Source organism: Battus philenor, unplaced genomic scaffold (assembly GCF_028537555.1).
Source record: "Battus philenor isolate CCGP_79_NKW_IND1 unplaced genomic scaffold, ilBatPhil1.0.hap1 SCAF_3, whole genome shotgun sequence".
NCBI lineage: Eukaryota > Metazoa > Arthropoda > Insecta > Lepidoptera > Papilionidae > Battus > Battus philenor.
The window spans coordinates 536388-661165 of record NW_027181693.1 but is presented as its reverse complement, the minus strand read 5'-3'; the positions used below and the strand labels follow the sequence as shown (position 1 = coordinate 661165).

Sequence of the window (124778 nt, the reverse complement as noted above, 5' to 3'; positions counted from 1 at the left end):
GACAAAGACAAATATAGCTTTCTTTATGTCTGCGAAGCATTGATTCAATATTGTAAAAAAATATTGATGAACATGAGGCAGAAAAGGCCTCAACCGCACTACTTGGAAGTTCAGCTTGAGGCTGATTCGACCTCAGCCGCACCAGCTGAAAATTCTTCAAATTGGGCCCGCAGTGAACGTGTCAATATCTCACACTCATTCTTCTTTTATACGTCATATTTTCCATTCCTATCCATTTCTTTACCTTCCATATCTTGCATCTTATCCTTTTATTGTTCCTCATGAATAGCTACTTTACAATTTAAATTCTTATTTCTTGATTTTATTATTTTAACTTGTGTTTATATCACAGTGTTATCATTAAATTTCTTAGTCATATTTTATTACCTTATATGTTTCGATTTAAAGGGTGTCATCTACCTCAAAGGCCGATAAACTGAGAAAACTTATCATCTCTCGCGAACTGGAGGGAAAAAGATGCGGTGTACGCTACGATACTGTGAGATCATAGAACAGAATCTAAATAGAGGCGACAATACTCAGAATTAAGTAAAATGTTGCAAAGAAAGAAGGAGAGAAAGTAGAAGAGGAAAAAACTATGTATTAAATATAGATAGATATAAATATTCCTATCTACATGTATATCAATTCTTCCTGTTCCATTTTGTTGCAAGATATATATAAATAAAGCACGCTTTGTAATGGTTTAGCTGTCAAATTTTTAAGTAATTGGTTTCCAGTTATTATCACGTTTATGAATATTGGCTAAATTACTATGACAGTAAGTTTTTTAACATACTATATCTAATTTATATTTCGTTCCCACTGGCATGAAGACCCAATGTCCTTTGATCTCTTTTCTTTTTTAAATATCAACTTTGTGCACCTTTTGTGCTGTGTCGCTAACTTCCTTCTTTCTACTTTTAGCAAAATTGACGTATAGATATATTAGCCCCCATAGACATAGCCCCCTCCGATTACCACTTGTTTCGGTCGATGGCGCACGGTTTAAGCGAGCAGCGCTTCCATTTTTTTGAAGAAGCCGAAAAATGGCTTGATTCATGGATTGCCTCGAAAGATGAGTCATTTTTCCGACGGGGGATTCAATTGCTACCAGAGAGATGGGAGAAAGTGGTCTCTAATGATGGACAATACTTTGAGTAATGTCATTGTAAGCATTGTATTTTAAATATTTTTTTTTTGAAAAAAAAAAAACATCGAGAACTTATTCAAGTTCCTATTATAAAAGTTACAAACTAGATATTTACATAAACGTGAACGAGTCTTAAAAGGAATTTGAATTTTATTATAGAAAAAATATATTGCAATGTTTTACTACAGGTTTTCAACATTATATATGTCAGCGAGCAGTGGTAGACCTGCGATAGAGATAGCTACAGTCGTAGATCGCGGGTTCAATTCCCGGGATAAAATCTTATATAATTCACACTTTGTACATGTACTGCGTACCATAACACCACACTGTGATCGCCAACCCACCTGCCAAACGTGGCGATTATACTCCCATGGATATGAGTTGAATCGACGTCAGCCATCTTGTATTTCCATAAAGCGATTTCACAGATAATTAAATTGTATGTAAATATTTATGGCGCGAAAGTAAACGTCATTATTGAATGACAATATCAGCTGTCAAAATAATCGATTTTAATTATGTTTGTTAACGAATATTTATTTGTTGATATTGCCTTTATTAATGATTATCGATCCCAAATATTATTTTATAGGTTTTCAACAACATTAGCTTTGGCATCGCGATAGAACTATAGTGGAAAAATTTTAAATCCTTTAATATGAATTCCTGGAAAATTATCATAAATCGAGACATGTTGATGTGACGATGAACAGCTTCGCTTAGCAACTGCAACGAATGCTGGCAATCTTCACCTATGTCGAGAGGATATTTATTATATGGTTTATAATAACGTCTGTGTGCTCATTAAGAAAAATTGTTCACCTCAAACTGTCTAATTTGAGCAGTAGTAGCTCAGCGGTGGATAGACTTGCGATCGTAGGTCGCGGGTTCTATTCCATGTGCCCCACAAACAAGTTTCCAGAGGATTGGTAGTAGCTTCCTTTGCGTACCATAATACCACATTTCGTTCGCCTACACGCCAAGCGTGGTATGTCGTGGTAAACGTGGTATGATATGTCCCATATATATATATATATATATATATATATATATATATATAGAGAGAGAGAGAGAGAGAGAGAGAGACTCGTAGATATATATATAGCAAGTTGGATTTCAATAGAAATCACTCTCCATATGATTTATAAAACGTCGTTGCTCTCAAAAGGTAAAAAGAAAACACGAAACTTGTATATACAACCAAAAAATACGAAAGAGCCACGTGTATATACGGCAATGTTCTCTAGGTTGCCTACGCCCCAGTGGGAATAAGGTTTAAAAGTGTAAATAAACTAACTGGTACATCACGAGATAACTAACTGTCAGCGTATGTTTACTTCATCTAACGTGACCTACATTACGAAATCTTGTGATGAACAAACAACAGCTCATTAACTAGGTTTTAATCTGTATCAAGTTCTCCATGATCTAGGACAAACCGCGGCAAAAACTAGATTAATTATAATAATTAACAGCGAGTATATTTTTGATTTCATTCACCTATGATTTTTAAAAAAAAGAACTTAACCCTGTGTCTAAGAAGTAACTGTAACGCCATCTACAATGTCTTATCCTAAAGTTAAAACTTAAAGTTAAATATTACAAATGAATAACTAATGATTGTTAAATTATTCTGTTTTATAAATACCACAACTAAGTATCAAATTAGGTCGCCGTATTAATGAGCTTTTCTAAAAAGTATCAAGAATTTTACACGTATATCTGTATAAAATTATGTACCTTAAGATAGTAATTCAATGTCAAATTGTTGTTTTAATACATTTTCAAACAATTATTAAAATAATAAAAGATATATTTATTATAATGTTATTCTAAATAATATGTAATTCTACTAAAAAACTATATCCAATAGTAAACATCTTCCGACAATAATGTAAATTCGAAAATAAATATTTTTTGTAACCATTTATTTTTTTCGATTACATTCTTGATTAAACAATATAAAATGAGAAGTATGATAAAGAAAAATCATAAATCCCGAAGTAAACAGCATACGACAATTATTTGACAGCGAATATAGATTAAAAATGAAATTACATAAAAACTATTTTTACGATTTTAATAATGCATTTTATTTATATCTAACTTATTTTACGAATAACAATGTGATTTTTTGAAAACGTATTTGACAAAGAAATAAAATATAAAGATATTTATTTTTTAAATATTGGTGTTATACCAACCTTTAACCATCGCCTTCTGGTCTCCGTGAGGAAATCTGCAAGCACCATCACTGTAAACACAACGGAAAATACTTCGAAAATACACGAACGATTTGAACACACGAAACACATGCAACTACGTCGCGCGCCGGCGAGGGAGTGCGTTCCGATGGTGCGCCTCCCGCGTCCCTCCTCACCCTTACGTGGGAGAGACCCCTCCCTCACTAGCGAACTGGATAAGATATTACTTAACCAACTAAGTTGAGAAGTTAACCATATCTTCAGTTCGTAAGTTGGCCAATTATTTGATGAAATTTCGATAACTGTTCTTTGATACGAAATGTTTATACGACTTTTAAGATATTATTGTAAAAATCAATTCGATTGTCAAATTCTGAATTTTTAAATTTGACCGTCAAACAGACATTTTTATTTTTCTAATGTTCCACTACCATAACCATAATGTTGTCATATTTACATTTTATTTATATGATTTTGCAATAAAGTTATTTAAATCTATATGAATTCCCTATAATTTATAACAAACAATCCAAACATATACATTGATATCTTAAAAATGCATATATATATATATATAAACACATAGATATACTGTATATGATTCTTACATGTTTTTCATACTTATTTATTTTGATTTCATTTAGACTATGTCTGACAAGTTGTATATGCATAAATCAGTATTGTTAAACATTTTTAAAAAGATAACAAGAAGATAAAATGAATTTACTCAACATAGGAACTTTTAACGGAACTCTTAACTTGTTGTCAACTGATTATTTTTTTAATCTATTTTATTTCTGACTCTACTCTGCTTCGCAAAGTGTTATAGTTGTGGAGAAGAAGCAAGAAGAAACTCCACAACAACACATGTTTTAGGCTTTTCTATTTACGACTTAGGGCCAAGAATCTTCTTAATTAAGCGGTTTAAAGAGACCAATATTCTTACAGTGCCCTCATAATATATTAATAAATATATCACAATAAATTTATGATAATATTTTCAACGTTAACAATACAATTACTTATAACACTTTACAAAGCAGAGTAAAGTTGAAAATAAAACAAAAATTTAAAACAAAGTTGTCATTCCATAAAAGTTAAAGGTTCCAATGTTGAATAAATTAATTTTATCTTTAATATTTTATTTTAATTTTGATTTACCTAGGACACAGTTGCGCTGAAATTTGATGAAAATTAAGTAGGTTAACAAATATGTAGTCACGTGAAAGTTTCAAACCAATGAAAAAGTAATAACTCGCCTTTTTATTTCTAGCAGTGATATACATGTACATATATAAAAGATGTATATGATTAAATCGATATTACCTCATACATTTCGAAGCTCTGAGAGATCGTAAAATGTGTGATAAAAAATCGTTTTAAGAACCACCTAAAGTTTTTATCTGTTATTATAGACGCAACTCGTGTTGACCTGGATCCAGATTTTGTCTACCACGCGGCAAATTTGTATATTACAAGATTAGCATAGTGCTTTTATGCTATTTTCAAAAACTTTGAACAACTATGTACAATATCCTAAACACTATATTTTTAATTTATTCATTTAAATAATTTTCAAATTTGGAACACAATTAGTTACCATTTATGTACGTTAAAAGAAAAATGTCTTAATGACAAATTTTTACGAAAACTAGAATCAAATTAAGCTTTCCTGTAGAGATTTCCTTCAAAATCTCGAATTTAACATAACAACTTTTTTATTTGTTTGTATATTGTATGCATACGCGTATGTGCATGCACATGTATATATGAATGTGTATGTGAGTATATGTTTAAATGTATCTTGTAAGAATTTGTTGCACATCCTGTATATGCCGTAAAGTTTATTTAGTATCTTTCTTCTATGTAGGATTATGATCCTTTTGCAAGTCCACACAATCTAGATAAAACTAAAGACGAAAACTTCTGATGATCCCTTGTTATATAAGTCGCGTGTTTGACTAGTTTTTATGTTTCCTCAACAAGTAAATAAAAAATAAATTAAAATACCAGCACAGCAATAAATATTCTTGGAACAGAGCAATTCATTCCCAATCTTTATGTAGTAAAAAGTGACAAAAATTGTAACGGATGAAAGAAGGAAGGGTGAAAGAAATTGTGAAGTGTGGAAGAAGGAGAGAAAAATAAAATAAAATCGTAAATTAAAATATCTTGCATAATAATATCCCTATCCCAAGTAAGAGAAACGAAATGCCATAAAAACGTTATATGTTATTGGTTGTGCCGTTATTTTTTTTACTAACATATTATTAGATACATACTAGCTGATCTCGCATACGCTGTTTTTCCATGTATGTTATTTCTAGGAAACATTAAAAAAGTAATAAAAAATAAGGGTTCATCGTAGAGGAATGAAAATTAAGGGTTGTATGTATTTTTGTATGCTGTATCGTAAAAAAATGAAAACAAAAAATTTTGCCTAAAAAATAAAAAAAATTCAGGGATGGACTACCTTTAACATTTAGGGGGATGAAAAATAGATGTTGTCCGATTCTCCACCCTGGCCGATATGCGCGCTAAGATTCACGAAAATCGGTAAAGCCGTTTCGTGGAGTTCAATCACACCGCGACACGAGAATTTTATATATTAGACTTCTGTTTGTATATGTGACTAGACCATTATATTGGTTTGAAGATAGTCTTTCACCAATATGTGTTGCATGTGATGACATAAGGATCCGAGACGTGGTCACTTACGACGGGCCTTATGAAGGCTCAAGGTCACTCAGAAAACAACGGGGAGATTTAAACTGAATTTCAGTGCGAAATCGAATTAGAAATGAGAAGATCTGCTGTAGAATGAAAATCATCGATTTAGCTCGAAGAATTGTTCGTCTGAAGTGGAAATAGGTCACATCATGCAGGCGATGGACATTGAGAATGAAAGGTTCTTAAGTGGCGACCATGGCTGGTAGACGCGACGTGGGTAGAGCCCACACTAGGTAGACCGAGGACATAGTAAAAGTCACGGGAAGTCCCTGAATACCGGCAGCACAGGATCAGTCATCGTGGAGATTTCTGGGCAAGACCTATGCTTTGCAATGGGCGTCCATCGGCTAAAAAAGAACGTGACAGGAGAATATAAAACAATTTTGCGTCAGAATATACCATATATACCTATACTACTTCTACCTCATTATTTAGTCAACCAGGTAGGTATTTATTCAAATTTATTAGTATGGTCTTTATGTACATTTTTCAACAGTGAGTATTATAAGATTCAATGCTTTTGAAAATCACAAAAAGTCAGGAATAGAAGATAATTCTTTTTTAATCTGACCTCTACTGCTCAAACGGAATATTCCAAGACATACTTATATATGTAAGAAAAGGATCAATATTTTAAGCCACTTCCGCATATGCAGTGGTAGTCGTGCAACAAAGTGCACCGCCCACCAGCCCACTTTGTGTTTGGCACTAATCGGTGTATAACTCCTGAAGATGCCCCGTAGAGGGGTGAAACACGTGTTGAGTGATTTAACGGTGGCAGTTGTGTAATTCGGATTGTTTGCCGCATACGCATTTATCGGCGGACTGGCGGGCGGGGCACTTTGTTGCACGACTACCACTGCATATGCGGAAGTGGCTAAATATTAGTCCTTTTCTTACTTAGGATGAACTTCCGCAAGGTAACGCCTGATTCCATTAAATACTTATATATTTGCAACACAATTATAATTATTTATTACTGAATAAAGTACACAAAAACACTACACACTATTTATTCTTTAATAGAAGGACATGGAGAGTTACTTCTAGGTAGACTAAGGACATAGTAAAGATTCCGGGGAAGTTGCAGGATGCCAGCAGAACAGAACCTGTCCTTGTGACAATCTTCAGAAGCCTATACCTTGCAGTGGGCGACCATCACCTGAAAAGATGATGAAGAAATTCTTAATGTTCGTGTATGCTTGTGTGTGTGCAGACGCGATGCGCTGGTCTTTCATAGATCCGGTGTGTTGTGTACATATATACTTATATATAGTTGAGAATGTACATATATGTTGGAGGATATATCTCTACTTTTAAGTAAAATATTTGATAACTATATTAAAATTGGTCGCTAGGATGACTTCCGAGTAGTTTAAAACTAAAGCGTTGTTTAATCAGTGACGTAATAATTTAAAGCCGAGGTAGTGACGTCACGCGCCTCGCTGCCCAATGGATATTTACGAGTTACATAACGGCTTGACCTATATCGGCGCGAGCCGGTGCGGTTCGGCGAACCGGCAAATATTTCTGTTTGCGATGCGGGGGTGCATGCGTGCTGGTCAGGGTGGCGTGACATAGTTTGGATAACTTCAAGAATCTAAACCATTTTATTATCGAGCATCCAGATATCTTGACATCCAAAAATAAATAAAGGCAACCATTAAACTATTTTGTAATCTAAAATAAAGAGATCCGTAGACGGACGAACATGGATCATTCTCCCAGCTTTGTGTGCAGCAGGCACGTTACAATATCGGGTTAGATATTTTTTTCAATATTTATAAGCGAGAAAGGACTAATATTTAGCCACCAACACGTCAAACACAGAGTGTAGTATTAGTTGGCACTAATCGGTGTAACATAACTCCTGAAGATGCCCCGTGGAGGGGCGAAACACGTGTTGAGTGATTTGACGGTGTCGGTTGTGTGATTCGCATTGTTTGCCTCATACGCATTTATCAGCGGGCTGGCGGGCGGTGCACTTTGTTGCACGACTACCACTGCATGTGCGGAAGTGGCTAAATATTGGTCCTTTTCTTACTTATGATGGACTTCCGCAAGGTAGCGCCTGATTCCATTAGATATCAGTATTTATATTTTTTATTTATGTTTCTCCTTTCATTCTTCACATTTTATTTCATTCATCACATATTGATCTTCTTCCGCACATCAGCTAATTTCTCTTATTTACATTCCTTGTTATAACCAGTGGATTGGCAAGCAGTAGTAGATCTTGCGTTGCCATTATCTAGCTACTTTTCATAAGCATATACTTCGCCATATATCGTTAACGATCAATATTTATTATTGATAATCTACAAGTTACATAAGTAGCAAGTTTATTTAGAAATTGAATGTTTTCGGCCACGTAATGTCGCTCCACTATCGCTGGACACAGTGTCGTCTCCTCTCATTAGACGGGCACGATAACAGAGAGATATACACGGCGCCTCACGTAGGCTGTTCGTTAACAAATGCAAACACACACACAAGTCTTAAGTCAGGATACCTTTATAGATATCCTTTAATTTTAAACTGAAAAAGAACAAAGTTTTGACGAAATATTCCAAGTTAATGGTTACAAGTGCAAATGCTTTAAAGTAGTTAATACATATATAACTCTGAGTAGTGGTAGCTCAACGGTAGAGGATTGATATTTGCGATCATATGTCACCGATTCGATTCCTGAGACAATATCTTATATAACTTACAATTTGTACATTTAAATAATATAATCGCATTACCACAGCTCACAAATTACCAGAAGATGGACAGCAGCGTCCCTGCGTACCATAATACCACACTGCGATCGCCAACCCGTCTTCCAAGCGTGGCGATTATGGTAAATCACCCCATGGATGTCTTTAAGAGAGGCCCAGGCCTTCAGTGGGTGTTTACGGACTAAAACGATGAAAAATGTCAGGTACATCCTATCCAAAAATCAATGATTTCGGAAGTAATAAATAATGTAAAGAGTAATAAGCGATACTAAATTAGCTTATTTGTTAACAAAAAGTACTAAAGCGATTACACTTGTTTCGAATGAACCTGTATAAAGTGACCACTCTGGAAAATATAAAATTTTTTATGGTAATGCGACTAATAACTTCTGTCAGTATAAAGTCTACAGGAACAGATGGTAAATAATAATTAATTTTACTATACTATAATCCGAATTTTTAAAACGATTTTTCTTACTACATTATCATTAATAAAACAATTTACTTTTGGATAGTATATACCATACACTAATTGTCAGCAAATGAACAATACAATCACTAATATACAGGTTTTACACCTGTAAACAATCACCCTGTATGCTTTGCTTCATCTTTAACAAAATTCACGATGTACTTATGAATGATAATCTAATATATAAATTTCTCGTGTCACGGTGTTCGAACTTGAACTCCTCCGAAACGGCTTGACCGATTTTTACCAAATTTTACATGCGTATTCAGTAGGTCTGAGAATCGGCTACTATCTATTTCCCATACCCCTAAGTGATAAGGGTGGTCCACCCCTAAATTTTATTTTTAATTTTTTTGGACAATTTTTTGGGTTTTTATTTTATTATGATACAGCATACAAAAATACATACAATGCTAAATTTTCACCCCTCTACGATCAACCCTTATCTTACATTTGTTAATTAAAACCTTTAATTTTTTTTGCGAAACAACGTTTGCGGGATCAGCTAGTTTTATTTATAAATTAATTTAAAGTAAATCTAAGAAGTTACCGGAATTCACTGGAACAAAGTGTAAAGACATTGTCAATGGTCCAGCCAGGTGTGAGAGAAGCAGGCCCACTCCCACGGCCCACGCGAGGTGCAGACATCTTACTATGAATACATAAATAACTTAAATTCTTACGCACGAAAAAACCGCAAATTTAGAAGGTTGTTGGCGCGAGGCCTCACACGAAACACCTCTGAATGCCATAACAAGGCCTTTTTTATTAATAAGGTTAGATAAATGTAGGCAGCAATGCGCCCGTATTCGTTGTCAAATATTAAATATTTGCTACGTTCAAAATATATACTAATCAGAATTTTAACGAAAATATTTTTTTAACATTTGAAACGTATCTATAGCACGTATAATATCTTTAGTGTCCACATAATTCTTAGAGAAATTGCAAATCTTTTATATGAAAATTTTACTACAATAATTATTGTGAATTTTTGCAAAACGCCAATATAAAATTTATTGTCATCTTCAAATCAATAATTTCCATGTAAAACACGCGTAACTTTGAGATGTTCAATAAAACATATTTTTTAAATACTTTGTTGTACATTGACAGTAGATACAGAAAAAAATACATCATGTTGTCAATTCCTTGTGTGTAATATTTTAAGAAATCTATGATCAAATAATAAATACACAATCTACATATGTATTAAGTGTGAAAATAAAATAATATAAAATGAAACAAATCGCGATAAAACGAGATGTTATGACATAAGATGATATATGGTTATTTGAGATGAGATGAGGTAAGGTGAGACGAAATGCGATTTGTTAACATGGCATGAAAAGAGATATATTGAGAAAATTTAGCATGATAAAGAGCCATAAACAGATAGCACGGTTTGTATTGATTTATTAAAACAATTATTATATATATCATTTAAAACATACTTGTGCAATTATTTTGCGTAATTGTAGCCAAGAACAATAGTATGTATTTTTTTAAACCGTAATCTGAACTCTTAAAAAGTTACAGATATAAAATAAAATATTTACTTAATTTTATCTTATTACAGATAAGATAAAAAAACAAAGTCCAAAGATGAAATTACGCAAAACGAAAAAATATTTTTCAAAGTATACTAACATTGTGTATCATTTGTTAAATAAACAAATAAATACAATTAAAAAGCATATATCATTAGTCTCTGACAAATAATTATCTTGGTGGTTATTTATTTGACAGATAAAATAAAATAATCTCAACCAAATACTTTCACTACAACACTATTATCGAAAGTCTAATGAAAAAAAAATACAATATCAATATATCCATAAAACTCACCGACACAAATAAATAAAGATATAATTAATATCGCTACTGAAATGTAAAAAGTGTGTATTTACCAAAACCAATATTTGATATGGCGGCGGAACTGTCATTTCTCCCGCCAAATTTTACGTGGGAAAGCCGAACTCGCGCGCTACCCACGCGCCCGGCGCGTGTCACGAAATTAATCACCACTGCCAACCCCCTTCGTGCACGCTACCAAACGATTTTGCACTTTAAAAACGTGGATATAGATTGCATGATCAAAAGAATGGCTTGATATATTTATTGAGTACTGTCATCAAAGAATCGTATCAATTGTGCGCGCTTGAATCACACCGTGTACAGATTATGGAAAACTCGTAAAATTCATGCGGTGCGATATATAATATATAAAGTATATCATTCCAAATAAAGGCTTGTTTTTATGATTCCAAGGAAAAATTAAAAAAAAGCATCAGTATGTTTCAGATTCGAAGTGAAAAATGTTTGACATTTTATGTAGAGCATCATTATTTCAGTTAGTATTTTACATTTAAAGCAACAGGTTATATATTTCAAAGCAGCCACAAGTATCAGAATCGACAAAGTCAAAAAGCTTTTATGAGATAACCCCACAATGGTGGTCTATCAACAGAAATGTTTTATATTCTTTCGCGACCCATAAAAGTCCATAAAGGAAAAAATATGTTTTCAACATTTTTAATCCTAAAAAGCACTTAGCGTTCGAAATTCAAAACCGTTAACTCAGTCGCGTGTGTGCGCCCGTCAGAGACGCACGACCGGCACGCGCCGACACGTGTCTCTCTGATATTTTTCAGTATAACGAGCAAAAATATTTAATTGCTTATTGTGCATGCACTTTAATCTCCATTCTTTAATGCGTTTCCAGTGCTTCTCAAACATTCTTTATACGTTTGCCAGAATGAAGAGTACAATGAGGTATTACTTATATACGTTTTTGACTGACCCTACAAAACACACGACCTGGAACATTCTATTTCACTTTTGCATCGATATATGAAATAGGAAAACATATTAGGGTTAGAGAAGTAGTTATTTGTATTTTTATAAACCTGACTTAACTTTGTCTCGTCGTTTCGGAACATAGACACCATCTGCAGGGTATAAGCCATCCCCAAAGATATCTAGGAGGATATCAGGGTGATCAGGGTGATCGCGGTGTGGTATTATGGTACGCAGAGGACGCTGATCTCGAAACTTGATTGTTAGCAGCGGCAATCCCATATAATTAAAACGCGAAGTGTGAATTTTATAAGATTGTATACCAATAATCGAATCCAGCGGTAGAACGGACTGGCCTCGACTGCTCGCTGGGGTACCACTTCCCATTCTGTCATATAAATTATAAAAAAGCAAAAGAAAAAAAATATATAGACACTACTGAAATAAAATTAGGACACTGAAACGTCGCCTCTCACTTCGAGTTTCATTGTCAAGTTCACGGTCGCTGAAAGAGCCGTGGAGAGATATAATCTGGGCTTCTACCACGAGATCCAATCAGGAATGAGTAGATAACTTGACAAACGATTGCAATTGATACAGTCCAGGGTATTGCCAAGTTTTTGAGGGGCCTTTCGTTCCTCCTACCATGGTTAAAATAAAGACTTTTATTTCTTTAAGAATTTTTTACGTTATAAAATTAATTGCAATCGACATAGTCCAGGGTGTTGCCAAGTTTTTGAGGGGCCTTTCATTCCTCGTACCATGGTTAAAATAAGGACTTTTATTTCTTTCATAATTTTTCAGTTTACAAAATTTTATTAAACATTCTCTTCCTTTATTCTTCATATTTTCTATTTCACTTCTTCCATCTTTCACATTACCTCTCACTTTTATTACATATCGTTCTTACCTCACCTCCCATCCTTCGCCACAATTCTTACACCAATACATCATATTTGTTAAATTTTTTTACTAGAATTTTTATCACTGGTATCTCCATCCTATATTATAGCTTTTAACACAACTATATATTTTATTACCGCATTGCCAAGTTGAAGTTATTAATAGTTAAAGACCGATCACCGAGGCGATGCTTGAGGAAGACTTATGCCTTGCAGTAAGCTTCCATCGGCTGACAAGAACAAGAAGAGGCTGAAGTAACAGTGGATATGGCACATAGCATCCAGAATGAACAGCTTACAGACTAGTCTAGACTCCAGGCAACGGACCTGCAAGAGCAGCATAAGACATTAGCCCAACAGTTGAACAGACGATCTATTTAAAATCATCGGCTTGATACAAGCCGTTTTCAACTGGTACAGTTGGAAATATATAATTATGATAATAATATGTCTAGGCAAAACAATTAAAAGATTTTATTTTTCACTGTTTGATAAGTCTAGATTTACACGTTCACATATTAAAACACACATACGTATCTTTCACGCACCATATTTCTGGCCAGTACAGCCATAATACGTTATATTTAAAATCATTCTAGCGAGTTCGAATTTCAATTCGAACGCCGATTTGAATTCGGCCGCCATCGGTGATGTGAGTACACCTTCTTCGATCACTCTTGGCTATCATCTTCCTCTCCAACATACCCATACATACAGTAAAAGCTGTTTATTCGCGGGTTATATGTTCCCTAACAAGGCAGCCCTAGAAGGCGTGAATACTCAATGCTAGTTTATACATGTATATAAGTTACTAGGTGACAAAATAAAAAGATACAGATACATACTAATAATCATTTTATTGGAAGTCTTTGAACATTTTGATTAATTATCTTAAGGTTTAAACAATGGTTTGAAAAATTTTAGATTTGCTCTTGCTTAGCAGTTTCTAAAAGCAGTAACAATGTATCTCTTAAAGATAAGATGTGGTTCCACAGACTGAGCAATGTTAATAAAGAAATCTCAAAGTTCATTTGCTATTCTAAAATCTTAACTATGATTTTTCAAATTATATTCACGTTTTCAGTGCTTGTTAAAGTCCCTTCTTCAACGGGATGTGTCATTTTAACAAAACCTTTTTATTAGTCCATTTGCCGGCATTTACATATGATATTGAGTTTGATACCTATCATAATCCTTTTATTATTATGTATGTACTTACTAGATCCGCGAATAAAGATATTTTTAGCTGCGTATATAGGAGTGGGGTAGCATTTTTTATTCCGCTAATTGTGAAAACGCGAATAAAGGTTATTTTTAGATCAGGTATAATATGATACTGGATGTACTTTTTTAAGTTGAATATTCTGTGGTATAAAATACAGCTTATTTATTAACTAAATAACCAAATAGAGGTAAATTATATATTTTGACAGTTATTCCACTTTTAATTTTTTTATTAATTAGAAATCAATGGCAGATGATCCCAGTTTTTTTTTAAATATATTTATCTATCTGTAACCCTTTTTAATGAATTATTTTTGTCTGTGGATAGCATAGCCTGCCATCTGGCGGACCATGATACGACACAATAATCTTTATATTAAATTTTGTTAATGAAAAATGATGAATGCGCTCACTAATTGAAGAATCGATGAGAAATTGATGCCCTCGCGTTAAGCTTATCTGTCGAAGCATCGGAGTAGTTATAATCAAGTTATATCTATTGCCTATGCTCATTAATCTATCATATAACTTGACAGCGGATCGAATAAGCACCTCATGAGATCTAAGTTAACCGAATTATATACAGGGTGGCTATAGGTGTAATAATTTCAAAGGGGTGAATGTATATCATTCGTCGCTATAAAAAATCAATGGTTTTAGAAATAATAAATTGAGTAATGATTATATGACAATAAAAAGTATTTTAAAAATTCAAGTAACTACCTATTAAAATTATCTAACGTTTACTGTCTGTCACTGTTTTCTACTGCCAAAAGTCACTAGACTGTCCCACTAACACTTAAAAAATATCTAAACATACATAATGCAAATTCATCATTATCTAGATTAAATAAAAAAATCCTTAATTAAATTTCATCAAAATTATTTTTTGATTAATAAACAAAAAGCGCGGATATGCCCCCTACTAAGTGGACTGGCGATATAGTTAAAGCCATTGCCATGTAGTGGGCATCTATTGGCTGAAAAAAAGAAGACAAAAAGAAGTAAGCAGAGCTTACATCTTTCAAAGTAGGTTAAGGCACAAGATTAAAAATCTGCTAGAGATACGTCATCAAAAATTACATAGTCTACTAGCTGATCCCGCAACGTTGTTTTGCAAAAAAAAATTGATATTTTAATTTACAAATAAAAAATAAGGGTTGATCGTAGAGGGGTGAAAATTTATGGTTGTATGTATTCTTGTATGTTGTATCATAAAAAAATAAAAACAAAAAATTTCGTTAAAAAAATAAAGTGTGAACAACTTTATCACTAAGGGGTATGGAAAATAGATGTAGCCGATTCTCAGACATACTGAATACGAATGTAAAATTTGATAAAAATCGGTCAAGCCCTTTCGGAGGAGTTCAAGTTCGAACACCGTGACACGAGAATTTTATATATTAGATATTATAATTTAAATAATTGTTTTTATTAAAATGATACCCTGGACAAAAGCCCACGCCCCACCGCTGAGTTATGTTCACAAACATTTTGAGAGCGTCCGCGTATTATTTCTGTTATTATATGAATTGATGTTCTATCATCGTATCATAAAGGAACAGACGTACGACATTACGTAATAGGCCGGATGAAATTCTTGATACTTGAACTAATTTTTTTTTTCATAAATTTAAATATTCTTTTTTTAATCTCATTTTGTTCTAAATCGATAACTTTGAGGTAGCATAGCGTTAAACACAATCTTTTTGGTTTACTCTACCATTCCTAAACATTAAGAATTAATTACAATTATACATAATTATCACTATGTGCACCAAAGTATAAAATCAAATATCTTGGATTGTAAGTCATACTCTTGGCTGCCACTGCTTTAAAATATATATATATATATATATATATATATATATATATATATATATATATATATATATATACGTTTTAGCTGATACGATTTATTGAAAAATAGCCGGAAATGTATTTTATTATAGATGTGAAATGACCTGTAAGAGATTGTTGCGTTTTTGAAATGTACTTATGTACACTTATGTTACAACGTTAATATATATAAGTGTAAGCAGTTGTAGGCTACTCTTTACAATCTATATATATAAACAAGAATATTTGTCTATATGTCCTTTAAAAAATAGTAAACTATGCATTTCAATACCTGATGATATTTGGCAAAGTTGTTGTCATGCCCACGAAGATTTCTAAGTTGGTTGTTTTTCTTTAAATCAATCAAATGACTCAAAATAAATTGAATATTTCTGTGATAATTTTGCTTTAAATTTATTTTAGTTAGTAGCTAGTTAGTTTAGTGACAGCAATGCGTGCAGATTAAAACAGCTAGTAATAAATAAATATAAGTATCAAAATGTTTGAATCCATCACCCTAAGTAAATTGACGTGAGTATTATTGTTACAAAAACCTCTCGACATTACGCACTGGCGACTGACCAGTCGCCATACCGCTTTATTGCCGGACAATTAGTGACCCCCGACTTACCCTGGCTGTACCCCGCCACCCCCGCCGGATAGGGGAGGTTATGCCGCCGTAGTTAAGTGGCAATTGAATTAACTGACCACGCAACTGACCATCTCGCACAAACAAAACAACCTGCTACATTGACATCGTCCAATTTCAGATCTGCACTTTATTAAATCAACATTTCACGTGACAGTTACTTCCATACTGGACCCACATAATCAAGAGACGACAGTTGTAACAAGTATATTTACTCTTTATAATAAATAAATTGAATAATTATATGCATAAATAAAAAATGGATACCTAAAAGACTTCTCTAATTCCGGCAATTTTTTTTCAATACATTTTCTTTGAGTCACTAGCTAAATAACAAGGAAAAAGAATACTAATAAATAATTATAACATATAGTATATTCAAATAAAGAATGTTTATAATAATAAATTAGCAATTATTATTATTAAATAATTAGCTTTAATTTTATACAATTGATTAAAAAAAGTCGTTAGATCACGGTTTCTGTAACACAGCTCAGATACACCCTATTATAACCTAAATCTAGGTTTAAAATAAAAAAAAAACAATGGTAGTGTTGGTTATTCATAAATTCTAAAACGATTATTGAAAAATAATCTCTCTATATATACATAAAATAAATGTGTCTGTCCATCTGTCTGTAATCGATAGATTCACACCGATACAAATTGGTTTTTTTTTCAGTTTATGTTTGAGGTGTCAAAACCGCCATTTTATTTAGGTTTTTAATTAGACGCATAATACAGCAACGCGTAATCATGAACGCCTAGTTACCTGTATAAGACAAAATTAAAAAAGTAAAATAATACTTTTTTTCTATATAAACCACCACAGAGGTAATTAGTATACCTGTCTTTAGCTGTCATTTACGTGACGTCACTGAAAAATGGCTGGCTAAAATTACGTCAGATAGCGAATAACGTGTAAAATTTCAATTTTACTTTTCGTAAGTAAATATTATTTGATTTTAAGACGATAAGATAGATAATAGATAAATAAATAAAATGATAGTGCCTGTTTGTAATAACCGCTTTTGATAATATACATATGAATATTTAAAAAAAAAACCCAACTTGTAAGTATTTAGTTTTATTAATTCCATAATCAAGTAAGTAGTAATAAATATATCTTCTGTAAAACTAACAAAAAGATCAAAAAGTAAAGTGAATTTGTTTATAAAATGTAATTTTTATATTTATACTTCCAAATCAATTTAACCCCCTTTGAAGTAATTTCCGTCGACATCCCCGTATTGTTCTTTCGAGTTTTCTGAATAGCCAGAAATCACACGCAGCCAAATCAGGCTTGTACCGTAGTTGTGGAACGATATAAGTCCAGTTTTGGACGCTTTTTTTCCAAAACGACGATGCGTTTGAAACACAAAACATCCTTCAAAATAGTTAGCGCTGAGTCAAATGATATTTCAACTTTTGACAAACAGACGCTTGATAAGTGTTATAAACACTACTACCAACCTAGGAAAAAAATTACCTTTGACTTATAGCAAGATTTAATGTAATCAGGCGTTACCTCGCGGAAGTCCATTCTAAGCAAGAAAAGGACCAATATTTAGCCACTTCCGCACATGCAGTGGTAGTCATGCAATAAAATGCATGTTACACCGATTAGTGCCAAACACAGACTCTGTGTTTGGCACTAATTGGTGTAACATAACTCCTGAAGATGCCCCGTGGAGGAGTGAAACACGTGTTGAGTGATTTGGCGGTGGCGGTTGTGTGATTCGCATTGTTTGCCGCATACGCATTTATCAGCGGGCTGGTGGGCGGTGCATTTTATTGCATGACTACCACTGCATGTGCGGAAGTGGCTAAATATTGGTCCTTTTCTTGCTTATAGCCAAGATTTTTAAATGACAATATCGCCTTACCTTTTGATCACAGTAGTACTTTATTTCTATTCATAATGCAATTATTATTCATAACTTGACCTTCTTGTGTACTCATTTGATCTTCGTCTGGTCTCAATGTCGTTACAAGAAAAGCAATTAGCGAGCAATCTATCAATATATTTGGGCTTAACTTCAGCGTAGTCTAGTCTATCAAAATGATAATTAAACATAATCAAATATTTAAGTTAGTTGTTTACTTAAAATCCTTACGAAGTTTCTGAAGCCTTCTCTGAAATTAATTATGTAATACAAAAGTTTATTAATTAATATTGTTTTATTTAATACTAGCTGTGCACGTGACTTCGCCCGCGTGTAATTTAACAAAAAAACTTTACTTTATTTAGTTTTTATTAAGTTTAAGAATTTTTTAATATAGAAATAGTGTTAGTTACTCTTTATTAAATCAGTTATCTGCCAGTATAAATCCCGGCAAAATCAGTCCAGAAATTTCAGAGATTAGAGATCACAAACGTAATTTGGGTACACTAATATGCATGTAGTAAAAAGCGGTTATTTCAACATTACAAACAGACACTCAAATTTTATTTATTTATATATAGATACCCTTAGGCTATGTTACCGAATCTTCGGGACTAATTCAAAACAAGATTTACTGTTTGTTTAAGTTTTGAATTACATATTCCATTATTAATAAGAAATTGGCGCCAAAAGCACAGATAAAAATATTTGTATAAATATTTTAATGGAAATTATATCTACATCGAATTATGAAGCAATCTGAAAAAATGGCTCGGAGTCATAGATAATAATAGTCAAATAATAATTTTAACATACTTATTAAAAAAAAAAACCAAAACTGTGAAGAATATTTATATGTTCCAATATTAAATAAATATTAAATTACTGCGTTTGTACCAAAACTTTTTGGTAAAGTTAAATATATGATTACATTATTTAAAGACATTTTTTTATTTTATATATATTATAGATATAATTTTAGATGAACCGCAATGTTCGAAGACAAAGGTCTTTGACCAATGTGTGTTACCGGTGATGGCATACGGATCCTAGACGTGGTCATTTACGACGTGTCTCATAAAAAGGCTCAAGGTTCAGCAAAGAGCAATAGACTATGGTCGGACTTTTGCTGAGAGATCGATTCAGAAATGAGGAGATCCACAGGAGAACCAAGATCACTGACGCAGCTCGAAGAATTGCTCGTTCTCGAGTGACGACCACCAGCCGGTAGACGCGGCGTGGGTACCCCACTAGGGGGGAAGGTCGAGGGAAGTGTCTGGATGCGAGCAGCGCAAGACATGCTCATCGTGGCCATCTTTTAGGGGGCTAATATCAATCGGCTGAAACAAAAGAAGAATGTATTTGTGTAAATATAAACATTTTTCCTAAATCTTTGACAAGCGTAATTTAAAAAAAAAAACTATTTAAAAGTTGCGATCCCACACTCTGAACGCAGCCATAAGAATACGAAATTAATATTACATTATCATAAAACTGTTATCGTAAACTATATCGGTTGCAACAAATAATAAATTCCCGCGTACGCCATTTCATACAAAAATTATGCATTAACTAAATTTATAACTGGCAACATCTCGTAAATTTATAATCGAATTAATTGGTGAACTAATCGGGTCAGTTGGTTACGATGAATTGATCTTAATGATTACACGCGCCTTACCGATTATTCCGACCCTTTTCATAGTTCCCAATTTAAATTTAGAAATACGCACGTCTGCGCCGAATGGGGAACGCGCTGCGTTGCACAAAGAATTACGTAGCATTGTTAAAACCGGTAAGTCTTGATGGAATCGGAAAATATCGATTTTTATTTAGCTTCAAATAAAAAAAAATATTTGACAGACAAATATAATTGGTGGCAATTATTGTATATGATTATTATTTTATATCTCGCGGATTTTGTAGGAAACTATATGTATACAATGAAACACCAAAATAATTTCCACAAGATTTATACTATAGCAATCATTCTACTCCATATTAAAATCAGTGACAATATTAACACGTTTCCAACGGCAAGGATATTGCTAAATATTCCAATAACTGTAGAACGTTTTAAACCAGACATTGTGGCGTTACCAGGTCTAATAAACCCCACCGTCTTTACGAAGCTAAAACCCTTTTTTTGGGCGCGAATTAAAAAAATCAAGGATTTTCGTTTACAATGAATTGATGAACATAAATCTGCCGCCGCCTGTGGTTAGGTTACTTGGTTTATAATCTGTAGGTAAAATAAAATACGGGATCTTATGTACCCTGTACCGCACCGAAAAAGGGCACTTTTTCAAAAAAATAGTGATGGGAGATAAAAATGACATTAAATTTAATTATTATAGGATATATTTAAAACGATGGTTTTTTTTTGTAATTATTTATCAAGTTTTAATTATTTTAATTAAATTTTATTTAAAACACTGGCCTGTTTAGTCCAGCGCAGAGTGCGGTACAAGGTACTTCCAACCTTGTATCGCACTACATCATTTTATTTATCCAGTGCGGCACAGGATTTAAAAAACCCCGTATTAAGTATACCACGGATCCCAGGATCAACAGCACATCTCGGATGTATATTTATCCCTTTCCTCCTCCGATTCAAACAGAAGTTACGTCCTTCGCACGAAAGATGAGTCTATGTTTTCCCTTGCCGCACCACAAGCGGGACACAGACGAGATGTGACAGGCCCCGTTCAGCATTCAACGGTTTAACACCGCTCTGTAAGTTTCTCAATGGTACAGCGCCATCTAGCGGACAATAGGTATATTAAAGATGTATGACATGTATATACCGAAATAAAGAATAAAGTGTACATGTTGGATAATTAATTTATTTAATAAAAATATTTTGTACATATATATATATACAAGTTTACTTACAATGTCTTGATTTAGCTGTTAACTTGCAAATCTTGGTGTAAATAGTTTAGTTTGTTATGGATATATCATTACTTTTAATCGTTGCACTAGGATCGCAGGTATGTATGTATCGCTGTATCATAGAGATAAGGGTTGCTACTTTCATGTTTATTTATATTGATTTGTCTGATTTTTTTATACCCATGTTATATCTAAACATCTAACCGTGCCCGCAACTTCGTCCGCGTAGAATTTAGCAAAAAAAAAATTAGTTTATTTAGTTATTTTTTTGCTTTAAAAAAAGCCTGACTTGCTTCTTATTACATCAGCTGCGTGCCAGTATAAGTGGAGTCAAAATCGGTCCAGCCATTTCAAATGTTAGCCGGAACAAACAACAACAAGACAGACAGACAAACAAAAACTTTAAAAAAAAATATTTTTGGTAAACATATCGTATTAATCTGCATAATGTTAAAGGCGGTTATTTTAAAATTACAAACAGATACTTCAATTTTATTGATTCGTATATATATATATATATTATATATATATAAACTATGGCATAATTTACCAAAGAGTATATCTAAATATGTTATATGTACAAGAGTGTGACTGGAAGGGTAGCGTAGTATCCGTGAAATCGCATGGCTAGTATATTCCATCTATTAGGTTATGACACTCCTTCAGTTTCCTCATAATTCAAGTTTGAGAGCAACCAGTTTTCTGGATACTTTGCCAATGAAATGAGGTGCTGGTAAAGAATGCTACGCGTACCGTGGACTACCAGGAGAACCTAAAGATCTGTTCTTGATCAACTCCGTATTAAAATCACGCTCTCCGCCATCTGCTGCGAGCGGATTCTTGGTTACTTCAGCGTTACAGGTAGGAAGCAACCAAAGAGTTTCGATAAGCTGGTAGTCATTAGAAAAGTAAAGGGAGAAAACAAGATGGTGATGAGCGATTGGTAGTTACAGAGTCCGAATTCAAATCCATGTTCGAATTCGAATTCGAACGCGCCAGAATGATTTAAACCAAAAAGTATTGTGAACATGGTTGCCAGCTATTCAAAGCGTTCTCATTTAAACTCTACAGATTTATAAAAAAAACACAGGGTTTATGCACGCTATCAATCAAACACACGACTTAAAACTGCACAGAAACCACTGCTCTGTATTATAGCAGAGTATTAAAAAGTTGCCGAATAAAAAAGAATCATCAATTTACAACGTGCAACACATACATTTATTAGACAAGGGACATTTAAATTATTTAATTTGAATGTTATTTGTTCGTCGCTCTGACGTCCGTGACGGTTTAATTGTAACATTTAAATCTTTTTGCGGTCGGCCGTCGTGACGTGCGGATGACAGCCGCGACCAATTGGCGGGAAATTGGCGTTCAAAAATCATTAATTTTTTTAAAGTCAAAACCATTGTACTAATATTAACACTATTTAAAAATACTCATAAATTAATAAACTTTTTTATTTATAACTTGTTTAATGGATTTATCAACATCATCACACCATAATATAAATGCTTTATTTCGCGTTCATAACTAACGTAATTTTCTCTTAATATATGAAATAAACATTTTTAATTGAATATAGATTTAAACAATATTTAATAGCAGTGCAGATTGAGCAAACGCAATTACCCAGTCATTTTCTATTCAATTCCAGTTTTAGTATTAGAATTAGTAACCGCGTGGGCAGCCCCCCATTAGATGAACTGACGATATAGCTAAGGTCGCGGGAAGTAGCTGGACGCGGGCAGCGTAAGAACAGCCCTTGTGGCGATCTTTGGGGATGAGCTTTGCCTTATAATGTGCGTCTATCGGTTGATACGATGATGATGATAATAAAAAATCTATCCACTCTTCTCATAAATATACCAAGGTCATGCACCGAATGGTTTTGCCTGTAATAATTAAATCATATTGAGAGATAACAACGAAAGGCCAACGTTTCTCGAGTTCTGCAGCAGGATTGTATAAAAAAATGCAGGTCGAGCAAGCCAACAAGTAAACAGGAGGTAGAATTAGAACTAAACGTTAACTGTCTCAAACAATACAATATAGGGGTACGAGAGATCCCCAATAGCGGGAGCCAATTAAAAAAAAATCAGTCAAAAGGCCAGATGCTACTTATCAGTATATGTACACATAATGCTACAGAACTTACAAAATCAGGTATTAGAAAATAATTGTTCCTTAATTAACAAATATAATATATATACAGAGTGATTTAAAGAGGATATTTGGTGTCGGTTAAGGCGTTTGTGTATTAAAATATTAACTATCTGATTGAAATCGAATGGTCACCGATATTAGCAAAATTAAGGATCGGTCGATCATAATCATTTACATTTATCCGTGCAGTACCCTCTGTTATGCGAAGAGGAAACATTTACTACAGATAACAATACCATATGAAAATGTCAGGTTAAAATGTCATCTGTCAGATTACAAACGTTCCATTTTAACAGTTAAATTGACGATTCAAAAACAATCTTCGCAAATCACAAAAAATAATCTACTTTAAATTCAGATAATAACGAACTGAACCTCGTCATACTTTTTTTTGCAACAAAAAAATTATAAAATCAAGCAAAATAATGTTAAAAAACACTGAAAATACTTCAATTTGAACATATAATTTTATCTGATTTAAGTCTTTTGATGGGAGCCTAGTTTTTATACACGAATTTTGATATATTTTCCTTGATTCTAAAGAAACATTTATATTACATCTTAATCATGCTTTTCAGTAGATCTTGTTAATTCCACTAAATAAGTTTTTTTTAATTTTATTATCTTAATATGTTATATTTATATATGTTAAATATGAATATAAAAGTAAGCAATAATATTTATATAATTATTTAAATAATATTTATTTTAAACACCTTTAATGACATTTCCAAAAACCGATTAACCGACTGAACTGTGATTTTGTTGCATATGCAACTCTAGTGTTATTATACTCCTTGATATACAACATTCCCAATCATTATTGATTTATTTCCTACAGTGATCTTTTAGAGTTGAAGGTATTGCATTCAAGTGGATGTCAAAGCAGAGCCCTACTATTTGAGTTACTCTTATAATGTCCACGCAGTCAAAGAAGATGCCATTGATGGACGTAAAGTTTTATGTTCGCCTAGTGGCAACCGTGTTCTCTGTAAGTACGTTATTTAACTTTTAAGAACTGAAGATAAACATCGCATCTTTAAAAACCAAGGAAATCAGGATATATAATATTGAAAATATTTAATTTAAATCTTGTAGTAATAGCAAATTGCCATTTGAACATGTTGATTAACTTAATGTTTATCAATGATATTTAGAATTGTCAATGTCTACAAATGTTAAGCCTTAGTTTTTAGTTTAGTGGTAAATAGACGTATGCATATAAGCGTTTGCCCATGGCTGCACACTTACAGAGGTATTGGAAAGTTTCCATGGTTTCCAAGTTTCAGAACAGCTAAGAAAGTCAAAAATTTAAAAGATGTTTTTGCGGCCATGCACATATCTCCTCCAGAACCTAAGTGGAGAAAGGCCCTTATAATAAATTTATAAAGGGCAATCTATACACAATAATGCAGGATGTAGGAGGATGTGCCCAGGTTTTATGGGGGCCCCCTGTGCTTTGATATCTATAAAAGAGGCATAGGTTGAGCGGGTATTTTTCTATGAGGACCTATGCACATAGGAAAAAATTGAGAACATGACTGGTTGCAATAAAGGAGGTAAAGATTGGGATAAAGGCGGAGTGAAGGGGCACAGAAAGGTTCTCAACAATAACATCCTAGATATTACCATGTCTTCCAGATGCAAAATAAATGCAGTGCCGCTTGGTTGGAGAAACAGATCTGTAGAGATAAGACAAAGTATTACAATGCCTACCATCTCATTATCAGTCTCTTTTATCAAAGGAACTATGAGATGCAGAAACTGTGCTTTAAGAATGCCATCCCAGATGCCATCACTACATTTAATAATGACGAAATTTTCACTATGAACATTGTGCATGAACTTAAATGCTAGAGCTGTACCCTAAGGACCATCTGTGCTCTGCACTAATTACCATTTCTGCAGTAATGTTAGTCCAGACCAGAGTTCCCCAAACTTGTTTGTGTCGTAGACCCCTTGCCATGTTTTTCTGTGTTGGGTAGACCCCCTACTTACCTGATATTGATTTCCTGTAAATTTCTAACTGTAGTGAAGTTTAGTGTTAAAAACTTAAAGTAAAAACACATGTTAATTTATACATTTATTAATTGAATTTAAATTAAAACTACTCAAAATAAAATTTTGTATATGTTATGTAAAATATATGTAACATTAACCCTTTGCACTCCGTTGTCGCCGTATTTGCGACATTAAAAAGCTAACAATAAATCCGCTGTCGCCGTAGCGGCGACATGGTTGTTTTGCTGCCTTGGTGCCCTTAACAGTTAGGTAAGCAAAATAGTCTGTGCTTATCTTATAGTGTTTATGATACGTTTATTATGCTTACATTGTAATAAGAGTAAAAAGTGCTCTATTTAAGTTTATTTCGTTACACTCATAACGTTATAACCCTAGTGAAGATGGAAGGCGAAAATTTTGACGATAGTTGTGAAATAAGTGATGTGGAAGATGAACTCGATTTTGCGTTGCTTGCCGACGATTTAAGTGAAATAGAATTAGAAGATCATTTAGAGACAGATAGTGACGATAGTGACGTAATAGTAGTTAGAAAAAAAAGAAGAATTGCAATTATTGAATCAGATTTAGAGGACGAAGATACACCATCTGTAGACGGCGATGTATGGAGTAATATTACGGGAAGCGACATTCCTTTGGAAAAAATCAATTTTTCAACAGGAAATAAAATACCAGGGCCACAAGTTTTCAACATCGAGGAACCATTACAATTTTTTAAACTGTATTTCACGGAAGAGTTATCGATCAAGACCTTCCACTTCAGCAACTGAAACAAGACTGGACAAAAAACTGCACATATTGCGAAAAGGCAAGAAAAGAGATTGTATTGTTTGTTCTAATAGACAGGAAAAAGGACAAAGACGCGAAACTTCGGAATACTGTGATACTTGTCCCGGTAAACCGCGAATGCATATGGGCAATTGTTTCGAAAGATATCACACTTTAAGAAATTTTAAGTCCTAAAATTTATGTTTTTCTTTTATAATATAAGTTAGAATATGTTTTGTTTATAAAATAGCTAAGAAATAAAAATTTTGTTTTATTGAAACGACTCTATTTTTCTTCTACATCATAGGTATGTACTTGGAACTAATATAGTGCTGGAGTTGCTGGTAGCCTCTATGCATTACTAGGCTGGAGTGCAAAGGGTTAAATAAACACGGGACTGCAACTCTCAGGACAAGTTCAAAATGTTTTGCGACTGCAAAGCAAATACCAACATCCTACAACTAACACAATTTTATAAACATATATAATAATTTTTTTACTTCATAGGTACTTTTATAAATAATGTTAATGTTTTGATATTATAAGATAGTATGATGTAAGTAAATAGGTACTACCAGTGTATGTGTTGAAATCCACTATCATGGACCCCCAAATTTTTTTTCGCTGACGTAGACCCCTTGCAGGTTGTCATAGACCCCTAGGGGTCGATATAGACCACTTTGGGAATCACTGGTCTAGACTAAAACAAGAAACTTGCATCCTTTAGAGTTTATCTTTCAATATTCTCCCGCCATGTATATAATTTCTTCAGCAACATAATTATGATGCATTCAAAGCCTATTTGTTGGGTTAAACTGTGACTGCTAACATCTGTATTATATAGTACTATGCATTTATAAAATAGCTAGCAGAAGTGGCTGGCTTAAGAGTTCTTGAATGGAGACAATAGACCGGTGCAAGTTGAAGCTGATATTTCCTACAGAAAAACATTGCTATTATGCTAAAAACATGAATGTTATGTTGCAGGTATCTGCGGCGACATCATTAGTGTTTGCCCTGTTGCGTCTCTTGATGCCGCAAGAGTTCTATAAGAAACCATTGGTTGGAACCAATGTTGGTAAGGTGCAATTGATAATGTAATTTTTTATTATATAAGATTTAGTATTTGGAAATCCTGTAGAGAAAACAACATTGTTGGTGAACTTTGGGAATCTTCTATGTATATTTGCAGCATAATTCGATTTGAGTATTTATTACTGTAGTTTTTATTAAACTGCAGGACCTGTGGTCTAATTCAAGTTTCTACTCTATTTCTAGAGGTTAAATGTTTTAACGAACTAACAGATTCTTGAATGGTTGATTTAATTTTTAATTTCAGTTATTCACTACCTGATAACTGGTATAATGGTTGGAACAAGTGCAATCGGTTTGGTCAACAGCGGCATCATGATAAAACGTGGTGCAAGTGATAATCGGAGTATAACCACTTGGTTACTTCTGGACTCATTGTTTGAAACATCAAGAGTGGTGTATATCTTCGTCAGTGAAATTGTTTTGAATGGAATGGGAACATTGCAAATTTATGAGCTGCTTGCCAGCGCTGTGCAATACTGTAAGTATGCAGACATTTTTGAACATATTCTACCCAGATCTTACACTATAACATATTTGTCTTGAATGTACATCTAGTACAGATTATATATGTCAATGCCACTGACTATAAGGAAAATGAATGTCTTGGTACAGATAACTCACAATAAAGTAATTTCAAATAATTAATAAATGCAAATATACACTGTGATAATGTACTTATTCCGAGATTGTACATTCAGATGTATTTATGTAAAGTTTTCGTCTTATTGATAATTAAATAAATAGAAAGGACTTTTGTATTTAAAAATTTTAGGAAAATTTTGTATGAATGTGCTTCATGGAATTGATAGAAAATTTTAAAAAGATATATCTTTTTTAAATTGGTAGCGCTACACCAATCATTGTGGCGATCTATGGAGAGGCTTGTGAAGTGATATAGGGGCGGGGGGAGGGGGGCATAACTCAAAAAAGAATGCAAATAAATACACTAACACTAAAATAACAAAAAAAATATTCAAAATTTAGTATCAGTGTTATAAAATAAATTTTACCAATAATATATTTTCTTATAATTTTCAAACGGAGAAAGGAGTTCACTTAAACGTTATTGTGTCAAGGTCGCCACTTAAGTTCGCAACCCGGCTATGCCTGCCTTGCAGTGCCTATCGGCTGATTAATGATGATGGCCTTTTTATTTCTCATATGATAAGACAGACATAAATTTCATTTTGATACAATTTATTTTGTTACTTTTACTTCACTCTAGGCTTAGTTCAGTTAATATATATTTTTTACGATTTTATTTTCTATATATATATATCTATATATATATATATATATATATATATATATATATAACTATGATACAGTAAGTTTAACTACTACTGTTAGTGTCTCTCTTGTCCTTTTCATATATTTTTTGTACAAAATAAAAATTATTATTTCTTTTTTTCCAGTGTTGGACAGTTTCTTCTATTGTCAGATGATACTTCGACACTAACGAATGTGAATAGCGACTAACATGAATTTAAAGAGTTCAACTCGTTAGACTAATGATATAGTTTATTTAACCAAAGCATTTGTTTCGAACTTTGATCTCTGTTTAAAACATTCTAGTATTATTAAAATTTGTATTATTTGTGCTGTCCTATAGTTAGATGGAAAGGTAGAGTAAATTTTGTAATAATTTTAATGAAAATTTTAATTTCTTATAATTGTAGCGACTATTTTTAAAATAATTGTTTGATGTATCCACTCTGTATTATTCACGTGGTTCGTAATGACTAGATAGCCATGTGCCTGATATAAGAGTTCTTAAGAGAAAATAAGTTTCTAAGACTTACAACCATAAAATATTTTTACTCTTCAAGTCTGTGATGTGACAGCTTTTATGTGATAAATTATGATTTTTATAAATTGTTAAATAAAATTCCAGGGATGTATATGAAATGTTTTATATAAGTGTAGTTTTGATTGTTAAGTTTATTAAAATGTTATTGTATAGTAAATATCTTCAGGTCAAAATTAAACGCTAAGTCATTTGGTTTGAAATTAAAAATTATCATCCCATGGTGATGAGATATAACCGAATTGAATCTCTTTTCAAATATTCTATTTGATTCTGTATATTTTATATGCAAAATTGATTTATTGGTAATTTTGTAATCTTATATATATTTTTGATTTCAAAATTCATGATTAATAAAATAAATTTGACAATAGTGATGAAACACTGCTTTAGTATGAGTTCCTAGCTTGTCTTCTTTTGTCTTCAGAACTGTGGTCTTTGTAAACAAACAAGAGAGATTAATAATTGAACAATCTTTGTAACTTGTTACACATTTTGACATTTCATTTGTAGTTTATATATGTAGTATATTTATAAAAGGATTACAGCTAAATATGTATCAAGGAGTATAAAATAATTAATATTGTAGATAAAAAAAGATTTTTTTTAAAGTCACCCCATTTTATATGATATATACACCTACAGTTTATTTTTAGGAATACCCACCTTTTTAATTTAACACACCCACTGGACATCTTTATATATTATCATTAGCAGAATTTTCTTTGTTTATTTTTGGCAACCAAGAATACTTCTTTCATGATTTTCATTTAGTTTTAAACCCCTTAGTTTTGTATGTTCTTGAATCAGGTAAAAACAATATATATACAGTATATGCAAATTTATATTATATTAAATATTAAAGCAGCATGTCAGTAGTACTGTATGATCTAAATAGGTTGTGTGATACTTGATACTAGCACCAATTATAACATAAATATGCCATTAAAGATATTGTTTATGATGATAAACACAAGAAAGAAATTTTAAATAATAAAGTGGGAGATTGAATATTTATTAATTTCATACATTTGTACTTTAATACAAACTACAAATTACCTATGATTTTTTACAACAATTTATGTCGTATTGAATAAAGAACAAGAAAGAATAGCAGTTTCCCTTACTATGATACTTTTTTCTAAATTATGAAATATGAGAAGATGGTCCTTTTTAAATTCAATGTTTGTTACATTCATCATTTCTTGCAAATCGCTATGTTTTGATCACTTTCTGTAATATGATATGCACCTAGATATTCTATTTCTATGTAACTTGGTTGCTGTTTCATTGTGTATTACTATTTTGTATTTTTTTAGTTTTAACTTGGTTTACTTGCCCACCGAACTGCATTTATTGATTTTTCTGTAACATATTATTGTAGTTTTATAAGCATATATTTGTCTTTTCTATTATAACTGAAGGCATGTTTACATTATCTGTGATTATGAGTCTCTATTAGTGTTCAAACATGAACTATTTAAACAGAATATTGGATGTTAGGTTTTATCTTAAATGCACTGCACATGTAAGCTGTTTTCTTGACACGTTATTTGTTTATTAATTATCCTATTTGACATTGCATTGCTTTGTACTGAGCATTCGTGATTTTTGCTGTAATGTGACCATCAAATTTTTTTACATATAGTTTTTGCACTTTAAAAATGTTTTTAATTATGTTAATTATATCAAAAATCAAGAGATCTTCACTGACATCATACATATAATAAAAGAATATATTAAATAAAAGTCGTTTTTTCATTTATCCTCTTTAATTTGCGATTCGTCCGTCCAAAAATATAATGCAATCAGCTATCAACACTTCAACAGACTACAGAATTACAAAGTGCACTCCCTTCTTACTACCAACCAACTAGAAATAGGCGGAAAGCCCTTCACACGCGACATGAACAGCCTGGATCTCTGGATGGTAATATGTTAAATTTGGTAGCACTGGGTTGCGTGTGCCGGGCTTTGTGCGATCCCACAGAACAGTCCAAGGCCACACAACAACAAACATTCGAACACAACGAGATCTCCAACAACACTACCGCTCTGTTGACACACCGCGGGGACAATGTAAAAAAAACATTATGCATCAATAATTATACGAACGAAACAAATCAACAATGCGTGACATTTATTCGTTAACACAACTAAACAAACCAGCGGACTGTGCTCTAAGCAATTTGAATTTAAACATACACCTACATTACGTTACCCTGTACAGTCGCAGACAAAACTCTCATCCGATGTTCGAATAGGCCGATTACCGCGTCGGCCGTGACGCGTCAAACTATTTCGCGGGAAACATTTGACAGGTGTCACACCAATGTCATCAGCTAGAAATATCCCGCCAAAAGAATTTCACACATCACGGCGCCAGTAACAAAAAAAAAGTAAACGATTAAAAAATTATATTGTAAAAATATTTTTTCCCAGGAAAAAATTTATATCGAATTATATATGCGAATTTCGTACAATAATCATTTAAAAAAATATTATTCATTTTTCGTACCCAAATTTCAATCGCGAATGGCACAAAAATCAAAGTCAATCCGCAACTATTTATAATCAATAGACAGGATAAAAAATTCTAAATCGACTAAAACTATTGCTTGGTTTTATTAAAATACATTGAATCATTTATATTTAATGGCACTTCTATAATATTTGTTGTTAAAATACATTTATGACGTATACTCGGGTTTAATGCTCCCGACAAATTGCATTAAATTCATATAATAATAATTGAATTAAATTACAAATTAAAGGTTACATATATTTGGGCGCGTATTCAGAATTATCTATAGCTTTATTATTAAAATTAATAATAGACAAGACATACAGATAAAAAAATGTTACTATCAATTTTGGCGCCAAAATATGTAATCTTTTTAAATTATAAATAAATGACATACTATACATGAGGCATATAGTTTCAATAATAAATTGAATTAATGTGTTATTCGTCGAAAGCATCAATACCATTTGTTAAAAATTAAATTCACGTAACTATGGTGCTGTTGAGGAATAGTTGTGTCTTCCTAAAGCCTGTCTATATAGGTTCATTGAAAAAATAATTACCACGCCATCTTGCATAGACTTTAGCATCTGAATAAATTCAAATCTCACAACCCTCTAAGGTCATACGAATATAATCTAATATATAGTTTTATAATACAATCTGCGTTGCGTTACATCTGAGATACGAACGCAAGGAACTTAACGAACAGAGGCTCGAGAAATAACAAATGCACGAATTGAATCTAGAAAACAAATCAAATGCGACTTAAAATAAAATACTAAGCTATCTACACAATATATATTGTCATGAGTTTATTACAATATACTACAAGGGTATATCCTCCTCCGTCAAGCTACAAAAATATGTTTGGTTCGAAAGAAAATATACTCTGTCGCTCGCTAGATGGCGTCGGTGTAAAATGATAAATCGCAAAATCATCTAAATAAACAGTTAATGATAATATTTAACTTTGAAATCGTTCCCGCACGTTGTAACCACTAATAGATTTACAAGACACTAGCAATACTGTTTTACTTACAAGGATTATTACAACAGAAGTATTATGTATTCAAATTAACTATCTATATTTAATGTAGATTCAAAATAAACAAAACAATGTTGTCTGTTCGATTTTGAATTGTTGTTTTAATTCCTAGTAATAATCCTTAAGTAAAAGGATTTATAGTATCCCACAAGAAAGCAAATAATTAGCGCTTGTATTGCAAATCTATTTATAGGTAATCTGTGGCACCAGTCATCTATTCTGTTTACAAGCCAACGCCATCTAGCGGTCGGGTTGCATAAAAGATATGTCTCTCATCGCTAGACTATACTACATTAACAACTTACATTAATCGTCTAAAACTATTGAAGATTTCACTTCTCCGAGCAAAAAACGTGGCGGTGTTTCCATAGAAACGTTTCATTAAAAAATTTGGCCGGCAGAAAGCGAGTTGGCCGTCATTACGTATTTAGGAACAAATGCGTCTTAGTTAAATGCTTTCAAAATGTTTGGCACTCCCTGACGCGAAGCGCATCAAACTGAATCTCTCGCTGCAGTTTCGCAAATTATTTTAATAAGCTCGTCACTGAACAGCTCATACAGCTGCGGACTGTTCAGGAAACCACGCGTCTCCACTGCATGTGACGGTTCAGCTTTACAATTGTCTAAATAAATACAACGATGCCGGGAGTTGAGACACGCTATGGGATGTTTTGTATTATCTATGCAACACGCAAGTCTGTGGAGAGATACGCTTTATATATTTGAAAGTTTCAACGTACTATAAATCTGTATGTTTGTACTCATCTGACGAGAGGGGGGGAGGGCTCCGCCGGTAAGGGAAGGGGGCGGGGACATGGCCGTGTCGCTCCGTGTCGAGTACTGCGTGCAGGTCAAGGTGCGGCTAGAAGTTCTGCTGCCGTTTGCGCTTTAGGTGTATGGCGTCGAGGATGGGTCGGCGCTTGAGGTCGTAGCGTGCGCGCAACTGCTCGATCTCGGCCTCCATCTCGGCGTCCAGCCGCGCCATGCGCGCCTCCAGTTCGCCCTCCGATAGGTAGGCCAGCTGCGTGATCACATGCGTCCGTCACGACATCACACGTGGCGCCATCTATGGCGCCACCGTCCACCCTTAATTGGACGTACTTATGCAGACAACATCCAAACCACTTATTATAACTTATTCACCAAGAATTAAATTAAATCAAACTGTTTATAACCTCCCCAAAAAGCTAAACTATTTCATCATTAACGGAAGAAGCTTATTATTCAATAAACGATAATCCTTGGCAGTGATGTGATTATTTTGATTTCATACGCTACATCTGATAAAGTATACATATATAAATCTATATTGTTAAACTATATTAAAAGAAGTGTAATTATGTAGTTTCTTCCTCTACAACTATAACACCTTGCGAACACGAGTAGAGTCAAAAATAAAATAGATTTATACAATAAATAGATACATAAGAGTTCTTTTAAAAGTTCCAATTTTGAATAAACGAATTTTATTTTTATCTTTTTCACTGATTGTCAATAAATATACCTGACATATATCATCTCCATGTCAGCTGATATACGTTCACTGCAAAGAATCACTCAACGACAACATCAATCCTTCCGAGGACTTTCACTATGTCATCGGTGCACCAAGAGGGGGAACTTCCAACACCGCGTCTACCGGCTGGTATTTGCCACTTGGTCCCAATGGCAATCGTGGATATACTTTAGAAGATGTATAACAAAGATCTATTACAACTGACAATGTTCCATTTTAATCTTTTAAATTACTTTTTTTTTAAAATAAATTACCGTTATTAAAACATCTTGTTCATCTAAGTGTGGAATGGATTTTGTTGCATAACTACCTCCAATTAAGGTACAGCTCGCGCCAAATTTCTAGTGCGCTCTGAACGCGAGGCGAGTCACATCGCTATCTCGCTTATACATAGGTATAAGCGAGATGGCGACAATAAGTTTGTTCCACCAAAAGTACAGTCAGACGTATTTTTTTGTAAACAGTTATAACTATGTCTGAATTTAATATACGAGATTATAACCATTAGTAAAGGAGTAAAAATGATCAAATCATTTATTTTATCCTTATGAATATATAGTTAATATTAAAACGCAGATAAATACTACACAGACACTGATTAGAAATAAATATAAACGGGTGAATGTATAGCTCATTTTCTGCCAATTAATATATGTAATAACATAGTATGAAAAAATTCAAATTCGAATTACTACATTTTTAAAGGTTTAAATATTTTACTATATATTCCCTAACATCTCATATAATGATAATTATGCAATACATAAAAAAAAAAATTTTTAATTTCATTCATATATTTAAATGATAAACATTTTCTCTTCGACTGTACGTTAAAGTGAAAGAAAAAGGAAAAGAAATTTTCTAAAAATTTGACGCGAGCGATATTACACTGCGATCACAAACGTTCAATATAGCGTCGCTCAGACGGAATAATGCCGTAACGTACTTTTACATTTTCGTCCACCCACAGCTGGACATAAATCTTCCCAATAGATTTACAACAGGTTCCAATGACCTAAACATCTGTCTTCCTTATGGGTGGACGTTCTAAGAAGAGGTACTGCTTCATCAGAGCAAGTATGTACATAGGAACATACTTACTCAGATGAAGAAGCGACAATATCGTGAACGGTGATCTCAGTGATGAAATAAAATTAAAAACTAAAAATATCTACAGACTAAAGATGGAAGCTTTATATTGTATCATCACAATATTGTGCTGGGATACATTTGTAAATTCTTCATTCATAAGCTTCCACCAAAGACCACCATGAGGCACCGGTCTGGAACTGCCCGCATTCAGTGTCTTCCCGTGACCATCACGTCGTCGTTCCACCAAGTAAGGGGATCTCCAAGCTTCGTCTACCAGTGGTCAGCACCCAAGAATCCGAGTGACATACCCCGTCACTTCGAACAAACAACTCTTCAAACAACGTCTGTCACTTTGATTCGATCTTGCAGTGTAGGCTTAAGAATAACTCTCCCAATTACATGGTGTGGGGTACAGATCTTATATACATTAAAATATTTTTAATCTAATCATAATAAGGTGATATTCTATGTTATATTATCTGTGGTTTACTTGACGGGACTTCCCGTACAAAAATACTTCATACAGTCTAAATCATGGTTGCACAGACTTATTAAGACTAGGGGCCATTCGGTCAAATCATAAACTGATGGAGGGCCGGCCGCCAGAAGTATAGGTAAGTAATTTTTTTTGGTTTTATTCTGGAATAGAATTCAATATTTTTCGAATGTACGAGAGTATTATTTTTGCTGTCGGCAGGCCACCAGTATTCGACCGGCGGGCCGCGGTCTGTGCATCCATGGTCTAAACAGTAAACATTTAGGTATATATATATATACACAGCCGTTCATAAAATACGTCACTTGAAATTTGTCTTTTCTCACCCCCCACTCTCTTATTTTCAGACTGAGTTACTTTCTGCTGCTCCCTCCTATAATATACACCTGGAAATATTATGTCACTAAACCTATAGGTGGTATCACTTTTTCTTACACCCAAAGTTTCCTTGTCACTTCTTGTCAAACTTTTTCAGAGCAAACGTATTCCATGAACGGATATCACAGTTGAAATTCTTTGAAGAATGGTTGCCATTTTAAAAATAAAATGGTTCATTTAAAACCCCCGTAAGTCCGCAATTGACTATTTATATAATATATACATAAATTCCTTATATATAATGTGGTTAGAAATTAGTAAGAGGCAACATTGAGGTGTGAGAGAGACAGATGTATACACGCTATAAGCAAGCACGGGTGAGAGTCTATATATAATGTTTGAGTGTTGCCAACTACATGAGATCGTTATTCCTTTACATATCATAATATCACTATCGTACCATCTTATGGGTTTGTTAAAATAATAGATATTTTTACAAATTATATTAAAAACTTATTTTGAACTCTGATCTGTTGAGAAGATGAAGCCAGAAACTCAACAGCTGCTCTTTTAAATGTAAATTAACAATTTTCGATATAAGATTTATTTAATATTACACTTTATATTTTAGATTATACCGGATATTTTATATATCATCCAATCATATAAGTGTAACCGTGTATTTTTAACAGAAAATCAATTGTATTACAAAAACCCTAAATCAGATGTCTCTTATTTGCAAGTGTAAGGACAGGCTGTGAGCTGGAGTTAGGAAGAAGGGTGGAGAGCGGAACTATGGCCAGCCTAGTGAGAGACACAGAGTGTTGCCATATTTTTTTGAGGTACGAACAATGATTAAGGAGGTGATAAGTAAAAATGCAACAAAGGTCGGATAAGAAATAAATCAAAATTGAAATTGTACTGTGATGTACCAAAAGGGTGTGGCGAAGAAAGAGAGTAGAAGTGGGGTATGGAATGTAAATGTTAAGAGATTGAAAGGAGATAAAAAGAACCGAAGAGGAGAGTGATAAGAAAATACGAAACTGAAAATATTATTTAAAATAAAGGAGTCCCTGTCCTGAATGTAATAAGTGGTACGGGAGGACTTAAAACAATTTAGGAATTTCATGAAAATTCATAAAATAAGAATCTAAAATTAAAAATGAAAGCGCATTCTTCTTTGGTTATGACCAAATCTTTTACCACACAGTTCGATTGTGGCTTAACTCACTACTTTAAAAAAATGGTTAAAAAACTTTACCTAGACCATTGATTATTTATCTTTTAAATGATTTTTACTTCTTTCTCTGTTTCTTTATACTTTCAAAGTGAATATGACGATTTATTTTATTTTTGTATTTATAAAATGTATTATACCGCATTTATTATAAGTGTATATCTTATATACGTATATGTTTTGTAGAAAACTACCCGTTATTTATACTTCTACTATTTTCATACTATGGTTGTCTGTAAGAAATTGCCTCGTGTGATAAGACCGCCCATTGTACCTGTTCTTTACTGTTATGCTACTATGTATATATATTTTCTATCGTTTACAATAAAGAATATATAAATAAAATTAAAATTAAATGGTTCGCACTATAATGGTACGCCCTAATGTGCGATAGGCTTTATTGTTTTGTTTATGTTTGTTTAATCGAATCATTTGTAAACTACCATAATTTGAACTATGGTGCAATTCTTGACTTTTCGTCTAATGAAACATATGTCATATATGTGTAGATAGAGTTATTTAGGTTAATAAATAAATAAACCATAACATATAAAAGAGTATATAAAATTAGAAATGGTGTTAGAGAGAGACATGGAGTAGAGGGCGGTAGTGGCGTGAGGTGGGCGGAGCATGCGCGGGTTGCGGACTTACGGGCGTTGTGCGCGTTGTGCGCGTTGTGCGCATGCGCGTGCGCGTGCGCCAGCGGCAGCAGCGTGACGACGTGCAGCTGACTTACGAATTCAAAGTTGCCGTCCTCCACCAGCGCGCGCTGCATCCCCCCGCCGGCCGCACCCGCGCTACTCGCCATTGCCTCAGCGCTGTCAACACACACACTCATTAACACCTCACACACAAACACTCAACGTTTAACCCTTTCCACTTAAAGTCGAGTGATACTCGACATGGTGCAATACTTCTTTTTGCGGAAAATTTTAAAACAGGAAAGATTTTTGTTACTAAAATGTTTGAATCACGAATGAATAAAATATATTCTAGAATCGCAAGCCTTGGAGCAACAGCCTTGGAGTGGAAATGGTTAACACTGTTATCAAAAATTAAGATGAATTTGTTTATAAAACGTAATTTTTTTATTTATTCAATTTCATCTTCTTCAAAGTAATTTCCGTACGATAAAACGCACTTTTGTCTTCGATTTTTCCAGTTCTTCAAATAGACGAAATGGTCTTTTTTCCGGTATAGCCTTCAACACCCTCGTTGATTCGGTTTTTATCTCCTCAATCGTGTCAAAACTGCGTCCGCGCATGACGTTACGAGTTCGCTGAGTACCCAGAGGTCGCACGGAGCCAGTTCAGACAAATTTTTAACGCTTTTGCAAAAACATCCTTTAAAATAGTGTATGTTGAACTAAATGTTATTCCAATTTTTGACAAACAGACGCTTGACAAATATTATATATGTCATAATGTTATTTAGAAAATCTTACCAACCTTGGTTAAAGAAATCACCTGCTTCCATAATTTCACCATACTTTTTGAAAACAGTAATATATATATATATATATATATATATATATATATATATATATATATATATATATATATATATATTATAATTAAAATTATAATATATATAGTTATAATTAAACCGCATAAAAACTTAAAGAGTTTCCGTAAATTTTATTTGGCAACACATTAAAAAAGATATTTTTTATGCAGAAGGGTGACTGGATAAGAAAATATCGCATAGTAAACAACTCACACTCACAAACTTATAAAATAACTAGAAAACGCATTTCTGAATTTGATCTGATTTCTGGTAAACGAGTTCAAAATCGATTTTATCGCTGGAACAGTAATTTGACCCATTCGACAATTACGCACAAAACTAATATATATTACAAATACAATAACTTACAAATAAATGAAATGAAGTGTCTGTTTTAATATTAAAATAAACGCTTTTCACCACACGTATATGAACATATGTTGTACATATACTGATATTATATATTTTAAAATTATGTCCGTCTGTATGTTTGTTCCGGCTAATCTCTGAGATGGCTTGAACATTTTTGACGGGTCTTATACTGGCAACTTTGGCTACCTTTATTTTAGAAAACTCCAAAAATATAAATAATAAACTAATGTTATTTCGTTAAATTCCACGCAAGGTCGCGCGGCGCAGCTAGTATATAAAATAAATTCGATAATAAAAAGAAAAGTAGAACGAGTGTTGCAGTTACGATTTTTTATTTCACCACTTTGGCTAATAGCAATCTAATCGACAATTCTAGAAAAAAGTGAAGATGAAATAAGTGGTAGGAAACGAGGGGTGGAGAGACTCACCCCCGGACTTCCTGAGGGGGTGGCGGCAGCTGATGCGCGTGGGGGCCGTTGTTGATGCTGCGACCGAGCTCCTTCTTCTCAAAGTGCTCCAGGAACAGCGGCCGATACTTCGGCCGGTTGGTATCTTTCGGGTCTGTGTCATGCCCTGGATACAGAATGACAAATAGGTTGAGCTTATATACAGGGTGGTTGCTTACAGATATGAACGATTGTTTACCTCAATGTATGGTTCGTCGTATACAACAATCAATAGTTTCAGAAATAATTCGTATTTTCGTCATATCATCATCGCTGATGATAATGTTCCAAAGGCCACTATTGACTTTAAAACAGATAATTCTTGAAAGGGTAGGCCTTCACCCAAATGGGATCCAAAAATCCGACAAGCACCATATGTGTTCACACATTTCACACCTTTTCAAGACAATCATACCCATAACCAATCTATATGAAATATAGATATAAAATTTACTTACAAAATAATAATATACAGGATATTTAACAGAATATGTTTGTACATTTGAATTTTTTTAAACCATTCCACCGTTCACGATGTAAATTATTATATGTATATATATACATATATATATGTACATGTATATATATATATATATGTAATTAATTAAGTATTTTATAATCAAATAATTGTGTAAGTATATTTTATATCTATATTTAAAAGTTTACATAGCGTACCTCCTGAAAATTGAATAGAAGTATTAAAATAAAATTACAAACACAGTCATACAATTAGTACTAAGGAGCTATGTTACGTCATCGCCTTCGCATCGACATCGCTTCCAAAAGGGGAATCCCACAGAAATATAATTCTTTATATACATCGTGCGAAAGAGAGCTCTATACAATAATTCTGGACTCGTGATTGGCTGACGATTTTAATTGGTAGATCATTATTATCATAAATTGGTGTATATGTAGGATAAGCGTGAATTAACATACAAACTTCTATTTCGGACTTCGTTTTGTTATTACCTCCACGAACTACCGGTTCTAGGAAGAATCTCATATTTTTAATACTTCATTTGACTAGTCATGCACTGACTAAAGAGGTATTTGTAGATTTCGCGAATGTGAGGAGGGAAGGCACTGAGGATTCCTTGATTAGCCTCAGCTCGTGCCGCTATCTTCAACTATTTTACCAGATTTGTAGTCCGATGTGATCTGAAATCGCTTCGAGAGATGCTCCATGAAGTGACTAGATCAAGGGTCCCCTATTTTATATTACCAGACTTTTGTCAGTACCTGGCATGGAAGAGGGTGGTAATTAATCTTCTTATATCTATAAAACTAGTCCCGAGAGAATGATGTGGTGATGTGGTCAGGTACTAACTCTTCATGGTAGCGAGGTCGGGTTCGTTGATGACCATGGTGCCGAGGTCCGCCGCCAGATCGGCGGTGGCGGTGCCGTCGCGTGCCGGCACCAAAGTACCATCGCGTTGCTTCATGGTCGCTTCACTGTACCCTTCGCCCTGGAACCACAATTTTGTCATGCTAATTGGAGTATTGTAACTTGGAGGTGATAAAAATATGAAGTTTCATATTCCTCTGGTACAGCGAGGATGTCAGAGATATCTACTCCAAGGTTCACCAGCACGTTGAGAGAAATCACTGAAGGCTTTTTAGTGGTAAGGAAACCCATAATGTTCTATAACGTCTAAGACAAGTAAACAAAAACAAAAATGGAATGGACCAGTAACCATATCCTCAGTTTCCAATAGTCATATATTTTTAAACGAAGAGCTCAATTTGAAAGAAAGAAATCAACTAATAGTGCCATCCTTTTCTTCTCCCTATACAAAATACATTTTTGTTTTATGGAAGCAATTGTTCTATATATAGGCAAAATAATAGGATAGTTAACCTAGGAGTCTTTGCTGTCATTATTGAGAGAAATGAGGAGATCCACAGAAGATCCAGTCATAGACGTAGCTCGAAGAAATGTTCGTCTGAAGGCAGTAGGCGGGGCATATCGCTGGTGCCGTTCGATGTTAAAGCTGTAAAGTTGTTGAGAAGCTACCATGACACGTGTATAGATTCTCCAGGTGGTCGGACATAGTCAAGGTCGTGGACAGCGTAAAACCGGTCATTGTGATGATCTTTGGGGGAGACTTACGCGTCATAGTAAGGCTTTTGGCTGCAATGAATAAATGTAATACCATTATTCTAGGTTACAATTAAAAAGTTTGTATATAAGGAGGTTGTATATACGTATGAGAGTGCAAAAAGCCTCACCGCTCCGAAGGTCTTGGCATTACTGCTTTGTTGCGCGCTCCTGAAGGCTTGGCTCTCACGGATCTCGCGCGCCTCCGCTATCATCGTGCTGAGGATGCTTGGGTGCTTCGCATTACCTGCGGACAGTGCACAGGAGACGTCACGACCTGATGCAACGAGGGTCTGTTCCCATGTATCTGCATTGATGCAGTGCTTATATATTATGTGGATGCTGCGTGGGTGCACTCCTCACCAGGTAGACCGACGACATAGTTAAGGTCGCGAGAAGTCTTGGGGGGAGGGGGGGGCAAGCTTTGCAGTGGGAGTCCATCAGCCAAGAAGAAGAATGAAATAATTAACCTTAGGTGAGTCGTAATAGAGAAATCAATGTTAATAGAAACAAAAAAATATATTTCTACTTTGGAATAAAAATACACCTGGGGTCAAAAAGTAAGATGAAATTATCATTTAAAACTTCCTGGCATTAGGAAGGCAGGTAAGTTATTTTCCCTAGATTCGTAGGGCTGTTCATATTATATATCGATCTTACATGGCTTCTATTCCAGCATATTCATTCCAATATATATTTCGTCATTAACACTAATCTCACATGCTATGATACAATTGCCCCAGTGTCCACTTGAACATACCAGGTGACAACATTGCCTAAAGAACACCTCTAACTCTTGGGTCATACCCTGGGTACGTCCCCAAAGATCGACGCGCCACTAACCAATGAACTCGTGGTTCAGGAGAAACTCCGCTGTTGCCCTTTCCTGTGGGTTCTTGACCAAGCACTGGCTGACGAAATCTATGAACTCCGACGACCATTGGTCTGGTTCTCTGTAAAAAACATATTAAAATTAAATAAACAACTCATTTTGGCCACTAGGAAATAGTTTCAATTAAAATAGAAACTGTTTTAATCTTGGAGAAAATTCGGAACGCTTTCATCAGCGCTAAATATTGCCGTTGAAAGGCTTTATTAGTTATTTAACATAACCTTGTCTCCTTCTAGATTTAGAGATATCTTGTGGACACCAAAGAGTTACGAAAGAAGTTATGGATTTGATGGAAGTTTTTGGTTATGCTATTGTTCTTCCCAAAAATGTGCTGAAAGTAAACAGTTTTGACATAATTGACCGTTATTTTTTTTCCCCCTATCTCGTGTGGGACAGAGACTTTTTATTTCTAGTAATTTATTCATATTTTTTATTATTATCATTCTTCTCTTTCATGTATCATCTTATCTGTCGTACTGTTTCTTTCATTCTACAATTTTCCCAGTCTTTCTCCTTCATTCCATTAGCCATACATCCATCCTCAACCACTACATTCTACGTTTCCTTACTATTTTATTTTGCAACATTACATTGTTTAAATATTTAACACGTAGATTGACGGATATTGTAAGAGTTACAATAAAGCATCTGGTAGACCTTCCTGAAGAAGCATTTCAGAAGCGCTTCCAATCGCGGTATCTACGTTGGGGCAAATGCATCGCTAGCCAAGAAGATTACTTTGAAGGTGATTAACTTTGATTTAAATTTGATGTTAACTTATTACTTTGTTCGCAATCAAATTAGTCTCCGTACTTTTAAACAATTTCTCTTATGTAAGAAAAGGACCAATATTTAGCCACTTCCGCACATGCAGTGGTAGCCGTGCTGCAAATGCACCGCCCGCCAGCCCGCTGATAAATGCGTATGCGGCAAACAATGCGAATCACACAACCGCCACCGCCAAATTACTCACGTGTTTCACCCCTCCACGGGGCATCTTCAGGAGTTATGTTACACCGATTAGTGCCAAACACAGAGTCATTTGACTCTAAATATTGGTCATTTTCTTACTTAGGAAGGACTTCGAGGTAACGCCTGATTCCATTAAAAATTTCTCTTATATATAGGCCATGGTACTATATAGATACTAGCGTAGAAGCAAGTCTAGATGTATATAAATAATTATAATTATAATTAACCTGAATGACGGCGGCGGTTTAGTCGGGATCATGAATATGGCGCGCATGGGGTGTATATCGCCGTAGGGCGGTTTGCCCTCCGCCATTTCGAGCGCCGTGATGCCCAGCGACCAGATATCAGCCACGCAGTCGTAGCCAATCTCCTGAATAACCTCTGGTGCCATCCAAAACGGCGTTCCAATCACCGTGTTGCGTTTCGCCATTGTGTCCTGCGCGGTAAATTCACATCACTTAACCTTTCCAAAATTCTTACGACCCCCCCCCCACTCCTCTTATTACATATAACATACATAATTTTTATATTAAAGCAAAAGGATTTAACTCGTATCGAGTCCACTTTTCGATTGCACCTCACATACGAGGGTGGATTGAAAAGTACTCGGCCTAACCAAGAAAATTAACACATACTAAATCAGTTATATTTTTATTTTTCTACATAATCACCATCAAGTTCAATACACTTTTGCCACCTCCCCTTCCAAGCATTTAGACCGTTGAAAAAAAATGATTCTTCCTTAGAGTCAAAATATGCGTCTACAGCTGCTTTGACCTCGCCGTTTGTCGAAAATCTTTGACCTCCCAAGTGCTTTTTTAGGTTAGGGTACAGAAAGAAGTCTGATGGTGCCAAATCAGGTGAATACGGCGGATGCGGTAACAGTTCAAAGCCACAGTTGTGAATTTCAGCCATTAACTGTACTCACGTGTGAACACGGGCGTTATCTTGATGAAACAGGACTTTTCTTCTGAGCATTCCTCGACGTTTTTCTTTTATTTCCTCTCGTAAACGACGTAGTAAGGTGCAGTAGTAATCAGAGTTTATAGTCTGACCCCTTTCAAGATAATCAATCATAATCACACCTTTCGAGTCCCAGAATACTGAAGCCATCACCTTATTTGCCGACAAAATCGACTTAACCTTTTTAGGGGGTGGTGAACCAGGTCTTCTTCACTGTTTTGATTGTTGTTTTGTTTCCGGTGTACAGTAATGAACCCATGTTTCGTCCATAGTAACAAAACGATTCAAAAAATCATCTGCATCGGCTTCAAATAACTCCAAACAGTCGCGTGAAATAGTCAATCGCGTCCTTTTTTGTTCAACTGAAAGCAGTCGCGGAACCCACCTCGCAGACACCTTGTGGAAACCCAACTCGTTGACAATGATGTTTTGAGTTTGTTTATAAGAGATGCCTATAATCTCGGCTATCTCCCTAATTTTTAATATACGGTCTCCGATTATTAAATCAAGTATTTTTTTAATATTTTCGTCAGTAGTTGACGTCGAAGGCCTTCCAGAGCGGGGTTCATCTTTCACACTCTCTCTACCACGCTTAAATTCTGCTATCCATTTTTTGACGGATGAATATGACAGAGCACAATTGCCTAATGCACTGACCATGTCATCATGGATGGCTTTTGATGATAGCCCCTTCTTATGGAGGTACTTAATGACGGCACGCTGCTCGATTTGCTCCATTCGCGGAAATTATGTCCGATTACTTTGTTAATAAATTTATAAAATCACAACTAATTATCGCACACGTTTCGAACTTCACACAATGAACTAGTCTGAACTGAACTAAATAATGTGCGTAGATTTGATTTTTAGAATTGAATGGATCTGTGTTAGGCCGAGTACTTTTCAATCCACCCTCGTAGTTTCAATTTAAGTAAGAAACTAAAAGCGTTTTCACTTCATTCTTTGAATTTTGGTACAACCTGTCGGTGTCATTTCAATCCATAGACACACACTGCAGGATATAGGCCTAGTCCAAAGATATCTATGGGAGGATATACCATTATCGCTATGCTTGGCAGACGGGTTGGCGATCGCAGTGTCGTATTATGGTGTGTAGAGAACAAGAAAATTAACAAGGTGTATTGGAACTCATATAAATCAAATATTTAACCTTCTAACTGGCAAGCTGTTTTGGCCATGACTTCCCCAGGTGCCAAATGGAAATATCAAGTGTAGGCTTTCCTTATGTGAAAATTTGGGATCTTTACATTCTATGAATGAATATAACACATTATATATATCATTATGTACTTAGACCGCCGGCGACCTTCATGGCACTTAAAGGCAACAGAGTACTCGGTGTCCCATGAGGTCGCCGGCGGGTCACGTTTTTGTAACACAGAAAACACGATAGGTTTTCAAGGCCAGCTTTGAAATATGAATAAATTGTGAAATGTGAAAGGTTTCTATATACATATTCTAATGTAAATTTTATATAAAAAGTGAGGCCGCCCGCGGTCTCATTGGCACCCATGGTAACCGCTTCTAAAACATGCCGCAAATCGTATACCATCCCGTGATCCAGTTGCTAGGTGCCTAATGAAGCTAATAATTACCGGAGGGTAGGAAAAAAATAATATTCCTTAGATGTACAGATGAAAAATTGTGAGGTAGCCGGCGGCCCTCACGGCACCTATTGTTGGGTATCGTGAGGTAGCCGGCGGTCCTCATGGCACTTAAAAGGTTAAAAACCCCAAAAATGATACCGGCGATGGTCATTTTATTCGGAGGGGGCGGCGATATCTCAGAGTAATCACATTTACACAGGGTGATTAAAAGTATATGTAAAAGTTTTGAACCTTTGTATCTGTATATGAAACAAGAGTAAAACAAGAGAACTGACCGTCAACTGCCCCGCCACACCGAAGTCGGCCAGTTTAGCATGGCCCTCGGTGTTGAGCAATATGTTCCCCGCTTTAATGTCGCGGTGGATCTTCCTCCGCCGGTGTAGATACTCCAAGCCCTTCAGCGTATCGATGAGGATGGTTGCGATCTCGTCCTCCGATAAGGTCTTCTTGCGCAACCGCATTATGTCTGACACTGAGCCTGCGCCGCAGTATTCCATTACAATCTGAAATCACAACTCCTGGTTGACCTCCGGGAAACAGATAAGTCCGAATCATGATATCCTAGTACCCTAAGTAAAACACACCGCCAAAGACCTGTACAGACGTTAATGTCAGTTTAGTTTCTTTTTAACATTAGAGTCTATATTCCACAGACATATATTTATTTACCCCTAGCGTCATCTAGTGTCTTAGTTGTGAACTAACGATGTATGTATAATCTGTAATAAAAGTACTTAGTTGATTGCAAACTGTTTATAGCGTTTTAATTGTTTTTACAATTACGTTTACAATTTCTTTAAAAAAAAAAACTATTTGAAACTATGTCTAATTATACTTAGTCATTGATGTTTTGTTTTTAACGACGCCCTAACAATGTCCAATTTTTTAACATTACAGTTCGTGCGACCACTTCCTCATCCCTACTCCATATTGGCATCCTCATCCCTTTTTATGCTCTTCTTCTATCATGCTAGACATGATACCTATAGACTGTTTACCAAAGTAAATTACTCTAGTTACTTCTTAAACTATTTCCTAGATTAAATCTTAAACTAATTTGAACCAATTTTTTTTTAATTTTTTAGTGGTGTCTTTTTTTTTATAAACTCTCTAGTAATGTCATTTAACAACCACTTCCTCATCGCTACTCCATATTGGCATCCTCAGGTTGTACGGCAGTGTCTGTGCGGCGGTTGCCGTATTCACATCGATGAACCTTGCGATCGCATCTTGAGTCTCGTCCGTGTAACACACGCACGTGTGTGACGTGATATTACTACCGCGTTATGGACACTGTTATACAACCCAAGGGTGTCTATAGTTGGACAGGCAACAGACCAATCTATTCGTAAAGTCTATGTCCATCAGTGAACGTCTCACAACTGAAATGATGATGAAATGTATTCGTTACCCATAAATCGGTGTTCTTAAAGTAGCTGCCGTAGTATTTTACTACATAAGGACTGTCACACTGCTGCATGATGGAGATCTCCTTGATGATCTCCTGCAGGTCTGTGTCCACCGGCACCTGCTTGATAGCCAACACCTGCCCGCTCTCCTTGTGCAGCGCCTGTCGGTACAATTATTATTTCATTCGAATCCTCTAACACAACAAATTAAAAAGAGATTAGTTAAATAGTTTCACATAAAACCTTCCGTTCCTGCCTATCACTAAAAATACTATTAACATATTGTTACGTTCTGTGGGTTCTGACTTGAAATGAAACACCACTGGTTCACAAGGAGTCCTTTATTCACAAATCAGATGGTCACCCTACTTTAACACAAAGTATACTATCGCTTAGTCAGCCAAACTTCGCTTCCAAATCGCTTAAGAAATCAGAAACAGTCACTCTGTATCAATGATTGTAAATCTTAATCTTATAATTCGAAAACAAAACTTGAACTGTCGTCATGGGGAGTACAATTATTTATACAACGGATAAGGTTCTAGAAAGTTCGAAATAGTACTCTGTTAGAATTTCCGAGATGCGTACATAAAAAATTATAAATAACTTCAAGGTCACGCGTGTTCTTGATCCTAGGGTTCAGTGCTTATGGCCGTAGCCTAGCTTCCCGCGACCTTTACGTACAACTATGTAACGGGGGCCTACCCTCGTCTCGTCCACCAGCTCGTGGTCGTCCTAACGGCCTTCGTGCACAAGCGATGTGCCTCGCCTATGATAAGTAAAGACAAGCAATTCTTCGAACTACGACGATGACCGTGGTTCTCCTTATTTTCCTCATTTCTGGGTAACTATTACCACCATACGTGACCACGTGTCGGATCCCTATAATATCACCGCTCACATACACTGGTCAAAGACCTTCGACTTCAGGTATTGCGGTATTTGGACGAGAAGATGTTTCGGAGCTTCCCAAGCGGTCTCGATCCAAATTGGATCGACAAGTGTCAGCTAAGCTCTACAACATGGTTGCACAGACTTATTAAGACTAGGGGCCACTCGGGCAAATCATGAACTGATGGCGGGCCGGCCGCCTGAAGTATAGGTAATTATTTTTTTTTTTTGGTTTTATACAGGAATAGAATTTAATATTTTTCGAATGTATGAGAGTATTGTTTTTGCTGTCGGCGGGCCACCAGTAATCGACCGGCGGGCCGCACGGTCTGTGCATCCATGCTCTATAGCAGGGCTTCTTAAACTTTTGTCATTCACGACCTCATTTATGATTGCGAGTTTCTTAACGACTCCATACAAATATAAAAAAAATATATTTTTTGATGATTTATTTAATAGGTAACAATATGCATATACATATGAAAATATATAGTTTTAGAATTCGTTTTGAAACATAAAAAAATCGAAAATTTAAAATTGCACAAAACATTATAAAATTGTATTTATATTAGTTTGACATTAAAATACCTCGACCCCAGAATTTTGCCGCACGACTCCATTTGGGGTCGCGACTCATAGTTTAAGAAGCCCTGCTCTAGAGCCTTCTTATGAGGTCGTATGTATGACACATGATGACGTAATACTAATTACCTTATAGACGCTTCCATAGGAACCCTCGCCGAGTTTGCAAATGATATCGAAAACCTCCTCCGGCTGCCGGGTCAGGCTCTCCTCTGACAGCTTCTTCAACTCACTGTAACAATACAAAAAAAAAGACAATTGAATATCTTCCTCGTGCCGTTGGAATAACTTAAAAAGGGAAATTCCAATTCCACATCGTCAAATATGGAACACATTTTTTGTGCCAGCAGAGAGCTGTCAGTGTAAGTCAGTAAAGTTTCGCTAAGCAATGTACCCATTCCATTACAAAATAAATGTAAATAAGTAAAATAAATGTAAATAATCTGTGAAAATTAATGTAAAAAAACTGCAGTAAGGAAAGAGATGCATGAAAGAAAAAAGCAAGCTAACTGCAAGCGAAGAATGACAGATCACGTCTACCCCGCAAAAGAAATGAATAAGAAAGAAAGAGTATGTAGAAGAAAAATAAAATAAAAACTGAAAAACTGTTTTAACCGAATTTGTACTGTCGTTCACGGGTACGCATGTTACGCACCTAATAGGAAAACTGACCTAAAAATAAAAATAAAATTCAGTTTTCATATCTCAAATTTGAATTGACTAAAAATTTTTTTCACGACAGTTAGATTCGTGTATTAGATTTTTTAATCCTAAAACCGCACATTATATATAATATAGCGATATATTTTTATACGAATATGTATAAAGTTGGCATTAAACTATAGTTTATTAACATTTAATTGAAAAAAAAAATCAATTCACGACATAGTGCGTGTGAACATATACGCAGATTACTTTATGAATAAGGAAGTACAAAAGTAATTTATTTACACCATTTTCCGCTTGCGTGAGCACTACACTTGAAGCCAACAGAGTTACCTCACAGATCAGAACTGTGCTATATCGGTAATTATTTATACAAACTTATCACTCACTAAATAAAACCGAACGTGATTGTCAAACCAACATGTACAGGATGTTTCAAAATTGGTATAAAACTTTAAATCGGTGAAACGTATATATCATTTGCGTTCAAATACTGTATCTTATACCGTCGCAAAATAAATGATTTCAGATATATTAAATAACGAATGATAACATAGTAAAATAATAGTTTTTAAAATTGGTATTACTAGATATTAAAATTAATTATTGGTTACTATCGGTCTATGCTGACTGTACCACCAAAAGTTAATAACCAGTCGAATTCTTATAGAAAACAAAATAATATAACATATTTCATATATAAAGATAAAGATGAAATTGATTTATTCAACATTGGAACTTTTAACAAAACTCTTATTGATCGTCAAATTATTATTTAACTCAGAGTTCCCCAAAACTTATTTGTGTCGTAGACCCTTTGCCATGTTTTTTCGTATTGGGTAGACCCCCTACTTACCTGATATTGATTTCCAGTAAATTTCTAACTGTAGTGAAGTTTAGTGTTAAAAACTTAAAACACGTGTTAATTTATACATTTATTTATTGAATTTAAATTAAAACTACTTAAAATAAATTTTTGTATCTGTTATATGAAATATACGTAACATCAAATAAACATATTTTTTTACTTCATCGGTACTTTATAAATAATGTCAATATTTTGATATTATAAGAGAGTATGATGTAAGTAAATAGGTACTATCAGTATATGTGTTGAGATCCCTCATTTTCATTTTATGGACCCACAAATTTTTTTTCGCACACGTAGACCCCTTGCAGGTTGTCATAGACCCCTAGGGGTCGATATACACCACTTTGGGAATCACGGATTTAACCTATTTTATTTTTGACTCTACTCTACTTTGTCAAGTGTTGTTGTTGTGTAGGAGAAGCATGAAGAAACTCCACAACAACACATCTTTTAATAAAGTTTATCAACACAGATTTATACATATACACTTTATTAGATATAGCCTAAATGAAATGAAAATAATCAAGCGATATCACTGCGAAGTATTCTTGTTATTTAAATATTCGTTTATCTAATAATAAGCTTTTTTCATAAATTTACATTTAATATACGTTTTGAATTTTGTAAATGTTAACTTTAATGTTTTACGGAGTTATTTAAAAATCTACAAATAAATAGGTAGATTTTGGGGTCAGAAACTTTGTTGCAGCCAGTTTTTCACGCTGCCTTGTCAACACACTATGGACATCCTTTATAGAGGTACTTTGGACGAGATGTTTGGAGCATCTTAAACGCTGCCTATCCGAGTTGAATTGGACAAAATAGTATTCATTTATTATTATACTCTACTGTGACTGGTCAATATATTTAGAATGTACGAAGTTTGTAGGCAACTGTTGCTTCGATTGTAAAAAAACCATGCGTGAGGTTCATCGACCGCTTATCTCGTCGCGTGGGAGCACTGTTACATGCACTTCGGACAAACACATTTGTCTACATTACCATCTGCTCGCTGTAGGCGGTATTGAATAATGTTACTCTAAAAAAACAACAAACTCGTACTGCAGGCTGAGTGAAACATTAACGTGTTTGCATCATGAACCTATACACAGGATGATCGGTTATCATGTATATTAAAATTATGTTAAACAGAGATGCAATTACAAGTCTTTTAAATAAGTGGCAGAAATAAAAATGTCTCTCTACAATTTTAAACAGAATATAAGAGCACAAAATCATCAGTTCATAAAAAAAAATATAACTTATTTCAAAATGTTCACTTTATAAAGAATAATTTGAAAGGCAAAAACTTTAAAGCTTTTTGCTGATCAATGAGCTATCCATTCACCACAATCTTTTACATCTATCACGTATCACCCTGTATAATTATCTAAAGCTGCTAGTTCATATAATACGATGGATTGAAACCCCCAAGGGACATTTAAGCATGAAGCCTACTGACAGATGGGTTACACACATCCCAAGACTTTTTTTTTTCATTTCGATGGGGGAAATCTTCCGGTATTTAAGATGCCATGCCTCTGGGGGGAGGACAGGGGTATGTGAGATTCCTACCCACTAAAACTCCCCCCCGGTGGTCGCCCTCTGCGCTAAACGGGGGACCGCGGTATCTCCCGGTCAGGGATCGCCACGCGGTCTTCCCTCGCGCCGTGCTATTTTTCGATAGCCCGTCCCGGGGTATGCGTGGATACGCTACCCCCGAAACCCTCGTGGTGCTATCACGATGGTTCGAGACCACGTCGAACCATCGTCCGCCTCAGAGTCGCCGAAGATAGTGGGAGTTTAGGGCCCCCACCCTAAACTTCCGCGACTCCGAAGGCCCCGTTTATGGTAGCGGAGCACCATTCATCGGAGGGCCGTCGCGAGGCACGTCTCTGCGCTGACGGCGTCGTCTCCGAGCGGGATCTGTCCTCTGCCGATCCCATTCGGCCATCTCCTAGCCCAAGACTAATCCAACTGAACACCGCGTGGACGTCTTCTACCATACAAAGGTTTTATGATCTTACGACAAATAAGTCTAGTCTATAGGTATACGTCTCCCGCCAAAGATCGTCACGACGACTGGCCTTGCGCTCTCCGCATGCAGCGACTTCCCACAACCTTGACAATGTCATGGTCCACCTAGTGGTGGGCTGATTACTCCTAAATATAGTATATCCTATCAGCGCGGAGTTTCTTACAGGTGTTACAACTAAGAGTGGGTGCACCATTCTCCCACAACCCACGCTTCCAGAATACCAGACGACCCTCGGCATCCATCAGGGAAAGGCATCACAATCACAACCACCACAATTCAAATCACTATATCAAAACAAGGATTTAAATCGTAGTGTTTCACAAATTTAATTTCTCTTTGATTTATATATCAATAAGTATTTAAATACATTATGAAGCTGTATTCACAAAGTCAGGGATAACAACAATTTACGTAACGCCAAACAAAATCATCCCAAAAAGAACAACAACACTTAAAACCGAAAATAAACCGCGACGTCCGGTCGCAGCCGAGCGAACTTCACTCTCCGCGTCGCACGGTGGACTGGCTCCGAAGTCGGAAGCTGTGATAGTAGTGATCACAACCACAACCACCTCAAGATCTTGTGCTGCCCACTAAAGCCTACCCACGTCGAGTCTACCCGTTCGTCGCTACTTTCGTGGCCCCACGGGAGACGAGCCAAGATGAACAATTCTTGGAGGAACATTCACACCTTGGTTCGTCTCCGTCTCTCATTTGTGATTCGACCGGTTGCTCTTCAAGCAACCTTGAGCCTTCTTCCTCCGCGATATGATAACAAGGTTATCAACTAACATAAAAACACATCCGCAATGATTCACAGAATCGCTCGCCAGTCGATAGGTCAGCATCGGATGCACTAAACTAAATGGCCTTTATTTATGTTCTAATTTAAACCTGTCACCACATCCGATTGGTTTCAAATTTACATTTTTACATTACTTGTATATTCACTATTATTATTAATTATAAAAAAGTTTTCTTACTGCAAAATACCATATACTTCGACATTAGGAACAAGCCTTACTGCAAAATACCATATACTTCGACATTAGGAACAAGCCTTACTGCAAAATACCATATACTTCGACATTAGGAACAAGCCTTACTGCAAAATACCATATACTTCGACATTAGGAACAAGCCTTACTGCAAAATACCATATACTTCGACATTAGCAACAAGTCTTACTGCAAAATACCATATACTTCGACACTAGCAACAAGCCGACTCATGACTAGTTTCCCTATAGAGCACATGGTTATCGGAATCCTACAGTAGAATATGTTTATTTATTAGGATCTATATTCCACAGACATTAGCGTCCGTGCTTTTGTTTTTATAATTACGTTTAATATTTCCGAATTTCTTTCTGCTTACATTTCTGCGTGTTTCAATGTTTGTCTCTTAATCTGTTTACTAACTTAAATGGTAAACTATTTAAAACTATGTTGAAGTCTTGTTTGTTTTAATGAAGCCCTGACAATGTCCAGTTTATAAAATTCCTCATCCCAACTCCATATTGGCATCCTCAGGTCGTGCGCCAGTGTCTGTGCGGCGGTTGTCGTATTCGCCACATCGAAGAACCTTGCGATCGCGTCTTGAGTCTCGTCCGTGCAATATACGCACGTGTGTTACGTGATATTGCTACCGCTGCGTGATGGACACTGTTATACAGCCCGAGGATGTCTTTAGCCCCTGAGCCTCAAGGATGGTAAGCGTCTTTAAGCTTGTCTCTGTTCCATAGGCTCGGCCAATGAGAACACGTTTATCGGAAGTTAGTTAGGTATCCTAGCAGTAGGATATTTAAAGGGTCTATTGAAAACCTTCAATGAACACCTCAATTTTGTATATTAAATGTATATTATACATCTATGTGAAATATATAGGCTTTTACAATATGATATCAGATAATGCGCAGGAAGGTAGTATTGTGTGTTAAGTAACCACACTTTAAATAACTTTATTACAGATTAAGAAAGAGACTAATATATAGCTACTTCCGCTATGCAGCAGTAGTCGTGCAATGAAGTGCACCGCCCGCCAGCCCGCTGATAAATGCACATGCGGTAAACAATGCGAATCCACCCCACTCACTACACGGTTATAGTTCTCCGCATGTAGACGCCTTCGTCGTAACGGAGGTACGATCCCCAGAGTAAAATTTTTAGTCCGTGGACCTCTGTTTCCACGAGCTCAATTTCGATGAAGCTGTACAAAGCCTAGACCGGCTAGCAACAAAATATCTAATACATCAAATGTCAATATCAATGCGAATTACACAACTACCACCGTTAATTTACTCCACACGTGTTTCACCCCTCCACGGGGCATCCTCAGGAGTAATTTTACATCGACTAGAGCCAAACACCGAGTCGTCTCCCGTCTATTTCAATGTTTATTACGTATGTAATATATTCATTTAAAAAATATACAAGGTGATTGAAAGTGTAAAGGTTTAAAGGGGTGAATATAAAGCGCATTTGCATAAATACATTAAATCTTTTACACGTATTTCTAAACACTCATATAAAGATAACCAACTGAAACGTGTATTTTTATTTATTACAATTCGACAGACAAATTACTTCTTGCAGTACAGTCTGCACAGACAGATAGTAAACAATAATTAACTTTAGTACGTAGTAATACGAACTCTTTTTTACTATACCCTTCTTTTTAGATGATGGACGCCTGATGGAAGGCATAGGCTTTCCCCAAATACCACCATGATGACCTGTCCTGCGCTGCCCGCGTCCAGCGATATCCCGCTACCTTAACTATGCAGTCAATCCACCTAGTGGTGGGCATGCCCATCAGCGTCTACCGGCTCATGATCGCCTTTCGCGAACGTTACGACCTTAACAGCCTTTGGTTACACGAAATGTGCCCCGCCCACTTTTTATATTATATATACTTTCTTTCTATATATTATCATTATTTTATTTATTGTTTGTGAAACCAATGATTTTTGGAAAGAGTATACCATACATTACTTGTCGCGTGACCATTTTTTCATTGCTCCGTTTCTATGGCCTCTCGTGCTCCCCTAAACATGTGTGAGCAGACATCTTTTTACACTAGTAATTTTTTTTAAATATTATTTTAATTTGTTTCAGTAACCCTCCGAACTGACTTAAACACACCTCTTGTTATTGGCCGCCATCTTGATAAATTAATAAAAGTGTAGCCATATATTTTTTCAAAATGTTTAAAATTAAATTTAAATATCGAACGCATTTTTCGCGCCAAACCGTCGGCCATAACTGTCAGCGGTTTGTTGTGACAAATATATTTGAATTCCCATATTGGATATTTTCGACACACGGCCCGTATTATTTATGTAGGATCTAGGACGCGGCACGTTACGGAAACGAGAATTATATTTAGCTCGGAGCTTTGACTCCTCGCGCGACTTTGCCCGGGAGTCAACTTCATTAAGAACAATTTAAGAGTAAGTCAAACGATTATATATTTCCGACAACTACACACATAATACAATTGTTGAGTAATCATTTTGTACTTTTGCTAAAGTTTTTTCTTAAAACCATCTTAGTATTTTGAATAACGAACGAACAGAAAAAAAAAACAAAACTATAAATATCTACGTAATGTAGTATTTGTATATATCCATACATATAGAAATTATTTATATCTGTCTTAATGGTTTTTAAATTAAAAGAATTAAATCAAGAATTAAATCGCTTAAAAAACAACGTACTAGCCAATAAGAATAACTTAATTTTGTTTTAAAGTGTATTTTGTAATTAATGTATCCTGTTGTAATGTAACGCATTTAAATAAATAAATAAATAAAAAACTTTAATTGGACAGACATACAATATCGGAGCGGTCCCTTTGTCAATAAGACGTAAAAATATTTATATGTGTAACAAAAGGTCCGGTCGGAAGACGACCTAAAGAATGCCATTTGTCCATCTTGAAGGTGGACATCTTTCGCTGCGCTTGCCAATTCGTGGTCTCTAATCCATAAATGTTTAATGGAATCAGGTGTTATTTTGCGAAAGTCCATCCTAGATCACAAGCCGGTAGACGCGTTGTGGGTACATCACCCACTAGGTAGACTGATGGCATAATCAAGGTCGAGAAAAGTCGATGGTTGCAGCCATCGTGGTGATCTTTGGAAGAAACCTATGCCTTCCAGTGGACTTTCTATCGGCTGGACCGATGAAGAAGATGTTCTATGGAAGTAGCAGTTGGCAAGCTGCATAGGGCGAGGGTGGTACGAGACTGCCCACTGTCTTATTGGCTCTATGGCTTTAAGCTTCTGGAGTACACTAATCGGTATAACATAACTCCTGAAGATGCCCCGAGGAGGGGTGAAACACGTGTTGAGTGATTTAACGGTGGCAGTTGTGTAATTCACATTGTTTGCAGCATGCGCATTTATCAGCGGGCTGGCGGGCGGTGCACTTTGTTGCACGACTACTACTGCATAGCGGAAGTAGCTATATATTAGTTTCTTTCTTAATGAGTTATTACATCATAAAATTTATTAAGAACTTCTGTTACAATTACGTCACGCTTTCGATGTTTATTCATAAATACTTTTAACTTTTAGTCCGACTGTACTTAGGTACAGTCAGTAGTTAAAAATGATTTTTAAATCGCTGACAGCGTTTTGCATGAGTCACTAAAGGATTAGGATTTAATATCTTCAGCGCAAAATCCGGTGGAAGCGTCACGTGAACTCAAACAGGAATTGCTCTATCAAATGACTACGCTCGCACGAGCGGAGACGAACCAATAAATATTCATAGACGTCAACAAAGACCTGCTCCTTAGAATTGTCCCCGATAGGGTTGCGCTGGAAAACTTCGATTAATTGCTTTTCTTCATTCTCAATAAACACATTAACTGTCTTCTCATGGTGTATCCATATATATAATGAATAGAAATTAATAGAAATAGTAAAATACCAGAATAATCTATTACATCCTAAATTCTTGTTTTCAAATTTTCGATTATGGATAACATGCAAGAAAAAAAATAAAAACACATTTACCAACCACAGTACCGTGGCGAAAGACGAGCAGTGTATATAACGACAAAATCATCACTGTTACATCACAAGTATAGAATTGATCACAAAATGCATATTCTATGAAGGTATTTGTAGGAAATGTCATTGTTCAAACATCAACCTATATGTATGATAATACAGGCTGTCCGGTGGCAGAATTCGAATTCTAAATTCAAATTTAAAAAAAAACACTCGTTTTGTTTTACATGGCCCCCGTTTTTTGGGATCTCTCGTTTCCCTATCGTGTTTTGGGACCGGGACTCTGATTTCATTAAATTTTAGTATAGTTTTATTTATTTTTCTTCTTCCGTCTTTCACAATAACTGGCATTCTTTCTTCTTCCTTCACATTTTCTTTTATTCTTATTGCTTTTATCTAAATACCTTCTATACATCGCATTCTATCTTTCGCCTCACATTTTGCTATATTACATTTTATTTTAAATCCTTCTTTACAATTATCATTTAATTTTTCTTTAAAAAATTTACTTAAAATTTTAATTTTTGAATATGTTTTCTTTCTATATCACAGTAAGGCATGTCTCATTTAAGCTAATTTATTTAACATTAACTCAATAAAGAGCAAGGTTCATAGGTGTAGCGAACACGGCAACCGCCGCACAGACACTGGTGCACAACCTGAGGATGCTAATGTGAAGTGGGGACGAGAAAGTGTTCTCACGAAACATTATTTTACTACTGCTTGGTTTCGGTTGAAGTTGATGCTGCCATCTCGGGGGGTTTTTCAGCTTCATCAGAACTGAGTTCACGGAGCGGAAGGGTCCGTGAACTTAAAAGTAAAACAGAAACTGGACAGACGCATTCCAGTTGTACGGTGACATTCGCACGTAGTAAACCGCTTTACCCGAGTAGAGCTGTGTAGTGTTGATGTTGTGTATATGCTTGGGACGGCAGCGTGGACCACAGGCGAGCCAAGGATGGATGCGGATCCAAATCCGGAATTATCCATAGAAATCCGGATTAGGGAGCTAGTTAGGTAGAGTTATTTTATAAACATGACACTTAGAGCGTCGTTAAGATAGATTAAGAGACGTACTTTTTTATTTAAACACTGTAATATGCAAAAGTGAGTAAAAAAAAGTCGAAAATTTTAAACATAAAAGTCAGAAGGCACAGACGCTAATGTCTATGAAACATAGATAACATAAAAGAAAATTGTATTTCCATATTGTCACTGGCCAAGACAGGATAATGTCTCTCAGGTTAATTATTAAATTAAAAATAAAACAAACTAATTCATGGCCAAAAGACTTATCATACAAAATATTATCAGCGAACATCTCTCCCACGCTCCCACGTAATAAAACAAAACTGTCATTACCACGCACGGCATATAACGGTTTACGTCGAGAAATGATTCGAAATCATTTCAAAAAGCCCACTTTCCCGCCATCGCCGGCCGCCATCTTGATTTCAACGATTTATTTAACATACAAATTGCATTCGCATATCGATGTCTCGATTTCACTTCGATTCGAATAAACTCGCATACTACTATACTATACGTAACTATAGATATATATGCATAAACATGGTTTTTAATTTACACTGTATCTTTCCCAACAAGAAGTTTTCTGACTGACCAAAGTACCAAAAAATTCGAAACACCTTCGGTAATTCATATGTCATATACTCGTAGAATGTTCCTTATTAAAACATTGTGAGAGATAACCTTAAAATTAGTTTTATTTATTTGTTTCTTGCACCGAGCCTTTAAATTTCGATTCTCACACTTCACGCATAAAGTTTAGGAACCCCATATATACTGATTTAGCAGGAACATATACTTTATAATAAATCAAACATGACTTGAGATGAAACAATATAATATAAATTCGTCAAATCAATACGATATGTGCGTGTAAACGCGGCCTTACCATATTATTTATACTTACATATTACTTGATAAGCAAAAATCAGCACAAAAGCAATTCAGTCCATTCATAAGTGAAACAAGTACCATTATTATTACACACACACACACACATATATATATATATATATGGGAGAAAATGGCAACATCAGGATAAAAAATATAGAAGGATTGACTTAGACAGATAACGGTTGTTGTGTGGTTAGAAGGACTGTTCAGTAGTTGTATGTACTTTAAAGTTTTAGAAGTAGTGTATATACATATACACACATATATATATTTATATATACAAATATATCACATGAAATCATTGTGCATTGTGCATATTCTATGGAAGCTTTACTCCTGTGATACAGACGGTATATATAAGGCCTCTTGCAAGAACTTGCCAGCTTTATAAATCAACCTCGCGTGCTATTCTAATCATTCGCTGTGCATTTAGGCCCGAACGACATTAAAAAAACGCATGCGATGATATCGACGCCTAATAAGGTTGATGCAATGTAAACAGGCATATAGATGACCGCGATCATAGAACAGCTGTTTAAACAAAAAAATCCCTAGAGTCGCGCATTACAGTAATTCACACTTTATTCATAGTGGATAAGGTTTACTATTGCATATTTCGTCTCTGTATGCACATATCACATACTCCACATACGCATCTAGTGTTATACTTTAGACCACTTGAGTTACTCTTATATAATTAGCGCGGCACGTGTTCGTATCTATCATCTATGAAGCATTCGATGATTTAGGAATGCGAAATACTTTGAACCTATCGGCTGAAGAAAAAGTATCCCTACCACTGTTACACGTTTTAAACTATATTTATTCTATTTATACATATATGTATATTATATGTGGTAATCGGGACGCAGAGATTGAATTTTAGTCTTTCGTGGGGCACACCTAAACTGCGCACGCTCCTTCGTCGTTTAACCGTCATCTGTCTCCCTTCCTCTTACACGCCTCTCACTTGCACCATCTGACGTTCCTATTCACGCATGCTATTACGTTCCATTCCACATATATATATATCCTCTTTTCTTTTTTTATCAGAGATCGTCACCATGACCGGTCTGGTCAGGCCTTGATGACCCAACGGCCATCCGTCAATCTTCGGTCAGACGAGCATTTCTTGGAGCTACGTCGGTGACCTTGGTTCTTTTACGGATCTCCTCATTTCTAATTACATCTCGGGGCGATACTCCAAGCATAGCCCTCTCTCCATTGCTCTCTGTGTTACCTTGAGCCTTCTTCAGGCACGTCGTAAGCAAGAAAAGGACAAATATATAGCTACTTCCGCTATGCAGCAGTAGTCGTGCAATAAAGTGTACCGCTCGCCAGCCCACTGATAAATGCGCATGCGGCAAACAATGCGAAACACAATTACCACCGTTAAATCACTCTCTACACGTGTTTCACCCCACCATGGGGCATCCTCAGGAGTTACGTTACACCGAGTGAGCCCCCTCGTAAGCGACCACGTCTCAAATCTGTATATCATCACTGGCAACACACACTGGTAAAATTCCGTCAAACATTGTGCGTATAACATACAGTATTTCATATTGTTACAAAGCACGAGTTACAGAACCCTCTAAACAATAAACACTCAACCCTAGTATCAAGAACACGCGTGACCTTGAAGCTTGAGAATAATCGGGAAGAATATTTATTATTCATTTTATTTATTTAATATTCTTTATTGTACACGATAAGATACATTTAATAAGTTTTACAATATAATATACAGAAAAGTACAATGGGCGGTCTTGTCACACAAGGCAATCTCTTACAGACAACCATAGTAAGGAAAAGATAAAAGTACTTATAAAGGTTAGTTCAATAGTACAAAAAAAATACATATTCACAAACAAATGAACATAAATATATATAAACATACATACTTTAACATACATACATACGTATATAACAAATAATTATAATAAAAAAGGTTTAATACAGAATAAATAAATAACTCACATTATTAACAATATCGTTTCACTTTTTTATAATATTATTTTGATTGCATAAAGCCCGCAGACAGGTAGTTAACAATAATTAATTTTAATATGTAATAATACCAATTTTTGATACTTTTTCTTACTACTATACAAGACATTGAATTTTGAAAAGGGAATACCATATATTATTTGACAAGAATGTGCTATAAATTTACCCCTTTAAAGCTTTTATACTTATAACCATTCATCCTGTATGTAAAGCTCTCTCTCTCTCTCTCTCACTGTATATGTATATTAGAAATTAAATAACGAACGAAATGATTCGATTGAAACAAAATTAATTGATGAAAAAGAATAGAAGATATCTCTGTCCCACTTTCGAACCATTTAAAAATTCGTGGCTCGAACAACTGAGAAACGTAATATTTTAATATATTTCCGCATATCGTTTTATTATTAACTCATATCGACAAATGTGAAAGTGGAATTAGATATATACAAAATACGTTAGAAAGTTTATTTCATAATTAATGCTAGAATATCTCAACAGTGCAGAAGTGTATGTTTAGATAAAATAAATACATTTAAAAAACTATTAAATTAAACGGTTTTTTGATACCTATATTGTGGTGGTTGTGGAAAAATATGTTCGTAGTCCGCCATATTGGAACGGCATCCACCTTGAATTTTAAATTTTGACATGATCATCGTGTTTTACTAGTGTAGCCCTTTCATTTGATACCAATATTGAGGGGGTTAAGGAAAAATATGTAATCCGCCATTTTGTATCGGCGGCCATCTTAGATTTATAATGTTATTGATTTTATTATATTGTATTGTCATCTAAATTAAATGTGTGTACCGAATTTCAGATCAATCTGACAACGGGAATGTGCTTAAATTTCAGTTTTTAATTTTGACCCAAATAAACAAATTCCGTACGGGTCGAACTAAATAAAAAACCGTTTAACAAGCGGAGGGCGAGTCAATTGCAACCTGAAAAAAAAATCACAACTGTTAAATAGCAAAATCATGCATTTTCTGCAAGTTTTTCGATTTACACGTTTTTCTCAGGAACGTATCTTCCGTGCAAATCGGGGGATAGGTGTATAAGACTGTATCCCGGGAATCGAATCCGCGACCTACGACCGCAAGTCGCAGTCCGCTACCGCTGCGCTACTAGTTCTCATAATATATGATCACGCAGCATATGTATAGACGTGTCAAACAATAGAGGATGATAACACGGTGGCATTTCCGGTGCGTCTTTGGTGTTATATTCTTTTGTTACCTTACAAATCAGGATTACCTTCTACATCATGTTGTATTGTATTATTTGCATTGTATTGTTTACATGTCGTTCTCTTCGAGGCTAAATAATTTGCGAATCTATACCACGTTGGAGCCGAAAGATTCTCAAGTGGAGACCACGACCAAGAGCCTGTAGACGTGTTGAGGGCACCCCCCCCCGCTCCCCCCTACTAGTCGTTGGATGACGGAGGCCGAGTTGACATTATGACAAATTACTAAAGATGAAGCAAACAATGTTCCAAATTACAAAAGAAAATCTCGTATAACAGAATTAGCAAACAAAATCTTAAAAAATTTCAAGAATGAAGGAAAAGTAACTGCAATAATGTCACGAGTCTACCTCGAAGTAATGATTCATCGAAACCGGGAAGTGTGACGGCATTCACCAACATTCCTATCACTCAGGATATTATCGCTTCACCCGGTGCAAAATTAATGTCACAATTTCAACCGGCTGCCGTTTTGTTATAAATTAAAAAAAGAGGTCTGTTGTTTAAAAAAAAGTTTATTTTATAGTATTAGCTTGATGAATTCAACTGCATAACATTATATCGCTCAAGTGTTCACCTCCTGAGTTAATGCATAGCTGCGTTTGATTTGCGACATTTTGAACTGATGCTCGAAAACCATCTGGCTCTAAATTGGCGATATCTCCTTAAATATTAGTTTTTAAGGCTTGTTAGGTATGTGGTTTGTTACACATGGAGCGTGAGGAAGAAATTCACGCTGCATTAAAAATACAGACTGAAAATTCTCAAATAAAAAGTAACAATATCTACACGCATGAAGTGTGTATCGCTATATGGCTTGTTGGCAACTAATTCTCTATATATCTACATCATAAATGTCAAAACACTATGACGTTTGGCGCCATTTGTAAAAATTAAGGCGCGTTCACATTATGACATTACTTTTGCGCCACCTGTTACATTTATTTAGATCAGAGTTCCGCAAACTTTTTTGTGTCGTAGACCCCTTGCCATGTTTTTCCGTGTTGGGTAGACCCCCTACTTACCTGATATTTTTTTTCTGTAAATTTCTAACTGTAGTGAAGTTTAGTGTATGTTCAAAATGTATTGCGACCACAAAGCGAATACCAACATCTTACAACTTACATAATTTTATAAACATAAATGATAATAGTTTTACTTCATAGGTACTTTTATAAATAATGTAAATGTTTTGATATTATAAGATAGTATGATGTGAGTAAATAGGTACTATCAGTGTATGTGTTGAGATCCACTATCGTGGACCCCCATTTTCATTTCATGGTTCCCCCAATTTTTTTTCGCTGACATAGACCCCTAGGGGTCGATATAAACCACTTTGGGAATCACTGATTTACATATATACATAGGTAGTGTTCTATATAGATCAGACTTCTAGAACTGAAGTGTGAATTACAACCCACACATATACTTATGTCACACATAAAAGAACACTAATCAAACACTATTTAATAGTTTATCTCGGCCGCTGTCTCTCGACGCGAAAAGGACTTCCGAAACAATTTCAAACCGCACCGTGTGTGTGTATGCCTTATGTCTGTATGCGATGTGGTATCAGATTCAGCTAAAATGTCTTCGGAGAAAAGGTTCCCACCTTTCTACGAATACAGAGTACAGTACCCGGCGATATATAGTGCACATCGACCTTTGGAAAGAGACAATTGTTCCAATGAGACATTGTAATAAAAATAATTCTAATTCTCAGTTACTTCCATTTCACTATCAGTGCTTTTAATATGTATAATAGTGTTTATTATGTACAGTTCTAATTTTCCTAAATAATTAAATACGTAAACATAACGTGGACATGTTTTTTTTTTTTTATTTTACCCAAACTTAAAGCCACCACTTATAGAAAAATTCGTATATTTTATACAAAGAATAAAAACAATTATCAAAAGAAGCAAATGATACTTGTTGTAACAGCTCCTAATAGATACCGGACTGTTTGTATTTCGTACGACAGAGATAACGCTACACGAAGCCGAATTTAGCCGATTGTCTCTTTCCAAAGGTCGATGTGCAATATTTACCACCAGGTACTATAGATATCATTTAATCAAAACAACAGGTTGAGCGACGCATCTGAAGTAGATTTTTTATTTATTTATTACCTTGCCCTGAGTCCGAAGAAACTGTGAAAGCCCAAAAGGCAAGCGTCCAACACCATATCCAATATAACCAATAGCCTATATGCATAGTTTCTTTGCAACTATATACTGTGAACATATGATATGTTGATTTAGATAGTATTATTGGAAACACCTGTTAATTCTTACCACGGATAGAGATGAGCAACTAAATATTTTATCTGTCATCGGCATAACGCGTGTTAAAATTTCAGACATTTAGCTCGTGTATGAATGTAGAGAAATTAAATGGTAAAGCAATTCGGTTCTCAATTACTACCCAAATGATTTTATGTAAAAATTGTTTTTTTATCACTTGACATTAACAATTTGAATCTAGAACAATGTTAATACATTGTAGATAAGGTTCAATGGCAGCATTGAAAACTACTGATAAAAACTTAGCTGTCATTTCCGGTATAAATGCAGTACAATTAATAACGACAACAAAATATTTTTAATTAAATTCCAAAACTTATTACTTCATGACTAATTATAATAATAAAAAAGTGCACACGAAAGACACAGTATTTTAACTTAAAATACAAACGTATAAAACAAAAAAAGTATACAAATCACAAATGTGTGCGTTTAACATGAAAACATTTCTTAATTGTTCTTAACGGAATAGTAAGTGTGTGTGTTTACAAATGGACCTATTATGCGTGGAACACGCGGCGCGCTATATATATATACATACTATATGTGCTATATATATGTATATATATATATATATATATATATATATATAAATATAAATGTTTAGAAAGACAGCTACCTGCTCACTATATCCCAAGTTCGTAAGCCATGAGCGTTAGGTTACCCACGCGTTTTATGTCTTGCGACGCCTTATCACAAATCCTCACACGTTTGTATTAATTCTAGATTTATCTCGCATCATAAATGTTTTAAAGCTATATTGATAGATAATTAACTAGATGATAGTGACCCTGTCATCATTTTAGCTGATAAACCCCTACTGCACGGCTAAGGCCTCCCCAAATATCGACACGATGACCAGTATGGGGCAAATCGCGTTCACCGACTTAACCGTCGTTCCACCCAGTGGGAGGAGGAGGAGGAGGAGGAGGAGGAGGAGGAGGAGGAGAAGGAGGAGGAGGAGGAGGAGGAGGAGGAGGAGGAGGAGGAGGAGGAGGAGGAGGAGGAGGATTGTTTTATGTTAAATATAATATAGTACACAGGTCCCCAAACTCTGCCTCCTTAGCTGCTTATTAGCAGCGTTTTTTGCAGATGTTACTACATATTTGGGTGCATTCTTCCACAACTACCCACACTGCGTCACTCAATAACTAGACACAATAAGAAGGAACAAAGTTTACCAGCTAGTTACAAAACCAGCAGACGACTTATTACAAAATAATGCGCAAACTAGACAAAAAAGTTATATCTATTTTCTAGACTTTACTTTGCCAGATAAGCTGTCTGCAAAACTAACTTAACATCCGATGTCCCTTCCAAGAAACTCAACAACGTGAGGAACATCCGACGGCCATAACGTCAGCACAAACTCACAGAGTCCCCAAAGCGACTATTAGATAAATTAAACAATAGAATAATACACATATATTCTTGTATTACTTTTTAAAAAATTATTCTCGTTTTCATGACACTCGACTAGTTTGCGATATATTTTTATATATATTTATAAATAAGATTATAAACTACATATCAACTGAGTTATTAATAGTATAGAATCAAAATAAATTATTAGAAAAAAATTATTCTTTTTGTTATGAATAATTGTTCAGTTGTAACTTCGATCACAAGATCAGAAACGTTGGTTTATGAAATCAATGTTATTTATTATATTAATAAGAAACTTAACGTATATTAATGTTTTTGGTCAAAAAATCCGACATGTTGGAACATAGACTGCTATTAGAAGATTCCAGAAAACTATATGTCAAACAATAGCCCGTAACTAACTGCGTAATAGCTCTCATTATCACGGAAACATAATTGTATAAATATTTTCCTTACTACGGTATTTAATCTCAATGGCGACCATCGATTCATGTTTTGACCATTTCTTCAGTCTAAATCAGAGTTCCCCAAACTTTTTTGTGTCGTAGACCCCTTGCCATGTTTTTCCGTGTTGGGTAGACCCCCTACTTACCAATTATTGATTTCCTGTAAATTTCTAACTGTAGTGAAGTTTAGTGTATGTTCAAAATGTATTGGGACCACAAAGCGAATACCAACATCCTACAACTTACACAATTTTATAAACATATATAATAATTTTTTTACTTCAAAGGTACTTTTATAAATAATGTAAATGTTTTGATATTATAAGATAGTATGATGCAAGTAAATAGGTACTATCAGTGTATTTGTTGAGATCCACTATCGTGGAACCCCATTTTCATTTCATGGACCCCCAAATTTTTTTTCGCTGTCGTAGACCCCTTGCAGGTTGTCATAGACCCCTAGGGGTCGATATAGACCACTTTGGGAATCACTGGTCTAAATCATACGTCTAATTACCTCTCAAATTGTTTACTATCTAATCTGAATTTTTAATTTTATTTGAATCTGTTCCACAGACATTAGCGTCCATGCCTTTGTTTTACATTTACTTATAATATATCAGATTTTTCTGCTCACGTTTTGGATATTATAATGTTTAAGTAAACAAGTAAGTCTATTAATCTATTTTAACGACGCCTTAATAATGTCCTGTTTATAAGATTACGTTTCGTGATCTGATAATATTTGCATATGTAATAATTTCTATATGACGTGTTCCAACCAACGTCTACCAAAAACTTCAACAAGGTAGCCTGTCCTTGTGGATGGCCACCAGCAGCAATCTATTCTGCGCCCGTATGTGACCTGACCAATGCGTCGTCAATTTGCCAATTAACTGGATTTCAATATAAAATCTATATAAATAAACTCCAACCTAACAACAATTAAGATTAATTGCATTTATTTCTATTGACATCATATAAAAATCATGGACCAGTTCGCAACCTTTATGAATATACACGGCCTTACACATGAAACATTAGTAGTTAACATGTGATATCATTTATATCGACATCTCCTAAGTAGTCGTCTATTTTCTTTACTTAATATATACATAAATAAAATCAATAAATCTGTATATTTTATTATCAATTGCTCAGTTTGATTTTAAAGTATCGGTGCAAAAAGGTCTTACTTAATGTTACTTTAGATTTATCATTTTTGCTATCACCACAACGATATATATATATAAATGTATATTTTAAAAATATACATTTGTCAATATATATATATATATATATATATATATATATATATATATATATATGTATGTATGTATATATTGACAGATGTATATTTTTAAAATAAATGAACGAGTAGGGTAACAATCCGTTACATTTTAATTTAATTTAATTTTAATTTTAATTTTAATTTTAATTTTAATTTTAATTTAATTTGAGTTTAATTCAGAATAAAGTTTCAATTAAATAGATTTCAGATATAATAATTATTTTTAGGATACATTAAAGAACCTATTAACTTACCCACGTATTATTACAGAACCTTTCCTATCCACAAGTGAGACTAAACTATAACTTAAATCATATCAGCTGATAGCCACCTACTACAAGACATAAAACCTTCCCCGAAGATCTACACAACAGCTGGTCTGAGTTGCCTACATCCAGCAACTTCCGGAGACCTTGACTTTGTCGTGGTTCCACCTAGTGATGGCCTTAATTTCTGTGAATGAGGTCCTCAAACTCACCTTAGCGGACGTTCGTTTGCACTTTTCCTATCAGCGCGACGTTTCTTACAGGTGTTACAACTAAGAGTGGGTGCACCGTTCTCCCACAACCCACTCTTCCAGAAGACCAGACGACCCTCGGCATCCATCAGGGAAAGGCATCACAATCACAACCACCTCAATTCAAATCACTATCTCAAAACAAGGATTTAAATCATAACGTTTCACAATATTATTTCTCTTTGATTTATTTATCAATAAGTATTTAAACACATTATGAAGCTGTATTCACAAAGTCAGGGATAACAAAAATTTACGTAACGCCAAACAAAATCATCCCAAAGAGAACAACAAAACTTGAAACCGAAAATAAACGGTCGCGTCCGGTCGCAGCCGAGCGAACTTCACTCTCCGCGTCTCTCTGTAGACTGGCTCTAAAGTCTACGACTCTACCGTGCCCCCAACAGGATTCCGTTTTATTATCCTTTCACTAATTAATAATGTTATAAACTTTCGATTTAATTATTACTATTTCATATTACGAATATTCATACGCGTCGATGTATTATTTTATTATCAGGATTTATATTCCACAGACATTAGCGACCGTGCGTTTGTTTTTACAATTACGTTTAATATTTTCGATTTTGCTGCATTTTAAAGTACTTCACTAAAAGAATACGTACAAATATCTAGTTTTTAAGATTACATTCCGTGCGAACAATTCCTCATCCCTTCTCCATATTGTAATCCTCAGGTTGTGTGCCAATGTTTGTGCGGTTGCCGTATTCACATCGATGAACCTTGCGATCGCGTCTTGAGTCTCGTCCGTGCAATACACGCACGTGTGTGTCGTGATATTGCTACCGCCGCGTGATGGACACTGATATACAGCCTGAGAGTATCCGCCTCACTCTTTAGCCTCGTGGATGGTGAGCATCCTTGAACCTGCCCCTGTACCTTTGCTAATGAGAATTTTTTTATCATCTTGGATGTGAGTTATATACAGGGTGTTTCTGTGTTTCGCGTTATTCTCCACACGGTAAAAACGCCTACTTATGGATGTGGAAGTATTTACAAAGAACAAAGACAGAATACAGATGGCAATATTGAGGTACATGAATTTTCTAGAACGATACCACTCGTATCGTTCTCTACTCAACAACTGCCTTTTCAGTTTATTTATTATTAAATAAGACTGTATCCCGGAAATCGAACCTGGAAAACTGGGTTTCCATCGCTAATTTAATTTAATTTAAAACTCTTCATTGTACGCGCTAGAAAATATACACATTATTGAACAATAGTAAAGAAAAAAGCACAATTGGCGGTCTTATCATACGAGCCAATTCCTTACAGAAATCCTTAACATGGAAATAGTATAGACAAAATATATATATTTATACAGACTTACTTACGTGTAATCAGAAATATGATAATATATAAAAACATCAAACTAACTTGGATAAAGCCAAAGGATAAAGAAACAAAAATAAAATAAAAAACAAATTAAAAGATAAATAAACAATGATCTAGTATATATATTTCTTAACTGTTTTTTTTTAATTAGTGTTTTTCAAAATAATATCGTAATATAGTTTCGTGCTGTAAAAACTTTGTGAAGCAGACAGCTCTCTTCTAACGTTTTTCTACGGCAAACGCAGTCACGACTTCTTCGGCATATTCAAAGCCTATTTCCACGAAATGTTTCTCATCCTTTTGGGGATATATTATAGTCACATGGTACAATTGTAAGTACTACCAAAATGTCGTATGTTTAAATCTTGCCCTGATGAAGAAGGAATCTTAAACAATTGCTACATATAATACGCTAAAACATTAGCAGCCTATTTTAAAAATAAATGAATTATATATTGCATGCAAAAATATTGGATGACTTCTATAATTATTTTTTTATTTTTTATTTTCGCCTAAGATAAAAAATTTAGTATTGCCTACGTATAGGTATAACATATATACGATAATTAAAAGTTCTTAAGTCATCTGATACATAAATATTTAAAAACTGAGTATAATTATAATGGAATAATACATCCTCAAACGCAGTTAGTTCTGTTAGGGATTTCCTTACAAATATTGATTGCACAGCAGGTAAGATTGTGGGTGTAGGTTGCGACACGCAAACAGGATAATGTAAGTTATTCAGGACTACATTGATATACGAACTATTTATTGATTTGTTGACAACATTTTAAACGGTTTTAATTAGTTCGAACTGTACGGAATTTGTTTATTTGGGTCAAAATTAAAAATTGAAATTTAAGCACCTTCCGTTGTCAGATTGATCTGAAATTTGGTACACACATTTAATTTAGATGACAATACAATATAATAAAATCAATAACATTATAAATGTAAGATGGCCGCCGATACAAAATGGCATATTACATATTTTTCCTTAACCCCCTCAATATGGGTATCAAATGAAAGGGCTACATTAGTAAAACACGATGATTATGAAAATCTAAAATTCTAGATGGACGCCGTTCCAATATGGCGGACTAGGGGCATACTTTTTCACAACCACCATAATATGGATATCAAAAAACCGTTTAATTTAAAAGTTTTTTAAATGTATTTACTTAATTTAAATACACGTCAAATGACATTTATCTTGACTAATACAGAGCAGAGATGCTGAAATGCCTTTCTAATTCAGCTGAAAAAAGGGATTCATATTTTTTAACATCAACGACAATTAACGATCGACAATTTTACTGAAATTTTATCTCGTGTCACCATCCGAGTACCGTTTTTGTATAAACTTTGTTACTCTTTCATTTCTTTCTTCTTTTATTCTCGAATTTAAAATAACAACTTTTGTTGTTTATTTATACATTATATGCATATGTGTGTGAATGCACATACATATATGTATACATACACGTGAGTATATGTTTATATCGTGTAAGACTTTGTTACATATCCTGTATATGCTATAAAGTTTATTGAGTAACTTTTTTCTGTGTAGGATTATGATCCTTTTGCACGACCTCACAATATCAATAATGCTAAAGGCGGAAACTTGTGATGTATAAGTCGCCTGTTATAGTGTAACTAGTTTTTAAATTTCCTGAACGAGTAAAAATAAAAGAAAAAAATGAGAATACAAATTGGTCTGCGTGACAACTAAATCAAAAACACAACCATCAAAAAATAAAGCCGTCACCTCACTGACAGTCGGAGCGTTCAACATCAAGTTCAACAGTTGCACCGGGAATATATTTAAATAATTCTGTAAGTGTTGTGTAATATCATGTTCGTTCCACTCATCTTTCAAATGTTTGTCACTATCTAAAGCTATATATTTCTATTTTGATATTTCGGTGGCCATATATCAGAGTCGCGCTCTTCTGGTGCAGTATCATTGTCACAATTAACGCAATTTGATTCGTAATCACTCGGACAATCAGATAAAGGAAACTAGTACATTGTCCCTGTCTTGTGTACACGGGAACATTATTTCTCTTAATAAGTTTTTCACTTAACAATTTTATTTTCATCATCTTTCATCCTTTTCAGTATCTAACACAGGTCTTTTTTATTCGTCACATATAATCTATCATTCCTTTTCATGCTTTATTTTCCTATCTTAGTTCGCCTTCAACTCCAGAATACTACTTTTTACATTTTTATTTTCGTTTTATTTTCCTATTTTATTCTTTTTATTTCTATATTCCAAAGTCTCCCAATTCGTACCTCTTTCTTCTCTTACAATTTTATATTCTTCTTCATATTACATGAGGCCTCACATGTAGCCTCTTCATCCACAACCTGAACGTTGAATTAGGTTATTTTACTCTCTTTTCCAACTCCTATAACAAGGTCATGGCTACGAATTGAAGGTGATTCGACGCACGCATCTCCTGGCTTAGCGGTGGCGTGTGACCTAAATCAGCTGGTATTTTTAAAACTGGTGGAGGCTGCAGCCTTACTCTAAGGTGTCAAAGCACTAGGCCACCGTCATTGAAACTACAGTAGTATGCGAAGGCTTTCCTTAGTATTGACAAAATGCGTCAAAGAAGACCATGGAGGTTTTGATCGTTGAGTCCGACATAACTTTTTAATTATTTACTCAATTGAAGGGTATGCGTGTGAACATATTGTCCCTTCGTACCTTAGACGGGAATGTGCGAGAGATCACCAATAAAGGAGACGGCTACGAGTGCCGGTCTGGCGTTGAAATCAGGGAGGAGACAATACCCTCCCTGATAGGCGGAGATGACAAACAGGCCTTCATATCCCTTTGTAAAGAGATCGCCAAAAGGGCGATAGAAAGAAATAAAGCAAACAGAGTATAAAAAGATAAACAGATTAAAAATGTAAATAGAAACAAAACTGTGATAGAAAATAATTATAGAATAAGTAACAATGTAAAATAAAAATACATATCAAAAAATGTAAAAAGAAAATGGGAAGAATGATAGACGAACAGAGCAAAAGGGTAAGAAAGTAGAAATGTAGCATGAAATATAGAAAACGGACCGAAAGAGAATGTCAAGAATGAAAGAAGAGAGAGAAAATAAAAGATAATGTGAAAAAATTAAATGCTAATAAAGTCCCTATTCCACCACAAATAGGGGTACGAGAGGCCCCCAATAGCGGGGGTCATAAAAAAAAACCAATAAAGGAGACAAAAGAAGACCTATCATCGTTAGGAAAAACCTATGCAGAGAGTCTTTCAGCAGAGGTTTCACTGGTACGTAATAATACGTGAAAGGTTTACAGCGGGACGTAACATTGCATGTAGAGGGTTACCTCCAGGGCCGTATTAATGACGTCATAAATCAGTTGCCGCGCGTTTTTCGGCGCGGTGTCGCGCGTTCCTCTAGTCGTACACCCCGCAAGTTGGTCCGTCTATAAATACGCGCGGACCACGTGCGATACACGCTGACCTTTTTCTTGGTGCGCCGGGTTTATTTTTTTTTAAAACTAACACGTGACGCGATCAGGACGTTCACCCACTGTATACGGGTCCATCTGCACCCTACGTGCGTTGCTATATCACCACGTAAAGCGTTTTTCAAACAGTCACCCACAATTAAAATCGTTATTATTCCTTTTGCTTGTTTTCGTTTCAATTCGAATCATCAATTGCTTTTTCTCTGATAATGTTAGTGCTGTTAGCCCTAAGGCTTTTACAGCTTCATCGGTACTGAGTTCAGAAGGGTTCGTGAACTAGATTTAAGCTAGAAACTAAAAGCTGGTGGGACGCCTACCAGTTGCACGGGGACGCTCGCACGTTGTTAAGGCTCTTCGCGGTAGAGCTTTGACGGGGTGTGTTGCTGGAGTGTGCTTGTGGGTTAGGACGGCAGCGTGGACCACAGGCGAGCCGAAGAGGGATCCGGATCCAACCACGGTTCGCCCACGCTGTTCGCGGTTAGGAAGCGGACGGCCGCTCACTAAAAACGGGTGTTATTAAATCATCAAAAACTGGAATGATAGTGACGCCATCTATCGAAAATTGTTATACCAACTTAGAAACCTTTGTAGCCTCATGTACAACAACTTTGCTTAAGATCTTAACATGCTCAAATGCATAGTTTACGATTCTATGAAGGACATACAAACACACATTCATATATCATATATATATATATATATATGTATATATATATATGTACATATATATATATATATATATATATATATATATAGATAAATGATTAGTTACCGAAAAGTTTCAAAGAACGTTGAATATAGTACACTATGTCCAAAAATCAATGCTATAAAAATAAAAATAACGTAATGATAATATATAGATATAATATAGTAAGAAAAGGCATATTCAAAATACACATTACTAAATATAAACTTAATTATTGTTTACCATCTGTCCCTGCTGACTTTGTACTGCGAGAAGTAATTGGTTTGTCGCATTCCAATAATTTGTGGCGTTCATTAGAACGCATCCAAATTTATCATCTATGAACGCATCTGTTTTTGGCATGCCCCTTCTTACACTCGGTACAACTCGCTCTCTCTCTGACGCGCCGCGCTACCGAGCGGACGTGTCGCTTCAACCGCTGTTCAACAAAGGAAATACTTGTAACTCCTATTGAGACTTCTTGTTCTGTGATAATATATGTTTAACCATTCGGCAAGTGTTTTTCTTTACATCGAATCATCGAACGAAGAGCCTGTACTAACGAATACCCCTCAAATTAAAAATGCTCACATTATACAGGTTGATTAAAAGTGTTTGTAAAAACTTTCAAGAATTTTGCTATTAAATAAGCTATACAATCACTCCTTTAAAGCTTGCACACTAACCAATCATCCTGTATACAAAGTCCGTGCATTACAGATTTATTATTTTAAACCAAGTCTACCGCATGCAGGGGACTCCCCGTACGCGGCCTGACCAATGAAATTCACCGATTCGTATATCCACAAATGACTCTAATCTTGTTATAAATATAGATTATTACATATAAGCTTATAAATAATCCTTTTATATTGTAAAAATATTACAAGTGACAATAGATTGTATGTATGAAGTGTATGAATGATTCTACAACTGTATAAAGTTTTTTTTTTTATACTGGCCCCCATTTTGAGGGCCTACCTTACTTTCTGTCTTAAGTACAAGGGGACAATTTTTACAAAAAATAAATTTTCCCATCATATTTGCGTTCTTATCATTTTTCTTTCTCAGTGTCATTTATACGTTCAACGTTTATTCTTCACAAATTATTTCATTCCTTACATTTTTCCCAATTCTTTAATTCATCACCTCTCTTTCGTCGTTTTCCCAACAAACCACTATAGGTTTACATTCTGTTCTTTCATATTTTTGTTTTTTTTTTTAGATTTTTACATTACATTTATCATAGATTTAAATATTAATTCCGACTGCTGTAAGATATTTTTAAGTAAGAGAAGGACTAATATATCGCTACTTCCGCTATGTAGCAGTGCATGACTACTGCTACATAGCCGAAGTAGCTATATATTAGTCCTTTTCTTACTTAGGATGGACTTCCGCAAAGTAACGCCTGAATCCATTGGATATCTAAGATACTGTTAATTTCGGACATTTTTACATGTCGCCATCTGAACCTCTACTGCCTTACGGCAGTTTTTTTATCTAAGCTACAACTTTTCACATTTCATTTATATAACATGCCTATTATTTAGAATTTTTATACCTTTTTTAACCGTTTTTTTTTTTTTGTAAATTTACTTATTATTTCTATTTTACATTACTTGGCCGGTCCTTACCGGGACATGGGCGTCTTTTCTCTCCCTTTACCTGGGTGCAGCGAGCTTCTGTTCCCTATCAGAGCTTCAAAAACTATATTTTCTATAAAGGCAAGATTAGGCCTAAACGCTTCACCGGAGAGAATTCCCAACATTGAAAGAGGGACTCTGTGTTTGGCACTAATCGGTGTAACATAACTTCTGAAGATGCCCCGTGGAGGGGTGAAACACGTGAGTAATTTGACGGTGGCGGTTTTGTGATTCGCATTGTTTGCCGCATACGCATTTTTCAGCGGGCTGGCGGACGGTGCACTTTATTGCACGACTGCCACTGCATGTGCGGAGGTGGCTAAATATTGGTCCTTTTCTTACTTAGGGTGGACTTCCGCGAGGTAACGCCTGATTCCATTAAATATTGAAAGAGCAACGAGCAGCTGACGGGCCTTCTAGAAGATACATTTGATGTAAACCTAATACTTTGTTCGTAATCTAATTTGTCACCGTATTTTTTGATTATACCGCGTATTTTGACCAACAGACAACGCATTTACACGTCGAGCTTACATACCCCCGCAGCGCCAAGAAGCGCTGTGTCAACTATTAACCAGCGATTTTACGACATGAAATGCTTCACTAGCAGAATATTCGACTTTGCGATATAAATTTACATTATGACGCGATATTTCACTTTCTCAGAATCAATTTGACTTATTATAACTCAATAGTTTTTAGTTTTTTTTCGAAGGCTTTACCTAATTAACAACCTAACAAATATTTCAACTTTAAGATATGTATTCATTACTTCATTGTACATCTCATAAACATAACTTCTCCCCTTTAAATTTCCAATAACCTAAATTTCCGAAGATTTTAACGAGTACGTCTGTCCATCTTTCAGAACGTCCCGACGAATGCAAGCCTATTGTATTGTCTATTGTCTCATGTGAAGTTTGTGCTGTTAGCCTTGCGGCTTTTACAGCTTCATGGGAAACGAGTTCACGGAACGGAGGGATCCGTGAACTATATAAAATTTACAAGATTCGAGTTTCTGAATCCGTATCACTCGGCGGGGAGACGAGGAAGTCACAAAGGTAGTGGCCGCGAGATAGAAGCAGCGGGGCTCACCCAGCCAGCCCTCGAGGACACAAACCCAGCGCGACCCAGTAGGCCGGCAGAACTCGCGGCTAGCGCGCATGTCTGGTCAGTGTTACTGAAGTGTACTGAATGAGGAGTTAAGATGCAAGCCTAATTTTCAGGACGACCACTATATGTAATGTACTTTATAGTTTAAACTTAAAATTTAAATTTGCGGAGTCTAAAAATATGCCGCGAGAAAGAAAGCTCACGTGAAGAACGATAGAGGATAATAATGACAAAAAAGTAAACGAAAAACATATTCAAAAGTATATCCCTGTTCCCAAATATGAGATGGAGAAACGAGAAGGCTCCAATATCAGAAATCAGTAAAAAAAATGAAATATACTTTCTAGAAAAGTCATCATCGAAAATAAATAACCTTTGTCAATATACTTTCATTTAAAGGTAATGGATCTTTACTTAAATATTTTAACTGGGATGTAATTAGACTTCTATTTCTTTTCTATTCTCTACTGTACAGAAATGTCACAGTACAGCCTTTCGATAAGATTTACTTTCTTAAAAAAATATACTTTCTAGAAAAGTCATCATCGAAAATAAATGACCTTTGTCCATATATTTTCATTTAAAAGTAATGGATATTTATCTTAAATATATTTAACTGGGATTTAATTAGACTTCTTCTATTTCTTCTCCGATAAGAACTCGGCTTGCTTCACTCAAATGGTAGCCTGCCTTCCTACAATACGTCTAGATGTTTGACCTATTTAGAACGCGGGCATCTGATATCTCATTGCCTAGATTCAGACTTGCCTCAACAAATCTAGGCTTCATTAATACTGCGTACACTAAGCGCAATATATACAGTGTTTTAAGGCTGTACTTACGTCACTATTTGTTTTACCATAAATCATTTGTACGTGTGTTTTAATTAGTTACCTTTAGTTATTTACTTCATTTAATATATTTTTTGTGAGTTATTTATTTCATTTGACACTTTTTAATGTTCATGTTAAAAATCTATACTACTGTGATCTAAAATTTATAGGTAGGTATTTTTTTTGTCTAGGCTAGTACGACTGTCTAAAAAACATTTTAAAGGATGTTTTGTTTCCGTAAGTCGCCATTTATGCCAAAATCGGTCAATTTTTTGGGAAAAAAGCGTGTCAAAAATTCGACTCATATCGTTCTGCATCATATTCGTCTGGTCCGTGCGACTTCTATTCATCAAACTCAAAAGGTCGATGCGGGGACTCCTTTTAGATACGAGGAGAAAAAACCGAATCAAAGGTCTTGAAGTCTAATCTAGTCGTGTGGCACGGGGGGTTCTCTGAGTACCTCCACAGGTTCAAGCTCAAGGAGGACCCCTCGTGCTTCTGTGAACCGGGCGTGGACCAGACCGTGATCCACCTTGTGGCCCGGTGTCCCGCATTCGGGGGACTCCGGTTCGGCTTCGAGTGCCGGTCTGGCGTTGAAATCAGGGAGGAGTCAATAGCCTCCCTGATAAGCGGAAAGGATACCAGGGAAGAATTCCTCTCTTATTGCAAAAGAATCACACAATACACAATAGAAATAAATAAAAGTTAGGCATAGACAACAAATAAAAACCAATAAGACAAGTTAAAAAAATAAAATAATATAAAACTGTGATATAGAATAGATAAAAATGTGATACAATAAAAACAGAAATTAAGAAAATGTAAAATGAAAAGAGGATGAAAGAAAGGTAAACAGAGCAAAAGGGAAAGAAAGCAGAATTGTGGCATAAAAGAATAGAATGAAAGATTATGTGAAGTATGAAAGTAGAGAATGAAAATAAAAAAATAATTATGTGAATAAATAAAATTGCCCATAAAGTCCCTGTCCCACCAAAGATAGGGGTACGAGAGGCCCCCAATAGCGGGGGCCATAAAAAAAATCTAGTCGTGTGACTTTTTAATCACATTCATTTATAATTATTGTAGTGTGTAAACTGAACTTTGGTGTATCTATTTAACTTATATGTCTGTGCGTCTGTGTGCAGAAGCCACACTGTCTGCCGGTCCCCCGGGATAATGTCCCACAATTCCTTGCTATTTCGGTGCACGCCCAGAATTCCTGCTGCTGGAATTTCGTATTTTTGTCCTTATAAACTCCTCTCATTGCTCCCAGTCCGATGTCGGGACGCGTTTACTTTATTTACGGTTGTACAAATTGAATACCCATCAGCACGCCATTGTTTGACACTACCAGGTGGTTTTAATTTACTCTGTTTTTTGTATGGTAAAAGAATAGTGTTATTTTCAACTAACATCTATCTAATATATAAAATTCTCGTGTCACGGTGTTCGAACTTGAACTCCTCTGAAACGGCTTGACTGATTTTTACCAAATTTAATATGCGTATTCAGTAGGTCTGAGAATCGGCTACTATCTATTTTCTATACCCCTAAGTGATAAAGGTTGTACACACTTAAAATTTTTTTTTTATTTTTTTAACGAAATTTTTTGTTTTTATTTTTTTATGATACAACATACAAGAATACATACAACCATAAATTTTCACCCCTCTACGATCAACCCTTATTTTTTATTTGTAAATTAAAATATCAATTTTTTTTGCAAAACAACGTTTGCGGGATCAGCTAGTCTAATATATGAAATAAATAGATTGTTTGGGCAGCTCTCGATCTTTGCGCTAGCAATATGACAATTCATTTTTCTTTATATGTTGATGTAGGTTGCTATCGCTAATTTTTAAGTTTATATACTTTTTTAATCCATGTTTCAGGTTCCCCAAAAATACCTTTTGCCACGTTTCGCTGATGGGTTGGCGATCGCAGAGTGGCATTATGGTACGCATAGGACGCTGCCATCCTCTGGAAACTCTGTTTGTGAGCAGTGGCAATCCTATATAACTAATGCACAAAGTGTAAATTATATTAGATTGTATCCCGGGTATTGAATCCGCGACCTACGTTCGCAAGTCTCAGTCTTCTACAGTTGGACTATCGCCGCTTAATCTGTATACATATTTAACCTTCTAACTGCCAAGCTGTTTTGGCCATGACTTCCTCAGGTGCCAAATGGAAATATCAAGTGTAGGCTTTCCTTATGTGAAAATTTGGGATCTTTACATTCTATGAATGAATATAACACATTATGTATATAATTAATTAATATATTATTAAATAATATTCCTTAGATGTACAGATGAAAAATTGTGAGGTAGCCGGCGGCCCTCACGGCACCTATTGTTGGGTATCGTGAGGTAGCCGGCGGTCCTCATGGCACTTAAAATGTTAATAACAATATCATTATGGGCATTTTAATGCATTTGTATTATATATCTTTTTTCTTTTTCGTGCACTCTTGTCAGTGGTCTTGGTCAAGCCCAGGTCGATTCTAGTGCCCTCACTTCTCTAACTACACCTCACCATGTAACTCTGTTTTGCAGAATGACAGCATTCATTTACTTACAGTTTTATGATATATATATATATATATATATATATATATATATATATATATATATATATATATATATATATGTGTGTAATTAGCTACTCGTATCGGTTATTTGTAGCTTAAAGAAAAAAAATGAATAAAATAGTTTATTCAACATTGGAACTTTTAACAGAACTCTTATTTGTCAACTAATTTTTTTTAATCTATTTTATTCTTGACTCTACTCTGCTTCGCAAGGTGTTATAGATGTAGAGAAAAAGCAGGAACAAACTCCAAAACAAAACATCTTTTAATAAAGTTTAACAATAAAGATTTACACATATACACTTTATCAGATATAGCCTAAACAAAATCTTAATAATCAGCCGACGTCACTGCCAACGATTCTTATCATTTAAACATTAGCTTATTGAATAAATAAGCCTTTTCCGTCAATTAACTTCTAATGTGTTTATTAGGAAAGCCATTTTATTCATTTACTTAAGTTTACTTTTTAGCCTTACTTAGCATTAATATATTTAAATTTGTGAAATGTCATATAACACTTATATAAATGTTGTAATTTTGGCAATTCAAAATAAAATAAAATATTTCTTGAATCATTTTGGTTTATTATAACTTGCACTCCTTGTCATTTGTACTATAAAACATTATAAAATATATACATAGTTGTATATAACACAAAAGTACAATGGGCAGTCTTATCACACGTGGCAATATCTTATAGACAACCATAGCATGAAAACTATAGTATATACATACATAGCACACAGTTATATATACATATAGACTAACCTACGCAGTTAAATTTAAACCGTTAGTTATGGCACACGCGTACAAGATCGCCCACATATATGACCTCATTAAGGTTTTGTAACACTGGCGCTCTGTGACATAGTTGAAATAAAAAAAAAAAACAGCTTATCCGCTATAAGCGCACGTAATCCGCTAAACGGCCATCGCGGCAAGGGCTCGAGTAGCAGCGGGTCAGCCAAGATCGACGACCCAGAAACAGCACTCCCCCCCCCCCTCCAGTCCCGGCCCCACCGCCGCGATCCCGTAAAGCAAGCCCACGCGTTAGCGTTCAACAGACTGTTTATTTGGAGCATTCAGACAATAATCTTTAAGACTGCCGTATAGAACTTGGTGTCACCATCAACAGTGCTACTTCATGGTTACATCTGGACAACAGAAGGACAGAGAAGACAGTATTATCTAATATATAAAATTATCGTGTCACGGTGTTCGAACTTTTTTTGTGTTCGAACGGAAGTAGCTATATATTAGTCCTTTTCTTACTCACAAACAAGTCTCCAGAGGATTTTTAAATATAACGACACAAAAATGAAAAGCCAACTCGGGTATATTTATCGAGAGCCATATATAACCCTTCAAAGAGTCGCATGTTGCTCGCGAGGTTGGCCACCCCTGCAATAAACAATACTTTTAAATTAGCCGTGTCATCCGCAAAAAGCTATGGCTACATCGCTGTTAACTGACTGAACTGACTTCATGGACGCGAGCAATGGTCAAGTTCCCCCCAGAGTACCCAAGTTCATGATCCTCCTCGAGGGTCATCACACGGCGAATGTTTATATTCCATCATAGTATATGCGGATAAAACTGTTCTTCTTTGCAGTGTAACCCACACTGTCCAACGAACCCATGACTTCCGGACTGCAGTAAGGCAGTAAAAGGTGGAACATAAGTATACAGGATGTTTTGTCATAAATAAAAGCGTTAATACTTTTACACGTATAACCAATTACCCTGTATAAACTCACTTTTGAAATATTGTTACAGTAGTCTAGACAGATAGTTATAAATCCAACAGACTGCTTATCACAAAATAATGCGCAAACTATACAAAAAGTTATAACTTTGCCAAATAAGCTGTCTGCAAAACAATCTAAAAATCTGACGTCACTTCCAAGAAAGTCAAGAAACGTGAGGAACATCGGATTGTCATAGCATCAGTTCTGGATTAGGCTTAGGCAGTCGCTGCTCACCAGAGCACCAGCTCAGACTCAGAATCCCTGAATCGACTTTTAGATAAGTTAAACAATACATTAAAACATATATACTTGTATAACTTTAAAAAAGTGGTCTCGGATATATGAAACTTAACAAGATAGTAAACAATAATAAATTTATATGCATATATACCAAAACGCATGTTCTAGTTATTTATTATTTTCAGATAAGGTATACAATACATTAATTGAAAACAAAAATTATTTGATTTTACAAAAAATAATAGATATAAATTGCACACAATTATTTAATAGTAATTTAAAGACACTAGACTTCTATGCAAGTGGAAATATCTAAATAAACCAAAGACATTTCATATTAAGCCGCAGTGGAACACCACGTAACATTTCCATCGTGTTAAAAAAAATTTAAAAATCAGTTATTAATATACCGTTACTGAGTCAAACGCTACGCAACGTCATTGTAACATGACCTCAATAGAAACACCATTCCATTGCACCGTGCATTTTCGGAGCCGACAGCGGCAAACCGCGCCCGACTCAACCATTGCTCCCTCCACTCAAGTGTCCACAATGAGCCTGCCCATAAACGCAGCAACCAATAACATGCAATCCGAATAATCGTTTGCGTCTTTTAACGAAACTTCAATGATGCTACCAATCCAATACACGAGTATCGACCTAAATTAGATCATTAAAAACTTTTTTGATTCGTTTAAAATGTTGAACTAAAATTTACTTCCATTGCATCACAATACAACTCGTAATACGCAACGAAACTTTAAAATAGACCATAAGAATTACAGAATACTTCATTTATTACATTTAATGTATGAAGGTAGATATAATTTTTTTTTATTTCGACTGATGTGTTTAATCCGTATACAATGTAAGTAACAGTACAGTAAACTTATTCAGAAAATTTGTTTGTCTCGTCCCACATAAAACAAATTGTAATTAAATCAAATACTAGTTTGAGTCAACCCAGCAATAAACGCCCGCGGTACTTGTGCCTATTAAGGAAGTCAATTCCGACATGTTAGATTGTCGAGAATTGAAATAACTATACTTTTTTAAATAACGAACTCGTGTACTTTTAACTGTCATCATAACGTTAGCTGATGGACGCCCACTGCATGCCATAGGCCTCACTCATGATCGCCATGATGATCTGTCTTGCGTTGCTCGCATCGTGTCTACGACTTCGACGACTAATTTTCTTCGAGCTACGTGGGTGACCTCTTTTTTACAATTACTTGTGTCCATATTTAAAAAAAGAAAAAAATTGACAGTTATTATCAAATATCATAAAATTTCTTGCCATAATAAAAAAAAAGAGTAGTGCCGCAATCTAGATTAAAATTTCCGACAACACTCGGAAACAATAGCGCTGTCAGGAATGTTTCCCGCGCGCGGGAGTTCGCGGCCATTTTGTGACCCCATACAATGGAAAGAGATTTTCGCATTATTGTACAGTGTAATATATCCGTTGTTATGTTGTATTGTGTGAAGAAATAATTCTTCCAGTCACAGGTTGAATGCCCTTGCAGCCTTTTGTGTCATCCATTGAACATGAATAAAAAATACAGTAAACTTAGCATTCATTATTATACATTACTTTCGTAATTATAAAATCTACAAAATACAACAAAGCCTTTTTATTGTTTAATTAACAATTCAAACTACATTTTGATTTCCACCAAAATAATTCTACCTACATAAGTTATATCTCAGAGCCAAATCCTACAAGAATGTTAAAAAATTGTCTTAAAGGATATAAAATCCTATATAGATAACTAATATTATATGACCAAACATGGTGCTTTTACATAAAAAGTAATAAAAAATTTCTGAAGAGATTAACTACACATTAAACCTACATATAAACCCCCGTGTACCCTCAAACGGAAAAGAAAATTAATCAAACATATGATAAAGTTGATTGCAATTTAAATTATAAATAATAATATCCTTCCATTTAATGATTAAAATAAAAAGCAAACCCTCAATTCCTAGCAAAGATATAACTTCCGACATCAAATTAAAATAACTTAAGCATGATAAGCTGACTTGTTGTTGCATTAAAGATATTAATTATTGTAAATAAAAGATATATCACAATTCAACATAATGTCAAGTTGTATAAAATCATATTTCAACCAATACATTTTAAATATTCAAAATATTGACCAAGAATGAAACATGCATACCCTCACTTGAATTTTATTTACATAAAAATTAAAGATTTAAACTGTATTACGGATTATATTATTTGGATAAAGAAAGCTTTAAAAATACAGAACTGACAAAAAATATTAAAATTATATTTTGCTTCTAATCATGTTTACTGTTAAGGTTAATGGTGTTACCCATAAAACTTTCTATCTACAACCTTTATAATAAATGTAGAAGAATAATTAATAATACAAAACTAGAATAATAACTTTCTTTCATTAATATGATGCCCAAAAAATATATATTACAATTTTGAAAACATAAAGAGGGTACATTACAAATGTAAAGTTCATTTGTAATTTAGATAGCATTTACATTAATTTAGATTGGTCAAATCAATTCATTATTAAAGCACTTTTTGCTCACCAATAACAATAAACCAATTATATTTTACAGAATGGTAAAAAAAAACATTAAATTATTTTCTAAAAATTTACGAGATAATTTTGACATGTGATTTATAATCTAATCGCATTTAATGAAATTCATTTCATTGATAAAAAAGAAATTACAAAATAAAAATTAAAAACGTGATAATTACAATCACGTTTTTAATTTCTTTAATCTTATAAAATGTCATTCTCTCAAACTACCTTTAAAAAAATATAAAAATGTTGTCTATTCTATTCCATTTTTGAAATAACATTTGACATTATGCTTTTTATATTTGTTTACTATATTTGAAAGTTTACGATAAAATAAGTGATTATTAAAGAAATATCATTCCAAATTATTAAATTCATGATCGGCCCCCATAATATTAGAGCGGCACACATTTTTCAACGGAACCACGTCGAAACACGGAGTTTTCGAAGTCAGGTAAATATACATACGAGAAAGATAATAAAACTTGAAAAGTAGGCAACGAGTTATTCTTACCTCTTTGATGAGTTTTCCGTCATTTTTGCTGATAAAATATAACACAGATTAAGCACATGCACTAAAGTCCATTATTTTCTGTTACTGAAAAACGAAATATCAGTCCATTATAACTAAAAGATTAATTAAACGTTTTAAATAATAACAAAATTTATAGAGTCGTGAACGGTACAATGCATCGCATGATTCGCGTGCGTCTGTCAATCACAGCAACCACAGATATTAATAATGCTGTCAAAGTTACGCATTACGTTCCGTCTCGTGTAGTACTTCTATATCCGTGCCAAGAATAGAAATATTTCTATTCGAAATACCCTCTTTTTATTTTTAAAATTTATATTAATTCAAAGTATAATTTATAGATTTTCAAATATATTTGCACTAAAATCGTGTTGAGGTCTTATTATTCAAAATAAAAAAATATAGTAGTATTAATAAAATCGATAGATTTTATTTAATGACAGTTTATCTTGTTAACTCGTGACGATTAAATTATGTAAATTTTTACTAAATGAATATTTTTCGGAACAGGAATAAAATGTCGTGGTAACAAAGAATCTGCGAACAACGGAAAGTAACTAATAACGTTTTTTGTTTTCGTTACTATGGTAACCCTACGATGATAACAAACGCATGGCCAATGGCCGAGTACTAAATTTTCGTGTTTACTGTCACCCTGTCACGCAGTAATGCAACCGGGAATAGTTTTCCGTATCGATTAAACAATTGTAGTAAACGTTTTAATGAATAAGTTACGCGCTAAGCGGTTACAGTGTAACTCGTTGCCATGTTTAAGAACACTTTTCAGTCGGGCTTCTTGTCGATTCTTTACAGTATAGGCAGCAAACCTCTGCAGATTTGGGATAAGAAAGTACGGAATGGGCACATAAAGCGGATAACGGACAACGACATTCAGAGTCTGGTGCTGGAAATAGTCGGGACCAATGTCAGTACCACATATATCACATGCCCCGCGGATCCGAAGAAAACGCTTGGCATCAAACTGCCGTTCTTGGTTATGATAATAAAAAATCTTAAAAAGTATTTTACCTTTGAAGTACAGGTGCGTCGGCTGCGTTTATCTATGCATTTTGAATATGTAACATAAAAGTTGTAACCCAAAAAAATAAGTATATGTAATATTTTATTGTAATGTTTACAGGTATTAGACGATAAAAATGTAAGAAGAAGATTCCGTGCAAGTAATTATCAATCGACAACACGTGTGAAACCATTTATATGCACCATGCCCATGCGACTAGATGAAGGATGGAATCAGATCCAGTTCAACCTGGCAGATTTTACAAGAAGAGCTTATGGGACCAATTATGTAGAAACACTCCGTGTCCAAATTCATGCAAATTGTCGAATAAGAAGAGTATATTTCTCTGATAGATTATATTCAGAAGATGAACTGCCTGCAGAATTTAAGTTGTTTTTACCAATACAGAATAAGGCTAAACCAGCAGTGGCAACATAAAATCAATCTGGATATCAATTCTTCAGTTATTTTACTTTAAGCCATTCAGTTTTTTCACCATGGATTACACTTGTATTATTTTGATACAACTTTTTTTATCACATATTGTTTTTATTTCCAATAATAAAATTTATTACAAAAATTAATTATTTCTGCAGTATTTATGTAGGTTGCTACACATAAGTTTCAAAGGCAAAAGTTATTTCTTTTCAGTTGTATTTTTTAATAAATTATTTGCTACTCTCAACACCAACAAGTTTTTATATTGGTAACAACTATACAAGGTATTGTTTATATATGTAATAGCTTTAAAGAGGTGAATGTATTCAATATTTGCTGGAAAAAAATCTTTTTAAATCTATATCCAATTACCTTGTATAAAGTGATCCTAGCCACAAAACTGGTGTATGGCTGGAACCTATGCCTTCCTGGTGACATATTCCAGACATTGAAGTTCGAAGTCACAGACTTTCAGACCAACAGTCTAAAGCTACAGCGGTGTTCCTAAAGCCAGACCATGCAAGGTACTTGAGTGGTCAGAAAAGATATTTAAAGTTCGACGTAGATGGTGAAACTGCTACCGTGTCGATCGACCGTCTTAAATCTAGACATTGCCCGAATCTGATGCTGTTGTCATGGTTTCAGCACCAAGACCCGTTCATCAAACGCTACGACGTACGACCTCTACGTCAGAACCAGCCATACCGACAACGAAACTTACCGCTCAAACGACAACACCGGCTGCGACGCCTGCTGTCCCATTTAAACTTTAGAACGTAACACGCTTTGAAAGACGAGTTGGATTCGTTCGCGATTTTTATAACCCAACGGTCTCCAGAGAGGTTGATGTAGCCATAGTCTACGTGGCTTGCATTAAAACCTTTTTGATAACTTTAATACAAAGACTAAAAGGAACACTTCAAATAACGAAGTCCAATTTATAAAAGAAAATGCTGACTAAAACCACAAGCCAGCTATATACATAACAGCGAAGTCACGTGTGATTCGTTAAAGACGACTGAAACTCTTTCATTAATAGTCTAACTTATATTCTTACCGCGTGTTTAAGTGAACTCTCGTAATTTCAATATTCCTACAAGCTGTTTGATACACATATAACTCACTCGTCTGTATTTTATAACATTGCTTTTAAGCCTTTTTCAGAAGGTGACATACTTATTAAGGTGCCAAGAATATTTAATAATCTGATAAATGTTTTGGAGATGAACCTGTAGTTAAATTTTTTTTTATAGATTTTCTATTTATTCTTATAAGAAACCATGTTACTATAAATAAATATTTTTGTAATTAAGTGCATATAGCTTTAGGGGTCAGTGTGTTTACAATATGGATTGTCACTTAAAGATAACTAATATTTGAACACAAACCTCTTTTTCAAAAAGACTTTAAACGGCTTAATGTTCTATTTGCTTTGGCATGATGTAAATATTACACATGCATATTGTCTTTGATTTAGGATTAATAAATATTGTCAATGTCATTGCAATTGTCATCTGACCGGAACCAAAGATGGTGACGCTGTATTTTAACCGAATTAAAATAATATTTTCATTATTACAAATAATTTTATTTTCCTTAATTTCAAAATGTAATTCTAATGAAATTCTAGGCTGTGGTGGATTCGTAAAAAGTCATGTCAACTTAGATTTTTCTAAAATAGAGATTGGACTGTAAGTAACCTCATTTATCAAATTGGATTATAAATTATTAAACTAACCGTATTATGAATTAAAAGGAATGTCTTTTATAATGCTAAGTGTTACTCTTAACAAATTAAGTGTTTCGTGTACTGTAACCAGTTATTACTCTTAGGTTTTTCTATTTTTTAGTTACACAAAAGAAGGAATTCTCAAAGAAAAAACGGAATGCGCACCTACGAATGGATATTATTTTCTGCCTATGTATGAACATGGAGAGTATGTTCTTAAAGTGCATCCACCAGCCGGGTGGAGCTTCGAGCCTTCGCAAGTGGAACTACTTGTCAATGGCGAATCAGATCGATGTTCAACCGGCCAGGATATCAACTTTGCATTCAATGGTTTCGGCATAACAGGACGAGTGATAACGGCCGGCCAGACCAGTGGCCCTAGCGGTATAACAGTGCAGTTGGTGGATGATTTTGGTGGGGTCAGGGATACAGTGACCACCACTGGTGGAGATTTTCACTTCACACCTGTCATTCCTGGAAAGTATACAGTAAAAGCTACACATCCTAAGTAAGAATTTACTATTTTATATACCTGAATTAGAAGTGACTTTAATAACTGTTTTCTGTTGGCATGACAATTATTCACACATTTAGGGATATAGCATGAGATGGAAGACTGTTTGCCAATTATCAATATACCAAATGTCTGTATACTTTTATTTATGCCCTTCTTAGCAACTTCAAACAACAGAAACAATCAAATAGCTCCTGCTAGAATTAGAGAGGATGTTATACCAACTTATCAGTAAAGAAAATTATATAATTTGAACAAATCTTGGGATGACCTTATAGCAAATATTATAACCACGAAATCTGATCACCAAAGTTTTTTTTTCATTTAGATAGAAAGAGTGCCATCCATGCTGATAGAATAGTGTTACTGCTGAATAAATTATTGGTTGATGACTAAAATCAGTGCTTGGTTATGCATGTTCATGGTATTGCCATAACTAAAGTGGATTCTCAGCTGGGAGTAAGGTTTCATGGCCAACAAGTACTGTACCAAAGTGGTTAATATCACATACAAGACAACCCTTACAAAACGCAGTACATAAAGTATAACAGAAACCTTTCCGAAATTACTTTTTCAAATTACACAATATCTGAATATTACATATGTTAGTAATAGCTATGAAAGTAATGTTTAAAAACATTTTCAGGTGGAAGTTAGAACCAGGTCAAGCAGTGGTTCAAGTCAAAGAAGGCAACACTGTGCTGCCGACAGGTGTGCTCGCTGTGAAAGGATATGAAGTGACCGGTTCAATCACATCATTCGGCAGTCCAATTGGAGGGATACATGTGTTGCTCTACTCTAAAGAGGTAAAGTATGAGGTGTTACCAAAAAATATTGTAACTGGTTTTATTGCGAATAAATTATTAAGTTCACATTAAATTTAAATGAATCTCCTTCAAAGTACTTTTCTGTACTAGCAATTGTCCCAATGTCAATTCCACAATTGGAATGATTCAGAAATTCTTCTTCTAGAAGGCCCTTCAGCTACTCTGTTGAAGCTCTTTCAATCTTGGGAATTATGCCAAAATAGTTTTCTTTCAGCTTGGTTTTTATTTTCTGGGAGGAGCCATAAATCACATGGTGTAATCATTTATTTATTTGCCAAAAACTCTGCAATGCAGCCAGACACAGGGCTCCCCTTTTCACATCTCTTAAAAACCGGATATCTGTTCAACTAAATCCCTACATTAATTCATAGCCTAAAGAATAATACATTTGTTATAGGATAAACAGCAACTACGAGTTGAAGGTTGCAAGACAGCTTTATTGCAAGGTGTACCAGACTCTCCGATATGCTACTCAGTCACCGATACCTCTGGAGAATTTCAATTTGGTCTCGTACCAGCTGGGGAGTATAAACTCCTGGCTCTGTCCAAGCCACCTGGGCAGGCAATCATCAGCTACAACATCAAACCTGAATCGGTGCCGTTTAGTGTGAAGCATGACAATCTTTATATCAAAAATGCATTTGAAGTAAGTATATTTTTAAAGCATTGACATAAGAATAAATAGGAAGTTTTTAATGAATCATTTTATCAATATTTACGACATCCACTGCTGCTTGCTGCTGATGCTGATGTTTCTGATGCTTCTTCTATAGATGTTGATGCTTGCTGGTGCTTCTTCTATAGTTGCTGATGCTTCTTCTATAGATGTTGATGCTTGCTGATGCTTCTTGTATAGTTGTGCAGTAGAACCAGTTGAAAACGGCCTGTATCCAGCCTCTTTGAATGACCTTAACTAGGTTGTTTGTCCACCTTATGACCTAATGTCCCCTACTGCATATGCCTGTCAATACATATAACACACTTCTTAAAAAATTATTGAATTTATTTGAAATATACTGTTTAATGTGTTGTGCACAGTTAGATAGATATTCTCGTGGGATTCTTTCTATGTTTCCGGCAGGCCATGGATGTAATAACAATGTGAAGTCTGAAGTAGAAGTGTGTATTCACCAAGCTTAGACTATATTTATACTTATTTAAAACTATGAAAATGATATTCAACTTTCGCACGGTGTATATAAAGAATTGTATTTCTGTGGAATTCTCTTTTTCAAGGCGACATTGATGTTATGTCTTCTACATCCCCTATAATTATGTTTTTCTTAAAAATTTTGCATTGAAGTGTTGAAAGAAGAATTCCTAAGTAGACAGAACATTTGAAAAAGTTAAAGCTTTCTCAATGTGCTCTGATGTGTGTAGCTCATGACAGAAGGCCACTGGAGCCATAAGGTCCTGGAACGGAGTCTATGAACAAGAGCAACTTAAAGCCTCTTCTCACAAGATTCACAGTCAACCTTGCTGAGGTCGAGGATGACACTGGATGCAGGCCAGTGACAACTGGTCTGCTTGAATATTTTATATTAGAGTGATCATATGCAGCTTTGGACATCCTGAATTTTTTTCGCTCGCGTTTCTCCATGTCAGTGTTTAATAAGTCTCTTAAAGCAAGGATAAGAAACACGAGGCCCATTAAAAATGTTTTTGGGTCCTGCCAAGCATTTCTGAAATTGAATTTTTTTTTCAACTTTCTCTCATCAATATATTGTTATAAAGTCAATTATAATAAATAGTGGTACCATACTATACAGAAACAATTAAGAATACCCACCGATCACAATTGGGTGATGCGAGATTACACAGCTGCATATGTATTAAATACATGTATGTATTGAAAAAATGGTCTAAATTTTGTATTTAAATTTGTACATTTTCTTTTTCTAATGTTTATTAATTAATAAGTGCGTCCCGCTAAAAATTTTAAGATTTTTATTGATCGTCCTTTATTATCAGTTAATAATTCTATTTTAGGTAACTGGGTTTACCGTCGTTGGATCAGTAGTAAATGCACCTGGTGGGGATGGTATATCAGGAGTCCGTGTGCTCTCAGATGGGATCCCAATTGGTACGACTGATGCATCTGGCAAGTTCACGCTTGCTTCTCTGCGCCCCGGTGTTTATACACTGAGCTTTCAACATGGTGAGTTGTTTTTTTTGCTATTATGAGATGGGTATGTAGATATCCAATATTAGTTTCAGATCTGGCACTGGAGAGATTTAAAACCAATATCAAGGGAATATTATAAAAATAAGTATGTTATTGTATCCAAGAATATTATACCGATGTTAATGCATGAAACTAAGTGTTGATGCTCAGGAAGCTAATTATTGTCGTGGCATTTATAAAACTATATTAAAGAGCAATTGGTTCTCGCTGGCTCTTCTCAATAGAACTGCCTTATGAGCTGGTTGTGGCCTTCTAACAACAATGTCAACACTTTACGTTGATTGACAATTCAAAAGTGTTTATAACAGCCTATTCGAATAAAGAATATTTTGATTTTTATTTTTGATTGTCATTAAACTCTCTGTTTATAACTAGCCGTCAAAGCAATAAACTTTCCTAAAGCAAGCTTTTTTTAAAGATGTACTCTTACACTGTACAGTTATCAACCTTATAATTGGTAAATCCAATTTTTTCTTAAGTCTTATTCTTTTACTTGATGTGATAAATAGAGAATTGAGAAATTGATGTGTATGTAATGTAAGCATGAACCTGGCTTCATAACATTAGAAACTGCCATGGACCGTGTATTACGTTTTGATGCAGAGCAATGCGAGCTGGAGGACCTTCAGCTGTCGGTGGTGGCGACGGGCCCTGCGAACAGTGCAAGAGTAGCAGCAGCACGCTGGCGGGTCTGCGGTGACGTGTCCCCACCTGAGCAGCGCCGCGTGCTCCTCGCAGCGAAGGACTCCGCCCCTGTTCACGTCACACCGAAGCCCGACGGTAATCTTACCAAAAAACGAATTAAAACTGACCATTTGTGTATATAATGAGAGTAATGCCAGAATAGTCCTATTTAATGGAAACAAGTATCTGATCCTCCTATAACGCGGTAGTATATTAAGAGAAATATTCACTGAGATCTCAGAGATTGCCTCAATATTGTCACGTTATATGCTCATCTTTATAATATCCTATTTAAGCATCCTCCTAAAAATTTCCCTTTTCCAACTTTAACATGGTCATATGTTCACTTCTTGGGTGGACACTGCTTGTTGGTATGTATACCTATCATCGTACAATTTATGTTTTAGCATACTTAGTTGATCCAGGCACTGATGGTAGTGTCTGTGTGAAGTAAATTGAAGAACATAAAAGAAATTATAATATTACTTAAATAAACTCATCAGGTACTTGGTGCACGTTCTTATCACCCGGAACCTACACCGCTAAGGTCGAGGTCTCGGAGGAGGAGCTCAGGGACGGACTGCAGTGAGTAGAGATTGTTCATTTACATTGTAACAACTAGTTTTATTGTAACAGTTATTTTGGTAATAGATAGTAGTTTTATATTGTGCCATTTTGTTACCAGTAATGGTAAACCCAGTAAATAAAAGTTACCAATATAGCTAAGCTAATTGGTAACTTAGTGGCAGTCGGATCAAGGTTAACTAGCTGGAAGCTTTGCTCATGAGTCTCTTCACGAGCAAAGCTTCAAGCGCAAATGCGGGGGCAAGTATTTCTAAAACAGAATTTACTTTATCAATTGTCTTTCATTAAGATATTTTTACTTATCATGATGGGAAAGGTCGCTGGTAAAAGGAAGGTTGGTAGGGGAAAGAAGTCGTGGCTTCGTAACATTAGAGTGGACCGGAATCGCCAGCGCTGCTGAGCTATTACGCAGAACCAAAAATAAGGAAGAGAGCAGGAAGCTGATAGCCAACCTCCACTAGTTGGAGAGGCACTACAAGAAGAAGAAGAAGATATTTTTATAAAATTAATATAATATAATATAATGGTAGTACATACTTAACCATACTATAGATTATGTGGTTTGGGTCTATCTAGGTACAAAGGATGTACTGGTTTGACTTCGCAGATGGTACCCCGCGAGCCGGACGGTGACGGTGGCGCGTGGCAGCGTGGCTGGCGTGGGGTTCTCGCAGGTTCGCGCGCGTGTCCGTGGCCGTGTGCGCACCACGCACGCTGCGCACGCGCAGGAGCTACGTGTGCGTCTCCGCGCGCTCGCTCCGGACGGCGGTTACATCGCGCGCAGCGGTGACCTCACCGTCACCCCTGACCCCAGTATGTATCCTATTGTTTGCACACACATCAAACGTCTTTACCTAGTCAAGACCTTTGACCATTATGTGTTGCCGGTGATGAGTTAGTTCATAGATGTGGTCGTTTAGGATGGGCCTTACAATAGGCTCAAAGTCTCCCAAAGAGAAGTAGAGAAAGCTGTGCTTAGAGTTTCACTGTGAGATCAAATCAAAAGTGAAGAGATCTGCAGAAAAACTAATGTCACCGATGATTTTTTGCTTGAAGAATTGTTTATCTTAAGTGGCAGTGCGGCAACGAAGAGCCGAAATGTTTGGTCTACCCATTAGATGGATGACATAGTCAAGGTCGCAGAAAGTCGCTGGATGCTCGAAGAGTGAGACCAGTTATCGTGGCGATCTTTGAGGACCAATGCCTTGCAGAGGTCGTCTATCAGCTGCAAAAGAAGAAAGAAAATGTATTGAATTGAATTTGACAGGTCAATAACTTCTACCACTACAAAGTCTGTAGGGACATGTATGATTTAAGAAACTTAATAATTCTTCATCTACTCTTTGATAACTTTTAAGTGATCAGAAGAATATGTCGTGGTTTCATTATAAAGGAGTTAATTGATCGACTTCGGTGTGTACTACGTATCAATCTGTTTAATATATTCCAGAGGGAGAGTATGAGTTCCGCGATGTGGTGCCTGGCAGCGTGGAGGTGTCGGTGGAGGGTGCGCGGCTGTGCTGGGTGGAAGCGCGTCACAATGTAGCCGTGGCCTCGGAGCTGGCGCTGGTGCCAGCTTTCGAGCAGGCCGGCTACCTACTGCACCTTGCCTCTGACTACGACATCGAGGTCAGAATGCTTCATCTCTATTTAGTCCAACTCTGAGCAGAACGCTCCGTACCATCTCTTCCTCACCAATACACATTAACATTTTTATTACTTTGATATCTAGATTTTGCTGTATAGAGCTATTATACAGATTGTTCTAGTTTAATTTGGCGCAATTTTAAGGATTTTTTTTACAAAAAGTGCCTTAAGGTGACAAAATAATTTATATATATAATAAATTGTTAATTAATTTTACTTACACTTAATTATTATCATTTCAGTTAAGATGTCCACTGCTGAACATAAGATTCTTCTTCTTCTTCTTCCTTCCTTTTTCCCTTTATTTGGGGTCGGGTCTCCTTATCAATTTGCGCCAGGCCACTCTATCCTGGATTGTCTCTGCATCAAGTTAAAGGGTTTCCAGTTCCTTTCTGATATTAGACCACCACGTAGCTTTTGGATGCCCTTTCCCTCTTGGGAATTCTAAAACTGCTAGACATAAGACTCTCTGATATATATCGAAAAGGATCGGTTAAATATAATTAGCAAAAAGGGTCATGTATATGTAACTCTATAGGATTTATTTATGATCGGTGTTTCAATAAAATACTTTGCATACATACATTTAATAATTCCAAGAGGAAAATATTTCTCTAGAGACGAAGATTGTCCCCCGCCCCCTCCCCTTCCCCCTTCTCTACCCCTCTCCCCCTCGATGTATAATATTATTATGTTACCAAAATGTGAAATTAGTTTAAAAATAAATTGTTAAGATACATACTGTTGACTTCTTCTAGTTCTATAACATTATTTACTTACCAGGTTGAATTCAAGTCGAGAAGCTCCGAGGGTGTGTTGAAGGTGCCAGCAGGGGAGAGTCAGCAGTGCGTGCCCACTTCGGAGGTGTACACGCTGGTGCCGCGTGGATGTCATCGCTTCGAACCTCACCAGGCTATTGTGGACATCGCAGCTGAAACTCATCCGGTGAGCTAACAAACATAAATTCAACAGAAATATCAATAGAGAAGGAAAAGAAGAGACTTTTGTCTAATCTAATTGAAGATGTAGATCTAGGAACGAAGATGAAGGAAGGAAGGTGATGCAAGGGCGACAATTTGAATGTGAACAAAGATAGAGATTGAAAATTGGGATGAAAGGAAAAAGAGAAATAAAGGAATAAAATGGAAAATTAATTTACCCGAATCATAATAAGTCTCTGTCCCACACATGGTAAGGGGGAATGAGAGGTCTCCAAAGTAGGAGACCATATTAATTATAATTATATATTTAATTATAACGAAATTTATTAAGAATTTCATCAAAAAAGTTTTTCTTAAAAAAAATTAATTGTATATTGAATATAAAGTAACAATATAAGTATTCCTAATTATCGCATATGTTAATGTTTTTAGTACTGTCATCAATGGGAAAATGTCATACCGTATATCATTATGTTAGCCATAGAATGTCTGATGATGGATATAAACCTTCTACATTTCCAACAAGACCGTCTATCTACCCTGTGGGTAGGACAGATTGCCGCTAGGGTCATAAAGTTCTGGATCGGTGACCATGGACCTGCAAGCACAGTGTCATTTGTCCACCAGACACAGATGACCTTTATAAAGTCGTCCTATGTCCAGCTGTGGTCATCTTATCAACTTGATATTTAATTATTCTAAGTAATAAGATCTTTTGTCTCAGTCGGTTCAGTTCCGCGCGGTTGCGCACGCGGCGGTGGTGCGCGTGACGTCACCGGAGCCCGCCGAGGACCTGGTGCTGCACGTGAGCACGGAGGCGGGGGGCGCGCGCGACGTGGGCCCGCTGCTGCCCGTGCCAGACCCCGCGCACGGCTATGTCTACGAGCACACGCTGTACCTGGCTGACGTGAGTGGACAACGTATATATATATTATTATATAACACATATATAAATATATATCTGTATTACAAAAAACACTTGACTTACTAGGCCGATATTATTTCGTGATAAGGAGGTAAGGATGTGTTTACATGTAAACGATGTATGCATGCATTATATAAATGAGTGTAAATACATCCTTACCTATACGTGCGGTATATCAATTACTCCTAATCTCGTAAACGCAGTATTAATATACTGCGTTTACAAGAGAATGTACCAGAAAAAATGTTACATGTCTCATAACTTCGTGAAAATGAGGTAAAGATGTGTTTACATCCCTGTATATCTTTATTTTTATATTGTAGTAGTAGCTAGACAAACTGAATATTTAAAAATATGTAACATATCGGTTCATAATAACAAGGTAAAGATGTGTTTACATTCATCCATATCTTTTCTAAAATATGATATTCTCTAAACAGATACAATAATACGCGTTACATATCTTATTGCTTCGTGATAAAAGGTTAAAGATTTGTTTACATCCATTTAAATCTTTATTAATATACTCCATTCGCCTGAAATAACTGGAAAATTCTGCGCTATATTATATGCCATTATATTAAATTAATGACAATTTATCAATAATGAACTTTACGTAGATATGATTGGGTTTTGCAGTGGATTTAGTTAAATTTCATATCCGGGTCTGGGTTCACAGTACAGAGCTGATGATATTGTTGCTGTTGTAGTGTAATTAACCTGAACGAATTTATCAAAGTCGAAGTTTACGAGCACACAACTAGAAAGAGTTAGGTATGTCTATGTCTGTCATCAGTCTGATCCAAGTCCGGATCAATAGTACTATCGAATTGGTCAGTAAATTGTATGCGTGTTGCAGGGCGAGTCTGCGCTGGTGTCGGGATCGTCATCGTCGCTGGTGGTGCGTCCAGCTGGGGGGAGGCGCGTGCGCGCGCTCCCCGTGTGCGCGCCCGGCGCTCCGCCCGCCCTGGTGCTGCGTGCGGCGCGGGCCCTCACACTCTCCGGCCACGTGCACCCGCCTGTCGCAGACGTTCGCATCACGCTGCGTTCCGGTAACACCCCTCCCTCCTCCTTCCACTTCTTAAAGCTTAGGGCTCCCCAAACATACCGTTGGGTGATATACCATAATCGCCATGCTTGGCAGACAAGTTGGATATCTTAGTGTGGTATTGTGGTATGAAAAAGACGCTGCTGCCTATTCTCTGGAAACTTGTTTGTGAGCAGTAGCAAACCTCTTAATCTAGCCATCATCATAATGTCAGCCAATTGTTGACGATCAGTTTCAAGAATTAGTCGTTTGAAGGCAGTGGGCGGGGTGTATTGATGTTGATACCGAAAACTAGCAGTCCTTGACCCAATCCCTGGCCCCGAAAAGGCTTTTAGGGGTCTAATAAAATTCAACTTCCACTAAAAACTACTGAAACCTAATCTCTACTGGCGTTATTGATGATAACAGCACTTTCACTAAAATAAGATAGGGTAACAAGAGGTATCTTTGTATCTAAAGTTCAAAGTAACTTCTAATTTTTTTTATACCGCATGCTTCCAGATGACCTGCAGATGACGCAGGTGACGCTGGCCGACGGCGCCTACCGCTTCGGACCTCTCGACGCAGCGAAGACCTACACCGTGACAGCTGAGAAGGAGTCATACGTGTTCGGCGAGAGAGACGAGGACGGCAACATACCAGCTCATAAACTCGCTGAGATACACGTGGAATTGGTGGACGCTTCCGACGGCTCGCCGCTAGAGGTTTCTTTTTTTTTATGGTCACCGTTTTTGGGGACACTTCTTTGAACCCTAGTTGTCGAATAGTGTCTTTATAAGAGTTTAATAATAATTTAATATTTAATTTAATTTAATTTTCTTTTATGCTTCACATTTTACAAAATCTATCATTCCTTTATGCTTTTCGTTATTTCACGCTGCAGATAATGTGGGTATATGCTTCAAAAAACAATAATGATTAGTTCAGTATACAGGGAAACAACAAAAAAGTTTATTCGCCTATATTTTAAATTATTACCTTGACATATCAACTGCTTTACCGATCGGCGACTGCAACAGCGCCATCTATAAGTTGTCAAGGTTAAATAGTCACTGCTTTACCGATAGTAAATAAGCGCGGCATAATACAAAATAGATTTATTAAAGAAACTAGTTTCTTTACATATGTAATTCTGTTTCAATGTAGCGTATAAAATATGTTTACTTAAAAGTAATATATACATATTATTTTTTATGCATACGCATATGTGTGTGTAGGGGGCGCTGGTGTCCGTAAGTGGTGGGGAGTACAGGCGTACAGCTGGGACAGGTGCCGACGGGCGGCTGCGGTTTGCGGCTCTCTCGCCCGCTCACTACTACGTACGCCCTCACCTCAAGGAGTACCGACTGGATCCTCCTCACGCCACCGTGCACGTACCTCCTTACCAACACAGCGACCAGTATGAACATCAACCATCAGTGGACCATACGCTGCGTTTCAGGTACTACTCCTTGTTGACTGAGGATGCTTCGGGCCACATGTACAAGTTCAATATGACCTATGTATCCTCTCCAGCACACAAGTTCCATACACTCCCATTCAATTTAACCGTTCCCTCCAGTTAATCTCCAACGATCATCTGCACCAAACTGATGCCTTCCTATATCCAAATATTATTCATTCAAAAGCCTATTCCCTCGTAAACATACTAGATTTTTTTAATTTTTTTATTAAAAGCAGGGCTTTTATCCTAGACTAAACAGAACGAAAGTAAATGAAATAGTCCAACGTATTGGCAAGTTGGAGTGGCAATGGGTGTAGAACTGATGGCGACTTATCTGGAGTAGAGATCACGGTCCTGCAAGCGCAAGGAAAGACCTCTACCTACAAGTCGGAAGACATTGGGTGCAGGCCGCTTACATGTGGTCTTCGGAAATCTATTGGGTAGACCTATGTCCGGCGGGAGACGATGAAGGACATCCATCTGTAGTTATTTATATAAATAGTGATCTCTGAAATAAATTTTATATATTTATTTCTTCTACTGTAATTTGTCAGATTAAATTTTGACAGTAAGTCTAGTGTCCAGGCAACTAATGAAAATTAAATAATTCTCAAATGTTTTGGTGTGTTTTTTAGCGGCGTACGTGTGGCGTGGTCGGTGTCCGGTCGTGCGGTGTCGCTAGGCGGCGCTGGTGTTGCTGGTGCCGGCGTGCGCGCGCAGCCCTTGCCGGATGCGTCCGCGCAGTGCGTGCCACAGGACGCCACAGCCGCCCAAGATGCTACCTTCCGGTCAGTATATCACTTAGTCATCACATAGTCGAAGTAGTATTGTTTAAAATTAAAATCATTTCGAATCGCTTTTCATTTTTTTGTTCACATAGCCAGGAAAAGCTGTGATAACTTGGGAAAACTTGATCTTTAGAAAGGTGATCAACCACTATCAATGTTTAATTAATAAATCATTACACCGAAAATCAATTGACTATCCATGTCATTAAAATAAAAATTATTGTTATTAATTTTATTAGATCTATACAAGTAAATAAAATTGGATTGTCTGTTTGTAATAATAAAATAACCGCTTTTACTATATGCATATGCGTATGTATACGGTACATATCCCAAAACTGTTTTTTTTTTTATATTTTCTGTCTGTGCCGATTTTGAGAGAACTTATACTGTATATAATTTTTTTTGTGAAATCACACGCGGACGAATTCGCGGGCACAGCTAGTTATCTATGAAATTAATATTATTTTAACATTTTTACATATTTTTTTATTCATATTGTCATTTGTTATTTACTACAGCATACGGGGTCTGATACCGAACTGCTCGTACAAGATTGAACTGAAGGAATCTTCATCACCAGAACTCGGTGGGCTCCGGCTGGCAAAGGCACCCCCTGTCATCGAGGTAAGAAATCATGAGACCGGATCCAACAGGGTGATTTGCATAGAAATAGTTATTTTTCTCCTAAAGACAAAAGTCTACAACCAATTTGCGTTACCGTTGATGACTTGAAACGTTAGCTGTCATATCGGGCCCGGGTTTAAAGTGAACAGGTAACCTTGTTAAGATTATTGGAAAATGCTGGATGCATTATTTGAAATCTAGGGGGGAGCCTTACATTTAGCAGTGGACGTTTAAATGACATTACTAAAGATAGAACCTTCGGAAACAATAAGTGCACAGTCTACTTAAGGATTTTTTTATACCAGAAAATTATTAAAATTATATAGTGCAAAAAGAGGTTCTAGAGAGATCTAATAGATTCAGGCGTTACTTTGCGGAAGTCCATCCTAAGTAAGAACTATTAATCCATTTCTTACTTATATATATGTATATATACATATATATATGTATTTATATATTTATATATATTAGTCCTTTTCTTACTTAGTTCTGGAGAGAGAAAGAACATCAAAGTTCCTTCTCAATTGTTAATCAGGATGACAAAGGTGGTGAGATCTACTCTACCTTAAGACATTAAGATACTAGACCAAAGCCGTTTTTTCCCAAAGCTTCGAGCTTAATAAAGCCTATGTAATTTTTGTTGAAATTATATAAAAATAATTATTAATTAATTTACATGTAACGCCACCTATTGGGACATAGATTGTATAGTGTTCCTACCGTCATGGTTATAAAGTAAAATGTAGGTATGTTTCTGAACGTATAATAAAAAGTTAGTTCTGTTTGAATCTCATAACCGGCGTTTTATTATAATTTTAACCTGAAGGTCTTCGTCACAACATAATAAGAAATATCGGGAAACATTGTCTTCATCATCTTGTCAGGTGATAGATGTCCACTGTATGGCATAGGCCTACCCCAAAAATTGCAACAATGTATGATGATATTGCGCTGTTTCTGGCCGGCTGTTCTAAACAAATCAGCGTTCCGAGCCGCTGGTAGCTTACAATTTTAAATGCCTACTTCAATAAATGTATTTTGAATTTTTGTGCAGATGAAAGAACGTGACGTGGAGGGGATACGTCTTGTGGTGGTGCAGCGGCAGCGGCTAACTGACGGTAGTGTCCTGCTCAAAGCTCACCCAGACCACTACCGCACGCTGCGGCTCACACTGGCCCCGGAGCGCACGCCCCACGCGCCGCTCATGACCGTCCGCCCCGACGCCGGCGGTTGCTCCGTCCATAGCAACCCCGGACATATGTATACCCTGCCCCGCCTGCAGCCAGACAACACGACCTACGTGCTGCGACTTGAATCCACGCTCTCAAAAGCAACGCACTCGTATGAAGAACAAACTATATACTTCAACTCGGATGGACGATATAAGCATTTCAACATCGAGTTCACACCTAAGGTAAAAAATATGGCTCTTTTTGTATAACTATACTCATTGTACACTACCTACTTCGCAAGGCATTATTAATGGGGTGAAATATTAAATTTTGTTATTTAATTATATCTGCCTAATCTGTGTCAAAACACGAAGAGTGGAATTTGTGATGAAATCCAGAAGAATGAGAGAATATCGTCTTAAATCATAATTAAAACCAAAATAACTCATGTATATTATACAGGCTGATTAGTTATATCTGTAAAAGCTTTTTCAGCCAAAAGCCTTAAAATTTACACTCATTTATAAAGTGGTCAGAAATATTTAAAATTTATTGTACACTAAAATATATACATAATTGCTTATTAGTACAGATAATGAAATTACAATGGCGGTCACTTGACACTAGGCAATTTCTTACAGACAACCATATCTTCTATAACAAATATGATAGATTATTTCATATTTTTTCTTTTGGAATGCAACAATACAGTCTACAGGGACAGGTAGCAAACAATAATTAATTTAAATACATATTAATTTGAATTTTGAAAAGGCGTTTTCTATCTTTTGATATCTATTACTTAATTTATTATTTCTGAAACCACTGAATTTCCTGTAGGTATCTATTAATTGATATTTTAATTCCTACATACCTTTTAGAGCAGTGATTCCCACAGTGGTCTATATCGACCCCTAGGGGTCTATGACAACCTGCAAGGGGTCTAAGTTAGCGGAAAAAAAAATTGGGGGTCTATGAAATGAAAATAGGGGTCCACGATAGTGGATCATAACTCATACACTGATAGTACCTATTTACTTACATCATACTATCTTATAATATCAAAACATTTACATTATTTATAAAAGTACCTATGAAGTAAAAAAATATTAACATGTTACGTATATTTTACATAACAGAAACAAAATTTTATTTTGAGTAGTTTTAATTTAAATTCAATTCATAAATGTATAAATTAACATATGTTAAGTTTTTAACACTAAACTTCACTACAGTTAGAAATTTACAGGAAATCAATATCAGGTAAGTAGGGGGTCTACCCAACACGAAAAAACATGGCAAGGGGTCTACGACACAAAAAAGTTTGGGGAACTCTGCTTTAGAGCTTTTAAACCTATAAACAGTCTTGTAGATAGAGATAGTTCTGCAATGGAAACTAATAAACCATCATTATTATTATTTATCGTAAATTTGTGTGTTATTCTAGGTGCGAGCGTCTGAGCAGGAGCTCCGTGCGACGTCCATCCTGATAGTCCCACTGCTGGGCGCACTGGTGCTGGCGGTCAGTCGGAGAGACTATGTGACGCGAGCGTTCGCTGCCGCAGCGGCTGCAACAGTTGCAACCGCAACCACCGCTGCCACCACCAGACGAACCACGCGCAAGAAGGCGCAGTAGCCGCTCTAAAACTTAGTCAAATAACCTCAGTGTTGCCAGATGTGAGAACATACATACAGTTAGTGTAAAGTGAAAATTAAATATATCTATCTATATATCCATTAACAGTTTATACATTACATTAAAATAAACTTGCCTATTTATTGATAATATTCAGTAAAACAAAATAAGATAATACAAGAAAGTAGTTAAGAAGTCTGGTAATAATAATCACGTGACTTGAATCTTCGTACATAATATAAAAATATGTAAACTATAACACTATATGTGTATATATACGTTTTTAACTATCACATGTATTTATTAATATTGAAAACATAGCATTTTTTATCTGTTCAGTTTAAAAAAGGAATTGAAATTAATTTTAAAATTCCAAAATAGAACTCTTTGAATGTCACATTACACTTTTATAATATATACGAAGATTAAAGTATCTATGTAACTTATATGTAATTGAAATATTGTTTCTTTTGTTTTATTCTATATAAATCACTAACAACACCATCCAATATTTAACATATATACGTTCCTAGTATATAGAATAATTAAACATATGTGCTAATGATGCAAAGGAATTATTAAAATTTGAACCGTAAAAGACATTTATAATGTAATGATATAATATTAATTTTGATTTTGTTTCATATTTTAATTATTTGAGTCAAATTGAATGCAATTGAATTTATTTTAATATAGTTTAAGTAATTTTATATAGTGTGCATGTAATGGTTAGTCATCTGGGGTTTGTGCAAGGCGGAGAAGGTAGACAAAAGACTGTTTCAAACTTATATGAGATAAATGTCCCAAGACGAGTCCGCCGACATTGAAAAATTGTTACCATGTGCAGTTTTTTATTAGAACGTTTTAGATTTTATTTCTTATTTATCTTTTATGTTTAGTTTGTTTTTGCCATTAAATTCTTTAACTTCTGTCCTAAAGAACGGTGTTACGGCAAGGTAATAATGGAACGCAGCTGCGTTTTGAACATAATAAGTTACCATTTGAGTTTTAGTTGAAAGAAATATCTGATATTCAAAAGTTCTTGTCTCGCCTTAAGAAATAAAAAAGAGACTGGACCTATATATAAATAAGTTTTTTTAATACCTTCAGTACTAACTATAATGGCAAAAAAGTGTTTTTATTTACAAATCGTAAATCAAAAGTAACTTTTTTGAATTTGTGATAATTTTTATTTAACAATTTTTAATAAGGTTATCCAGCGATTTATCTGTTCTGAAATATCTCGTGTGCGTCTTGTCTCACCCCATGTATACTTCAGGTGGTTGTCAGCACTGCATGCACTATAATTACAAATCAAAATATGTATGTGTAATGAATGTAATAAATTACCATTTTGTATTGTGAGTGTATTGATCAATTTACGTATGTTGTTTTTAATTTTTTAAATTAATGATTATTTATGTGATGTTTTTCCAGGTGTATCAATTGTTTTAATATATTTATTTCCAAGTCAAGACTTGTATGGGATGTGGTGGGCAATAAATAATGTGAATTGTTATTTCGTTTTATTTTCATTAGAAACTTGATCCTATGAAAGATGTTTTTAAATAAAATGGTGTTTTAAAGGTTGCTTCGCAATATATTATTATAAATAATGTGCTATTAATATGCCATAAATTAAAATCTTTTATGAAAAATAGTGACTAAATTTGAACTTCAAAAAATTAACAAACCTTACAAGGGTCTAAGTGCACGCAAACATATATATGCAATAACCTTCAGTTTCTCATTTTTAAATCTTAATTCAAAAGTATGTAATTAAATAAATCTTGTTAAAGTATTCTGAAGTACACTTATATAGATTAACGCCATCTATCGGCGGTGCTCGTAATTGATTTGAAATTGCAAGGCATTGTGCCCGAGAATAAAAGCAAACATTTTTAATTACCGTTTAATTAAAGTTTAGATAATAAATAAACTTAGCACTAAATTATGGTAGATTTTATTATCTGTAGCAGTCACCAAAACGCCTTTCACAGTCCTCGATTGACCGCGACTGATGGTCCCATAGCCTTGCGTTTTCTTTGCTAAAAAAAAAACGTATCAAATATGTCAAAATTGTTAAAAAGTTATGAGGATTAAACTCGTATATTTACTTCATTTTTTTTTATATATATAAAGGAGAGTAGAGTGCATGAGCATAGATTTCTTTTTTATAGAGCAACCAAAACCGCGGAATGCCTGGCGCGGTAGTGGCGGAGGAAAATAGATCATGAGCGCTGCCGTCGTGTTTACGGGGAACTTTGAAATAGAGAAGCATAGTAAATCTGTTTACTTCATGGTTCTTACTGGTTCGAAGAGACTGCATTAGCACAGTAACAAATTCCTAGGGAAGATACAATACTTGCTTTACTGGTTTCAAAGTGTTGTAAACTTACTTGACAAAGTACAACTGGTAAGCGGCGAAGAAGCTGTGCCCGGACCTTGCGTGTAGCTTGCACAGCTGTAGTTTCTCACATTCTTCTTCACTGCAAGAGGAATTTAAATATTAATTTCACTTCGAATATGAAGACCTATTTTTAACTAAAGAACCTGCGGAGACAGTCGCCTATTTGAACGTTCCCAAATGCAAAACCGAACGCGACTTTATAGTCCTTGATATCACAGCTTTATGCGCTTTAAAACACACGACTCGCCTTGGCAATATCGATCTATTCGATTTACTTGTAGATCTATGTAATCGAAGCGTCAACCGTCTCGGTTTTATGACTTATGAATATGAAAACGATATCCTATATTACGCAATTATATATAGAGAGTTTAACTTATCTGTCAATAGACAGACAACCCGCCGGGCACGTTTAATATATAAAAGTGTGCAACTAATTGTAATTAAATAAAAATCATTAGCCAACTAAACAACCCTTACATCTTCACCCGCGTCAGCATTAATCCGGGCGTCTCATTAGCACGTCCCTTGCTCGCGCTCAAATTCCCGCGTAAAATATTACGAGACCGTTACCTAGAATTTTCTTCACGTACACCATTCATTCATTCAATACTTCATTCTCTCACACATTCACTCACCATTCAATAATTCGTTTCATTATTTTCAACCGCATTATGTTAATATTAATTGAAACTGCGTTGTTGTCATTTTAACGCTTTGACATTAGACATTTTATTAATATATTTAAAGTGTTCTCCATTTTGGAACACTTATTAAACCCATTGCATATGACAAGAAAAATACCAGTAGAGTTCCATTTGATTGAAACTAATATCACATTGGCCTTTCCTATGAATGTCATCTAACAACTTAATATAAAGCAAAGAGTGTTACAGATGCGTCCTAGTCTTAGAATATTTCAAAAAAATGAATGATAACTTTCACTGGTATTTTCAATACATTTTAGCATTTTCTTAATCACAAAATCACTTACAAACGTCTACTGTAAGGACTTTTCCAAAGATATCTATGGAAGGTTATCATAATCGCCTCTTGGCAAGAGGATTGGTGATCGAAGTATGGTATGATGGTACGCAGCCGACGCTGCTGCAAATCTTCTGGAAACCTTTTGTGAGCAGTGACGATCCTATATAATTAATGCAAAAAGTTTGAATCATATAAGATAGTATACCAGGAATTCAACTCACGACCTACGAACACAAGTCTATAGAATTTTTTCTAGTATATTTTGATGATTATTTTTTTTTCTCTTTTCAAGAGCTCGTTTATTGAAATAGTCATGCACGGGTTTATAAGTGAATAATAAAGGTGATCATCAAAGCTTATAATTGATGACTAGAAAAACGATTTTGGATTTATGGTCATCAGGATGGTGGTTGTTCACCACCATTTCCCCCTTACCTTCTCTTTGTCCTTAAATTACTTAGTTCGCTCTGCGATAAATCTCCAAGCACCAGTGATGGATCGATGAATCTCTTCCATAGCCTCTGACCACTGCTTGTTATATCTGGAAACATTTTAATCGTATTAAAAAAAAATTAAAAATTTATTACATCTTGGTTTATACAATTTTTTATATATATTAATGTATGACAATGATATTTTTAAAAGTAAAAAAAATCAATCTGAAAAGAACTTAATAAAAATATAAAGTCAATTTTAATGTAATAAAAATAATTTATGTCTATAAAATAATTTTTAAAATTTTAATAAGATATTTAACAAATTAAATAAATAATATACCATTTTCGTCATTGTCAAGCGGTATACAACTGGCAGCGCAGACCAATGCTGCCACAAGCACGACTTTTGCGAACATTATCTGTGACAAATGTCAAATGTTCCCGCCTAAAATGTCGATCGGTATTGACATTTTCTGAATTTATATACGGATAAAGTGACCCCCCCACCACATTAACGGGTGTTGCATGACGTTTTTCGCGACTCAGTAATTACATTTATAAATATAAAGTAATGATTAGTTCTTGTTACCGCTTTGGACTGTTTGAACAGCGTGTTTGTTTAGGATTACAATCGGTAGGGTTCAGCGGAAATTCGACAGATTAATTTGTCCAAATAAAATATGTAAACACTTTGAAAAACTTACAAAAATATACTAAACACGATGATTTGGTTATTTATAAGAGCTTTGAAGGTGAATTTATAACTTATTTGCTGTCCAGTATTCAAAAATTAATAATTTCAGAAGTAATAAATAATCTAATGATAATATAACAAGGTAAAGCGTTTTCAAAATATAAATTACTAAATATTTTATTAAATGAATCACTATCTGTCTTTGCAAACTTAGTTCTGCTAGAAGTTATTGGCCCATTTCAATAGAAAAAATAAATTAATATCACATACTTCAGAGTGACTTCTTAGGTGTACCCATCATTGAGAGCTCACGCTTAGCACGCGGGTTACAGATAGCAGTGTGGTGGCATCTGATCTCTCTGTCTAATGGAAATAAGGAAGTTTAACCAATTGTCATTGGGGCCAGAAGGTGCAATAGATTCGGCGTAGGTAGGTCCCCCACTGGGAGGAATGATGACATTGATAAGATTGCGGGTAGTCGCTGGATACACGCAACGCAGGATCAGCCGTTGTGGCGATCTTTCGCGGAGACCTATTCCTTTTAGCGGGTGTCCTTCGGCTGAAAGAAAGGACTTCAAAGTGATCACTTGATTCAGGGTGATTAGAAATAGGTGTAAAAGCTTGAAAGCTTTTTGCTGATGAATGAACTTTGTATGCACTGACCCCTTTAAAGGTTTTACATCTAGAACTAAAAGCACTGTGTATATTTCTTGGAGACAATAATTTTGATTCTATTTGATTTTGACAATTATTAGATTCAACTTCTCTTTTTTAATATAATACCCATAATAAAAGTTTTTTTTTTAAATCACGCGGGGATATACCTCATGGTATCCTTTTAAACAAATGCTTTAAAATGTTTGTTGGAAGATCAGTACTGCCATCTATTTTGAATGAATAGAACTAAAGTTACGTGAATTTTACATGTCAATGTCGCACTATATCATATATGCGCGTAAAAATAATACTAATAAGGAAAATATCGATACATGTATGTAAAGTTAACAGGTTCTCCGGGTTTTATAAAATTAGAATTTCTTTTATAGGTAACTGCGGATGGAATTACTATGTAGTCTTATGTACTGTATCTGAATTACCATATAAAAAATTTAACAAGTTCTTTAAAAAATTGTAAAAATCCTATTATAGTGTTAAAGGATTTTTAAGTGATAATAAAGCTTGTATATTTGGATGTTCCCCTATAGTTCTGACTTGTCTCCCACCTTCTTGGTAATACAAACTGTTCTTCTCTGGCACGCGCTCCCCCTCGATATCAGGATGATCAGGAATCGCTGCACATTCAAAGCAAAGGTTCGAAAAAGCAGACGAATCATCGCAATATTTGGATTTTATATTTTTATAAATAGTATAAGCAGATATTCAAATGTATGTATGACGGTACATTTATAAATAATTATAGTAATTATAGTAAGTAGTAGCCATTAGTATATTTATTTAAAATGTTTTTATGTGATTTTTTTTCTCTTAATTTGTGTTTACTTTTAATTTTCTTTTTTGTCTTTTATCATATCAAGTTATTTTCTTAATTGGTAGAAAATGCCTTCAGCATTAAGTTCGCCGTTACACATAAAATGTATAAAAAGTGTTTTAAATAAATAAATATATGAAGCTTTGAAATAAATTTATCTACTGCTGTATTAAAGATACTGCTAAAGTGGTCTTAAAAATATAACTCAGAGTTTGTTCTTAATTCTTACTAGATAAAGTCGCGTTGGGAACTTATTCTGCTTTGAGTTGAATCATACCATCACAGGGGAGTACAATACGATTTAAGTAAGTTTCTCGATAAGTAGAAACATAAATAAATAAACAGTTAATTACTGTTATCACAGCTTTAAATCCTTACCATAATAATTAATAAAAACATCACGGAACCGGAAGGTAAATATAAAGTCACAAGTTGTTACACGCGACTACAATAGTTGCATTATGAAACGTATCAATACATAGCAGAAAGTTATCTAGTGCGTTATGTAATATTAAAATAAAGGAACCAGATTTCATACGAGAATGTTCACAAGATTAATTGTAAAGTTTAAAACGAAGAAATCATGTTATTGTTGATTAGTTTGAAACTTATAAACAGCAGAAACTTAGGAATGTGAGATGTTTGTTGTCATCCATTAGGAAGGCGATGTTCGTCTTCTCGAAGACCTAGGTTAGCTTGACTAAGGCTACCACTATGCCACTTGGTGAAGAAAACCAGCCCGCAAGGACAAGACAAGACGTTACTCGAAGTCGTGTGAAGCTTCAACTTCAAGCAACGAAAGCTTATAAAGGCAGGTTGTTGACAGATTCAGAAAGATCCACGATCCTCAGCAGAGAGGGAAATAAGTAGAGAGTAAGAGAGATGTATTCATATATCTGTTGACATTATGTTTCAGGATGACTCGTCCGATCACTTAGTGATTCGATGATCTCCGCTAAACGTTTCAGCAAACAGAACTAAATACAGTATAAATCGCCGAATGACGCATTTTTGACGTAAATAAAAATACGATAATCATTTCTATGTCACTTATTATTTGTTGAATAAATATGTTAAATATTTTTGGACTCGGGTGACATAAAACGATTGAAGATATCTGGTCAATAATTGTTACACGTTATTTTTTAAAGCCTTAATTAAGTTCGTTCGTTTCAACCTTTCAATGCTCACTGCAAGACTTGACCCTCCTAGATATCTATGAGAAATATTCTATAATCGCCACGCTTTACAGGCGAACTGGTGATCGGATATGGTAAACAGACAACGCTGTTACTCGTCTTCTGGAAACTCGTTTATTGTTAGTTGAAATCCTATATAATTAATTCACAAAGTGTGAAGTATATAAGGTGGTATCCTGAAATCGAATCCATGACCTACGATCGCAAGTCATATTGCTCTACCGCTGGGCTACCACTGTTCTTATTGATTTATGAAATTATGTTTAATTTAAATTTTTATTAATTTTTTCTTTTTATTCGTATCGTAATTATTCAGGCCATAGGACTTCCATTGGTGTATATTGACCCCATTATGAAAGATTTCCAATGAGACCACGACTTTCTCTTTGGCTATTCCTAATTTTTGAGTATACTCTCCTTAAAGTTCTAGAACGTTAGGTTATACAAACTGGAACAGTCTACCTACCCGAGAACATAGTTCTATTTACGAAAGTTCTTGCCTCTTTCCGTTTCTGACAGCAGTACTCTTTGAGGTAAGTGCCCTGTGCCTTTCTTTCCAAGTAGTTGACGGAGTTGTAAGGCACACCCACTTCCCGTATGTCATCAAGAACGCACTTACCTCAGAACGCTTAATAAACTTCCACGTTATCCGGATATGGTGCCGGAGTTGTTGAGGCACGCACTTCTGGATTCCAATAACATGGTCAGCCTAAACTACACCAGGCTGCGGTGGGTATTCAGAGGCAAGTTTGAAGCGGGCGTTACTGCGTTTCCGATGGCATTAACAAGGTAATCTGTCCTTTTAACCGTTGGTGAACGTGCGTCACTGCACTTGCCTGTTCGTGTTCTCCACTATAGAATATTAAGGCATATATATCTGGTGTTTTGGTAAACATTTTAATTTATTTTGTTTCTTTTTATACTCTCAATTTCTTGTCTCTCTTTTTATTCCTGTTTTAATTTTTATTTATACATATTATGTCTGTATGTTTAATTTATATTGTAGATAAGTTGTTTCTTAACCGCTGTAATTTTAACTTTAACAAATAATGAAGAAATATTGGTTTCAAAAACAATATTTATTGTAATGCTTTTTGATCTGTTTTCATTACAACATTGTTAGTTCTAATTTCTGACGAGTAAACAAACAATGTGTACGTATTTTTAAATACGGAAACAGGCGTGTGAAAAACATTTTTTTTTAAATGATACCTCAAACACTCAATGACTGTTTTAACTATTTGTCTATCGTTACAATTACATATCGCAATTTGTATTTTCTTTTTGGTAAAATCAAAAAATCATCTCGTGTAACATAAATGAGCCCACTGCTTTTTGTAATAGTTTTACAGGACCCAATGAGGCGTAGCTTGTCAAAATTAAAAAAAACAATTTATTTCCTGGTATTCAAAAAATTTTGTTTCATCTATCGATTTTTTAAAACAACTATACTTCGAATGTTTTCGATTCTTCACACATAAGATTTTTATTTATGTAAATCATTGACACAGATAGTCAGGGCCAGTAAAACACAGCCAGAAACAACATGGAGGGAATAATTTGCTGTTGATTGCTGAAAAATGACATTTCTATTAGGAGTGTTTTGTATATTACGTTAAAAATATAAACAAGAGAGTGTGATTATTCAAACAAATACCTCACAAAAATACCTTATTAAAAATAGGAACAATTAAATAAACCAGTATGAAAGATTAACAATTATTCTGTCGTTCATTTTGATTCTTGTAGCAGACTTTTTCAGACTAAGCCAATTCTTTAATTGCCACTGTAAAAAGTAACACAATCTTATCTAATACTAGTACTAATATCAAAATGTTTATGAAGTAGACAAATTTTCACCATATCGCTTTATTTGGTCGCAAATAACTTTCAGGTAAATTGCATCAGCCGCCTGGATGATTAAATTATTGCGCAAGCAAAACAAATGGATGCAAAATTAATTATTTGATAATCATTTAATGGACACATTCATACATTCATATAAATTCCTTGTATTATAAAAAAAGATTCGATAAATTACTGTAATTGTAAACATTAAAAATAACTAGAATTATCGGGAACTTTCTAACATTTTCACGTTAGTTGCGCTATCTGGCTGCAGATGGCGGTAGTAAATGATCACAGATAAATTGAGAATTATATGTTTTTTTATAGTTATGTTTGGCATGAAAATAAGTATAGACAAGAATTATGTTAGTATTTATTAAGAAAAATAATAAAAAAACCGCATCTTCCAAAATACTTTAATTTTTTTATAGATTTGTTAAAATAATTCTTTTCAACAATAGATGTCACTAATATAAATTTGTGGTTAATAATATAGATTTTACTAGAATGTTCGCGATCATTCCAGCATATTCTCGTTAATAGATGTCGCTATTCGAAACAGTATATAAAGGCCGGCGTTTATCGGCAGTGTCAGTTTGAAATAAACAAACAAACGAAGCTGCTTTCTACGCAACACGAAGTAAAACTACGAAAATGTCGCTAATGCCGTATTGGTTGAGACATTTGAGGAACTTGGCGTACCGGGATCCCGTCGTCAGAGCGTTTGAAGACCCGTTCAACATCATCGCCAGAGATCCGTTCTTTCGCGATCCAGTTAAATACATCAGACAGGTCACAGCACCTTTGGAACAAGATCATGGAATTGAAGGCATCTACTCCGATTCCGAGGTAAAAGTGGACGGGAAGAAAGTGGAAGTGCATTTGGACGTTCAGAATTTCACTCCCGACCAAATCCAGGTGAAAACTGTTGGAAACGAAATCATGGTGGAAGGTAAGAAGGAGATTAAACGCGAAGACGGCTGGACGAGGAGCCATTTCGAAAGACGGTTCTTACTGCCTGACGGATTCCCTCCGGAACGCGTGGAGTGCCACTTGGACAAAGGGAAGCTCAAGTTGATCGCATTCAGAACAGAGGCGCTGGAGGAGAGGAATATTCCAATACAGGATAAGACCAGTTCTGATGGAAAGTCTACGACACAGGACAAGATCAGTTCCGGGAAATCTTAAATATCTATTTGTGAGTTAGTTCTGCAAATGGTTTATAATTTGGTATTATTGTTTAGGAAACAAATGTATGTCATAACAGAAATCACGCTAAATTTTAGGATTTTTGGTGTATTATTTCGAAATGTATTGTAGTTTAGTACAGGTGTAACTGAAAATACGAAGAGACTGATTAGTGTTTTTTTGCTTGTTTGTGTTATAATAAAGACGCTTATTTAAAATTGTGTTTTTTTCTCCATCCCCGTACATTACAATTTAGTTATTTTTCGTTAACATTAGGTTTACGGGACCCGTCAATTTGACGGATTTCAAACTTTGAAATGAAACACGCAAAAAACCATAGTATTAATCTTAACTATTTTGCATCGTAAATTTACAATTTCATTAAAAGAGTTTATACGCACAATTAGTATTTTCCTAAGCTTTATAAATTTTGAAAATTGTATCTTGTATACCTATTTCTACGGAACCCGTCAATTTGACGGGTTAGCTGATTACGTCAACAAGTCTTATATATTTGCTTCGCTTGTGAAATTATACCTCCAATAGCAAATATAAGACTGAAAGAAAGGTCTAAGACCCCGCCCCCCCAACTCATAATCTCAATAGCGCCTCGATAACGAATTGTGTAGCCCGTGTGTCAAATCCTCGCGTTATTCGAAGCTCAAAGCGTGCAGCAGACTAAATGTCGTATCGAAAAGATATTCAGTTCATGTGTTGGTGCAAACATAAACAACACACACAAGGAACTTTCACAGCCTGCGGTAGCCGACGTTAGGCTGCGATATGAATCTGCGATAATCCCTGCTGTCTTCAGTATTGTCGCTGCAGTGACAGTGGTAAGAACATTTTTCGAAGACAGTGTGCAAAAGTTTTGGTTATTGTAGTCACCCGCTTATTGTAAGTTTTTACAATAGGGTAATTGAATTTTGCACGGTATTTTTTACTTTCACCGATCACCCTTTTCTAGCAATCATGAGTAGAAACACGCGAAATAATAAGAAATTGACAAAAATTACCAACATCAATGAGGGTTGTTCTGAGGTGTCCTACGAAGAAGATCAATATGAATTAGGTGAAAGTGATGATTATAGTAAAGATTCTGAATCCACTGAAACTGCAGAAATGGAAGGATCTTCGGATAGTGAAAAGGAAAACCTCTTCAATATACGTCGTAACAAGAAAAGGAGGCGGATTATTTCTAGTTCTGACACCGAAGATGAGAGGACGAGTATTCCAAGTACATCCAGAGATGTAATGGAAGAAATTGAAATTGCAGTTGACGGGACACGGTGGGTGAGACTGAAAGCAAGTAAAACGGAAATCTAGGGGTAGGCCGTCCGTTCATACTATATTCAATTACATCGAGGAAGAAATATCACGACCGACAATTTTTTTACAAGCATCCCGCTGGCCAAAAAATTGCTTGAACTAAAGACAACTTTGGTTGGGACAATCCGCTCGAACAAGAGAAAACTACCAAAACCAGCGAAAGAAACAAAGGACAAAATGCCGTTATTTTCATCAAATTTATATAAATCAGACAACTGCACGCTTACTGTATATAAAAGTAAACCGAAAATAAAAGTTCTTCTTCTAAGCACCAAGCATAGAAATATACAGATAGAAAACAATAGAAAATGTGTTCCAGAAACTATTACATTTTATAATAAAACAAAGTTTGGTGTCGATGTCGCGGACCAGATGGCACGCAAATATAGTGTGAAAGCAGGGTGTTCTCGATGGCCTCTCCAAGTTTTTTATAATATTTTAGATTTGGCAGCGATAAACGCGTGGATATTGTACAAAGAGTGTACCGGATTGAAAATATCCAGAAAGGAGTTTATATTTTCTTTAGCCGATGAATTAGCTGGAAAAAACAAGGAGAACTTTCGTCACAGTTCAGACGTTTCAGATCGGTCACTTTCAACATTGGGAGTGCGAAAAAGTTGCCAAGTGGGCTACTGTAATAAAAATAGAAGCAGTAATTGCTGTATGTATTGTAAAAATATCGTATGCGGAAAATGCACAAAAGAAATTCAATACGTATGTAAAAAATGTCCTCGATAAATATGATTATGTAGCTTTTATATTATTGTTATCATTTTCGTAATAACTTAACAAAAAATTTGACTTATTAGTATTTTATTTTTACGTGAAGCCTTATATTGTTAAACTCAGATTTAGTTTGAATAAATTGATTTTTTAAAAATAAATACGTATTTTCATCCACCCGTCAATTTGACGGATGCTCGTAGAGATAGGTATATAAGCAACGCCCGTAAACATAGTGTTAAAGAAATTTTCTAAAATAAAAGCAACTAAGTTACTCCTCATTACATCAGCTACCTGCCAATAAAAGTCCCATCAAATTCAATCTAGTCATTTCAGAGATTATCCAGAACTTTATTAGCCACATATATTCATAGGCATGCTGTAAAAAGCTGCTATTTTAACATAACAAACGGACACTGATTTTATTTGCGCAGTTAATTGGAATCGCGTCTGTATAGAAAATAAAAAAAATAATTTGATCATTTTCGATACATTACTACTATAAACGTGGAGATATATTCATAGTTTATTATGTTTTGTAATACAAAATCTGGTTTTACGTTTATCAGGATATACTTATATTGTATACACACTGAATTAAGCTGCGGTACACTAACAATTTTTTTTAAATGCTTGTTCCCCCTCCTTTATGTGAGGCAAGGACTTTACAATTTCGGTTTAATTGTTTTTTTCAGTTTTGTTTATTTATTATTCTTTCTTTTTCCTTTCTTCGCAATTTCATTTACACTTTCCTTTCATCCCTTACATTTTCTTTCATTCATCGCGTTCTAATCTTTCACACATCAGCTTTTTTTCTTCATCTACATTCTTGGTAACTTTTCGTTTTTATTACAGCATCTTTTCATTTTGTTTTCTTTTTTAGCAATATTTATTTACAGTACCCAGCTATAAATATTATACATCGACCTTTGGAAAGACAATCGGCTAATTTGGGCTTCGTAGAGCGTTATCTCTGTCGCACGACAGGCAAAACGTCACATAGGTAGTGTGGGACAGAGATAATGCTCTACGAAGCTGGAATTAGCCGATTGTCTCTTTCCAAATATCGATGTGCAATATTTGTCGTCGGGTAATGTACAATGTTTATTTGTACTTTTAATTTTATTTATTTAATAACATCGATGTTATTTTGATCTTTTATCTTGTTTTGTAGTCATCTTTGATACGTATAATTAAACTCTCAAAAATGAATGTTTTTTAGATATGCCGTGTATTCCAATGATGTAGATATGTAGAGAATTAGCTGTCAACAAGCAATTGAGTATATCTAAGTAAAAATTAAGCCATGTTCACGTTATGACATTAATTTTGAACTACCTTTTGTATCTCGTGTGTCGCTTTTATGATCGTGTTTTTAATTCCTCTTAACAGTTGATGACCGGCGGCTCTGTCACTTAGAGAACAATGAAAAAGGCTTTGCTCGAGGTTCGCTGCAAGTTGCCAATGTCACGGATGTAGGTCGAAAGGTTCTGGAGTGGTACCACGAACTGGTAGACGCCCCCCCCCCCCAGGTGGACTGACGAAATAGTTAAGGTAGCGCGAAGTCGCTGGTTGCCGGCAGCGCAGAACTGGTCATCATGACGATCTAGGGGAGACCTAGGTCCTGCTCTGGCCGTCTATCGACTAAAAAGAAGAAGAATAACCATATTATTCAAATGATACCTCTAGAAGAATTTGTCCTTTGCACATGATTTATTTTCTTTTAGTTGTAGTTGAATAAGTAAATATATTTTTTTTTATTTGTGTAAATAAATAATTTGTACTTGTTAGAATAAAATTGTTTCTAAACTGAAGTGGTGATACTGAGAATCGACGGCGAAAAATAAACGCATTAATTCAATATGATACGATACAGTGATCAGATATAGAATGTCTGCCAGTTCAATTGTTCGCATTTTGACGTCAGAGCGAATTCTATGATTGCGCTAGTTTGTTTTAAATCTGATTGGAATTCTTATTTGTGTAGGCGACCGCCTTTACGTTTATTTTTGTTCCTATAAAAATTTTTGAATTTCTATCTACGCAACTTATGAGTATGTACTTTTTTGGATTCTAAATATCGTGTGTGGTTTACTATTTGACTAGGGCAGTGATTCCCAAAGTGGTCTATATCGACCCCTTAAGGTTTGTGACAACCTGCAAAAGATCTACGTCAGCGAAAAAAAATTTGGGGGTCCATGAAATGAAAATGGGAGTCCACGATAGTGGATCTCAACACATACACTGATAGTACCTATTTACTTACATCATACTATCTTATAATATCAAAACATTTACATTATTTATACAGTTATAAAAGTACCTATGAAGTAAAAAATTATTAATATGTTACGTATATTTTACATAACAGATACAAAACTTTATTTTGAGTAGTTTTAATTTAAATTAAATTAATAAATGTATAAATTAACATGTGTTTTTACTTTAAGTTTTTAACACTAAACTTCACTACAGTTAGAAGTTTACAGGAAATCAATATCAGGTAAGTAGGGGGTCTACCCAACACGGAAAAACATGGCAAGGGGTCTACGACACAAACAAGTTTGGGGAACTCTGGACTAGAGAATACTTTAAGAGCAGATTTATCTGATGGTTAAACCGTTAAGTAACATAAAAGCCTGGAGGCCCACTAACACGAAGAAATAAATAGGGTAATGACTCAAGTATAGAAGTAGAAATTAAGATCAGTTATAGAAGGCTTTTTTCTAGGAGACCATCATGGTCTACAAGAGGGCAACCGAAAGGGAACGACAGAGGATAAATCTCACTAGGAAACGATGCCGTCAGGGCTTCGTAACGTTCTCACCGACAATGATGTACCTTTACCGCAAACGACGCCTTTGGATTCGAGGATGTTTAGGATGGGGCCCTAAATTTCCACTAATTTCAGCGGCTATGAGGCGGATGATAGATCGACGTGGTTTCGAACCATCGCGATACCACAAAGAAGGTTTCAGGGGCAGACTGCGAGTGATGATAATTAAGATACAGGAGTCCCTCACACAACTCAGTCAGAGACAGGGTATATTGAACATCCAGAAGTTATATTCTCAAATATAGAAAAGGCGAGTGTAATTCAGACGAAACTCCTTTAACTTTACCACCTCAAAATCCCTGAGAGTATGAAAGCTAACTGGAAAAGACTTGTTGATTTTAAGTTGTCATATATGAATCCCCGTAGCGGAGCACAGGTGATGAAAAAAATATATTTTGTTATATATTATATTTGTGTATAAAACTTTAATAATAATGTAGTCATATTTTATTGTAACATTTTTTTGTGTACTTACGGTTAAAAACCCTTTTTTTGTCTACATTGAAGTCAAATGTTTAACAGCTCTAGAAAGATATTTTAATTTACTTTTTTTTTCGTTTGATTGAAATAAATGTGTTCTCTTCATACGCTATCATTATTCACATCTCAATATTTATTTTCGTGCTAAAAAGACTAAAAGTCCTTCCTTGTGTTTTAAAAGTGAAAAAAGGACATTTTTGGTTGAGCCGTCCCCGTGCTTTGCAATTATTTCTTTTACAATCATTAAACGATTATTTGTTTTACATAGACAACAATTTTTTTTTTAAATTTAAAAATGGATTATTTTTTGTGTGTTGCTACATTCTTTAAGTGCATCTGATATATAAAGAATATTTAAAAAATATAACGATCAGTATCGAAGTAAGTCCGTCTCTAACTTTTGGGTTTCATTTATTAAAATAAGTTAAACAATTTTATACAATTTCGGCGTCGCTCTATGTGTTATTATAAAACTCAATTGGCGACCAGCAAATTACTTTTAATATTCAAGCGGCCATTTGCATGAGTGACGTGAGGATTCCCGCCAATTATTTGACAGCGCTGTGACATAAAAGTAATTGTTAATAAAGGTTAGTTTGAACCGGTACAATGTAGATTATTAATCATGTTTATAAATATTAGTAGAACTAGACTCTTACGTAATAATGTTTACGTGTTCAAACATTATGATGTCAATTTCAAAAGTCGTCGTCATTAATAAACCATCATTGCCATGCTTGGTAGGCGGGTTGGTGATAACAGTGTGCTATTATGGCACGCATCGGATGCTGCTACTCCTGTAAAAAAATTGTTTGTGAGCAATGGCAATCTTAGCAGAATTCCTCGTGCACCTGTGATGGTGGTAGACCAGACCGCAGCGCACCTACACACCAGCTGTCACGAATTTGGCGTCCTTAAACTTATTTTCAGTTTCGGCTGCAGCAAGAGGTCGAACAAAGGAATACCGCATCACTTATTGACAACAAGGAGAGTCGCGGGACCTTTTTAGAGTACTACAGAAGAGTCATATGAGAGACCATTAAAAGGAACAAGTAGGCAAAAGTGTATAAGATAAATCAAAATAAATACTTAAATGTGTGATAAATGAAGTATGAAAATAAAAAGAAAGAAATTAAATTATAAAGAAATGTAAATAGTAAGACATAACAAACAAAATATTTTCGGGAAGGTGACAAAAGTGAATTGATGAATGAAAGGATTAGGAAAAAATGAAAGGAATTAAAGAATTTGTGACGAAAAAGATAAATGAATAAATGACATTGAGAAGGAAAAAAGATGAGAATGCAAAAATTTTTTGAAAAAAAAGACGTTCGAAATGCGAGAGGCCCCTAAAGACAGAGGTCATAAAATAAAACAAACAAATTAGCGATTTACTTTTTTTTTAAGTAATTGAATTTCTTATTGTCGTTATGTTGAGTCTGATATCTATTTGGATGATAAATACTTCAGACTCGACAAGAACAGGGGAAAGAAATTCAATTTGTCTATTTTTTTACAGACAATAATTAATTAAGTGGATTTGACATTGAAACTGTCTAGAGGTGAACACGTTATTCTCAAGGCGTGCTGATTTTTAAAAGGTTTTATTTAGTTCGACCCGTACGGAATTTGTTTATTTGGGTCAAAATTAGAAATTAAAATTTAAGCATCTTCCCGTTGTCAGATTGATTTAAAATTTGGTACACACATTTAATTTAGATGACAATACAATTTAATAAAATCAATAACATTATAAATCTAAGATGGCCGCCGATACAAAATGGCGGATTACATATTTTTCCTTAACTATATATATAACTATAACTTAATATGGGTATCAAATGAAAGGGCTACACTAGTAAAATACGATGATTATGTCAAAATTTAAAATTCAAGATGGACGCCGTTCCAAAATGGCGGACTAGGTACATATTTTTCCACAACCACCACAATATGAGTATCAAAAAAACCGTTTAACTTAAAAGTTTTTTAAATGTATTTATTACGAAGTCATTTTTAATGTATTAACCCTTAACTCACAAAATTTCTTTGCATTTTGTTAAATCTAATAATAGAAGCTTTCTGAACATTATATAGGATCCTATTGTATAAAGGTATACATTTTCCATTGAAAGACACGCTGAGTTGAGGCACACAGAATTTGTTTTAGCTTCTGGTATTAACATTGTGTACAAGTAAATAAACACGGAGGTTGTATATTATATCTTCGTTAGATGTAGACTTCGCTGCATTGCAAGTATGAACTTCAAGCCACGATTTGTCCAAGTCACACTGGCTAACAGGTTTAAAGTAACGTAGTGGTTCGTTTAGTCAATCGCAGTCAGTCGCAATTGGCTCCGAGCGGCACGCGTCGTGTTAGTCGTTCGTAGTTTTTAATGGTCAATATTAAATTCGTAAATAAGTGTTTTAGTCGTAAAATCATGTAATAATTATTTTTAGTAATTGTATATATGTTTATATAGATATATACATATAATTTTTTCTTAGAAGATTATGGTGCATGTGAGTGTGTTTACGGTTATTGAATTTCGAAGAACCTGACTGAGTTTGTGGTAGGCTCTTTTCATATCTGGGGTCTTTTGGAACTTGTAACCTAATAATTTGAAGGTTTCATTACAGGAGGTCAATATCATTAAGGTTTCTATCTAATAGGAATCGTCTGTCTTTCTTTACTATTCTGAACAATTCCTTACCTAAGTTTTTTCGTTTAATAAAATATTTGAATTCTTTTGCATGAAGGTTGTAAGACAATAAACAATTTCACAGAGCCTTTATTTGTGCCATGCCTTCTTTACTTTAGCCTTTCTAAAATTCTTATGCCATAAAATATTTTTATATTGAAGCTATAGGGTTAAACTCGTGGTGAATCTACTTTCAAATTAGCCTTAATAATTAAATTGTCACCCTGTGGGGCGTGGGCCTCACCTCTGAAAACACTGATCTAGAGAATATCAAGATAAGCTACATTTAATTTTAATTATAATCATCTCTTTATAAGGGAAGACAAAATTATAGTTTGTGTAAATTAGCATACGTCAAAACGAAAATAATATTGAATAGTTAATTTTTATTTATTTATTCTCGAATAATTTACATTTAGATTAAATAATAATGAGAGCACGTATATAAAAGAAGTCAGTTTAAAAGATTTCACGGGTATGATAAAAAAAACAATATATAGATATGTCAGTATATAATAATGTTATCTACATTTTTTAAAAAAATATCTGTCAACATTGTTTTGATAAATGTCATACAAAATAAAAGTAAAAACAAAAATAAACGTACACAAACACCTCACTTTGCGTCGTGGTTACGTTCCAAAAAAAAACACGACGCAAATTGAAACGCCGCAAAGTGAATAAAGATTTTCTATAACAAACCAAGTAAAGATCGGAGATAGGTTCTAGAGTTACGAAAATACTACTTTTTGAAAAGAAAATTGAACAAAGTAAACATTTGAAAAACAAAAATAATGTAACTCTGCCAATTGGAAAAATGTTTACCTTTTTTGTAACCAGAAATAACACGTAAAAATTTATTATTCTCTTTTTAAAAAACACAACACACTACATTACAGCACACTTCGTTATTGAAACTGAAGCATAACAAAGTGAAAATAAAACTGTATTAAAATTCCGTTGATTTTTAGTTAGAAAAGGAATCCTCGAGTTTTGATGGCATGGCGCAATTAGAAACAAAAGTGTTGCCATCTTTTAGAAAAAAAAGAAAATTAAAAAATAAAAAATTAAGACTCGAACCCAAAAAAACGCAACTTCGAAAATCTAACGACGCACAGTGGAAATTAGTACTAATTAAGCAGCGACGCAACTTCGAAAAAAACGCAGGACGAAACGACGCAAAGCGAGGTATTGGTGTAATTTATATCTAAATCTTTAATGGAATCAGGCGTTACCTTGCGGAAGTCCATCCTAAGTAAGAAAAGGACCAATATTTAGTCACTTCAACACATGCAGTGGTGCAGAACATTTTTTTTTTTCGGTGGGGGAAATCTTCTGGTATTCAAGATGCCCTGCCTCTGGGGGGAGGACAGGGGTATGTGGGATTCCTACCCACTAAAACCCCCCCCGGTGGTCGCCCTCTGCGCTAAACGGGGGACCGCGGTATCTCCCGGTCAGGGATCGCCACGCGGTCTTCCCTTGCGCCGTACTATTTTTCGATAGCCCGTCCCGGGGTATGCGTGGATACGCTACCCCCGAAACCCTCATGGTATTATCACGATGGTTCGAGACCACGTCGAACCATCGTCCGCCTCAGAGTCGCCGAAGCTAATGGGAGTTTAGGGCCCCCACCCTAAACTCCCGCGACTCCGAAGGCCCCGTTTATGGTAGGGGAGCACCATTCATCGAAGGGCCGTCGCGGGGCACGTCTCTGCGCTGACGGCGTCGTCTCCGAACAGGATCTGTCCTCTGCCGATCCCGTTCGGCTGCCTCCTTCTGGACACAGTGGTGCAGATTAGTGCCAAGTGTACTAATCGGTGTAACATAGCTCCTGAAGATGCCCCGTGGAGGGGTTAAACACGTGTTGAGTGATTTGACGGTGGCAGTTGTGTGATGAGCAGGCTGGCGGGCGGCGCACTTGGTTGCACGAGTACCACTGCATGTGCGGAAGCGGCTAAATATTGGTCTTTTTCATACTTAAATCTAAATCGGTAAATAGTATTTACTTTGGTGATACTTTTCTGATGGACTATTGAGGTGGACACCTCAATACTATCGAATAGTAGTGTTTATTATATTTTCTGTTAGATGTCGCTGCAGTCAGCCTTGAAGGAGAGTTAAAGCTTTGCCGGTCACAGGGATTGGAGATCCGCGAGTTGAAATTTTATTTTCTCTCATCTGTCGAGTAATCCAAACGTTTTCATACATATATTTATTATTACCATGTCCACTGCTAGATACAGGCCTCCCCCATGGACTTCCAATATGTCCGGTTGCACATGACCTGGATCCAGCGTCTTTCAACGACATAATTAAGTCATCTGACCATATATATATATATAGATAGA

General features: G+C 35.1%; 8 protein-coding genes across 10 annotated transcripts in view; 6 read left to right on the top strand and 2 right to left on the bottom strand.

Moving 5' to 3' along the window:
- Positions 1–24408: 24408 nt before the first annotated feature.
- Positions 24409–29603, top strand: LOC137926938 (uncharacterized). The gene is made up of 4 exons (XM_068770686.1): positions 24409–24639; positions 27423–27513; positions 27775–28008; positions 28946–29603. The coding sequence occupies exons 1-4, from the start codon at positions 24565–24567 to the stop codon at positions 28987–28989; spliced, it is 444 nt and encodes a 147-aa protein (XP_068626787.1). The 5' UTR covers positions 24409–24564; the 3' UTR covers positions 28990–29603.
- A 1493-nt stretch (positions 29604–31096) lies between these two features.
- hpo (serine/threonine-protein kinase hippo) lies at positions 31097–86098 on the bottom strand. Of its 3 annotated transcripts, none has more exons than XM_068770462.1 (11): positions 85877–86098; positions 49460–49562; positions 47860–48018; positions 46724–46951; positions 44085–44293; positions 42837–42946; positions 42125–42240; positions 41223–41361; positions 39875–40019; positions 38305–38386; positions 31097–33930 (listed from the first exon to the last, which is right to left on the bottom strand). In XM_068770462.1, exons 1-11 carry the CDS (start codon positions 85897–85899, stop codon positions 33772–33774), a joined length of 1473 nt encoding a protein of 490 aa, XP_068626563.1. In that variant the 5' UTR covers positions 85900–86098; the 3' UTR covers positions 31097–33771. The 3 variants fall into 3 exon arrangements, with proteins under 3 accessions (XP_068626563.1, XP_068626560.1, XP_068626561.1); XM_068770459.1 differs by lacking the exon at positions 85877–86098 and adding an exon at positions 69021–69148; XM_068770460.1 differs by lacking the exon at positions 85877–86098 and adding an exon at positions 69021–69148 and having other exon boundaries at positions 31097–33912.
- Positions 86099–86502: 404 nt separating this feature from the next.
- Bug22 (cilia- and flagella-associated protein 20) lies at positions 86503–87543 on the top strand. Its single transcript, XM_068770631.1, has 2 exons — positions 86503–86939; positions 87039–87543. Exons 1-2 carry the CDS (start codon positions 86664–86666, stop codon positions 87354–87356), a joined length of 594 nt encoding a protein of 197 aa, XP_068626732.1. The 5' UTR covers positions 86503–86663; the 3' UTR covers positions 87357–87543.
- Positions 87544–88876: 1333 nt separating this feature from the next.
- LOC137926590 (BOS complex subunit NOMO3) lies at positions 88877–104327 on the top strand. Its single transcript, XM_068770259.1, has 18 exons — positions 88877–89047; positions 89207–89593; positions 90246–90405; positions 90824–91072; positions 92416–92584; positions 93215–93391; positions 93799–93880; positions 94488–94693; positions 95331–95509; positions 96311–96472; positions 97193–97375; positions 98253–98445; positions 98943–99145; positions 99659–99882; positions 100521–100673; positions 101195–101300; positions 102355–102714; positions 103920–104327. Exons 1-18 carry the CDS (start codon positions 88887–88889, stop codon positions 104106–104108), a joined length of 3543 nt encoding a protein of 1180 aa, XP_068626360.1. The 5' UTR covers positions 88877–88886; the 3' UTR covers positions 104109–104327.
- A 1680-nt stretch (positions 104328–106007) lies between these two features.
- On the bottom strand, positions 106008–108387 carry LOC137927045 (uncharacterized). The gene is made up of 4 exons (XM_068770829.1): positions 108283–108387; positions 107941–108046; positions 106508–106597; positions 106008–106156 (listed from the first exon to the last, which is right to left on the bottom strand). The coding sequence occupies exons 1-4, from the start codon at positions 108356–108358 to the stop codon at positions 106075–106077; spliced, it is 354 nt and encodes a 117-aa protein (XP_068626930.1). The 5' UTR covers positions 108359–108387; the 3' UTR covers positions 106008–106074.
- A 5397-nt stretch (positions 108388–113784) lies between these two features.
- LOC137926898 (heat shock protein Hsp-16.1/Hsp-16.11-like) lies at positions 113785–114563 on the top strand. Its single transcript, XM_068770634.1, has one exon. The coding sequence runs from the start codon at positions 113827–113829 to the stop codon at positions 114358–114360; it is 534 nt and encodes a 177-aa protein (XP_068626735.1). The 5' UTR covers positions 113785–113826; the 3' UTR covers positions 114361–114563.
- A 769-nt stretch (positions 114564–115332) lies between these two features.
- Positions 115333–115686, top strand: LOC137926621 (uncharacterized). The gene has a single exon (XM_068770287.1). It carries the CDS (start codon positions 115333–115335, stop codon positions 115684–115686), a length of 354 nt encoding a protein of 117 aa, XP_068626388.1.
- A 6567-nt stretch (positions 115687–122253) lies between these two features.
- The window catches only part of LOC137927022 (phospholipid scramblase 2-like), a 7863-nt gene continuing 5338 nt past the window's right edge, over positions 122254–124778 (top strand). Inside the window, exon 1 of the mRNA XM_068770793.1 lies at positions 122254–122301. The gene's annotated coding sequence lies outside the window, so the exon portion shown is untranslated. The remainder of the gene's footprint in view (positions 122302–124778) is intronic.

Excerpts from the sequence above, each read along its gene's own strand:
- LOC137926938 (XM_068770686.1), top strand. The coding sequence starts at position 24,565 with ATGTCCACGCAGTCAAAGAAGATGCCATTGATGGACGTAAAGTTTTAT. Across the intron at positions 27,514-27,774 it reads ATTGGTTGGAACCAATGTTG|TTATTCACTACCTGATAACT; the intron begins GTAAGGTGCAAT and ends TTTTAATTTCAG. Across the intron at positions 28,009-28,945 it reads TGCCAGCGCTGTGCAATACT|TGTTGGACAGTTTCTTCTAT; the intron begins GTAAGTATGCAG and ends CTTTTTTTCCAG.
- hpo (XM_068770459.1), bottom strand. The coding sequence starts at position 69,148 with ATGGATGCCGAGGGTCGTCTGGTCTTCTGGAAGAGTGGGTTGTGGGAG. Across the intron at positions 48,019-49,459 it reads CCTATGGAAGCGTCTATAAG|GCGCTGCACAAGGAGAGCGG; the intron begins GTAATTAGTATT and ends TTGTACCGACAG. Across the intron at positions 44,294-46,723 it reads GTGTGGCGGGGCAGTTGACG|GACACAATGGCGAAACGCAA; the intron begins GTCAGTTCTCTT and ends TTTACCGCGCAG.
- Bug22 (XM_068770631.1), top strand. The coding sequence starts at position 86,664 with ATGTTTAAGAACACTTTTCAGTCGGGCTTCTTGTCGATTCTTTACAGT. Across the intron at positions 86,940-87,038 it reads ATTTTACCTTTGAAGTACAG|GTATTAGACGATAAAAATGT; the intron begins GTGCGTCGGCTG and ends TAATGTTTACAG.
- LOC137926590 (XM_068770259.1), top strand. The coding sequence starts at position 88,887 with ATGGTGACGCTGTATTTTAACCGAATTAAAATAATATTTTCATTATTA. Across the intron at positions 89,048-89,206 it reads TCTAAAATAGAGATTGGACT|TTACACAAAAGAAGGAATTC; the intron begins GTAAGTAACCTC and ends TCTATTTTTTAG. Across the intron at positions 92,585-93,214 it reads TACACTGAGCTTTCAACATG|AGCAATGCGAGCTGGAGGAC; the intron begins GTGAGTTGTTTT and ends GTTTTGATGCAG.
- LOC137927045 (XM_068770829.1), bottom strand. The coding sequence starts at position 108,358 with ATGTTCGCAAAAGTCGTGCTTGTGGCAGCATTGGTCTGCGCTGCCAGT. Across the intron at positions 108,047-108,282 it reads GCTTGACAATGACGAAAATG|ATATAACAAGCAGTGGTCAG; the intron begins GTATATTATTTA and ends AAATGTTTCCAG. Across the intron at positions 106,598-107,940 it reads AATTTAAGGACAAAGAGAAG|TGAAGAAGAATGTGAGAAAC; the intron begins GTAAGGGGGAAA and ends TTCCTCTTGCAG.
- LOC137926898 (XM_068770634.1), top strand. The coding sequence starts at position 113,827 with ATGTCGCTAATGCCGTATTGGTTGAGACATTTGAGGAACTTGGCGTAC.
- LOC137926621 (XM_068770287.1), top strand. The coding sequence starts at position 115,333 with ATGAGTAGAAACACGCGAAATAATAAGAAATTGACAAAAATTACCAAC.